The 143,468-nt window shown below is 48.7% G+C and overlaps 2 protein-coding genes and 3 long non-coding RNA genes across 12 annotated transcripts; 2 read left to right on the top strand and 3 right to left on the bottom strand.

Moving 5' to 3' along the window:
- The first annotated feature begins 409 nt into the window (after nucleotides 1-409).
- Nucleotides 410-36,677, top strand: Gask1a (golgi associated kinase 1A). 6 transcript variants are annotated; one of them, XM_087562541.1, is made up of 5 exons: nucleotides 410-529; nucleotides 20,812-22,065; nucleotides 32,734-32,856; nucleotides 33,946-34,049; nucleotides 34,657-36,677. In XM_087562541.1, exons 2-5 carry the CDS (start codon nucleotides 20,857-20,859, stop codon nucleotides 34,865-34,867), a joined length of 1,647 nt encoding a protein of 548 aa, XP_087418667.1. In that variant the 5' UTR covers nucleotides 410-529; nucleotides 20,812-20,856; the 3' UTR covers nucleotides 34,868-36,677.
- Nucleotides 36,678-38,030: 1,353 nt separating this feature from the next.
- On the bottom strand, nucleotides 38,031-53,652 carry Pomgnt2 (protein O-linked mannose N-acetylglucosaminyltransferase 2 (beta 1,4-)). Of its 3 annotated transcripts, none has more exon segments than NM_001433912.1 (3): nucleotides 38,031-40,309; nucleotides 42,148-42,217; nucleotides 53,517-53,652. In NM_001433912.1, a coding segment is annotated over 1 exon segment (1,743 nt). In that variant the 5' UTR covers nucleotides 40,202-40,309; nucleotides 42,148-42,217; nucleotides 53,517-53,652; the 3' UTR covers nucleotides 38,031-38,458.
- Nucleotides 53,653-64,161: 10,509 nt separating this feature from the next.
- On the bottom strand, nucleotides 64,162-83,694 carry LOC148004393 (uncharacterized). Its single transcript, XR_015628156.1, has 2 exons — nucleotides 82,833-83,694; nucleotides 64,162-66,440 (listed from the first exon to the last, which is right to left on the bottom strand). It is a non-coding gene; the product is annotated as an uncharacterized LOC148004393 (long non-coding RNA).
- On the bottom strand, nucleotides 78,115-81,760 carry LOC148004394 (uncharacterized). Its single transcript, XR_015628155.1, has 2 exons — nucleotides 81,651-81,760; nucleotides 78,115-78,519 (listed from the first exon to the last, which is right to left on the bottom strand). It is a non-coding gene; the product is annotated as an uncharacterized LOC148004394 (long non-coding RNA).
- A 20,670-nt stretch (nucleotides 83,695-104,364) lies between the features above and the next one.
- Nucleotides 104,365-120,105, top strand: LOC148004395 (uncharacterized). Its single transcript, XR_015627438.1, has 2 exons — nucleotides 104,365-104,505; nucleotides 119,436-120,105. It is a non-coding gene; the product is annotated as an uncharacterized LOC148004395 (long non-coding RNA).
- Nucleotides 120,106-143,468: the final 23,363 nt, after the last annotated feature.

The following is a 143,468-nucleotide window of genomic DNA, read 5'->3' on the forward strand; positions in this document are numbered from 1 at the left end:
TCAGTGGTTAATGAATTTGCCTCCCAAACCGCCCTTGGGCACTGCGCCCAAAGCTACTGGAGAGGTGCCAGTGGCAAACTGGTCTTCCTGCAGTTTTGCAGAGGAGAGGGTCAGTGTAGGGAATCCTTGTCCGGGCCCCGCCCCATGAGTTGCACCCAAACACCTTAGAGGTTTCACTAGGGCTCTTCTGAGTCCAGCCCAGGCGCTGAACCTGGCAGGCGGGGTTGGGGGGGTGGGGGGTGGGGGGAAGACGACTCTTTCCTTCCTAGCACCAGAACCCTCACTCCAGGCAGCTTCTGCTGGCCAGAAGTGGGTAGGGCTTTTATTATGAAAAGGACCTCCCCCTTCCGCGCTTTCTGGGGACTTGGGAGGCTGGGCTATGCCGCTTGGCTGTGGCTTTGCAAACTCTAGAAAGGTCCCCAGCCGTTGGAGGTGGCTTGTGGCAGCAGGACTCCGCAGACTCAAATGTAGACTCACACGTGGAGCATCCTGTGGTGTGTCCTGTCCCGAGATCTGGCTGGCGGGAAAGGTGTGGAACTAAGCCCAGCCCAGCCTGGAAAGTTTGGGCTCCAGGAATGAGTCTGCCAGTAGGCTGAGCCCCAGGAACCTGCTGGAGTACCGTGGGGACATGGTAGGAGTTGCTGGACGGGGCGGTGGGTCCAGGAGGGCGCCAGGGCAGGTGGCCTCGAAGACGTGCATGAGTTATACATGCCGCATCCCAGGCCACAGTTATCCTTTAAGCTTTCTCGTGGGGCCACAGTGACTTTCATTTGTGCCCAGAACTGGGGAGTCTTCGTCAAGGACCCCTCACATGTGGCTGAACAGTTATCTAGGCAAAATGCTTGCAGGAGAGTAAAGGACTCCTTTGAGCACTCAAGGCAGACCTGATGGGTGAGAGCCTTTCAAGTCACCTCCTTCCTTCTCAAAGGTGTGTAAATTTCATCGTGTTCTATGGCGAAGTGGTGTATTGATGCTTTAAAAAATGCCTTGCATCACCTTTGAGTTAAAGTTTTACTCCCTCCCACTCCCCCTCCACCCACCCTGACTGCTGGACTGAGTATAGAGTAGCACGGGGAGCCTGTAGGTCTGAGGAGTCACTGATAAAGTCTAGGACCTGTGGACTTAATCCTCTTCCAACCTCACAAAGAGAGGAAAACAAGAAACCTACAGCCCAGGCTCCAGAGTGTGAGAAAGTGGGTTGGAGTGCTCTTGCCTGCTTTGTTGTGACTCTGGAGGGATTCCTTTCTCTCCAGGTTTTGGGAGGCAAATGGGAATTCCCCAGAGATGCTTCAAGGGAAGTTGACCCATGGGCCAGGAACTTAACCTTTGCAGGAAGTAGGTCAACATGGGAGCAGTTCCTGGTGCAGATGTGAGGACCCTGAAGTGAGAGCTGGGGGCTCAGCCCTGAGATCTGGATTTGCTCCTGGCCTCTCTATAGCCTTACAGGTTTCTCCAAGTGAGTAAGAGCTCTTGAGTTTGAGAGGAGGCATGGCTGAGGTGTTACTGGATTCCTAGTTTAGGAGCAAGTCTCCCATTCAAAATTTATGACCTGTGTACTCTGAGGGGGTGTTTGTGGCCTCTAATCTTGGGCCATTTTTAGGAGTCTCTTCTTCCTTCCCCTATGTAGGTTCTGGGCATTGAGCTCAGCAAGGTGGTAAGTGCCTTTACCCACTCAGTCATCTCAGTGGACAACATTCTATAAAATAATTATCCATCAAAACAAGGTTAAATGATATCTCTCCATTAGTCTTCTGAATTGGTCTTTTATAGCTACCTTTGTAATCATAAAAGCAGGCTGGAAACCGTTCCAATAATAAGAAAATGAGTGTGTTGCTATTCACGTACCCAGTGCTGCCTTGCTCCTGGGGTTTCTGATGTCACCTAGCTCCCTACCTCCTGGTTTCCAGGCCTAGCTAGCCACCTCTGCTGAAGGGTGGTGCAACCTGCAGGTGGTGACACCTTTAGTCCACTTCTCTGCCACTGGCCATGGACTTGGGTTCCTCTTAAGTGGCAGCTGGAAGGAGCTATGTCACACGCTGTTTACTTGTGGGCAGTTTTTGTTTGATTTGAGAGGTGTTTGCTTGCAATGGGCAAACATCCTCTCCCAGTACCATCCAGAGAATTAAAATCCCCAAGTCTTGGCTGGGGCATCATGTTTGTGGCTTTGTGCTTAGGAGCCAAGTTGGGGAGTGATTTTTTTCCAGAAATGCCATCAGCCAAGAGTTGGCTAATAGCTGTGGAGGGGCTGGGACTAGGGAGGAGAGAGGTGTATCTGTTGTGTATGATGACTAGAGAGGGAGGCATGGACTATGATGGCTAGGCTAGCTCTGTGGATAGCCATTCTTGTGAGCTGACCTGGGAGCAAGGAGTGTCCTGGCGGCCTGAGAGGGTACCTGTCAGGAGCAGAGTTCTGGGCTGTGGCACATGCTGCTCTGAGATGGCTTTCCTCAGCGGTACAGTGTTTCCTCTCACTGGTATGGCAGCGGAAAGGTGCTCATCACAGACACAGGTTGAGCTTTGTGCTCTGGCTAATGAGACTGTGCCAGAGGAGAAGTCTGACTCCTTCCAGCTCCAGTCTTGGCTCTGTCCCACCACACTGTGAGGCGATTTCCCATGCCCTGGGCTGATGGAGACTTTCTGTTTCCAGCAAGGGATAAAACGTTGACTTGGTTTTTAAGAACACTTGGCGACGCATCTGAAGTAGCACGCACAGCCTCTGTAAGATGAGGTCCGTGATTTCAGAGCACACAGAATCCACAGCTCTCTCCATCCTTTCCCCACAGGAAAGGAAGGGCTCCGGCCGGGAGCTCATAGGAAAACCAGCAGCAAGGAGGAAGGAGAGGAGAGGGCTGGGGAGGGAGGTGGTGTCAAGAGCAAGAGGCATGGTTCCTACGAAGCCCAGAGGTGCTGTGCTGTGTGGCAGGCCTTGTCAGGGAGGCGGCAGTGTCTGTGATGATCTGTATGGAGCATGGTCTCAGGTCTTCTGTCCCCTGGTCTGCACAGTTTCCGGATTTCTCCTTCAGTCGGTCTGCTTGGGTTTTCCTTGTAAGACTAAAAATGTTGTTTGTTTGTTTGTTGTTTGTTTTTGATGAATGTAGAATTGAGGAACAGTTCTGACAGACTTGAACCGTGTTGCTGCTGCTCCTTCAGGTTTGATTATTGAACATTAACCTTTGGAGACTTGCAGTTCCTTTGCTCACTGCTGTGACAAATTACCTGAAAATGAGGTCCATCTACACAATGGAGCACTACTTGCCTAGTAAAAACAACGACTTCACGAAATTCTTAGGCAAATGGCTGGAACTAGAAAATATCATCCTGAGTGAGGTAACCCAATCACAAAAGAGCACACATGGTGTGCACTCACTGATAAGTGGATATTAGCCCAAAAGCTCAGAATACCCACTAATTCAATCCACAGACCACATGAAGCTCAAGAAGAAGGAAGACCAAAGTGTGGATGCTTCAGTCCTTCTTAGAAGGGGGAACAGAATACTCACAGGAGGAAATATGGAGACAAAGTATGAAGCAGAGACTGAAGGAAAGGCCATCCAGAGACTGCCCCACCCCCCAGGGATCCATCCATTACAGTCACCAAATCCAGACAATATTGTGTTTGCCAAGAAGTGCATGCAGACAGGAGCCTTGCATAGCTGTCTCCTGAGAGGCTCTGCCAGAGCCTGACAAATACAGAGGCAGATGCTTGCAGCCAACCATTGGACTGAGAACAGGGTCCCCAGTGGAGGAGTTAAAGGACTGAAGGAGCTGAATGGGTTTGCAACCCCATAATAAGAACAACAATATCAACCAACGAGATCCTCCAGAGCTCCCAGGGACTAAAGCACCAGCCAAAGAGTACACATGGGGGGACCCATGGCTCCAGCCGCGTGTGCAGCAGAGGATGGGCCTTGCCGGGCATCAGTGGGAGGAGAGGCCTTTGGTCCTGGGAAGACTCCATACCTCAGTGTAGGGGATGCCAGGGTGGGGAGGCGAGAGGGGGTGGGTGGGGGGAGCACCTTCGTAGAAGCAGAGGGGGTGGGGTAGGATAGGGGGTTGTGGAGGGGAAACTGGGAAAGGGGATAACATTTGAAATGTAAATTAAAATATCCAATGAAAGAGAAAAGAGCAAGTTGAAGAAAGAGGGCTCGCAGTCCTTCAGGGCAGGAGAGCCTGGTGGTGGGAGCTTCAGGCAGTCGGCCCTATCACACCGCACCCACAGTCAGGAAGCCAAGATGGCTGCTGGGCCAGCTTGACTCTTCTTTTTAGGCTAGAGCCCCAGCCATAGATGGTGCTACCTGTAGTCAGGTGGGTCTTCCCTCTTCAGTTAAACCTTTCCAAACAATCTCTCACAACACCCCCCGAGATGTGCCCTTTAGGGATTCAAAGCCATTCAACTTGACAACAGATGAAGCTCACAGGGCTCACCTGTGCTATGAAAATCTCGTTTTATCGCCTTTCTCTTCTTTGACAATGAGCAGTTCCTTCTTTTGTGGAATCCTGCCTGTTTCTGGCTCTCTTTGGAGTCTCTGGACAGTGATTGTCTGGAAAGCAGCAGCAAAGGGGCTGGCTGCCCACCTCACAGCAAGCTATACCAAGGCAGAGGTGCAAGATGGGCTACAGGAGCCAGAATGGGGCTCAGGCTGTGGGAGGCTGTGGTTGGAAGTCTTCAATTCCGGGACCAGCTGGAGCTGAATCTGTCAGCAGTTTGAGAGCTGGAGGCTTGGACGGCTGTGCAGGGGCCGTGTGGGGAGGGTAGGTGGAATACACAGTCCTCTTCCAGGACAGGGTTGCTCTGTTCCCCACACAGAGGCTTGGTGTGTGTTTCCTGGGGTCCTGGACTCTGCTCAGACACTGGCCACCACAGGGCTTCTTCGTGGGCATCACAGAAGCTTCCTTTGGCCTCTGCACAGCAGACTTCTGCAGGCTTTGGTCTGGTTGGATCTGATGGTCAGCCATCCCCATTTCTCCCCAGATCCTACTGCAACTACAAAGACGCTATTGTATCCTTTCTTTCAGAAACAAAGTTAAAATCATTCCTCTCCCCTGGGAGCAGGTATGGCCGGCTGAGTGCAGTGATATTTCCCTGGGAGTCAGGGGAGACTTTCCAGGCTCCTCTGTTACATTCACTGACCTTGGTAGCAATGGATTTAGACCCTCACAGTACCCTCCTTGGTAGTTTTAGATCACAAAGGGCTCAGAAGGTGGGTTCTGATAGAGACTGCTTAGTGAGAATTTTGGTTTCTTTAAAAGTTCAGTTACGCTATTATGTGAATATGTTTTTATTTTAACCAGGTGTGGGATATGGGGCTGCTTCAGAATGTCCATAGCAGCTGACTCTGATTCATCTTGTGCTCTGGCAGCAGAGTGATTTTGCCAGCTGCAGATAGTTTACATTGGGAATTCTGGGGACTCTTTGGAGAGTATATAAATGCCAGAGCCCTGAGAGAGGAGGTGACTGCTGTCCTCTTTCCCCTCTAACCCTCTTTCTCATCTACCTAGTTTTGAGGAGTTGGGGTGGAGAAAGATAGTAGATATAAGAAACCAAGAAAGTAGCCATTAAGTACAGCTAACAGGCTGCATCCAAACTCTGCCCTCCTGAGGCCTATGAACATTTAACCCCTCGCCTCGGTTTCCGTGCAGATCACTGTCTGCTGGCAGAGTTGGATACAGCCATACCCAGTAATGGGAATAGGAATGTTGTTATCCTTACAGCAAAGGAGTGCCTGCCTTGTAGTGGGTCCTTCAGGGCAGGAGAGCCTGGTGGTGGGAGCTTCAGGCAGTCGGCATATCAAGGTGCTATCCAAGGTGCCAGGAAGAAGGGGATCAGAGTAGAGACAACTGCTTTGACCTCAGCCCTGTTGGCTTTCCCCAAAATGATAAACTAGAGAGGGTGCACCCAAAGCGATGGAGGAGAGGCGCTTAGTCCCGGATTCATGACCTGTGGCCCAGGCACATAACTCAGGGAGCCCCAAGCTTAGTTGAAACATGCTAACACCTTTATTTCTTCAGAATTCTAGCTAAATCTAGCATTTCTTTGATGATGAATGTGGTCACCTGTGGCGTTGCCACCAAGAGAAGTCACTGACATTTTCTGTCAGGAGAGCAGAAACACCGTAAATACTCGCCACAGCTTTGAAAGCCCACTGCTCCCTGTGCTCAGGTGCTCACAGGGAAACAGGGGTACACATTTGTTTATATTAGCACATTTTCAGCAGCTCATTTGATTGTCACCAATGACCTCCATAACCCTGCATCTTGCATTTGTGTTTAAGAATCCCCCATCCATGGCTTCATAGACTAAATAATCCCTGGTATTAGGAAATTTTAGACTGTTCCTATGTTGTATATGTCAGTGAGATCTACTCACTGGGAGACTCAAAAGCCATTTGCCTGAAAGGGTTCTTTTAACAGCCTCCACTCCTGGACTCTTAGACATCAGATGATAGATAAATACATCTGTCTCCAGCTTTTGAGAGGTTGTCTCTCAGTCAGGGTTTCTATAACATAACGTGGTTAGACACCATGACCATAAACAACTTGAGGAGAGGAGGATTTATTTTAGCTTACAGTTCTGTCACAGTCCATTGATGGGGGAAGTTAGGGCAGGAACCCTAACAGGACGGAACCTGGAGTCTGGAGCTGATACAGAGCAATGGGGGTGCTTCTTACTGGCTTGCTCCTCATGGTTTGCTTAGCCTGCTTTCTTATAGCACCTAGAACCACCAGCCCGGGGTGGCCCCGCCCACAATGGGCTGCCCCCCCCCCAATCACTAGTTATGGTAAGCACTCAAGGCTTACCCACAGGCCAATCTGGTGGGGAGTGTCAGGCATTGTCCTGTTGCTGTGAAGAGACAGTAAGACCATGGCAACCCTTATAAAGGAAAATATTTAATCCATTGTCAACGTGGTGGTGAGCATGGTGGGGTGAGGTGCAGGAGTAGCTGAGAGTTTACATCCTGAGCCCTGGGCAGAGAGAGAGTGAGAGGCAGAGAGGAGGCATGGGCGGTGGGTCTGGGGCAGAGACTGGGTATGGGCTTGTGAAACCTCAAAGCTCACCCCCAGTGACATACCCCATTCAACAAGGCCACACCTCCCAATCCTTCTAATCCTTTCAAACAATTCCACTTCCTGGTGACTAAGCATTCAAGTATATAAGACGGGGTGGGGGTGGGGTGGAGGAGTGGGTAAAGGGGGCAGGAGGATGGGGGGTGAGGGGGCATTCTCATTCAAACCACCATGGGGGGGGCATTTTCTCAGTTGGGGTTCCCTCTTCCCAAATGACCTAAGCAATGTCAAGTTGACATAAAACTACACAGCACAGAGGATGAGGAAGAATTATTGTTTTAAGTTCAAGGCCGCCCTTGGTTACACCATGAGAGCCTATCTCAAACAAGAAACATTAAAACAAGCAAACAAACAACACAGACATATCTAAAGACCAAACAAACAGCAGAAGCAAAAGAATCTTCAGCAAGCTTCTCCTGGGTGCTGGGCACCATGCTGGCCATGGTGGGACCAGTTACCCTCAGTGGCAAGGGCAGACAGATAGATGCCCAAGGCTTTGTCGGATTTCTTCATTACAGACTAATGTTATAATTCTGCTAAAACACTGAGGTTTCAAGACTCCTTATTCATTATCTCATTGAACTCTTAATCCTTTGATGTATAGGCTACAATTATCAGACACATTTTTTTTTTTTGGTTCTTTTTTTTCGGAGCTGGGGACCGAACCCAGGGCCTCGCGCTTCCTAGGCAAGCGCTCTACCACTGAGCTAAATCCCCAACCCCTATCAGACACATTTTAAAGATCAGTAGATAGAGGCTCATCAGGCCTGAGTACCAGCCAAGTGAGTCCCCAGCCACATGTCCCCTCTTCCCATGAGATACACTATCTTACACTCTATCTTATGCTCTCTTATAAACCATGGTTTGAGCTCAGCTCACTTATTTCCCCAATTGAATCTTCTCCTTGATTTGTGAGCTGCTGTTGGTGACTGTGCAAATGTCTCTTCTGATTGTCCTGGCCAGGCCCATTCGCTTCCTCACGGTCTGCAGAGCTGGCAGGCTGTGCTTCTTGCTGTAACTCCAGGACAGACTCAGGCAATGCTGCTCTGTTTGCAGCTGTGTTACGCTGCAGGCTCATAGCATGATGTCTGGTCTGCACCTCCCTGTGGACCTCTGTCTGGTACAGGCATGGAGCCCTCATGGTAGCTAAGAGGCTGTAGCCACCAACCTCAGGCTTGGAATAAGGGGCAAGATGGCTGCAGAGGAGGCTTCCTGTGTTCTCTTACCTTTGGCTTTCTCCCCAGTTAGACAGCGAATTCCTGGAAGGTGGTAGCCTAATGTTTATGATTCCTCCTACAGTGCCCAGCACAGTGTGGTGCAACCACAGAGGACTTGTCAAAATCCTCTTCTCTCCCTTCCCCAACCCTCCCCTGCCCTCCCTGTCCTCCCTCCTCTCCCCTCTCCTCTCTCTTGTTTTTCTTTTTGAGACCCAGGCTGGCCCTAGACTGTCTCCCTCTGACCTCAACCTCCTGAGTTCTGGGACAGCCAGTGTTTTCTCTGTCTGGTTAAGACTCACATTTCTGATATTCAGGTCTCCTGGAGTTTCCTGGCGGGACTTTATGAGATACAAGAATTGTTGGTCTGTGGGTCTAACACAGTAGCTGCCCATGAGTGGCAAATGAGCTCTTAGAATGTGGCCAGTGTTCCCAGGAACAAACACGCTGTTGTTACTGAACGCAATGCAGATAGTCACACAAGGCCAGTGGTTCTTGTACTCGGGGTAGCCAATGACTGTGCACTGAATGACTGGTGGACCAGGATGCAGCATTAGAAAGGGGGTGGGCCTGGAAGAGAGGACAGATCTGTGTGTCTTTTGTCTTCTCAAGTGTAAATGACATCTTCTGATGATGAAAAAAAGTGAAGGAAATGAGATGTCAAAGGCAGGTTAGTGCTGGAAGATGATGGCTCTATGTGTGTGCTGTGTATAGGTGCTATGTGTAGTATGTGGTGTGTGTGTGTGTGTAGACATGTGTGTACTGTTTGTATCTACTATGTGTGTGCACTGTGTGTTTGTACATGTGTGTATGTACTGTGTGTATACATCTGTGTGCACATGTGTGTGCTATATATGTGTGCTATCTGTGTGCATGTGTGTTGTGTACGTGCACATGTGTGTGCTGTGTGTACACATGTGTATGCTATGTGTGTGCACATGTGTGTGCAGTGTGTGCTATGTATGTGTGCTATCTGTGTGCGTGTGTGTTGTGTATGTGCACATGTGTATATGTGTGCACATGTGTATATGTGTGCACATGTGCATGCTATGTGCTCATGTATGTGCTGTGTGTATCTACTATGTGTGTGCACTGTGTGTGGACATGTGTGCACATGTGTGTGCTATCTGTGTGTATATGTGTGTTGTGTGTGTGCACATGTGTGTGTACACATGTGTGTGCTGTGTGTGCACATGTGTGTGGTATGTGTATATTTGTGTGTATGTGTGTATGCATGCATGTGCACACTGTGGGGGTGCTAAGGCAAGCCACCCAGTCATGGTCAGGAGGAGCCATGTTCCATTCTAGCTGTGAGGATGCATGCACTTGCCATGGAAAATTGCAAATGTTGTTTTTGTTGTTTTTTTAAATAGGATTTTCAACATCGGCTCAAATTTATTTAAAACTCTTCAAGCCAAACAAAACATATATTCAGGCCAGAACTGACCTGTGGGTTTGGTTCACAAACTTTGTCCTGTCCTGTAAGTTCTTACCATCTGCTGGAGGCTAGGGTGGACGTTAGAGTCAGAGGGAGTTGGATTATCTCCTGCTATCATGAGTCCCTTCAGAAGGTGAGATTTGTGTTGGGAAGATGAAGTCGGGCCCCTCTATCTCTGTGTCTGGGCCTCTGAGCAGCCAGAGAAGAAATATTTGAAGGATGGGGAGCAGCAGCCAGAATGCAAAATGTCTTTACTTTTTCAGTGACAATTTTCATTCTGCTCTACCCCAACCCCAGCCCCAGACACATGAGAGCAAATGTGCGGCAGAGGAAATTTCTTACAAATGACAGGTCTCCAACATTCCATCTAGCTCGTGGTGTCCCCACACTGGTGCTCTTGTGAGCTGGGACAAATGGTGCTACAGTTGAACCTGTGGGGAAGAGGTTTCTAGAGCCAGCGGGTCATCAAGTCCCACTGTACACCCAGGCTGAGACTGGAGCTCGATCTCCAGCAGATTCCCTCCTTTCATGAGCAGGCAGAGGGGTCATTCCACCAGTGAGGGTGCTGCTGCCGCCATGGAAACCCTGTGACTGCTGTAGAATCTCCATCATGGTCAAAGTAACAAGACCAACAACAACTGGGACGCTATCTGGTTAATTTAGGTCTCCTATCCAAACAGTAGCCAGGCCCGACCTCTCTGAGATCAGACCAGATCTGGCAATTGGGAGCGTCCGGCTGAGATGACCACAGGTGGATTCATTTACTTCTGAGACAACTCTCTTGGCTGCTGAAGTCAATGTTAGTGATTCTTAGGATTCTCCCTGGAGATCAACCTCATCTGGTCCCATGGTGGTGTCTCTAGTTCACTGGAACTGAGTAGGCTATATGAAGGCCAGGGAAGGGGGCCTTGTGAAGTCACAGGAAAGGCCTAGGTGAAGTTAGAAAAAAGGGCTTGTGAAGTCACAGGAAGGAGCTGTGTGAAATCACAGGAAGGGATTGTGTGAAGTCACAGGAAAGGCCTTGGTGAAGTCACAGGAAGGGACTGTGTGAAGTCACAGGAAGGAGCTGTGTGAAGTCACAGAAAGAGACTGTGTGAAGTCACGGGAAGGGACTGTGTGAAGTCACAGGAAGGAGCTGTGTGAAGTCACAGGAAGGGACTGTGTGAAGTCACAGGAAGGAGCTGTGTGAAGTCACAGAAAGAGACTGTGTGAAGTCACGGGAAGGAGCTGTGTGAAGTCACAGGAAGGGACTGTGTGAAGTCACAGAAAGAGACTGTGTGAAGTCACAGGAAAGGCCTTGGTGAAGTCACAGGAAGGGACTGTGAAGTCACAGGAAGGAGCTGTGTGAAGTCACAGGAAGGAGCTGTGTGAAGTCACAAGAAGGGACTGTGTGAAGTCACAGGAAGGAGCTGTGTGAAGTCACAGAAAGAGACTGTGTGAAGTCACGGGAAGGAGCTGTGTGAAGTCACAGGAAGGGACTGTGTGAAGTCACAGAAAGAGACTGTGTGAAGTCACAGGAAAGGCCTTGGTGAAGTCACAGGAAGGGACTGTGAAGTCACAGGAAGGAGCTGTGTGAAGTCACAGGAAGAAGCTGTGTGAAGTCACAGGAAGGGACTGTGTGAAGTCACAGGAAGGGACTGTGTGAAGTCACAGGAAGGGACTGTGTGAAGTCACGGGAAGGGACTGTGTGAAGTCACAGGAAAGGCCTTGGTGAAGTCACAGGAAGAGACTGTGAAGTCACAGGAAGGAGCTGTGTGAAGTCACAGGAAGGAGCTGTGTGAAGTCACAGGAAGGGACTGTGTGAAGTCACAGGAAGGGACTGTGTGAAGTCACAGGAAGGGACTGTGTGAAGTCACAGGAAGGGACTGTGTGAAGTCACAGGAAAGGCCTTGGTGAAGTCACAGGAAGGGACTGTGAAGTCACAGGAAGGAGCTGTGTGAAGTCACAGGAAGGGACTGTGTGAAGTCACAGGAAGGAGCTGTGTGAAGTCACGGGAAGGGACTGTGTGAAGTCACGGGAAGGGACTGTGTGAAGTCACAGGAAGGAGCTGTGTGAAGTCACAGGAAAGGCCTTGGTGAAGTCACAGGAAGAGACTGTGAAGTCACAGGAAGGAGCTGTGTGAAGTCACAGGAAGGAGCTGTGTGAAGTCACAGGAAGGGACTGTGTGAAGTCACAGGAAGGGACTGTGTGAAGTCACAGGAAGGAGCTGTGTGAAGTCACAGGAAGAGACTGTGTGAAGTCACAGGAAGGGACTGTGAAGTCACAGGAAGGAGCTGTGTGAAGTCACAGGAAGAGACTGTGTGAAGTCACGGGAAGAGACTGTGTGAAGTCACAGGAAGGAGCTGTGTGAAGTCACAGGAAGGGACTGTGTGAAGTCACAGGAAGGGACTGTGTGAAGTCACAGGAAGGGACTGTGTGAAGTCACAGGAAGGAGCTGTGTGAAGTCACAGAAAGAGACTGTGTGAAGTCACAGGAAGGAGCTGTGTGAAGTCACAGGAAGGGACTGTGTGAAGTCACAGGAAGGGACTGTGTGAAGTCACAGGAAGGAGCTGTGTGAAGTCACAGGAAGGGACTGTGTGAAGTCACAGGAAGGAGCTGTGTGAAGTCACAGGAAGAGACTGTGTGAAGTCACAGGAAGGGACTGTGAAGTCACAGGAAGGGACTGTGTGAAGTCACAGGAAGGAGCTGTGTGAAGTCACAGGAAGGAGCTGTGTGAAGTCACAGGAAGGGACTGTGTGAAGTCACAGGAAGGAGCTGTGTGAAGTCACGGGAAGGAGCTGTGTGAAGTCACAGGAAGAGACTGTGTGAAGTCACAGGAAGGGACTGTGTGAAGTCACAGGAAGGGACTGTGTGAAGTCACAGGAAGGAGCTGTGTGAAGTCACAGAAAGAGACTGTGTGAAGTCACAGGAAGGAGCTGTGTGAAGTCACAGGAAGGGACTGTGTGAAGTCACAGGAAGGGACTGTGTGAAGTCACAGGAAGGAGCTGTGTGAAGTCACAGGAAGGGACTGTGTGAAGTCACAGGAAGGGACTGTGAAGTCACAGGAAGGGACTGTGTGAAGTCACAGGAAGGAGCTGTGTGAAGTCACAGGAAGGAGCTGTGTGAAGTCACAGGAAGGAGCTGTGTGAAGTCACAGGAAGGGACTGTGTGAAGTCACAGGAAGGAGCTGTGTGAAGTCACGGGAAGGAGCTGTGTGAAGTCACAGGAAGAGACTGTGTGAAGTCACAGGAAGGGACTGTGAAGTCACAGGAAGGAGCTGTGTGAAGTCACAGGAAGGAGCTGTGTGAAGTCACAGGAAGAGACTGTGTGAAGTCACAGGAAGGGACTGTGTGAAGTCACAGGAAGGGACTGTGTGAAGTCACAGGAAGAGACTGTGTGAAGTCACGGGAAGAGACTGTGTGAAGTCACAGGAAGGAGCTGTGTGAAGTCACAGGAAGGGACTGTGTGAAGTCACAGGAAGGGACTGTGTGAAGTCACAGGAAGGGACTGTGTGAAGTCACAGGAAGGAGCTGTGTGAAGTCACAGAAAGAGACTGTGTGAAGTCACAGGAAGGAGCTGTGTGAAGTCACAGGAAGGAGCTGTGTGAAGTCACAGGAAGGGACTGTGTGAAGTCACAGGAAGGAGCTGTGTGAAGTCACAGGAAGGGACTGTGTGAAGTCACAGGAAGGAGCTGTGTGAAGTCACAGGAAGGGACTGTGTGAAGTCACAGGAAGGGACTGTGTGAAGTCACAGAAAGAGACTGTGTGAAGTCACAGGAAGGAGCTGTGTGAAGTCACAGGAAGGGACTGTGTGAAGTCACAGGAAGGAGCTGTGTGAAGTCACAGGAAGGAGCTGTGTGAAGTCACAGGAAGGGACTGTGTGAAGTCACGGGAAGGAGCTGTGTGAAGTCACGGGAAGGAGCTGTGTGAAGTCACGGGAAGGAGCTGTGTGAAGTCACAGGAAGGAGCTGTGTGAAGTCACAGAAAGAGACTGTGTGAAGTCACAGAAAGAGACTGTGTGAAGTCACAGGAAGGGACTGTGTGAAGTCACAGAAAGAGACTGTGTGAAGTCACAGGAAGGAGCTGTGTGAAGTCACGGGAAGGAGCTGTGTGAAGTCACAGGAAGGGACTGTGTGAAGTCACAGGAAGGAGCTGTGTGAAGTCACAGGAAGAGACTGTGTGAAGTCACAGGAAGGGACTGTGTGAAGTCACAGGAAGGGACTGTGTGAAGTCACAGGAAGGAGCTGTGTGAAGTCACAGGAAGGGACTGTGTGAAGTCACAGGAAGGAGCTGTGTGAAGTCACAGGAAGGGACTGTGTGAAGTCACAGGAAGGAGCTGTGTGAAGTCACAGGAAGGAGCTGTGTGAAGTCACAGGAAGGAGCTGTGTGAAGTCACGGGAAGGAGCTGTGTGAAGTCACAGGAAGGAGCTGTGTGAAGTCACAGAAAGAGACTGTGTGAAGTCACAGAAAGAGACTGTGTGAAGTCACGGGAAGGAGCTGTGTGAAGTCACGGGAAGGGACTGTGAAGTCACAGGAAGGAGCTGTGTGAAGTCACAGAAAGAGACTGTGTGAAGTCACAGGAAGGAGCTGTGTGAAGTCACAGGAAGGGACTGTGTGAAGTCACAGGAAGGAGCTGTGTGAAGTCACAGGAAGGAGCTGTGTGAAGTCACAGGAAGGAGCTGTGTGAAGTCACGGGAAGGAGCTGTGTGAAGTCACAGGAAGGAGCTGTGTGAAGTCACAGAAAGAGACTGTGTGAAGTCACAGAAAGAGACTGTGTGAAGTCACAGGAAGGGACTGTGTGAAGTCACGGGAAGGAGCTGTGTGAAGTCACGGGAAGGGACTGTGAAGTCACAGGAAGGAGCTGTGTGAAGTCACAGAAAGAGACTGTGTGAAGTCACAGGAAGGAGCTGTGTGAAGTCACAGGAAGGGACTGTGTGAAGTCACAGGAAGGAGCTGTGTGAAGTCACAGGAAGGAGCTGTGTGAAGTCACAGGAAGGAGCTGTGTGAAGTCACGGGAAGGAGCTGTGTGAAGTCACAGGAAGGAGCTGTGTGAAGTCACAGAAAGAGACTGTGTGAAGTCACAGAAAGAGACTGTGTGAAGTCACAGGAAGGGACTGTGTGAAGTCACGGGAAGGAGCTGTGTGAAGTCACGGGAAGGGACTGTGAAGTCACAGGAAGGAGCTGTGTGAAGTCACAGAAAGAGACTGTGTGAAGTCACAGGAAGGAGCTGTGTGAAGTCACGGGAAGGGACTGTGTGAAGTCACGGGAAGGGACTGTGTGAAGTCACAGGAAGGGACTGTGTGAAGTCACAGGAAGGAGCTGTGTGAAGTCACAGAAAGAGACTGTGTGAAGTCACAGGAAGGAGCTGTGTGAAGTCACAGGAAGGGACTGTGTGAAGTCACGGGAAGGGACTGTGTGAAGTCACAGGAAGGGACTGTGTGAAGTCACAGGAAGGAGCTGTGTGAAGTCACAGGAAGGGACTGTGAAGTCACAGGAAGGAGCTGTGTGAAGTCACAGAAAGAGACTGTGTGAAGTCACGGGAAGGGACTGTGTGAAGTCACAGGAAGGAGCTGTGTGAAGTCACAGGAAGGGACTGTGTGAAGTCACAGGAAGGGACTGTGTGAAGTCACAGGAAGGAGCTGTGTGAAGTCACAGAAAGAGACTGTGTGAAGTCACAGGAAGGAGCTGTGTGAAGTCACAGGAAGGAGCTGTGTGAAGTCACAGGAAGGGACTGTGTGAAGTCACGGGAAGGAGCTGTGTGAAGTCACGGGAAGGAGCTGTGTGAAGTCACAGGAAGGAGCTGTGTGAAGTCACAGAAAGAGACTGTGTGAAGTCACAGAAAGAGACTGTGTGAAGTCACAGGAAGGGACTGTGTGAAGTCACAGAAAGAGACTGTGTGAAGTCACAGGAAGGAGCTGTGTGAAGTCACAGGAAGGAGCTGTGTGAAGTCACAGGAAGAGACTGTGTGAAGTCACAGGAAGGGACTGTGTGAAGTCACAGGAAGGGACTGTGTGAAGTCACAGGAAGGAGCTGTGTGAAGTCACAGGAAGGGACTGTGTGAAGTCACGGGAAGGAGCTGTGTGAAGTCACGGGAAGGAGCTGTGTGAAGTCACAGGAAGGAGCTGTGTGAAGTCACAGGAAGGAGCTGTGTGAAGTCACGGGAAGGAGCTGTGTGAAGTCACAGGAAGGAGCTGTGTGAAGTCACAGAAAGAGACTGTGTGAAGTCACAGAAAGAGACTGTGTGAAGTCACAGGAAGGGACTGTGTGAAGTCACGGGAAGGAGCTGTGTGAAGTCACGGGAAGGGACTGTGAAGTCACAGGAAGGGACTGTGTGAAGTCACAGGAAGGGACTGTGTGAAGTCACAGGAAGGGACTGTGTGAAGTCACAGGAAGGGACTGTGTGAAGTCACAGGAAGGGACTGTGTGAAGTCACAGGAAGGGACTGTGTGAAGTCACAGGAAGGGACTGTGTGAAGTCACAGGAAGGGACTGTGTGAAGTCACAGGAAGGGACTGTGTGAAGTCACAGGAAGGGACTGTGTGAAGTCACAGGAAGGAGCTGTGTGAAGTCACGGGAAGGGACTGTGTGAAGTCACGGGAAAGGCCTTGGTGAAGTCATAAGAAGGAAGCTTGGGGAAGGGGTGAACGTAGCAGGAAGGAGGACAGGGTTGTATGAAAGCTAGGGAAGAGAGCTCTTTGGATTCTGGGCTTCATGAGATCTTGAATGTGGAGTTGCTTCTGGAACAACCAGGAAGTGTAGCACCTGCCTGGTTCTTGTTTTTGTTTGCCTGTTTGCTTACATGATTAGGAGGTGGCTTCTGACATTGCCTCTCAAATACCTCTAGTTAGGAAGGAGTCAGATCCTCACATTTCTAATTTGATATTGTTAGTCTTCTGATTGTAGAAATTAAGGAAAAACAGAGACAAGAGATACAACAGTTTTTGTTTTGAATGAATGTATAGCTCAAACCATTTTCATTTCCTGTCAGTGATTTTTCGCTTTTATGCCCAGGGAGGGCCACACACCTCAGGTTTCTTTCCAATCTCCCGTTGCTGATGAGCTGACCAGGTCTAAACACTTAGTCTCCATTCAGAGCCAGGCCATTCCTGAAACCCAACATAATCTCCATGAGTTGAAGCTGGGGTGCCTTCCTGGGGTATTCAACATCAGCTCAGCCAGCTGCCTGGGTTCCTGCCTGGTGCTGTCCTTGAGACTGTGTGAGCCTCCCTCTCCTCCCCTGTGAATAATAGCTTCACCAGTCCCTGGCTCATAACTCTGGCAGGAGGATCAACAACCTAATATAAGCGAGTCCCCCAAACAGCCCCAGGCACACAGAGAACAGCAAGTGAACGTTCAGTTTCCATTCCTTAGCTTCTCTTCCTTCAAATTGGCTGAGCCAGAAATTACAGGGGTGAAAGCCCTTTCCTGCCTTGGAGTTGTTGATGTGGAAAGAAAATCATGATTCCCCCAAGGGGCTGAGTGCTGGAGCCTGGTCAGCTGGTGGCTTTGGAGACAGACAGCCTGGGACTCTGCCCACAGTAGAAGGGACAGCTCAGCCTCCTGATGCCCCACGGATCTGATCAGGAGATGGTCTCTGTATGCCTGGTGGCTCTGTGGCTGAGCCCATCGCCTTCGTTTCAGAGGCTAGTGCTCATACTGTATCCCTTGTTCTGTCTTAGAAAAACAAAGGTGTCTGGGTCCCACAGTCACAGAAACCTGTGACAATGGTGACATGTGGCTTTAATCTGTCTCTGAAAGTCAGCTCATGTGTTCCTTCCCACCCCAGCCAGATTTTCCTCATGACAGTTATTTCACTAAACCTGAGGAAAATGATACAGCATCTCAACATTCCAGACTCTCTGCCAGCCCCAGTCTCAGTAGTGATGACTCAGTGGTCGGTGGTAAGGGCTGGAGGGGTCAGAAAGGGACAAAGGTCCAAAAACAAAGCTTGGCACATCCTTAGAAATGACCCAGAATCAGAGCCAGAGCAGTCATCTACTAAACACTCACTCACACACACACACACACACACACACACACACACACACACACACACACACGCCACAGCACACACACAGCACAGGACTTTTGCAGTGTTAGTGGGGTCCTGCATCGGCTCCACCACAGGGCTCAGCTTCTCCTGGAGGCAGGACTAGGGAAATTGACCATGCTTACCCCACGCCATCACTGGGGGTGTCGGGCCATAGGGAAGCCATGGGACACTGGCTTGGGGGTCCCCAGGCCTGAGATGAGGCCCATCTGGTTCTCAGGCTCTCGGACACCCAGGCACCGCTGGGAGCCACTGAAGAGCTGAGAACAGAGTGAGGCTGGATCTAGCCCCAAGCTGGATGGAGGTGGGGACACACACACATACTCACATAGGACTTACACACTTAAGGCACACTATGCACACTCACACATATCAGGCATTTGCACGCACACACAAAATAAATAAACAAAACATATTAAGAATTAAGAAACAAAAGACCTAGCTATGAGGGCAGCCCTACCCTTCTCTGGGGACTGTATCTCAATTTTGGCCTCTCTCTACTCATTCCCTCTGGCAGCATTTTCCCACATGTGGTTGCAGGAACTCTCCCGCCTGTCTCCCCCTCATCTTCAGACAGAACCTCTGCAGCCAGGAGGCCTCCTCACTGCCCACACTTGAGGCTTTAGAATAAAAAAGCCTCTCATGCCCCTTTCTCGGGAATCCCCACTTTTTATCCTGACATTACGATGTGTCCAAACCTGAGGGGGTGGTTTTCAGACCTCAAAAAGAGAAGAGCGCGTCTGGAAAACGGCCTGTGCTAGTAGTCCCCCTTCTCCTCTCAAGAAGCAACTTAAGGGAGGAGGGGATATTGACTCATGGCTTGAGAAGGGAGGGAGGCGGTCCACTGTGGCAGGGAAGCTCCGCAGCAGGAGCATGAGACAGCCGGTCACATTGCATCCATAGTGAGGAAGCTGAGAAAGGACAGGAAGTGGGGGTCAAGCCTCAAGGCCCACCTACCCCAGTGACCCTCTTTCTCCATCAAGACTTCCTAAAGGTCCTACAGCTGGGGCCAACTACTGAGGACCAAGTGTGGTGCCTATCACCCCAACAGGAGAGAGCAGCTGGGACCCCAACACTCAGGGGATGGGTGCAGTGGGGACCCCAACACTCTCAGAAGGGGTGCAGTGGGGACCTCAACACTCTCAGAAGGGGTGCAGTGGGGACCTCAACACTTATGGGAAGGCTGCAGCAGGGAGCAGGGAGGGGTGCAGCAGGCCTGTTACATAATTTGACTCACTTAGTGCTCATGTGGTCCCTCTGGGTGAATGGTAATCCAGTTTATCTTCTGAGTCACAGAGGCAGAGGTGTGCGGCTTCCATATTGTTCATGGCTTTTAAAGCTCAGACCTGGGCCAGGATGGCTGGACTGTGAGTTTTCTGCAGCTCAGGGAGGCTGTAGCTATTGGCCCATGGTATCTTCCCCAGGAACTGAAAGGCATCCCGGTGCAGGGTAGAGAGTGGGGATTAGAGAGCAGAGCAGAGCAGAGAGCAGAGAGAGAGCAGAGAGCAGAGCAGAGCAGAGCAGAGCAGAGCGGTTGCAGAGAGCAGAGCAGAGCAGAGCAGAGAGCAGAGCAGAGAGCAGAGCAGAGAGCAGAGCAGAGCAGAGAGCAGAGAGAGAGCAGAGAGCAGAGCAGAGCAGAGCAGAGCGGTTGCAGAGAGCAGAGCAGAGCAGAGCAGAGCAGAGCAGAGCAGAGCAGAGAGCAGAGCAGAGAGCAGAGAGCAGAGAGCAGAGCAGAGCGGTTGCAGAGCTCTGCCTGGCGCAGCCCTCGCAGGGCAGACCATGCAGGCACCTGGATATTGAGATTCTGGCAGACAGGGAGGGAGGTCAGCTCAGGTTCTGCCCGTAGACTCTAGAATATTCTACATTACGATCCTCCCCCTTATCATGCACACTTTGTTGTTTAGCTGCACGATTGTCTTTGGAGATTTTTTTCTTCAGTTTGATCAAAGCCGCCTTTCTTTTCCCGAAGCTTCCTGTGTGTGGCCCCACAGAGGGCATCTGCTCTTGGCCATTCTGAGCCTCTCCCTCTGCACATTGCCAACTACCCCCAGGTTTCCTGAGGCTAAGTAAGGCTGACAGCAGGATCCACCCCCACCCTTCCTGGCCACCTTAGAAGGGGATTTATTTTTCCTAGGGGTATCCAGCCCTTTGAGAACACAGACTATGAATCCAACTTCAAAACACATCTTGTTTTTGTTTTTTTGTTTTTTTTTTTTCCTTTTAGAAGGAGAAAAATCCAAACGAATGTTCCCACGGATACTTTTGCTCTTGGTATTATCTGGGTGTTTCTCTCCCTGCCAGCTCACTGGGCCTGATTGTCCTGCTCTAAACTTTAAAAGAAAATGTATATAATTCCAATTTATCTAGTTGTTCTGTTGGCTAAAGGAGTTACCGAACCATGGAAAAGGGTTCTCTCTCTCTCTCTCTCTCTCTCTCTCTCTCTCTCTCTCTCTCTCTCTGTGTGTGTGTGTGTGTGTGTGTGTGTGTGTGTGTGTGTGTGTGTGTGTTTCTATGTGAGTATGAAAGCTGGAAGAGGTGACCTGATCTACTGGAGTTATAAGCAGCTGCCCAGTGTGGGTTCTGGGACCTGAATTCAAGTCCCCTGGAAGAGCAGTATGTGCTTCAACGGCTGGGTCCCTTGCTCTGATTTTCATACCGTGGCTTGGACTTTCTATGAATATTTTGTATTTGTATTTATTTGTATTCAAAATGGTAATAAGGACCATCGAATTGAAAGAAATGGGGTCAGCACGAGATGGCGGCTGGAGGCACATGCGGATGTGGGGAGGTCTATTGTGAGGCATGGCGGGGTCACAGTTGTGTGGTGGCTTATCCAGAGAGGTCAGGTATGCCTCTAAGCATCAGTGAAGGCTGGCTAAGAAGTAAGCCAAGCTCTGAAGTAAGAGCGCAGCTGTCTGGGCTGTCATGCTCCCCTGGGAGCGGCAGCTAGGTGTCCTCCTGCCGCTTCCTGTCCCTTGTGCTCTGTCCACTGCCCTGGTGGTTCTGTGGTTTGGAGCTGGTGACTGTCCCGGGTCTCACACTATCTTTTTTTTAACCCCATCCTCAGGCGTCTTGGCTCTGGAGAAGGCTTCGTGGCAAGAAACGGTCAGTGATGGCCCTCTGCCTCTTGATGATACTGTCTGCAGTGGCTATCACTCATTTTCCTCCAGGACATCCAGCTTCTACCCCAGGACTTAGTCCCATGGAACCTCGGGGGGAAATTGGCGTGTCTCACCCCAGGATTCAGCGGACTTTGAACTCAAGCCGCAGGCAGCCAGTGAGGAACCTGGGCCTCTGGACAGGACAGGCTTTGCCCAGAAATCCCATGTTGGTCTGTGCCAAGAAGCAAAGCCACAGAAGGCAAGTGGACAGAAGCAGACAGCCACTGAGTGTCAGGAGAGGTGTCACTGTGACAGGAGATCCGACACTCAGTGCCCAGCATCGTGAGCTCCTAACAGACGAGGAGGTCAGAGATGCGGGAGGAGCAGCTCTGGACCAGCCTAGCCATGATGGTTTAGTCCAAGAGACACAGAGCAAGACAGCCACCATGGCTATCCCACTCACAGGGAGCAGCCAGGCATCGATCCCGGCATGGAGAGATGCTGCTGCCGTGAGCTTTAGGCCACAGCCAGCAGACGGCAGAGCTCCTCTGCCAGGAGCCAAGAACAACATCTTGACTGGGGCTGCCACCTCAGTGTCAGGGGCTCCATGGTGGCCTGGCTCTGCTGAGGACCTGCAGAAGTCCCCATGGTGTGGTACTGAGACCCCTGGGCTGGCCAGCACTGCAGCATGGGAGCAGGTCCCACCATGGTTCACAGAGCATGACATGCAGACTCTCTGGCTACTGGCCCACGGGGAGGTGGTGGGCAAAGCCAGGGTACCTGCCCATGGGCAGGTACTGCAGGTTGGACTATCTGCTGGGGATGCCCACCAGGACATCTCTCCTCTCAGGCTCAGCCAGCTCTGCTCCCAGGGTCTCTGTGGCCTGATTAAGAGGCCCAGGGACCTGCATGAAGTCCTGTCCTTCCACATGGACCGTGTGCTGGGTCTCCAGCGGAGCCTGCCCGCCGTAGCCCGGAGCTTCCACAGTCCCCTTCTGCCCTACCGCTACACAGATGGCAGTGTGAGGCCAATCATCTGGTGGGCGCCAGATGTGCAGCACCTAAGAGACCCAAATGAGGACCAGAACTCTCTGGCCTTGGGCTGGCTGCAGTACCAGGCCTTGCTGGCCCGAGGCTGCAGCTGGCCAGGCCAGATCCCATGCCTAGGCATCCACCATACTGAGTGGGCACATTTGGCTCTCTTTGACTTTCTGCTTCAGGTAGGTGTGGTTGGGCAGTGGGGTGGAGTGAGGTGGAGTTAGGGAGTCCCAGGTGAAGGCCAGGATGCCCACTCCCCACAGTGCTAGCCTTTTGACCAAGCAACTGTTCTGATAATTTTCCTGCCTGTTTATCCTGTGATACCCTAAAGCAGGGATGGTCTGTCCTATGGTACCCTAGAACAGGGCTGTCTCTCCTGAGGTACCCTAGAGCAGGGCTGTCTGTCCTGTGGTACCCTAGAGCAGGGCTGTCTGTCCTGTGGTACCCTAGAGCAGGGCTGTCTGTCCTGTGGTACCCTAGAGCAGGGCTGTCTGTCCTGCGGTACCCTAGAGCAGGGCTGTCTGACCTGTGGTACCCTAGAGCAGGGCTGTCTGACCTGTGGTACCCTAGAACAGGGCTGTCTCTCCTGAGGTACCCTAGAGCAGGGCTGTCTATCCTGTGATACCCTAAGGCAGGGATGGTCTGTCCTGTGGTACCCTAGAACAGGGCTGTCTGTCCTGTGGTACCCTAGAGCAGGGCTGTCTCCCCTGTGGTACCCTAGAGCAGGGCTGTCTGTCCTGTGGTACCCTAGAGCAGGGCTATCTCTCCTGTGGTAACCTAAAGCAGGGCATCTTCACATTTTCCACTCAGGGACAGGATACATGGCTCAGTGGTTAGGAACATTGGCTACGCTTGCTGGGCACCAGGACCTGGTTCTCAGGATTGTTTTGGAGGCTCACAGACATCTATAACTCCAGTCCCAGGGGATCTGACACCATCTTCTGTCCTCTTCAGGCACCAGACATGCCCACAGCACACAGACAAACATTCAGGCAAAATATCTAAACAACAGCAAAACCCCAACCACTATCAAAAAAAAATCCATTTGTGACCCCGTTTTATCCAAGAAATTTACATGTGATCCTGAGTAAATGGGGTGTAAAATAGGTCATAAATAAACCATTTAGGGACGATAAATTATAAAGACATTTACTTTAAGCCATTCTCAGGTATACATAAAATCTTGTCATTTATTTAAGATAAAAACGAATGTGTGTGTTAATGAGAGGTATGTGCTTATTTACTTCTAAATAAAGCGTTAGATGTTGGCTTAGATCTTGATTAGGATTAGGGCATCTTCAATACCTCATATCTCGTAGTTGATTGACACTTTGATTCTGAGAATGCAGCTTTGATAAGTAAGTAGCATGAAAAGGCTGAAGAGGGGGCTGGGAGGGAGGGCTCAGTCACCAAAGTGTGGGGGCTGGGGAGAGAGGGCTCAGCCACCAAGTGTGGGTGCTGGGGAGGGAGAGAGTGCTTGCCAGGCAAGTGTGGGGACTGATCTTGGATACCCAGCACCAGCACAGCACTGAAAGACCCAGCCACGCAGTGCAGGCCTCTTGTCCCAGAGTGTGGGACCAGGCAGCCAGGGCAATCAGTGAGCTCCAGGTTCAGTGGGCGTCCATGTCTCAAAATGTAACTGAGGAGGTCATTCAAAGTTGGCCTCTCACCCCCACACACGTGTGCATTCACACATGTATGCCCACCTTCATGGCACACGAGAAACCCCCATGTGAACATGCACACACACACACATACACATGTACACATGCATGTACACATGAACACACACATGCACACACACGCACACATGCATGTGCTCAAGAACACACATTCATACAATAAATTAAAATTCCATTTTAATCTCAAGTTACAAAATCAGGACCCCTCACCCAAATCCCATCGTCACCACTCTTTACAATTTTTGATGTACTTATTTTATTTCACGTGTATGAATGTTTTGCCTGTGTGAATGTATGTTTACCACATGCATGCCTGGTGACCATGGAGGCCAGAAGAGGGAGAACATTGGATCCCCTGGAACTGTAGCCACAGATGGTCATGAGCTACCGTGCTGATGCTGGGGAGATCAACAAGTGATCTTTGAACCAACATGGAGACAGAGGGCTGCATAATTTAAAAGAAGAGATAGAAGAGAGAGGAGGGGGCAAGGTGAGAAAGAATGGAAGGAAACTGAGGAGGGCCGATGCCTGTCAGCCTGGGCACTGAGCATTTGCTGTCCTCGACTGAGCTCGTGTCTCTGCCTGGCAAGGGAAAAGCCCAAAGTTGCTGAGTGGAGGGGGTGAGGTGGGATCCCAGGCAGGGCTGAAGAGCGAGACGAGGGTCTAACAACAGGCTGTGGGCACCGTCTGTTTAGTTGGCTTGCCGCGTACACGTGTGGCTGTTCTGGGCTTGCCCATGTGACACCGCCTGTAGGCAGGGAGCTTGAAGCATCTGGTCATTCACACCCACAACCAAGAAGCAGAGAGCAAGACATGCTTTGTAATGGCTGGTTCACTCTCTCTATTTCATACGTTCTAGAATCCCCTGCCCACAATGAGAATGGGACTTCCTCATTATGATGGACGGTCCCCTGAATCATGAGCCAGAATCAACCCTCTGTCTCCTAAGTTGCTTTTGTTGGGGTGACAGCAGTGGGAAAGGAAACCAGGGCATGCCCAATGGGCTGGAGGGGCTGACGTATCTTGGGGTTAGATAAAGAATTAACTGCCTACACTTGGATTCTTGTCCTAATGTCTATCTGGGCCCTGCCTATGTCAGATGGTATCCCAGCCTGAATGGCTCTTACCTGCTAGACCATTGGTGGATGGACTCAACCCCTGGTGAGGGTGTATACTAGACACCACAGTAGGTAGCAAAGCCAACACTATTCAGGAACAGACCCAGCCCCTCTCCATGGCAACCATACTGGCGGGATGCCACGTTTACTCACATTCTAACCTTGAGCTGGCTGGGGAGATGGCTCAGTTGGTAAAGTGCTTGCTATGTAAGCATTTAATAAACCAAGTGTGGCCTTGTGTGCCTGGAATTCTAGTGCTGGGGAGGAGGGACATCCCTGGGGTCTATTCAGAGAGAGACTGTTGGGTGGGGTAGGTGGATGAGGAACACATCTGAGGTTGGCTTCTGGCTTCTATATGGACATGTATAGATATGTACACGCACACACACATGCACACACACACACACACACACACACATTATTAGTGAAAAATAAAACTGAGCCATTGAGGTTCCTAGTTTAAGGTCACAGCCAGGGGACTGAGGCCCCGTCCAGCTTGGCTCCAGAGTTCTCTTCCCGTCTCACAGAGTCACTATTGAGTTGGCCAGGAATGGGGGCAGAAGGGGACATTTCAGGGGAGTTGTGAAGCCGTGAGGCCCAGGGAGCAGCCCCTTGCAAAGCCCAACTCCAGCAAGATGCTCACAATAGCTTTCTGCTCTGCACAGAGCCCCTCTGTTCATCTCTGGGGCTGTAGCATGGGACCCCTCCTCAGCTGCCAAACTTTGCTGTGGGGATAGACATCTCTGCAGCCAAGGCACACATAGGTCACCTGTGTGATCACACAGCACCGGGCTGGGATCATGCCTACCTCCCCCTAGTGTGCTGGACGGCAGTCAAGAAAAGCAGCTGTTTGGCTGACAGCCCCTTACTAGAAACCCCGGGAGGCTGCAGAATGTGCGTTTCTGCACGGGAACCAGAGGTGCTTTGTGACCCATGGCTGACCACAAACCCCAGATGCAGCTCACTTAGAATGGTCTACTATCAGCCTCCCTCACACTCCCAATCTGGGGGACCCAGAAGCCAGGAAGAAAGTGCTGGGGTCTGACACCTTCCCGTATTTCCCTGTGAAAGGGCTTTCTCTAATGGGTTTCCTAGGGAGTCTATTTCTATTCACTCCAGAGAGAGGAGGAGGGGGGAAGTTCCACTGAAGTCCCCCAAACCTGAGTTTACTGGGGTTGTTCACAGGAACATGGGGGAGGGGTTGGACAGTTCCTCACCCTCCACAACTGTTAACTGCTTATAGATCTGGAGGGTGGGGCTCATAAGCCTTGTGTTCTCTACCCCGCCTCAGGGGGCTGTTAGAGACCCTCCTTGTGGGGACTCCTGTGGGTATTCACAACTACTCTTACCTAGAGCTTTCAATGACCATGTGGCACCTGGGGGACAGCTGCACACTCCAGTCTGCCTCCCAGGCACATGCCACTGTCTGAATAGTGTAGAAGTCAGGTGATCCGTGAGTTATGTTGGCATTTGAAGGAGGTTCATGGCCCCCAAAGCTAGGACCTAGAAGGCCTCAGCTGTCAGGACTCTTGTCTGAGCACTGTCTCTTCTCGGGGCCAACACAGTGGCTCCCATTGTGTCTTTTTGCCTCTGTCACAGCCTGCCCAACCCTGCCTCCTCACTGAGACCCAATGCTTTCATCTCAGTCCTCAGCAGCAGAGTCTGACACCAGGATCCCAGCAAGACTGATCTACCTGTAGGAGAGAAGGAAGCCATCCAAAGGAGTATGGGACCCAATCCCACCGTGAAACTTTCAGGAGTGGTGGGAGATGACTGGTGGGTTCCAGGCTGGTCTGGGGAGGGTGAGTAGGCTAGGGTGCTTGTACTAACCCCCAACACACACACACACACACACACACACACACACACACACACACACACACACACACACGCCAAGTAGCAACTGTCAGTACTTTGTGAACACATTTTGCTGTGTAGAAATCTCACTTTGCTCTGTGAAAATGATTAAGCTTTGCTTTGGGACTTGTATGATTTTTTTTTCAAAAGGCCACCCCTGGCTTTGGTTATTTAAAAAAGTTCTCTTCTGTTTTCTTATGCATCTTGGATCCATCTGGAAGTATTTCGAGCCTAAATGTCCCAGTGCCATTTGTTGGAGACGAATTTCCTCCATTTGAAATGCTGCCTTTCCCAGATAGCCAGCTTCTTCATGTATGTGGTGCTATTTCCAGAGTGTTCTGCTCCAGTTACCAAACTCACCATGCTTTCATTACAAGGGGTGTGTGTCTCTCTCACTGCTCATTTGCAGAATTTGCTGGGACAGTGTTTTCATGTGACTTTACCATTACTGTGTTACTTCTATTCTTTCATCCCCAAATCCTTCTGGGACTTCATTGGAATTAAATTAATTTTTTTGAACTGATGGCAACCCTAAAATGTACCACTCACTGGGCATGGTGGTGGCATACACCTTTAATCCCAGGACTCAGGAAGTAGAGACAGGAGGATCTCTGTGAGTTCTGGGCCAGCCTGGTCTACATAGTAAGTTCCAGGACAGCTGGCTACACGGAGAGACCCAGACTCAAAACCAAACCAACCCAAACCAACTCAACCAACCAACCAACCAACCAACCAACCAACCGACCGACCGACCAACCAACCAAGCTTGTTTCATACTTGCCAGGGACAGGGTCCTAGTGCTCCATCTGCCCATGTTTCTGAGAAGCATTTGCGTCTTCTTCAGTGGGTCTGCCCTGGCTAGTTTTATGTCAACTTGACACAAGCTGGAGATACCTGAAAGGAAGGAAGTCAATTGAGAAAATGTCTCCATGAGACCCACTTGCCAACCCTTCTCTTGATTAGTGGTTGATGGGGGAGGGTCCAGGTCACTGTGGGTGGAGGTAGCCCTCGGATGTGGTGGTCCTGGATTCTATGAGAAAGAAGGCTGAGCAAGCAAGAAAGCAGCATCCCTCCATGGCCTCTGCATCAGCTCCTGCCTCCAGGTTCCTGCCCTGACTTCCCTCAGTGATGGATGGAGTGTTAGCTACAGGTGTAAGCCAGATAAAGCCTTTCCTCCCGTGTTTCGTCAGTGACAATGGCCCTAAGACCGGGTCTTCCTTCACTTTTGTCATTTAGTTCTTCTTGGATATTTCTTCTCCCTGTGGCCATCAAAGACAGGATCTTTCCTTCCAGCATCCGCCCACAGTGGCTGCTCCCTGGCTGTGGAGGGGCTGTGACTTCTTTTTTTTTTTTTTTTTTTTTTTGGTTCTTTTTTTCGGAGCTGGGGACCGAACCCAGGGCCTTGTGCTTCCTAGGTAAGTGCTCTACCACTGAGCTAAATCCCCAGCCCCTGGGCTGTGACTTCTATATGGTCTTCCTGTACTAACTTCATCCTCCACCCGTACCACGTGGGCAGGTGGGCAGGGTGTGGACGTGCTGAGGCCAGAGGTTGCCGGCTTTTGAGTTGCTTTCCTTAGGTGCCTGTTGAACTCATTGGCCTGTAGCCAGCCTCTCAGGCCTTCCTGGCTGTGGTTGATCCCGGAGAGCCGTTGTCTTCCCTTTCCCCGCACCGCACACAGGCGCACGTGCCAGCAGGCCTAGGGAATCCGTTGGCTTGATTTGTTTTAAATTTTGTTCGTGTGCATGCGTATGTGCATAGGTGTACACATGTGCGCGTGTGCCTGAAGAATGTACTCTGGGAAAGGTAATGCTCATATGAAGGAAAGAGTGAATCCCACCCCCAGCAAACCCTAGGACACTTGGGCTGCCAAGTAGGAAAGAAATGGAGGCGGGTCCCATCTGAAGGGCGTGGGCCACAATAATACCAGACATCTCTTCTGGAATCCGTCTGGCTTGGCCCAGAAGCCAGATGAGTCTAGTCAGAGGAATAGGGCCACCCACACCCTGTGCTGCCCCCACCCACTGGCCTTCCATCTCCGTCAGATGGGCCTATGGCCTTCCTTGGCCAATTGCAGTGCCTTGTCCCACCTAGATATTCTATTTGGGACATGACAGAGCCAGGCCTTCCCTGAAACCAAGTGGTAGGTATGATGGGCCAGTGACTACAAGCCTCCTTGGTGACCCTGTGACCTCAGGCCTCCTTGGTGACCCTGTGACCTCAGGCCTCCTTGGTGACCCTGTGACCTCAGGCCTTCTTGAGGATTCTGTGACCTCAGGCCTTCTTGAGGATTCTGTGACCTCAGGCCTTCTTGGGGACCCTGTGACCTCAGGCCTCCTTGGGGACCCTGTGACCTCAGGCCTCCTTGAGGACCCTGTGACCTCAGGCCTCCTTGGGGACCCTGTGACCTCAGGCCTCCTTGGGGACTCTGTGACCTCAGGCCTCCCTGGTGACCCTGTGACCTCAGGCCTTCTTGGGGACCCTGTGACCTCAGGCCTCCTTGGGGACCCTGTGACCTCAGGCCTCCTTGGGGACCCTGTGACCTCAGGCCTCCTTGGGGACCCTGTGACCTCAGGCCTTCTTGAGGACCCTGTGACCTCAGGCCTCCTTGGGGACCCTGTGACCTCAGGCCTTCTTGGGGATCCTATGACCTCAGTCCTCTAGAGGGACCCTGTGACCTCAGGCCTCTAGAGGGACCCTGTGACCTCAGGCCTCCTTGGGGATTCTGTGACCTCAGGCCTCCTTGGGGACCCTGTGACCTCAGGCCTCCTTGGGGATTCTGTGACCTCAGGCCTTCTTGGGGACCCTGTGACCTCAGTCCTCTAGAGGGACCCTGTGGTTCTCAGGCCTCCTTGGGGACTCTTGTGGTCATTCTTCATGCTTCATTCATTCTTGTGTCCAGAATACCTCACTAAGTCTCATCTTGTGTTGAATGCATTCTGGGTTTGGGGGTCAGACTGTTTAAATTACTTATTTGTTTTACTTCAGTCATTTGTGTTCTTGTCCAAGAATTTACAGCTCTGAATGCCAGAGAATATATGCCTGCCACACTGCCTTGCCTGTCTTCATGGTCACAGCCAGGCTTCCTGGCTTGAAATCCAGGGATCACCATTTGTAGCAATGTGGCCTTCAGCACAGTAGCCCGTCTCCCTCCATGGCTCACTTCATAATTGGAATGAGTGTCCCTCTCAGCCGCCTTGAGGGACCCAGAGCACTGTGCTGGGTAAAGCGTCCACGTGGCACCTACCCAGTCTGGGCTTTGCAAGGCCTTTGCCACTGAAGGCTCCAGATTGAATTACAGTCTGCAGCACAGCCGGGCTGGCTCAGTGCGCTGGAGCGGCGTGGAATCATTGTTTCTTTGAGTAACTTCTCATTTTTTTCGAAGAGTGGAGGAAGGGTGAAGTCCTGAAGGAATCTGAGCTGCTGATGGAGCTGAGGGGAAAACAAAGCAGACAGAGTGACAGAGTAATCAGCCTGGCACCTCAGCGGGCACGCTCTTTCTGCCAGGCAGGCACGCTCTTTCTGCCAGGCACCTAGGTGGGCGGACATTTTAGGAGGCCAGTGTTGTCTGTGTTACGCTGGCTGGCAAATAAATGCTGCATAACGGGAAATCTGGATGGAGCAGCCCGAGACGTGGTCAGGGCGGGCTTGGCAGGAGCAGAGGCCTCTGCTGGCTCTGACCGTGTGTGGAGGGAGGGCAGAACACGGGCCAGAGCAGTCGCCGTGTTCCAGCCTTGATAAACCGCTCCTAGCAATGCAGCAGGCATGGTTTCTGCTAGCCTGTCCTAGTTTGCTTTCTATTGCTGCGATAAACACCGTGACTGAAGCATCTTGGGAAGGAAAGTCACGGGGCAACTCAAAGTGGGAACCTAGAAGTTGAAACTGAAGCAGAGCATGGAGGAATGTAGCTTGGTCTCCGTGGCTTCCTCAGCCTGGTTCCTTAGACAACCCAGGACCTCCACCTGGGGGTGGAACCACCCACGGTGGGCAGGGCCATCTCACATCAAATGTTAATCAAGAAAATTCTCCCATAGACTTGCCTACAGGACAGTCTAATAGAGGCATTTTCTCAATTGAGGGTCCCTCTCCCACCACCACCTCAACAACAACATCACCCTAATATCACATACACCATTGCTCTGCAAATGCTAGGCCTGCATGTAGTCATGCCCCCAAAGTCCTTACACCACAGTGGACTCTGGGCCTTGGGCCTACTGCACTGAGGGAGCTGGGGAAAGCTCGTGCTTCTGGAGGGCGGCCTCTGGTCGGTCTGTCCTTGGAACTCTTGCAACCATATGCTCAAAGCATTTACCCTGCTCTAAATACACCCTGTGTCTACGTGATTCTCAGCGTGAACACATGCAGTACTGCCACCCCACTTAAACATTTTTGAAATCGACTTGTTTATTCTGGGGTGAGATGCATGGAGGTCAGAGCGTTTCGAGGTGCAATGAGACTGGACCTAGAAGAGCGTTGTACAGCCAGCAGTGACGCTGAGGGGCCTCCCTCCAACTGGGGTTTCCCTCGAAACGGTAGGATTTGTGCCAGCAGTCTATTTGTGAGGTGGTCAGTCCCAGGAAGTCTGCTGCATAGTGAGGAAGAGAGGCAGAACAGGAAGAAAAGCCCAACTGTGACCATGAGGAGGCTCCAGCACCCACAAACGAGACCAAACCTTAGTGAGCGTCTGTGGGAGACTACAAAGACCTCTGCAGCACATCAGCCCCCAGGACGAGGTGTCTGCATACCATCCCTGACAGCTCATTGGTTGGACGGTGCCTCTCCGTGAAAGGAGCAGTAGTTCTGTATTACTTCCAGTCGGCCACAAGGCTCCTCTGAACTTGGGGATGGGATGACAGGGACCTTGCAGGTGAACCCAGGCTCACGGGCTGGACATCGGGTATATCTATTAAGCCTGAGCGCCTAAGCGGCCTGGACCTGGAAGGGAGAAAGGGGCACAGCACCGAGCGTTGGACTCTGACGAACAAGGCTCTGCTTGACTCAGGAAGGGAGGGAAGAACTTCGGAGAAAGGATGAAGCTGCAGGGTCTGAGGAATCAGGACAGGAGGGAGAGTGTATGGTCGGGGTGGAGTTGGGTGGGGGATCTGGGTCCATCTGCACTTGTGACTGACAGTCTAAGAAACCTGCTGGCAAGGCTAGCAGACATGATTCAGTGGGAAGGGGGCTCCCATGCAAGAAGTCTGGGTGCATCTGATCAGTGTGCAAGTCCAAATAGCCCACGCCCTCTCTGAGATATGCCCTGCTTCCAGGAAGACTAGGGTAAGTTCCTCACAGGGATCATGGGATCCCCATCATGCTCATCATGGATCTCTTGCTTTGCTCATCATGCCCATCATGGATCATTTGCTCTGGCCTTAGTCTTGTTAGTTAAGGCTTCTGGAAAGGATTCCAAAGAATCAAGGCCCATCACCCTGTGACCGTGGAGGCTGCACCAAGCCTGGGTGGTGACTGTACCAAGCCTGGGTGGTGACTGCATGGTTCACACCTGTCATCTGCTGCTGCTCAGCCAGCCGGGACTATAGACCTGATTCATCCTCCTTCCCTTTTCCACACGCAGTCCCCAGTGTCCACAAATGGGGGACCGCACCTAGGCTTCAACAACTTCAACTTCAAACCCAGTGGTGTGCGTTCTCTTATATGACATGTGTCTGAGCTCAGGGTGATGCAGTTCCTATCTTGTAGGTCCGCCGTGAGGAGGGAACAAGGTAGAGGTGGCAGTGATGGCAGTGCTGGACATCGAGGTGATATTCGTTCACACATCAGTAGCTCTGCAGCACCAACCTGCTGTCCATCAACTCAGCCAGACACAACCCGGGGTCCTTGTTGGGTCCTGGAGTCCTGGCTCTGGTGGCCTTCATGGGCCAAGGTCGCCTACCCTTCCTACCAGGCCAACTTAAGAGATGAGTCCTGGTAAAATGCAGAGAGGGGCAGATAGAGGGATCCCGGGACCCCAAGGCCATCTGACGGAGCATCAGGCTTAAACGCTGCTAATTAAGAATTCTTAAAGAATTCGAGTAGATGCCTGCCTTTCACTGGAGGCCAGTACAGAGCTGGCTGGCACAGGCAGCCCCTAAAGACTGTTCTAGAGTGTCCCTGGGCTGGAGCGGAGCCCAGCAAGCCAAATGGCCTTGATATTGTGTCTGGAGAAGACAGGTACCATCCTAGCTTTCTCTGCAGGTCCATGACCGCCTGGATCGCTACTGCTGTGGCTTTGAGCCAGAGCCCTCAGACCCCTGCGTGGAGGAGGGGCTCCGAGAGAAATGTCAGAACCCAGAGGAGCTGCGTCTGGTCCACATCCTGGTATGTCTCCAGTGCACGCACAGTCCCTTGTTAGTGAGCCCTGGGTACACTGCTCTCCTGCAGAGGATGTGCTTGATGCCTAGACACAGGGGTTCCCAATCCTCTCCTCCCCTCCCCCTTTGGCAGCAAACCTTGGCTTAAATAACACTTCTAGGAAACCAGATATATAAAAGAAAAAAGGGATATTTGATATGTGGCTGGGGCGGAGTGGGTGTGTGTGAAGCCCTGTTTTCACTGTGCCTCAAGACACTTCGGGGAACTTTGAGGTCTTTTAGAGGTGGAGTTTGATAACTGGGCTCTGAGTGGAAGGGAGAAGAGGCGGAGAGAGGGCATGATTGGGTCGTGAAGGTCAAAGTTCATAGAAAGTAGCATGGAGAATGTAGGAACACTATGTGCTTGGGGGTGTGGGCCAGAAGAGATGGGTTCTTATTCCCGAACACACCAAACCTTAAAGGCATGTGCACAAGCATGTGTGTGCACTGTGCGTGCATGCACATGTATGAATGTGTGTGCATACATGTGTGCACAAGCATGTGTGTGCACTGTGCATGCATGCACATGTATGAGTGTGCATGCAGGCATGTGTATGTACATGTGTACATGTGTGCATGCATACATGTGTGTGCACGAGTGTATGCACCTTCATGTGTGCCTTCAGGTGAGTGCATGCATGTGGAGGCAGCAGTTCTCATCACCTTACTTTTGGAGACTGGGTCTCTCACTGAACTCAGAGCTTACCGATTCAGCTAGACTGGCATTTAACCTCAGGGACCTCTCTTCTCTCTTCCTCAGACAGGGGTTGCAGGCACACACAATGTCACATGGGTTTGTTATGAGGGTTCTGAGTTTTCAGGTCCTCATAACAGTTTTATGCTCCTAAGGCTGCTGGGAGGATCCACAGAGATGGTACACAGTACAGTGTACAGTAAGCCCTTAGCCATGGGACCATGTGGATAAGTGGGGTGGGGGTGGGGCAGTTACAGCACAGGCAGCTGAGGATGCTCATGGTGTCCCTTCAAAATGATTGAGTGGTACCGTCACACCCTGCCCTTACCTAATAGCCGTCCCTGTCCATATTCTTCCTCTGAGGTCCGGAGCAGTGATCCATCTCGCTTGGTGTACATAGACAATGCCGGCAACCTTCAGCATCCAGAGGACAAGCTTAACTTTCGGTTACTGGAAGGCATAGATGGGTGAGGATCTGGGGTGTTGGGTAGAGGTTGGGGGGATGAGGCTTGATGGCCCTGCTGTAGATGGGGGGAACCTTTAACTACATCTCCTGAGATGGCTAAAGTCGTGTCAGACCAAAGCTAGAACTGAGGCTGCAGAGGGCTGCAGACAGCAGAGAGGGGCTGCAGTCAGCGGGCCTGTCCTTCACATCAGAGGACTTCCAGTTCCTGCAGAATACCAGCTGCCCTGCTTCCGAGTGTGAAGGCTAGCTCATCCTGGGTCTGGGTAAAAGAGCTAGGTAAGGATCCATCCTTCCTTCCTCACTCCTAGGAGGCAGCTCAGGCTTCTCAGCCCCTTGGAGGCCCCAAGTGTGCCTGGCTGAGCCCAGAGTAGTTGAGTTGGCTCTCCAGGCTTCACTGTAGGATGGGACCCATCTGAGGGAACCCTCTGCTTTCAGGGCACAGCAGGTCAAGGATTCTCTGATAAGGAGATGTAGGTACAGACCTGGACTGCCCTGGCTGACTGTGCTGGGTTCCCCAGCTGGGCAAGTTCTGGATTCACACTTTGTGAAGACTCTGAGCTAATTCATGCCTTTCCTTTCTTGCACGGGTTCTGGGGCTTTGGATCCAGGTTTCCCGAGTCTGCTGTGAAGGTTCTCGCATCAGGGTGTCTTCCAAACCTGCTGTTCAAGTCACTGCAGATGGACCAGGTGTTCTGGGAGAGCCAGGGTGGGGCTGGAGGTGTAAAGCACATCCTTGACACACTGGAGAGTCGAGGACAGGTCCTGCTGAGACACATCCAGAAGCACAACCTCACACTGTTCAGGGACAAGGACCTGTGAGCCCATGGCTGGCGGGACCGAGCACACCTTCCTGGAGGATTTCACACCTTGTAAACCTCAGCTGGTGAGCGTCCCTCTCAACGACAGCGTTTCCTTGAAAACAGTTGGTCATCCCGATGACAGATGGGAAAAGTCAGAGCCGGAAGAGCCTACAACACCATGGGACTGTTCACAGGCCGAGGATGATGGAGGGCCTTGCGACTACATTTTCACCTCTGGCAGTTTACTCCCATGCACCAATATATATGTCCAAGGATGTTCTGTGAACTGTCCCCTGCACATGTACATGCAGTGCTGTGTGCATGTGTGCAGAGACATGTAGGTATATGCCTGAACCTGGGATGCCGTGCATGCTAGGCAAGAGCTCTGCCAATGGAACTACATACCAACAGAGAAATCTAGTTTTTAAGATTCATTTTTTAATTTCAAAACTTATTTTTATGTGCATGGGTGTTTTGTGCAATACACACACACACACACACACACACACACACACACACACACACACACATACATGCACCACATATGTGCCTGGTGTCTACAGAAGCCAGAGGAGGGTGTCAAACCCCAGGGACTTGAGTCACAGACAGTTGTGAGCTGCCATGTGGGTGCTAAGAATTGAACCCAGATCCTCTGGAAGAACAGGCAGTGCTTTTAACCGCTGAGCCATCTCTCCGGACACTAATTTTATTTTTATTTATGTTTATTTCTGTGAGTATGTACCAACTGTGCGCAGGTGCCTATGGAGGTTGGAAGAGGACATCAGATTCCTTGGAACTGGAGTTACAGGGGGTTGTGTGTCACTCCATACAGGCGCTGAGGACTGAAGTCTTTGTAGACCCTTCCAAGAGCAACTGATGCCCTAAACCATTGAGCCATCCCTCCAGCAGGGAGAAGCCTATTATAAAACCGGAATCCCCTTTATTACCATAGCCATCACCTTCCTTCCCATGCTAGCCATTGTGTGTCTGGGCCGACTGTTCTGTGTTTGTCCCTTGCTTGGTTGTGCACTAGAGAGCTTCGAATCTGCACTCCGCCATTAGGCTTGTCTGTGATTCCTCTCAGTCCGCCATTTGTGACTTGACCCGTTTGTCTTTTGTGCAACAGGAAACTGTTATTCTGTGTGGTCCAATCTGTTCATTTTAGCCCGCGATCTCTCAGGGCTCCTGCCTTAGAGAGGCCCTGCTCCTTCAGATCACTGAAATGTCACTTGTTTACTTCTTTTACTTCAGGGCTCATTTGAATGAATTCCATTTGAGAGAGGTCTGTGTTGGGAGACCACTTAAGTTCCATGGCCCCAGATTCCATTCAAGAGTCTATTCTGTTTCCGTTTGAAAGTGTACCCTCACCAGATAAAAATGGAGCACACAGAGGCCCATCTGTGAACTGCGCTGGGCTCCACTCACAGGGTGTCTTATGTCCCTGCTTCAAAACTGGACACTGTTCTAATCCAAGTTCCAGTATTGTGCTTGGTAGTGCATGTACCCCCTTAAACATCTCTTTTGTGTACACAAGTGCTTTGTCTGCACATACATTTGTGCACCACACACACACAGCGCCTGGGAAAGACAGGAGATGTCACTGAGGCCTCTGGAACTGGAGTTACAATGGTTGTCAGCTGCCTCGTGAGTGCCAGGAACTGGTTCGGTTCCCCGGACCTCCGTGGGTTCTCTCTTTAAGTCCTCTAGATAAATATTTTTATGCCTCTTAATAGTTTTATGTTTCAATTTCTCCTTATTTAGGCTGTTTAGGACTTTGGCTGGGTGTCATCTTCTGAGATTAAAGAAGGCTCAGCCATGTGCATATCTCACTCCTGACTTTAATGAGAGCATGTCCGTGGCTTCACTGTTGTGTATGAGCAGGGAGAGCGCACCGCCAAGCACTGAGGTCAAATGTGGGTGTTATAGACATCCCCACAGCGGACGCCCTCCTCCTCACCGCCTGGGTGGGACTTGGCCCATGCATCTGCACATCAATGAGCTCCACCAGCATTCTCCCTTCACAGTCCTGACACTATCCTCTCCTTTGAAAGTCAAAATGAAAAGTACTGAGAGCCAACTCTGCTTGTTGCTATCCAATAAGACCTGCCCAAAGGTGCCCTCTCTCTAAGTTACAGCTTAAGTCAGCTCTTTAGGCCACTCCCAACTACAGGCAAATACTCCCAATACGCCTGTTAGCTGACCCCACAATAAGATGATGAAACCCCTGTGCTGAAAAACACCCAACACCTGTCCCAGGGCACCGAGAAGCCAAGATGGACCTGGATTCCCAGCCCTCATAGTGTAAGGTGTCACGCAGGCCGTGGGTGGGGGCACATCAACCACCTTACGAGGCTGCAGACAGCAAACAGCCAGGCAAGATGGGCCCATGGATGCTTCAGGGTCTGTTGTGAGGAAACCAACCACATCCTGGTTGGCTTTGAGAACCGTTCCACATGAGGGGATCCCACAGGTTTGACGCTAGAACCTGTTCAAAAGCCTGTGGTTGGGGAGGGCACGGGCTCTCGTAGGGAAGCTACTGCTGCAGGACTTCATGGACATGACACGCCTGTGAAATTATCTTCTGAATAACTTCATGCCTAAGGATCAGTGCTGCCGTCGGCTCTGCCAGGCCTTCCTTTTACAGTGGCCAACAGCACCTCGAGGAACTGGTTACAGTGCTGAGAGTGACTACTGAATGCTCATTCGTGGGCGGCTATGTCACCCTCTCCTAGGTGTGAAACACGAACTTCTGGGTCTGACTAGACTTCTGTACTCTTGAACTCACAGCAGCCGTGATGATCAATCATGATCAGGCCAATCTATCCTCCAACATGGGAATGGGAGGAGCTCCTGGGACCGCACCCCACAACGAGGATTTATATGGTTAGTGGATGGAAAGAGACATTTTCTCTAGTTGTACAGTCAGTCAATGGTGAGGAGCCCAGGCAGACAAACCCTCACCCAGGTGCTTGTCAGCGGCCCTAAGAAACTCACTGACACACAAAGACACAAAGGGACTTGAAAATAGGAGGGGTGGGATGGAGCAGAAGCTCGGAGGGAGGGGACAGGAAAGGTTACCGAGGGGAACAGTGTTGAAGTGCACTATAAATATGCACAGAACATCGTATGAAACCTACTTGAGGTGTAATCCGTGCGAGCTAATAAGCATCAGAAGACTTGGGCGAGATGTTCATAATCATTTAATGACGGCTCCAAACACACCTGTCACTCAGTTACAGATGAAATTCGCAGGGATTATCTGCCTAGCCCACCAACCACACGACCACCATTTCTAGAAGCCAGGACCTGCACCAAGGCCACAGCAGGAAACAGCATGGTTATTAGCAAGAGCAGATCCCCGGGACCCGGCTGTGCCTCCTCCTCACTGCTAAGGAATTCCTCCTGGGTGGGGCTGATCGGTGTGGCACAGGGGACGGGCACTATCTCTTCAGAGCTAGGGGAATTCTGCAAACAGCACACGTCGGGAAGCAGGCTTGGTGCAAGCCTACTCAATAAATAGATACTCAATCACCACAGTTGCTAGCAGAACTGTGAGCCTGGGAAAGCAGAGCCTCGAGACCCCTCCTGAGGCCTGGCCATGGCCTGCTAGCTACGTGCTGCACACCAGCACATCTGCAAAAGGTCCCAGGAGGCTCCTGTTGAAGATGCAGCGGACCCACACCAGGTAGGTGGTAAAAGGTTTGATGTTCTCCGTGAAGGTATGGTTCTGCAGCGTCAGCATGTAAGGCACATACGTGTTCTCCCCTTGCTCCTGCAGCCACACCTCGTACCTCACCTCCCTCACTTTCAGGTACTTGAGGTTCCACGGGATCTGCCAGGACACAGACAGGCGGGCCTCCGTGGCGCCCTGCACCGACGCCTGACATCGAGCCTCCCGTACCTTACCAGGGTACAGGCTGATTGCCCACCTCTGCCTCCGTGGCCCCGGCCGGCCCTTCACCACACGCCGAATGGATTGCATGAGGGATGGGATGTCCACCCTGGTGTCCTGGTAGATTCGGAATAGCCACTCTGGGTTCCGGCAACACAGATGCCGGGGAACCTCTCGGCTCTGTAGGATGCGGGCCTGCTCAGCCCGGTCCAGGTGGGTGATTCCCCCTTGGTCCCAGGGTCGCTCGGGGTGCGTGACTGTGTTCTCCCGGATCATGTTTCTCCAGGCTACATACTGCAGGTCCATGCCAGGCAGTGTGGCCAGCGTCTTATAGGGGGTGTAGTGGTCAGGATTGACAGCGTACGGGAAGAGTTCAACCACAGTAGCCCCACGGGGCAGGAAGAGGGCTGTCACCAGCTGGGCCCCATGCATGCTGACTAACATGGAGGCGTTGCTGACCAGCCGCACGACATCGGCAAAGGTGTGGTCCTCCAGGGACACTGTCACGGTCTTCATCTGGAACTCTTGTGCTAGCTCCAGCAACAGCTCTGCCTCATTCAGGATGAGTCTATTCTGGGTGCGGCTGAAGACCAGAATGTATTCCTCCCCGAGGGGCGCCCCCGCGTGGCTCACGTTCAGCCTTTCAGTCATGAAGCGGGTGAACTGCCGGATCTCATTGCCAGAGACCAGGATGTTGGCCTTTGGGCCCTGGGGCTGGACAAAGCCGTACTGGTACCAGGTGGTGACCTTGGACAGGCCCACGAAAGCATGGGAAAAGCAGAGCAGCCGGCCCAGGGTCTTGAGCTGCGAACGGAGCAGCGGCTGCTTGGGGCTGAGGAGTTTATAGAGGTCAAAGTGGGCGCCCTCGCCCCACCCCTCCATAAAGAAGAGCCGGGCCTCTTGGGCCAGGCCGGGGAACTGCCTCAGTGTGTAGAAGAGGGGGAGCAGGTCATCATGGAAGACGTGCATGAGGTTATCGGGGTTGAAGCGGTTGGCGATGAGGGCCACATCAGGCACGAACACTGGCTTTGGCATGAAGCGCAGGGCTGCGGCAGGCAGCTCCACGAAGTTGAAGTACTGGGCATTATGGTCCTCCACAGTGGACAGGTCCAGCAGGGCCGGCTGGAAGCGCCGGGAGCCCAGGTTGGGCAGCATCACAGACGAGTTGCCGTGGAAAAAGATGAATTCTTCGGCCTCATTGGAGTAGCAGAGCCACTTGAAGCGGCAGATGCGGTCCGTGTGGGTGCGGCCCGTGCACACCATGTGGGTGCCACCCTCCATGAGGATCTGCAGGGCCTTCGGGTAGTCGATCCTCAGCCCTGGGACTGGATCCAGGGACTGCTGTCCAAGGGCCAGCTCCTCCTCTAGCGTGGCCGCATGCTCCCGCAACCGCACGTGCTTCCACAGGACCGCAGCCAGCACTGATACCAGGAGGGCGTTGAATACTGCAGAGAGGTGCATCCTATCGCCACCAGGGGGCCTCAGCGAGATGATGGCTGCTGGGCAGAGCCACAGCCCAAGTGGGCTTCACCCATCCATCCCTAAGTGTGCTGGAGGACCAGAAAAAGCCTGCAAAGGGTGAGAGAGAGGAGTCAACCCAGCCAGGACTCTCAGCACACTCCCGCCGTGTGCTTCCTCCACGTCCACACACCTACTTCAGCAAAGCTCCCCAGTGACATGTTGTGAGTCAAATCACAGGTTCTGGGCTCTTTGAGTTATTTTTGTATGTGTGTGTGTTCAGGGCATGTGTGCGTGTACAACATTTGGAGGCCAGAGGTCAGCATCAAGTATATTTCCCTGACTGTTCCTCACCTTGTGTTTTGGGGACAGAGTCTCTCACTGAACTTGGTCACACTGATTGAGTTGGACTGGCTGGCCAGGGATCTCCAGGATCTCCCCCGTCCCCCAGCTCTGCCTCTTCAGTGCTAGCATTAGAGATCACCACCATGTCCAACTTCTTATGTGGGTGCTGGATCTGACATAGATCCTCAAGCCTAACGGGCGCCCCATGAGCCATTTGTTTAGATGAACCGGCCCCCAGTCACCCTTCTAATTACACCGGTACCACTCAGCTGCTGAGCTGGGAGGATCAAGATAGCCTCTCAGCTGTTGCAAGAAGAGCAAGTCCTCTACCTGGATGAGTGCCCTGGCCCTCCCCCCTTCATTAGTAGCTGCTGAATCTGTCCCGCCTCAAGGTAAAGTACCTTGTGCCTTCAGCAGCCTCTGAAGATGTCAAGAGGAGTATCCTACACACACCTGTGCTATGGAGGGAAGACATTGCCACCACCGGAGCCCTGTAGAAGTTCAGTGAGGTACGGGTTTTGGGCCACATCTATCTCCAAACAGAACCCCTCACATTTGTGTAGTGATTAGTGCCAGTACCGAGGCATTTGGGGATTGAGGGTCGGGCACGTTCACTCACTCGGCCTCCTGAGTGGCCTTTCTTTTGGAATCCAGGCACCTGTTAGTAAGAGCAAGTGTCTGGCGGCCTTGCCACGGGCTATGATGAAACACTGGTTGAAATTCTGGCACCCAACCATTTTCTGATGTACAAAAAGAAGCATTTCGTTCAGTTAGGTTCCCTAAGAGGTGAGGCCTCCAGTGCAAGGAAAAGGGTTGGGATACCTCATAGTCAATAAAGGGCCACAGAAGCCCTGTGTGTTCAGAAGCACCCAAGGCACTCTCCTACCTTCATGATTCAGCGCTGAGGCTGGCCAGTGTTAGGCAGGAGCTGGCTGGGACTACCCATCACTGTTCCTTGAAACAGTGTTTCAAATGTAAGCACAGAAATCTCCCCAGAGAAGACAGAGACCAGGGATCGAGTTTGGCCAGGTGCCACCGAGGCACCCTGGACTGGAGCAGCACCCACCCTCCCTTCCTGGGTCTCCAGGTTAGGCCAGCAGTGGGATGGTCATTTCTGTCTATGTCCACTCTTCCTAAGGAGTTCCTCGGTGTGTTCACACTTCCTCCAAGCCCTGTGTTGAATCTCCTGGGACTCAGAGGAGGCAGAGACATTGCCCTTGGGGTGCCAGAGAGCTTACTTCTGGATTTCTGGCTCAACCCAGTGGCCTGCTGTCTAAGAGGGACTGGTCAGACTAGGTGAAGAAGCCAGTCCGTGTTCCTATCCAATGGACAGGAGGAATGGGGGTGTCCCATGGCTACTAACCACAAGCAAACTGGCCTGAGGGTACAGATAGTATGCTAAGGACTGCACACAGGAGAGACACAGGGACCCTGTTTTCAGAGAACTTTCTTCATTTTTGAAGCCAGACCGAGTTGGAGCTCTGGCTTATCACAGACAGGCACATGACAGGAGAGTACAGCTTTCTGAGTGATGTGCTCAGCCCCAGCAGAACAATGCTGTACCCATTTCCCTGCCCTGGGCCCCAATTCTCCTTAGAAATTACCTGACACAGCAAACCAGTTACAGAGCATCAGCAGCTAGACACCAGTGCCATCTGCTGGAGAGAAGCAGGACTGCAGGAGAAAACAGGCGACTGTCAGCTCCAGTGTCTATAGGACCCTGGCTGGAGAAGGGAGACAGGACTTGGCTCTTTCTGTACTCTCAGAGGATCAAAGGTGTTTCTAGTTAGATGTGAGTACCCGTCTTGTGCCTTCCAATATGGCAGTGGCAGAGGATAGGACAGATATGGAAGGGGATGGGAAGCCCTGAGAGTAGAGAAAACATTCTGTCAGAACCTCCTGTGGTCTGAAACATAGAGTGGACTGACGGGATGTCAGCCGACTTTGCAACTTACAGTCAGGCAGCCCGAACAAAGGCCGAGTGACTGGAACCAAGAGACCGAGTGTGGAGCTAACCCACACTCCTCCCTGCTGGGACCCTGAGGAGGAGGCTTGTTCTCTGAGGGCTCTGGGCTCACCCATGGGACAAGACTGCAGCTTTGTGGGTTAGCCTTTCTGACTGCCTACACTCACTCAGGTAAGCCAGGACTGAGGACAGACAACAGACTTGTTCACCATCCTTCCTAATGGGGTCCTGTATTTTGTCACTGTGGAGGAGAAAAAGTGTGGGGCAGTCAGTGGTCATGATAAAATTCTGTCTTTCTCACATTCTCCTGCATGACCCCACACCACTCCAACAGCACTGTAACATTCTACTTCAGTCGGCAAGATCAAAAGTTTTGGCAGAACCAAGATATCAGACAGAGGCAGGGAGAGCTTTAATCAAAGGTAAGTGGGGGCCAGAGCCACCTGGGAAAACATATTTTGTCTCCATACACTGTCCCTAAAAACCTATGCTGGTCCTTTAGGGTGCAGGTGAGTGTGCTGTGAAAACCAAAGGACACCCACCCTCTGGGCTCCGAGTGCCAGAGCTTCTGAACAGACAGGCTCTGGACAGGGTGAGGGTCTGTGATGGACATCTCACACGGAGAAAGTAAGCTTGTCTGTCTGTTTCCAGCTTGGGGAAGGCCACCATGAACATCTTAAAGTAAGAGCCCTCCAGCCAGGCCCTGCTCAGTGTCTTTGCATATGTGGCGCCCATGACAGCCACACCTAAAACAAAACCCCTGCCTGTACCATGCCAGGAAAAGGATCCCTAATTCGGAGCACCCACACACACCTCCGCGCATGTAAGAGATCTGTAATTCCCTTGCACAAGTCTCCCCGACTGCTGGCTGGGGGCTGTGACTTTTCCCTGCTGATTTTCCCAACCAACTCTTGTTATGGAGATGGGTATAAAACCAAGTCTGGATGAGGGCATAGAAGTTCAAATGTGGCAGCTCTAATCTCAACACTATTCTGAGAGCAGATGGCCTCAGAGCTTCTAGTAGACTCAGAGCACCGTTCTGCCCCTTAGCAGAAGTGACTTCTGTGGTCTCTGCTCTCTGCCATCAGGAAGGGAGAGGACTGCAAACAAACTTGGGAAACAAACGTGTGTGAATGAGTAAACACGTGAGGGTGTGCATGCACATACGTGCACATGCCTGTGGAGGCCAGTGGTCGACGACGACTACTTTCCTTGATCCCTCTCTGTCTTACTTAATTTTTAAAGACCTTTTTATTTGTGTGTATGAATGTTTTGCCTGCATCTCTATCTGTGCACCATATGAGAGCATGGGGCCCTTGGAGGTCGGAAAGGATACCCAATCCTCTGTAACTGGAGTCACAGATGGCTGTGAGTTGTCATGTGGGAACTGGGCACACAACTTGGGCTCTTTGCAAGAACAAGTGTTTTAACCACTGAGGGATTTTAACCACTTGTCTGGATCCCACACCCAGTCTCAACACTGGGATTACGGAGGTACAAGCCACTGTCCACGGCTTTTATGTGGGTGCTGAGAATTCAATCTCAGGATGCTTTACCCAAGGAACCCAGACCCCTAGAAATAAACTTCCTCCATGGAAAAGACGCTTGCTGTGGAAGGGAGGCACAGCACCATGGCCTGAGTCAGGTCATTTTCAGGACCCCTTCTCTCTGGTGTGGGTGTCCCAGGCAAGGGGGAGATGGAAAAGCACTGCTTATATCCCTTGCCCTGTTGCTGTGTGCAGCAGCCTGACCTGTGTACCCGGTCTCCCTTCCAGGAGAGGTGAGGATGATGTCCAGGGGAGGTAGAGCATAGGGAGCCCCTTGAGAACCCCACGCTCCATCTCCATGAGAAGCCTGGCTCTCGGTGAGTCTGTACTGGCAGCTTGACAGAATCTAGAATCACCTTGGAGACAAGCCTCCCTCAATAATGCCTGCTGAGGCCTGGAGCTGTGACTCGGTGGAGAGCTGCGTCCTCAAATCTTCCATGACAAAAGCTTACTTCCTTCATCGTCCCAATGGTAGGCGATGGATGGATGGACGGATGGATGGATGGATGGATGGATGGGGACAGGCTCCACACAGAACATGATCAACCACAGCATGGTGTGCTACCAGGAGCAGAATGGACACCAGCCAACACTGCTGAACCTGCATTCCGGCTTCCCAGGGCAGCTCAGGGTGGGTCATGGCTCGCTAATCTGACTTCCCACTGATCGTAAGTACGAGTCAGTGTGTGTCGAGGTGACTGGTACAGTATGTGTGTACTTGCATACATACATACACATGCATACCCAGTATATATGCATGTGGAAGTTTATGTCAAAGACATGTAAATGTGTGTGTGACTCTGTGCATGTGTGTGTGTGTATATGTGTGTGTGTGTGTATATGTGTGTATTTGTTCTGTGTGTATCTGTGTATGTGTGTATCTGTGTGTGTATGTGTCAATCTGTGTATGTATTTGTGTGTATGTATGACTCTGTATGTGTGTGTATCTGTGTATGTGTGTATCTGCGTGTGTGTATGTATGTGTGTGTGACTCTGTGTGTGTATGTGTGTGTGTATGTGTGACTCTGTGTGTATGTGTATCTGTGTGTATATGTATATGTGTATCTGTGTATGTGTGTGTGCAACTGTGTGTGTGTATGTGTGACTCTGTGTGTGTGTGTGTATCTATGTGTATATGTATGTGTGTGTATCTGTGTATGTGTATGTGTGTGTATCTGTGTATGTGTGTGTGTGTGTGTGTGTATCTGTGTGTATGTGTGTATGTGTGTATGTGTGTGTGTATCTGAGTGTATTTATGGAACAGAGTACAGAATCGTAAGCCAATGTGAACAGAACAGGAAGTGAGGTTCTGCAGGGGCCAAGTCTGTGCATGTGTCAGACACAAATCTGGAGAATGACATTGCTGACCTCAGAGTTCTCTGTGGCGGGTGAGACTTGAGGTAACACCTGACCTGATCCAGTGGCCAGAGCAGGGCACATGTGCTGAGGGGCAGTGACAGCTGCCGGTGACTCCCATCTGATGCTCCCTCTGCCTCACTGTGCCACACAGTCACTGGCAGACTCTGCCGAGAACAGGTTCAAGGCCTGGTCTGGTTCCTTTCCCTCTTCAGACCTCTCTCTTCATCCGAGGACTCGGGCACTGTCTCCCTCCTACTGGAAACTTTAGTGAAGTGTGGTTAGGTTGAACTCAATTCAGTGGCTCAGCCAGGACACATCCTGATAGAACAAGACTTTTTCCTTTTGTTTTTAAGAAAGAAAATGGATAGGAGATTTAAAAATATCCTCACAAGGCCTTTAAATATAAGGATGTGTCCCACTGACCCTAGGTGATTTCATTGAACTCTCAATAATGCTGACACCTGCAGACAGCCAGGCAGTGAGGGTAGGCTCTAGTGCTGACAGGACTCACCTGGACATCTGGCACAGGCTCCACTCCCTAACTGCCATGGCCAGCACCACACGCAGAAAAGCTCACATGGGCCTTAAAGTCTGATAAAGAAGAAGCATCAGCCCAGGGTCCCTAGATGAGAGTGCAGGTTGCAAACTGCAGATCAGGAACCAGGGGGAAAGGGAAAGGCGGGGTAGAACACATGACCTCCGGCCTGGGATGGAGGCAGTTACAGCTAGCTTGCTGAGAGCCTGGCAGAGCAGCAGACGCTTGCTCAAAGCCTGGTGCCCACCTGAGGCGACGGCAGCTAACCACCATGGGCTGGGGCCTTAAACAACAGAAACATCCTCACAGCACTGGAGGATGGAGTCCAACGTTCATGATCGTGGTCAGGGATTCGACACAGCTCAGTCTCTCCTGCAGGTAAAATGTGAAAAGCTCTCATCTGTAATTTTGAGCAACTGTAGACAAGAATGGGCCTGCTGTCCTCACACCACCTGCCAGGATCCTAAGCTCTGGCCCCAAGAGCCGCAGGAGTGTCAGAAACAGCTTTCCTGGCAAGAGCAGGGCTCCTGGCTAAGTTCTACACTAACATTGAAACAATTTAACTTTTAAAAGCTGTCCACATTTATGACTAGAAATGGTAGCATCCCTTCTTTGACACTGAGAAACACTTTTAGCCTAGACACAGCATGTGTTTACTGGTAAACTACCAAGGCTTTGGATCCCTTTGCTCTGAGTGGGTGAACTCATCCTACCAGGTCAGGCTGCACTCAGAACAGTTTCCTCCAACACTCCGACCCCCTACAACCTTCCAGTTTAGAGTCTGGTGTGTTACATGATGGTTGTATGTGCACCAAAACTACATGATGTGGGAAATCATGCTCATGTAAAGCACATTAGTGTTCCTGGGAGCTGTCACCCTTGAGTAAGATGTGGCAGCCCCAGCATCCTCGTAAACTAGCAGTTAACTAAGAAGGTGCACTGAACAGTTCTGAGCTCGAGTGCTTGTAGTTTTTGTTTTGTTTTTAGATTTTTGTTTTATTTTTAATTGGAGGCACAAAAAGTACAGTTGCCATGGAAGTCAGAGGTCAGAGGTCAAAGGTGTTGGGTTCCCTTGGAGCTGGAGTTAGAGATATTAGGGATCTTGACCACTGAGCCACCTCTCCGTCCTTCGCTCCCTGCCTCGTTCACATTCATACGCTAATATCTCGACCTGGAAGAGACCCCCTGGAATCAGAGCTGGCCTGTGAACCCTGTGTTAGCAGCTAGTGTGAGTTCCAACTCCTAAAGGAAAAACTCCCAAGGGACTCAAGTTCCTTTGCTCTGGTGTGATGGGCGATTAGCCCCTGCCCTGCTTGTGCAGAAGGAAGGAGGGCTGGGGTGAGCTGGAGGTGGGCTCAGCCTTCCCTGCTGGCCTGCAACCCTCTCAATAGGCACTGTTCTCTAGTGATACAGTTATCCGCTCACAGCCTGGTGCCCCCCTCGGCTTGACACAAATGGGTCACTGGAAGCTGACTCGACCTCCTCTCTGGTGACAGAGCAGCACCACTGTGGTCACACGCAGGGCTGAGGATGGGAAAGGAAGGGTGTGAATCCATACTCAGTCCCCAAAACATCCATGTCACATGGGACTTAGACCCCAGTGAGAAAGAATCCATCAAGACTCCAGGAGAAGCCCATGGTTGGAGAGACAGATATGGACCCCAGAAAGTGTCCACCACATACAGGTACAACAGGAGACCCAGAGAAGCTCTACCTGGAGGTGGTTGGGCGAGTTCTGGGCAATAGCTCAGAGGCGTGTGGGTTGGTTGTATGGCTGTGTCCAGCTCTCTTGACCATCCAGCAAACCACGAGACCTCTATGTCTTGGGATGCTTTCCTGGCCTAAGCAGAGCTCACGGCATGCACAGGTCACTGAGAACTTCAGGGTGGAGACAGCAGGGAGATGAGGCTGCCAGGAAGCCAGGCTGTTAGCATTCTAAGCTCCGCCCGACAGTTACCTGGCAACAGCCAGGTGTGCCTGACTCACTATAAAAGGGGCTGCTTGTCCCCTGCTCTCTTTCTTGCTCCTCTCTTGCTCTTACCTTCCTGCTCCCACTCTTTCCCCAACCCCCATCCCCACTCCACATGGTCATGGCTGGCCTCTACTCCTCTGTCTCTGTCTCTGTCTCTCTCCCTCTCTCTTTCTGCCTCTACTAACCTCTTGACTCCCTTCCCCATGCCCTGAATAAACTCTATTCTTTTTTTAAAAGAATCATTTATTATTTATTTTATGTATATGAATATGCTGTTGCTATCCTTAGACACACCAGAAGAGGGCATCAGATCCCTTTATAGATGGTTGTGAGCCACCATGTGGTTGCTGGGAATTGAACTCAGAACCTCCAGAAGAGCAGTCAGTGCTCTTAACCTCTGAGCCATCTCTCCAGCCCCTGAACTCTATTCTATACTATACCGTGGTGTGGTTGGTCCCTCAGGGGCAAGGGATGCCTCAGCACACCTCAACGAGGCACCCCCTTCCCCCACACCTCCATAGAACATATCTTCTTCTTTATCTTTTTATAAACACATCACTGGCTTCACCAGAGAAACCCCCCAGGCTCAAGGGGAACTTAAAAAGCCCTATGTAGGCAAGACCCTGGGTGGCTGTCAGGCATCTAGGGAATCTGCAACCTGCGACAGGAGAGTGGAAACAGCCTCAGCTTGGGTTTCCTGCAGTCTCATTTCTCTGGCATCTCCCCTGTCCTAACGACGAGGCCGCTGCCGTCCATGGCTTATGCCCACTCTGGTTACTGGGTGCAGGGTCCTCTGCTTTACCACAGTGACACTCTTCATTATATTACAGATGGTGAAACAGAAGGTGCTCAAGCTCTCATGAGACTCCTGCTCAAGCTCTCATGAGACTCCTGCTCTTGGGGGCTGGCTCCAGTGTCTGCAACCTGCGATCACCTTCATCTTCTTATGGGAAGCAACCTCACACTTATGGAGACTGCAGGAAACCTTTGCTTCATTCTTACCTAAATTCTTCCCTAAGTCAACACATCTATTGTGCTCTGTCACATATAAACTCTTTCCTGAACTGTCTAAAAATGAACTAGGTGCAGGTGGGGTGGTATACACGTGCAACCCTGGCATTTGGGAGCAGAGACAGGAGGGTTTAAGACCAGCCTGGATACTTAGTGAGACCTCATGTCAAACAAAACCACCACCAAGAATATTCTGCTGATATCTTCCTCTCTAGCCATAACTACTTAAGTCTGTATTTCTGAAAACGATGTTCTCTTATATAATGCAGATTAAGAAAATTAATATTGATACTATTTTCGTCAGTGGTCCCTATGCCGTGTCCAGAATCCAACCCAGGACAAAAAGTCACATCTTAACTCCCAATCTGGGACAGCTTCTCTACGAGCTTGACAGTTTGTTTTTATTTTATGCATGTGAGGGTTTCGCCTGCACGTGCATGCTGTACTATGTGTACGGTCCCCATGGATGCCAGGGAGGGTGTTGGAGACTCTACAAGTAGTTACCGGTGTCTATGACCCACTGTGTGGTCCTAGGATCCAAACACCGGCTGTCTGCAAGAGCAACGAATGCTCTCTCTTAACCTCTGAGCCGTCTCTCCAGCACCAACCTTAAGTTTTAAGCCAGACAGATATTTGCTGGCATGTGCCTCGGTCTGGGTTTACCTGGTGTTTCTTCATATCAGAGTCTACACGCTTGACCCCTGAGTTCGCTCTGTGAACCTTAGTGAGACATTCACCTAGAGGCAGCCCAGGTGGGGAAAGATCTAGAAAGTGTCCCCTATGTAGGACTGTAAAGAATCAGGCCACTTCCCTGGGGAAAGGAAGCCCCAGGACCCCACAGGGTTCTAGAACAACTAGGGGTAGAACTCAACTCTTTCTATGCATGCGGCCCACATACGAATGGCCCAGATTCCTAAGAACCCATGTTTTTATAAAACTTCCAGATGACTCTGCCATGCTCTCAGTTTCGATGTGAAGCTGCTCTAACACCATCACACGGTACCACAATGCTCCGAATGAATTTCTATCACCACAAGGAAATGACAGCTCCAGCCTAGGTTCCCCTCCCATGACTAAAGTCCACACTGAAACTTTCTAGAAAAGCTATCTCGGCCTAGGTAGACACCATTGCTTGTGGCGGAAAAGCAGTGCAAGATAAAGTCAGGTAAAAGGAGGGAGGCCTGAACAGCCACCAGTGAGGGACACTGGCAGTGTCACGTCATCCTGCTGGCCTCTTGAGAAAAAGCTGGACAGCGTCTCTAGGTCCTTAGCTGCTGCATTTCCCTCCCACACAGCTTCTGGTGGCTCTCGAGGCCACCTCAGGATGTGCCCTGGTCCCTGTTCACACTTCCACTGAGGCCCCTGGGTAATGTTCATCACTGGCAATCCACAGAAAGCCTGTACTACCATGACAACAGCAGAAGAGACTCATTTAGCAGGCTGGGGTCGTGACCTCCTTCCTGAGGCGTGACTCAGGCCCAAGTGCTCACTGAATGGCAAGGAACGCCCGACGATGCTCTACAGAGTGGAGAAAAGGACCAAGTGTTAGCATGAGGCTACACCAACAGCTGTCGCCACAGGCAGCATGGAAGACCTGGTTTGCCTATAGACACGTGGGGCCTGAGGGTGGCCCTGGCAAGAATGTGAGAAGCCAGAGAAAATGAACGAATTATCCACATCTTGTCCAGATCAGGGAGAGACTTCTAGCCTCCAGTGCAAAAGGGGAAGGCTAATTGGACTACCACCTCGCTTCATCTGCTGAGGCACAGCCTGGGGGGTTCCCAACTCCCTGTGGTGGGAACTTGGGCCTATGTATTAGGCAAACCACTGAACTACAACCCCAGACCTTAATTTTCTCTTGGTATAAGAAAATTGCACCTTCAGGTCTTGTAGCCCAATGGAGGTGGCCTCTGACTCCAAGGGTCGTTTTTTAGGTCCTGTGCATGCCCAGCCGTCATCCTATCTGAGAGAATCTCCAGCATTGGAGCAGGGCAGAATTCACAGCAGTGAGGTTTTATGACTCAAGGGCTGAGCAGATGTGGAAGGCTCTGGAAACACAGACCCACGGGCCTTCAATGGTAACTTAGCAACTCAGGGCTTCTTGCTGTAATTACTCTCACCCAGCCAGGCAGAGGAAGCGCCTGGCTATGGCTGGTGGCTTAGGAAGTTGTGGCTCTTCTCTCAAGTCTTCATTTTATAAGAGAGGTCTCTCAGGCAGCCAGGGATACAGTGGTTGCGTGGAGACTGCAGCAGAATTCCCTCACCTCACGCCCAAAGAGCTCTGCTCCGAGAGCAGGGTCCTACCTGAGATGCACACGACTCACATGTTTTTTCCTAGCAGATAAACAAGCCCCACTCTGACCCCTAAAGCAAGCCTTCTAGGTCCTACCCAGGCTGTAGACTCACACACCCACACGGTTCTGAGCTAAGGTGCCTCTTCCCAATACTTCACCCCTGGCCTCACCCAGGGGACCACCTCCTACAGAATGACCATCCATGGGACAACGGGACATGTGGAGTCAAGCTCTAACCCAAATGTGTGGCTCAGACCCCACTGTAACACAGGAATGTCTGCCATTCGTCCTAACTGGGCCCCAGGACAGGAGAGCACAGAGGCAGCAGGGGAGAGTGGAATGGCCCAACCAGAGAGGTCACGTGAGTTCCAGCCCTACCACTTAGCAGCGAAACAACACCAATTTTTAACTGCTTCGAACCTTAGCTTACTGGTCTGACAGGACACTTGTACTATTCCACGGGGGAGGTTCCAGGTTTGTGGACCCAGCGACCCCACAGAAGCAAAGCTCTACAGATGGCAATTGTCCAAGTCTAAAAGACAACAGCGGCATAAAAACCCATTGACTGACTCTATGCAGGCAGCACTCTGCATACGTGGTCTCATCCCTGGTACAACCTAAGGCAGGTGTTGTGAAACCCATTTCGCACTAAAGGACATATGCTTGTCACTGCTACATGTACTGTTCAGTTCACTGCAGCTGTTCTGGAATGGGGCTGAAGTTCAAACTCAGGCCTTTATTGCAAAGCCCATGGCAGCACGTCTGGATCCTTCCTTCCCCGCCCCGCAGGCCGCTGTTATCTCTCACCCAACTTGAGAAAACCCTGGGGATCATTTTAGCGTTTCCTGAGGGAGAGTGTCCCTCCAGACAACCAAGCTGAGGTGACTGACAAGGCCTCTGGGGAACAGAGTGTGGAGTAATTTAATATTCTGGCTCTCTCAGTATTCTCTAGAAGCCTCTGCTTATTACTGCTATTTCAGAAAGCAAGAACTTGCCAACCAGAAGGTTGGTTAGAAACCCTTTGTCAGCTTGGGCTGGCGGCTAGGGAGGATGAAGCAGGAAAATCCCAGTTTAGGTGTGCCTGGAAAATTAGCGAGACTGAATCAAAGCGAAGGGTAGAGAGAGAACGGGGTGTACTAGCACCCATGTGGCTTTGGATTCACCCTTAGCAAACAAACAAAACACTGATGGCCCGGACAGTCCTGCACACCAGGATGATGCTCCACCAGGGTGAATCCACTCACCGGCTCTCTCCTTTCCCAAGGCCCCCAGGGGCTCTCAGTTCTCAACTGAGGATAAAGGACCCAATTCTCTCCTAACTCTGTCACCAGTTGGAGCCCTGATCCTTCGGGTGGAAGGGTGGGCTGATCCTAGAAGTGGCTAGTCTGTGGAAAAGCCAGGACCTGGAACCGGAACTCCAACCTTTCCTTTTCTATAGATGGTGGTCGTTCATGTTAACATTTGATGCATCCACTGTGTTCAGAACCCAGACAGAAAGCTTCGCCAGCATCACCTTGTGGAATCCTCACAGCAACTCTTCTTACAGAGGATGAAGGAGGGGACCAGAGAAAGTGAATGAGTTACTTAAGGGGACATGGCCGGTAATGGAGAAAAGATTTGTCCAGTGCCTGGAGCCGTCCACACATGGAAAATGAACTGTGCTGATATTCACGTATCCCAGAAGCCTAAGATCATCTACCCCAGCAAGCTCCGGGGGCTGGCTGGCATAAGGTCAGAGGATATTGGTTGCCCAACACCTGCAACATGATTCTAGTCGAGGGCCCCAAACTTTGACCCCAGACTCCCACTAATGATGAGAAGAAGGGTTCCTACAGGCAAGCCCATCAGGGTCCTTCGTCAGTGCTCCCCCACCCCCACGCCTACCCCCAGCACTGTCAAGCAGACAAACTCCTAACTCCCAACCACCCAGGTGCTTCTATACGAAGCCCCAACTGCCTTAAGGGTCAGGGACAGGCCGACCGAGGCACCGCTGCAAACGCAGCTGGTGCAGCCCAGGCCCCCACTGCTCATCTCTCCTTGCTTCACGCCACCTGTGCCAAATGTGCACCATTCTTTCCCAGGCACAAGCATGTACGTCCCCGCTGTCAGCGGCAGTGCAGGCTCCAGCTGAAAGATCCAGTGCGCCACCGGGGCTGGGCTGTTCAGGCCCACCCCTCCCACCTCGGCGCCTGCTCCAAGCGGCGTCTACCGCCCTGGGTCCCGCAAGCCTGCCGGCCTCCCCTGAAGCCCAGGGCCCGGCACCAAGCCCAGCCCGGCCCAGCGCCTCACCTGAAGCCGGGCTCTGTGCCCGGTCCGCTCCGAGCCTGGGGTCCAGCTGCGCCACAGACCCCGCGCTGCCCACCTGCCGGCCGGGTGTCGCAGGTGTTCCCGGTGTGCTTGCCCTGCTGGCGAGCTCAAATTCTGGATCTGGAGCGCGTGCGCGGGCCTCGGGACCCGCCTCTCGGACCTCGGCCAGGATCATCTCTTGGGCTCACAGAATCCTGGGAATTGTAGTTTTCAAGCGAGCCGCATGAGCGAGACTAGGAAGACCAGAAGCTCTACTTGGTGTTCGGTTTGCCCAATTATGAGAGTTCTGATAATAAATTTAAATGCAAAATACAGCAATATCCATACGTAATCTATGGAAAAATAATCCATACCTTGACACGCTTTTAAGACTCATGAAGAGGCTGAAAAGATAGCTAATAGCTAAGAGCACTTGCGGCTCTTCCGGCGGTCCCGGGTTCTGTTCCCAGTACCTGTGTCCGGCAGCTCAAAACCGCTTGTAACTCCAGATCCATGGAATCTGAAGTCCTCTTCTGGCCGCCGAAGGTGCCGTTAACAAAAATGTAGTCACTGGAGATGAGCACAAAAACTGAACAGAGCTGTTCCTGGTCATTACTGTAGGTTTCAGTTAACTTCGGATCGTCTCCCCTCAAACCCGAGGCAATGGATTTCTCCTCCCTCACCGGGCTTCTTGTCAGGTATCTTACCATGTCTACCATATGCTCTTTCTGGGCACTGCCGTTGGCTTTACAACCAAACTGGTGGGTGTTGTTATGAGTGGGTGTCGGAGGACAGTGTTGGAGCTTGGATTTGACATCAGGAGGATCTGACTGAAACTGCTTGATTTCTCACTTGGGAAATGGAAGTCGTGACACTTCTGACACGATGCCCCAAATGTCACGTGGAGCCTTGCCCTTTTGAGAACCGGGGTGGGGGTGGGGGTGGGGTGGGGTATATATTAAGGGACCCTCTGCACTCCTTGTTTTTCATTGGTCCAGTTAGCTCAAAGCCATCCCAGAACTTCAGTTGGCTTCACACTCAATGGTTGTAATTGCAAACTCACCCAAACTAACCTTTCTCTCTCCCCCTTCCTCTCCCTTCTAAACAACGCCCTGTACACACACACACACACACACACACACACACACACACACACACACACACAGAGAGAGAGAGAGAGAGAGAGAGAGAGAGAGAGGTGAAAAGATCAAACAGATTGTACTGAAGAACTGACACAGAGAGTTGGAACAATGCCACTCGCCACAAGGCAAATCATGTTTGGACTGGGCACCATTTGCCTGTAACAATGAAGAGGGCTCTGATGCCTCCTGCTTCCTCTAGCCCCTGTCTGTGCTGTCTGAATTCCTCTTTTTTCTACCCCCCCCCCAATTTGGCTTTTTAAAAAGCCACAATCTCTTCTCTTGGTCTCATAGAAGGTGGCCCCTGGTCTGTGGAAGCTCTGCATAACTGGTCCCTGGCCCTTACAGACCTCAACTTTGCCCTGTCTCAGAGGGATCTTCGTCTCAGGAAATATGTCTTCCCCTGTCTGGCTTGAGCAGAACAATATACGTGAAGGAACATTTGGCGACATGTGGGCTCACTAGGATGAGGAGGAACAGACTCTGCATCTAGGGTCTGCTCTGATGACAATGTCCAAGAACCACGCCACGCTGTCGATAAAGGGGTCAGCGTTCTCTGACATCATTCCCCACGCAGGAGTCATCACGTGGAGTGCTCTTCCTTCATCTGAGTCGCAGTGCGCATGCGCTGGGCAGAGCCTGCATCTCAGGGAGACTCCTGTCTGTAAGGAGCCCCGAAAACTGAGTCCATGGCTCCTGATCTCCAAGGTGGAGGGCATAGCAAAGGGGCTCTGAGATGAGAGTAGAGCTAGGTAGTCTGCTGTAGCTCCTCGTCGAGCAGATCGTACCTCCAAAAGGATTCTTCCTTTCATAAAGGGAGTTTTGTCGATAGGTTTGCAACATGGCAGGTAGAATAAGCCTCTGGGACAGTGTACGTTTTAGCCTGTGGGGCTGACCTGTCGAAATTGGGGAGCGTTTCCAAGTGAAGATGTTTCAGAAGTGAGAGAAGGGAGGGAAGGGGGAGGAGGGATAGAGGGAGGATTTCCCTCTGTAATCTCCTGTTTTTCCAAATGGCTTTGACATCGACTAGCATCTACTTGTTGAAGTTTCTGAGCAAGCGCCTGTACCCGCCAAGCCACTCGGTCCTTTCTCCAGGATCCCCTTTAGTCAGGACTATTGTGTATTTTTTATCAGCTTTGTCAAAATCACACTGTTCACTCGACCAGATTCAGAATAACCTGGGAGATTAGTGAGGCACACTTCTGGATGTGTCTGTGAGGACTAACTGAGCCGGGAAGACCCTGATGAGTCTGGCACTGCCCTGTTGTCTAAATCCAGTTAAACTGACGATGAGGACTAACCATTGTGGTCTGTGCCAGGGTTCCTTCATTCATCCACTGTTCAGGGCGTCTGCAATGTGCAATCGCAGACCACATGACCTCACGCAAGGCGTTTGTGCCCCTCGTCGGTCAAAGTGAAGGTGAAGGCTCACTGGCCTTGCTTTGTCCATTTTCCGAGAGATGCTTCCAGAGTGATTTAATCCTGTTGGTTCACAGCCAAGCTGAATTAGGGCAGTCGCCTGACTGACATTCTGAAGGACTCTGGGGTTGGTGAGGAGGCCTCTGTCCTGCTCTTTGGATTGCCCTCACCGTCCCCTCTTGGTCCTCAGGAGACACTGCCAGCCCTTGGCTTGTTTTGTCAGCTGAAGACCGGTTTCCTTAATTTATTTTGTCCTATACTTTGTGCTCCCATCATTTTGTTAAAGCAAAAATAGTAAGAACGCTGATATGCCCATGTGGCTGAGACAGCAGAGGTCTCACCAATGCTTTAAAATTCACCAGTTCAGAGAGGAAGGTCACGTCCTAAGAGGGAAAGAGAAGTCTCAAAACGAGCCAAGGGCAGCTTGTTAGAGCAGAGATGTCGCTGCTTCCCTGAGGTGGGAAGGAATCCAACATTAGCTGCCTGTCCCCTGTGCTTTCAAAGGCTCAGCACAGAGCTCTTTCCGGGCTCCTGCCTCAGTTCCAGGTGTTCACAGCCTAGCTAACATATACAATGTTACATGAAACCTCCCTGAACGAATCCAGCTGCATGTGCGCTGGTCCCCATCTTTCCCCCTATGCTGTGTCATTCTTCAAAGTTGGATTTATTGAAAGGTGGTAACAGGGAGCTACAACTAAGGAGTAAGAAGTGAGGCAGAAAGGGAAGTGGTGCAGCTCAGAGAGCCCTGGAGGTGGCAGAAGAATGTTCTTCAGTCATTCACTTAATGAGTGGGAGGGGCCAGGGCTATTTCTGGAAGCATTAGCACTTCCTTCTCCTCCACATGCACCCATTGAAAAATCACAGAGATACTGGGCGTTGAAGATCGACGCCTTAGGGAGCCTTCCATACCCTCAGAAGCTCTGCAGAGGGAGGCGGCTAGGCACTAACAGCACCTGCTGCACTGGCTGAAGTGTCTCCACTACTGTATCCCTTTGCAGGGAGCCCTGTGCCACACACTGTGTCTGCTGCAAAGAATAAGGCAGATACTCTGTGGCTGAGCTCAGGTTGTGGCTGGGAAGACCAGGGTTCATCAGAGAAACACCCCCCCCCCACACAATAACACCAGTGACTACAGAAAGGACCCCTGAGGGCTTGGGGAGGGAACAGCTACAACGCAGACCATTGTTAGAGAAACTGGAGTTTCTCAGAAGGTAACACTGCTGAGGCATAAGGGCTATGGGGGCTGCACCTAAGGTAGAAGACAAGCGTGTGGAAAGGCCCTGTGGCACCAGGAACTGTGTGATGCAGCTAAGAAACTGGAAAACAAGGACTGGAGCTCAGTGAGACAAGATGGCTAGTCTGAGCCAGAGAATGCAGTCATGGAAGCTGCCCTCAAGGCTTGAGGGAGACCACAGAAATAGGTTAGGCTGGGACAGCACATAATTGTATTTTATGTTTTCAGTTTCCACTGTAGCAATATAGACATGACAGAATTTACTGTATCAGTTATTAAATGGGCAGTTCAGTGGTATTGAATACATTGTAATGGGTAACCAACTCCAATGTCTATCTATAGAATCCCTTTATCTTGTAAAATAGACACTTTGAAACCCCTAGACAATAACTTCCCATTCTCTGTAGGTCTCCCAACACCAGACACCACCCTATGCTTTCTGTGAGCCTGTCTACTCTCTGTGTCTCAGGTAGAATGAGGCAATATGTGCCTTTAAAAACTACTCTGTTAATCCCAGCCCTCAGGAGACAGAAGCAGGTGGATTTCTGTGAGTTGGGGCCAGCCTGGTCTACAAAGCAAGTTCTAGGACAGTCAAGGCCACATAGAGAAACCCTTTGTTGAAAACAAATAAGGAGACAAACAGAAAACTACTTTATTATATTTGTTTGTTTGTTTGTTTATTTTGTGTGTGTGTGTGTGTGAAGATGTGTGTATGGTATGCCTATGTGTGTAGTTTGTACCTGTTTGTGTGTGTGTGGTGTGTGCCTGTTTGTGTGTGTGTGGTATGCCTGTGTGTGATGTGTGTATGTAAGGTGTATGTATGGTATGCCTGTGTGTGGTGTGTGCCTGTGTTTGCATGTGTGTATATGTGTATATGGTGTGCCTCTATGTGTGTGTTGTGCCTATGTGCCTGTGTGTGTGGTGTGTTCCTGTGTTTGTGTATGTGGTGTGTGTATGTGTGTGCCTGTGTATGATATGTGTGTGATGTATGTGTTATGTATGTTGTGGTATGCAGGAGTCACTTCTCTTTCTATTATATACATCCAAGGGATTGAACTCAGGTCACTAGGTTTGACAAGTGTCTTTACTGAACTGTCTCTTTGGCACAGTATTTCGCTTTTTTCATTGCCTTATTTCTCCTAGCATAATATTTTGAAGTTCAATATCAGTAAATGTTGATAGGTCTTGTTGTTTGTTTTTGTTTCTTCAGACAGATTTTTTATATAGCCGTAGCTGTCCTGGAACTCACTATGCAGTTAAGACTGGCTTTGAACTCACAGTGATCCACCTGCTTCTGCCTCCTGAGTGTTGGAATTAAAAGTCTCAGATAACATGTCGGGCAGATTCTGATTTTTAAAAGACAAATGCTTAAGAAAACAAGGATCAGCTGGGCAAAGAATGAGGAGGTGGAGAAGAATAGTTTCAGGCTGGCCATCTACCTACATGGCACCCTTCCATCCCTCTACCAACACTGCACCCCTCCCCATTCCTCTGTCCGTACTACACAGCTCCCCATCCTTCTACCTATACCACACTCCTCATTACAGATGCTTCAGCAGAAGCAACTCAGTGAATGGATTTGTAATGAGAGGCAACTGGTTTCTAGTTAGACTCTCCACATGGAGGCTGTTTGATCTCATCAAGTTGCTTGTTTCCTCGTCTGTAAAATGGCAACGAGGACTACCATGATGCCCTGCAATAACAGCGTATTTTCCCTGTTGGGCTGGGAATGGACCACGGTGTCACCCTCACATCTTACAATTTCCCCACAGGACAGAGCATTAGGAAGACATACAGTAACACTGTGCTGTAGATGGTGGGACTAGGGCTTCATAAGTTACCCCGGTGTCTGGTTCACAGTGCCTTTTACTTTTGTTCATGCACATCCCCCAGCAGCCTCTGTAACTATGCCCTTAGTCTCACTTTTAAAGACGATATTCTTGGTTAGTATGTATTCTGTAAGACGATCGTTTTGTTGTGGGAGTCTCATAGACATGTGCTGTGGTCTGGTTTTTGTTCATCTCCGTTACCATCTCGAGCTCCACTCTCCTCCCGCTCCCTCTCTTCACAGGAGTCATGCATTTGTATTTTTAGGATCGTAAAGGGAGCAACATTTGTTGTTTAACTCACACATCTGTCTGTCCACAGAGGCTGGCTCTGTGGTTCCCCACAGGGCTTGTTCCTGTGTGCAGAGGTTGGCTGAAGCAGGTTGGTCAGGGTCAGAGGGGGATTGCTCCACATTCCCCATTGCCTGGGGACTTGGGAGGTGTTCCTTTCACAGAAATGACAAGTGTCCATATCAGTATTGATCCATATTCTGCATGTATTGATCATGGAAGTTTACAATTCCAGTGGCCCAGAAGGTCATGCTTCTGAGCTGGGATTGAGGCATGTGCTACTCTAACAACAGCCAATCAAGGTGCGGTGTGTGCACAGCACAGAAACCTGAAGACAATAAATGGCCCTCTGCCCTTCCTGGGGATGTTAAGGGCATATGCTGCACCTAGCTGGTGGTGGCAGCCAGCACACAGGTACAGGTGGCTGGATCTCTGCTGATAAAATGACACATGAGTTGAGGTCCTTCTGAAAGGCTTGAACTACTCAGGGTGCTAGTTTGGAAATAAAGAGTGCCCAGAGAAAGTGTGTCTTCTCTTCCCAGTGAAGCACAACACATACTTGTTATAGGCATAGGCGAAGTCAGCAGAGCTAAAACGATATGATCTAAAGTCACCCTTAACACCACCGACCAGGCAGCCCTTGGGTAGATTTTTAGCAATACCTTCCTTGAAGGTAGGAACTGCACGTGAAAATGAGGGCACACTGTGCACCCTGTTTTGTAGCCCTTGGCCCTCCCCAATATGCAGTGTTTGGCAAGATGCTGGGATGTGACCATAGTTCTCAGGGAATCACAAACATTGGAATGAGGGACCTGACTCAGCTTCAGCCAAAGCCACTTTTCTTTACACACCATGGAAATGGGCACAGACAATTAAAAATTATCTTTTTCTATGCTTAATAAGTTCATTTTTTTTCTGCTATGTGTACCTGATTTACTTTCTCCAACAGTAATATATTTTACTCCACTGAGATGAAGGGAACTTAGCAGAGTTGTAGCCCAATCCCTTTACTCTATGAGTCAGAGAACTGAGTTCCAAGGTAGGAGACAAAGCCAGACTCTAATCATAAAGCCAGAGAATAGTAAGCTAAGTTAGATGCTCTCTGCTGGGTGTCCAGGAATAGTACACACAGGTGGGTCATGTAGCAGTTCTGAGTTTTGTTTTATGAGGAGCTTCCATATTGATCTCTATCCTGGCTGTTCGAGTTTATAAATTCCCATCAACACATCCCATGCATTTTTTACTCCCACTTCCTTGCCTGCATTTGTTTTTAAATCTATGTAGCTCTGGCTATACCAGAGCACACTCTGTAGACCAGGCTGGATTTCCTTGCCTTGAGCTCTCCAGCTACACTTCCTGTCTTCTTTCCTTCACATTAGAATCTGAAGTTCTTCCGGAGGCACAGTGTGCTGGGTACGCAGAAGCAGCCGAGCTCAAGGAGGCCCTCGTTCAGGACAATGGACAGCAACCACGTGCTCTGCTGCTGAGCCCTCCCCACCTGCCTCAGATCTGCTGAGGGCTCTGTTAAAATAAACAACCTCCTTTCTACTTAATTTCTTAAATTTATTACAATAAAGAAGGTTCAGGAATTTTCAGGGACATAGAGAATACATCAGGCTTGTGGTAGGGCTGTGGGAGCCAGGAGAAGGCTGAGCAGCTGCCAGAGGTTCTGGGTGCCACTGACCTGGGCAGCTGCCAGCTTGTGCTCTCAGTACAGGAGCAGTGCATACTGGGAATACACTGTGTTCTCAGTGCAGGAGCAGTGCCCCTGGTCAGGAGATGATGAGGCAGCCGAGGCAGAGTCAAACTAGTTATCTTTACAAACAACTGACGCTGTCTGTGCCACAGGTGGAGTTCACTAGCCACACCAGGGCCTCGTGAAGGAAGGGTCTTCACACTGGGCTGAGGACACCACTTTGAGAATTAGAACCTGAGATCTGTGCTGTGCAACACCAGTGTCACCCGCAGTCTCTGGCAGCTGGTGAGATGTCAGAGGCACATGTGATTTTTCTAAATTTAAGGTTTAAAGCAATACTCATTTTGTATCTAAAACATCTAATATTTGGATTCATTTGAGTACACAAATCAGTGTTTTAAACTGTAAGCTTTATACATTCCCGATATAGATAACACATTTACAAATTATATGATTAATTGAGAAGTAAGATAAAGTTGTAATCTCAGAGTTTGAGAGGCTGAGGCAGAAGGATTGCCATGAGTGGGACTCCAGCCTAGACAGTATATTGAGTTCTAGACCAGGTTGGGCTACAGAGTGAGTGTGTTTTAAAACCAAACCAAACCTGAAATGTGCAAACAACACAATGCAAAGACATAGCATAAAATCAATATAAATTCTTGTTCTGTTACATTGTAACAGTGTAAAATCTTGTTTTTGTATTACATTGTAACAGGTTCCAGACTGTAGCAGGACTGACACCGTGATAGAAATACCACTCAGGCTACAAAACTCAGCACATAAACAACGCCACCTGCCAAAAACAGAGGCCTCATCCATCAAAGTCTACAGTTCTGGGAAAGTCTCTAAATGTACTAACACTGCTTTTGGTCTTTGTAGTTTCCACTTCTGGATAACGGCCTAGGATATGGTTTTTATGCTTAAAAGCCACCCTGAGAAAGGCTCAGGATTACTCTGGGATCCCAGTGTAGTTGCCAGCAGCTAATACTTCCTTTTGGTTTAAACATGTGTCTTAAACATAGCCTTCTCTGGTAAAAATCCCACAACAACATGCTGATGTAGTGAGATATATATTTAAATATATATGTTTGATATATATTTAAATATAATTTAAATAAAATTATTTTTGGATATGGGAATGATTGCACAGGTTTGTAATCCTGGCATTCAGGAGGCTGAGGCTGGAGGATTGAGAGTGCAAGGCCAACTAGACTAAAAACATAGACACACAGACAGACAGACATGGAATTGTGATAGTTTCTTTAACTTTTTAAAGTATGACTCCCAGAAGCTGCAAAGCTACACCAGGGCTTGCTCTGGGCTCCTGTAAGAGAGCAGCAGCCTGGCAAGCAATGGGGGAGCATTGCTTCTTGTTTCTTACCAAGAAGTTCTTCTGGGGTCTGACCAGTTTCTTCCTTCAGAGTTAGTAGCACAGGGTACTTGTCCTCTGCTCCCTGAGATGAACAAATGAAGGATGGGCACCTTGCCCTGGCTTCTGAGAGGCCTGAAGCTCCACTTTCCTCTTCTGCTGTGTATCTGTCCACAGGCTGCACCCAGCTTGGAAATTCTGTTCCCCTCCAGCTTCTTTTCAGTCATGGCAAGAGGACCATGGGTGTGTCTTTCACGTGTTCAGCTCCATGAGCTCAGAGCCTAAGCCAGTAACAACTCAGTCTCTGGTTCACCTGTAACCATGACAACTCCATGATGCCAGTTGCCAAGGAACACATTTTGACCTGATGTCTTAAAAAGAAAGAATAGAAAATCATTCAGCTTTGTCTTCTCAGGAGACTATCAGAGACAGGCTCTCTGGTGCTGTGCTTGAAGCTGGGCTGCTCATTTAATTAGCTTTGCTATGATTTCCCCGAGGAGCCATTTCTGCCAGAAGTGAGTTTCCAGAAAGGTGGTGGGGTGTGTGCACAGAATGGTATCAAGAGACTCAGGGGCTCACACACCCTTGGGCTGTTCCAGGATCTGGACTTCCATGATATCTGCTCAAGCCCACCTTGCTTCCTCCACATTAGCCCTCAGACAGGAACTACCGGGATTCTGGTAGGAGCTTCCAGAACTGGAGGAGACACTGGTGGCAAAGTAGAAATGGTGTGAGGTGAACCCACTGTGGGTTCAGGGATTGGGCTTGTCTGCCAGATTCATGAAGGCAGAACAAACTGGGAAAACAAAGAGAAGGTGGTGCAATGGGGAAACCGTGCTAACCCCCATCTCTTCAGCTTCTTGAAGCATCCCTCCCCCATGCTACCTTTGCTTCTAAAAAGGAATGTATCCCTCAGTCTGTGTGTGTGTTAGACAGAGCTTGTCACCAAACCTGGAGCTTGCTATCCCAGCTGGAATGACCGGCCAGTGACCCCCAGGGATCCTGCTGTCCACCTACCCAGCACTGGGATTACAGGTGCACGCTGCCACAGAGGAGGCAAGCACTTTACAAATCAACCGTCTCTCGGCACCTTGTCTTTTTAATATGCTATGTTTATCTGTTTACTAAAATTTTTATTTAGAATAGATACTGGCTGCTACTCTAAACAAGGACAGCAAAAAGTGTCACTGGGCCTTTCCCTAAGAAGACAGGAGTGTCCAGGGATCTTCTAGAGCTCAGGAGAGGTTACTGTCACTTGGGTAGTAGCAGTGGGATTCCACGTCTGTGTCGGTGTCCCGCTCCTGTCCCTTTATACCTGATGTTGCTTTATTTCAAAGCTTCCAAGACTTTTTACTCATGGCCCCTTTCACCTGATAATTTTTTTTAATACAACCCCGGGTATATAGGTATATAAAATGGGTTTACAAATCAGATTTTACTGATAATAAACCATAAAGAAACAGATTTAAAACAGTCCTTTTTTGGGACCATTGAGATGACTGTTCACCAAGGAACCTGACACCAGGCCTGAGGACCTGAGTTTGATCCCTGCAGACCATGTGGTGGAGGGAGAGAACTGGGTTCTGCATCCACAGCATGACTTGACATGCACCAAAACCCCAAACAGCATAAAGTACTCCTTTGATATATACATATAATTTTATCACTCATACATATAATTTTACCATTTACGAAAGATAAAAAGCAAATTTGCATACCAATGAGACGGATATCTTGCTTCTCTTACACAGAACATCCCAAGATACACTAATTTGATACTTATATGGTGGTGAACGGCGGCTGGAAAACATTGCGTCTTTTCATAATACAAGAGCATAGACATCCATGTGTATAGTGAAAAACACTGAGGTTCAGGGTGTCGAATCCCAGCAGCCTGTTTCGGACAGGGGCCACTGGTGAGAGTCCAGGCTGCCATGACCCGCAGAGTATAGCACAGCTTTCAGAGACACCTCATATGTACTGTTCGCTGAGGTTTGAGTTGCTTTTTGGTCACTGGATTGGAAGACTCCTGTGACTGTTGTCAAATTTCTCCTGACCCCACATTTAGTTACATGACCTGATAATGGAGTCAAGACTGTTTAAGAGGCTCTGGGGTGGTCTGTACCAATGGCAGAGAACCTGGCATGTTTGAGTTCTTGGGTTCAATTCCCGGTGCTAATAATTAATTAAACAATTAATTAATTGATTGATTAATTAAACAAAGTAGCTTTGCTTTGGTGGTCTGGAGCTCACCAAGTAGGCTGGGCTGCCTAGCCAACAAAATCCAGAGCTCTGGCTGACTCCTCCTGAGCATGGCTGCCTACCATCACAACCCTCTGCTTTTCTTCTTTCTTTTTTAATGTTTGTAACAAGGGTTCTGGGAACCGAACTCAGATCTTTGTGTTTGCAAGGCGAGTGCTTTCTCAACTCAGCTAACGTCCCAGCTCCTGACCTGCACAATCAAATTGCCTGCAGAGACCCAAGAAAACCTTTGCCAGCTCAGGATGATTTGTTATAAAAGTCGCAGCTACAGTCAGCAAACCACAGTTCCCTCCTTGCGTGCCTCTTAGTGTGTGTTCAGAGCATGCCTCAGACACAGCAGAGGTGGCTGAATTCTCACCAGCTAGCCAGGCAGTCCATAGGCAGGATCAGAATGGTCCCTGGCCTCAGCCTGCTGTGATTCAGCCTGCTTGAAGCTTGCGCTCAGCCCTGGAGTCCTCTTGGAAAGGGACAGGAGGGAAATGAGGACAAAGAAGGCATTGAGGGTAAAGTTGTCTTCTGAGTGTTAATGCATTAGAAACGCAGGGACTCTGCACTGAGGTTAGCTGTCCCCTCCAATCTCTCTGAGGTTATTTTTGTGTGTCCCCCACCCCCACCCTCACACAGTGTGGAGAGGGTAGGCTCAGAGAAAAGCAACTCTCCTGCTCTCCGTGGTCCCTCAGCCTGCCCCTTCCCAGGTGTCAGCTGTCATATTTACTGTAGCCCCAAGCAGCTGCAGGGTAACACTGGGTGAGTTGCAAAAATACATGACACAGAAAGCCACACACACAAAGCCATACTGAAATAATTCACTGGGCTCCCTAAACCTTGTGGTTATTTAAAGCTGCTGGGGTTTTTCTAACACTGTCCTTCCTGATGCAGCCCAAACACCCCTGCAGCTCTGCTCCTGTTACAACCTTCCTTCCCACAAGAAAATAAAGGAATAGTGGACAACGAAGCAAGTGGCCAGTGAGTCATCGGTGGCCTTGAGGACAGGCAAGTGAGCAAGGAGCATCCTGTCACTCAGGCCAACTGTGCAAGTGATGTCATGGACAGGGTGGTGTCAAGGGATGCGTCCCTTCGGAAGCGACGGTTTGATTGCTGTTTTCTAATCGATGAGGGCCTGACAAGTTTGCTCTACAAGAACTCCCGGACTCTGAGCTGATGGTTCAGGCCCCAGGATGTCAGTAGATACTTTTGCAACAGGGCAAGATAGGTTTCACTTCCAGTTTTCAAGCTAAGACCAGGCTGCCTTCTCCTCAAGAGCTGCCTCGGTTGTTCAGTGAGGGTTACATTGTGTTCAATAAGTGAAATAGATAAGTGATGTGGAGGGTAGGGTAGTGGGAGGCCGAGTTCCTGGAGAGGAGAGATTGCCAGATGCTGCTACAGCTGCTTGGAGTGTACTGGATGCTCACTGAGTACTTTGGGGGCGGGGGGGAAGTATCAGTTAAATTTTCTTGTTGAGGACATGGGGGAAGGGTATTAGAACTCCTGAAACCACACATACCAGGCAGACAGACGAGCTATGGCAGCAGAACCAACGTCTTCCGAGTCCCTCACTTTGTGCCCACGATGAGCAGATGGGATGGGACGTGCATGGTGCACCAGGCGAGGGGATCCAGGAGTCTTGTCACCAGCCTTGGTTGGGAGAGGCCCGTTGCTCACAGACACCTCATCCCTGCCAGCTCACCGTCCTGATGGAGGACACAAGGTGGGTGTGCTTGCCAGCGAACACAAACTAATCCTGACTTTGAAATAAGCAGCAGGATGGAATGGAATTTATGTTAGAAATCACCAAATGTATTTGGCACCCCTAGTCACATATCAATAAAAATGTGGGACGGTAGCCCTGAAACCTGGTGGAGCACTTTACTTCAGCCAGCCAGAGCCCGTGGCATCCTCTGTCAGCAGTAACGGCAGGAAACACTGCATCTCCAGGAAACTACCCCAACCCGGAGCAGTGGCAAAATGGCAGCTGCTCCACAGCCCAGCGCAAGCTCTCCTCCCGGCATTTCCTGTTTGTGTGCTCACCTCCCTGTGGGTCTTGGTCCTCAGAGCCCTTCTGCTAGGGTTTGGATGTGGGTTGAGCGCGTCCCTAATGCCTTTGTGTCAGAAGCCTGGTTCTCCACATGAAACTGTTGGAAGGTGGAACCTGTCACGCCACCCAAAGCAGCCATTTCTTGCTTGCTTTCTGAGCGACTTGGGAAGCTTGCTCACTCCAGGGATTACCTAGACTGGACAACTAGGTCATTCTGTCCAGTTCCCACTTCTGATGCTACAATTTCTGGTCCGTACTTGAAGATGCCTGGAATCTCTAACACCATTTCCTCCTTTGCTTAAGTCCCATAAATGGATGCTGCTCTTTTAACTGGATTAGTTAAGTGAAGAGTGCAGAGGGATGGACAGGGAGGTTAGCTAAAGGGAAGAGGTCACAGAGCTGAGTTCTAAAGTGAGACTTATCAAGGGGCAACCGTCCCGAGTACCCCCTGGAGGAAGCACAACACGCAGAGTCAGAGGATGGAAGAAGGTGGGACAGGTAAGCAGAGGCTTGTGGAGAACGTCCCTCGTGTGTCTAGAACTGAGACATTGCATGTAGCTGTCTGAGGACAAGCTCACCTTTCCCAGATGTCATGATGGCAGCCAGCGGGACGGGGCATGGCCGTTTCTTCCCTGAGGGATGGTGTACTGGGGGGTGTGGCAAGGGGAAGGAGACAACGTTGGACAGGCTATGAATTGATGGGTGTGGAAACACAGGGATGAGAATAAATGCAGAGAAGGAACTGGGGTTCTATTAAGAGGGGTTAGGGTCCTTAGCTGCAAGAGGCAAGAACTGAATTCCAGAAGAGAAAGGGGCAGTTGCCAAAAGAATGCCGGACCACTAGGTGTCAGTAGTCAGCCCACTCTATGACAAGAGGAGGCAGCTAGAGGAACTACAAAGTCAGCATGGCACCGGCTGGTTACTGCCTGCTGCCTTCTGCTGGCACATCGTGGAACTGCACCTCGGCAGGTTCTTTCCTCTAAACTGGCAGTCAGTTTGCAACCTAACCCTGTTTGCAAGGACACTGAATCTTACATCTCAAGGAACCAAGGCCCAGGAAGGAGAGGGAATCGCTCTCTGTCTTAAATCACGTTAGCGGATTCGAGAGTCCTGTTCCACCCACAGCCATAGGTAGCGTAGGGCACGAAGCCTCTGAGAGCGCACCCCCGTGTGTTCAATTGCAGCATTGCTAAAACTTGTCCATCCCCAGTGCATGACTCTCCCCTGAAACTGTTCACCCTCCCAAACAGGGTGGATTCCAAAGAATTTGAGCCCAGAAAGAACAGGGAACTGTCTGCAACTGGACATAATCATACTAAGCAAACTGATTCAGCCTCAGGAAGACCAATACAGCATGTTCACCGTGGGTCCTATATAGATACATAAAATCATATAACCAGATGACATGGGAGTAGAAACAGAGCTATCTAGGCCTGGGGGCTCAAAAAGTGGGATACATCACGAAGATGCCAATAACTATAGTATAAATAAACACGAGTGTCATAACGTATCAGTAGAGGGAATGTCTTCCTGGTATCTCAGGCACATTTCCGGTCATTGATATTCCCAGGTTCTGGGCCATTGGCTCAGCCAAGCAGACTGGTCTCCAGCTTCGAGTGCCTTAAATCTTCACACTCTGTGCCAAGGATAGAACCAGACCCTATTTCTGTCTCTCTCTCCCCAAGGCGTGCCATAGTGTTGGGATGACATCGAGTCAAGTGAGAATATGCTCTCTTCTGGACAGGGTGATAAACTACGGGCCCCAGAGGCCCCAGAATGGCGGGAGTTAGTGGAAGCCAAGAGGGAGAGAACATGAGTTTCCTGTGTCTAAATGCTGATGTGGGGTTTTCAGGCTGTGCCTATTGGGTTGTAAAAGTCCACAAGAGCAGAGTTGTCTTTCTTTCAATATTGGGGGTTAAACTTAAGGCCAGGAAAAGTGCTCTATCACATACAAGCTATTAATGATTCGAGGCGGGGGCTTACATATCTATCCAGACTAGGTTTGAAGTCACTCTGCTGCCAGGCAGGCCTGGAACCTGTAGCCCTTCTGCCTCCGCCCTTCCCCCTTTCCGAGTGATTCTATTGCAGGTCTGTACCCACAGCCCAGCCCCATAGGTACAGCCTTGAAGTCCAGGTAAGAAGAGTATAACACTTCTGGGTTGCGGTGACAGACACCCAGGGAATGGCCTTAAGCTGTGTGCAGTGTGAAGAAGGGCAGAGCAATGGAGCCCACGAACAGGAAGATGGGCTGGAAGATGGGATGAGGCAAGGGCCACATTTACTGAAAGAAAAACTACTGGTGAGCATCGTCAGGTCTCCAAGACAACCGTGAAATCCAGGAGAGAGGCAAAGCCGACTCACTCTCCAGGCTCTACGCTTTTCCCTTCCTTCCTGCGTACACAGCTAGACCTTTGAGAGAGATGGTCATGTGACTGTCTTCCAGCCAATGAAATAGGGCAACATTTTGAATGCCTACTCCATTGTGTGAGCCCTTCCGTGTTCTCCCTTCAACTCAAGGACGATGCTCACGGTGATGTTGGGAGCTATGGGGCAAAGATGGAGCTGGAACATCAGCTTAGGTCGCTGCCACACTGTTGGGGACCCGAGGACTGTCTGCCTCTTGCTATGGGAGCCAAGGAGCAGGATAGAAGCCAGGGCACTGTGGCCTGGGACCGTTCACAGATCTTTGATCTAGCAGATAGGCCTTCTAGCCACTGAATAGCAGAACTGGAGTTGTCCTCTGTCCTTCGGACAAGCCATCACCTTGAAACGAAGGTGTGGGTTGTGTCTGACGCTCCCCTCTTCAAACAGCATGGGGCTTCAGATGTCAAGATCAGTGCAGGGAACTTTTACATGGCTGGCCACCTCTTCTTAGCTTCATGTGTCTGCCTCCTCAGAGGCACCTGACCTGACTCTATCCCAGAGTTCCTCTCTCCCTACCCGAACTCCCACCTCCTATTTCCTGCCTCAGCTAACAGCCACCAGCTTTTTAGTGGCAGGTGATGCTTCTCTCTACCTTAGTTCTACTGTGTGGTCTTGAGTCCCTCGCAGACCCTCTCTGAATCCACACCTGAAAAGTGGCCCAAGCTGCAGGCACAGCTAGGAAAATCCCTCAGGGAAACAACGTTCTCCTGTGCTCACAGGGCTGAAAAACTGTCACTTCCTTCTTTGGGTGCTCCAAGGTCAATGAGAACGATTCTAACTCTCACTTCCTAGAGCTACTGTGAGCCTTCAACATGGCTGACTTCTCCTGCAGGCCACTGATGACAGTCCCTGAGGAAGCCAAGTGGATTCCTAGGTATGAGGTCTCCCAGCGCCATCTCTTAGTCACAGCTCACACAAGACAGAATCCTCTACTCTGCTCCCGTTCTCAGTATGTCCGGCTTTCCAAGAGGAGAGGAGATGCTAAAAAAATATTTTCTGGGTGTGATGGCATGCTCCTATAATCCCACACTCAGGAGGTGGAGGAAGGAGGATCATGAGTCCAGTCCAGCCTGGGCTACATAGTCAGAACCATCTCAAAAGCAAACAGATCGAAAAACAAAACAAAACAACCCCCCCCCTCACCTTCGTGCATTTGCTTTGCCAGTGTCCAAAGGAACATTCATGCCACTTCTAGGTTCATCTTCAAAGCAAAACTCAACAATTCTTGGGTTTATTTAGTCCTCGTTAATTTTAAAAATAACAAGTATTTTTCCAAGTTTAAATTTTTTTCCCCCTCTCCTCACCAATTTACTTATCTCCGTGGCCTGCCACTCCCTGCAAAGGTCCAACAGATGCCAGAGGGGGTTTGGAAATAACTCAAGATTCTTTTTGGCCTTTGTTAGATAAAGTGTGTGTGTGTGTGTGTGTGTGTGTGTGTGTGTGTGTGTGTGTGTGTGTAAAACCTGCTACTTAGAATCAGGAGCCACAGAACAGTGCAGTTCAGGAAACATCGGTTGACTTGATCATGAAGTCCTTAGAAGGGATGGAACCCACAGAACTGAAGTGTCCACAGGACTTGTGCCTCTGGGACTCTGCTTCCTTCTCTGCTTGTTTGAGGTTGCACCACTTTTCTGCTTATTTGAAGTTGTACCGGTTTTCTGCTTATTTGAAGTTTCACTGGTTTTCTGTTTGAGGTTGTACTGGTTAGTTTTGATAACTTGACACAAAATGGAGTCACCTGAGAAGAGGTAACCTTGTTGAGGAATTACCTCTATCAAAGGCAGGTGCCTTTGGCTTGTGTGTGGGGCAATTTCTTGATTGGTAGTTGATGTAAGAGGGCCCAGCACACTGCGGGCGGTACCATCCCTATGCAGTTAGGCCTGGACTGTGTGGAAAGCAGCTGAGAAAGCCTGAGAAAGCAAGCCAGTAAGCAACATTTCTCCACAGGACCTGCTTCAATTCCTTCCCTGGATGATGGACCATACATAACCTGTAAGGCAAACAAACCCTTTTCTCTCTCATTTGTTTTTGTCAGTGTTGTATCACAGTGACAGAAAGAAAACTGGAACAGAAATTGGTATCAGAGAGTGGGGTATCATTGTGATTGACAGAGCCATGGGCTAGGAAAGGCCATTGAGAGCTCAAAGCTTTGTGAGTGTACGGGGAAAAGCCAATAAACAGCATGCCTCTGTGGTGGTCTCTGATTCAGCTCCTGCCTTCGGTTCCTGCCTTCGGTTCCTGCACTTGGTTCCCTGCCCCTGATTCCTGTTCTTGGTTCCTGCCTTTGGCTCCTGCCCTCAGTTCCTACCCTCAGTTCCTGCCTTGAGCTCCTGGCTTCCTTTGATGATAGACTGTTACCTGGATTTGTAAGATGAATAAAATCTTTTCTTTCCTTCTCAAGCTGATTTCAGTCAGTGTTTTATAACAGCAACAGGAAGAAAACTAGGACACAGGCTTTCATTCTTTTACAGTAAATATGCTATGCTTTTATATAAGAAATAATAGCATCTTAAGATTCACTAAGATAAGTCAGGAAAGGACCAATACCAAGCAAGACCATTTTCTGTGCCATTACAGGATGCTGGGTGCTCCATGAAAAGTGGCTTCAGATGAACTCAGCAAAGCCACTGGATTCCTTCCCTGCCCAGAGCCCTCCTGTTGCTGTATCCTCTGACCTTTGGGTGACATTTCCAGCCTCCCCTATCCTCTGACCTCTGTTCTGAGTTTCACTCTCTGGGCTGCTTCTTGGCGCCATGCATATTTTGGAAACTCCTGTTTCTTATGGAGCAAAGAAGTCTACACTGATTCCAGAATTCCTCCAAGGACTCAGCTCCCGGTTGCTCACAGTGCCTGCTGTTTTAATATGGTGTCTCCTTCCTCTCTTTCCTTTTCTTCCCTCCTGTCCCCTTCCCTTCCCTTCCTCCCCCTCCCTCCCCTTCCATTTCCTCCCTTTCCTTCCCGTTCCTTCTCCTCCTTTCTGTTCTCTTCCCTCTCCTCCTTTACCCTCCCTTCCCTCCCCTCTCCTCTCTACCCCCTTCTCTTCCCTTCCATTCTCTTCCCCTCCTCCCCTCCCTTGCTTTCCCCTCCTCCTCTCCCTTCCCTTCTCCTCCCTCCCCTTCCCTTCCTCTCGTCTCCCTTCCCCTCCTTTCCCCTTCCTCTCCCCTCCGTTCTCTTCCCTCCTGTCCCCTTCCCTTCCCTTCTTTTCTCTTCCCTTACCCTCCCCCTTCCTCCCCTCTCCTCCTGTCTTCCCTTCCTCTTCCCTTATATTCTATTCCCCTCTATTTCCACCCCTCCCCTCCCCCCCCTCCTTTACCTTCCCTTCTGCACTTTCCCTAGGGAAGAACCTTGCAGGATTTTCTCTCCTGGGTCTCCATGATTGTCTGGGTCCTGACAGGGGGCAGCATTTAGTTTTCTGTCAAGACGAGATACGTTCCTAGGCTTGTTAGTGATTCCAGCTCAAAATAAAGAACAACATTGAAATGAGTTTAATTCCCAGGAGGGAATGAAAGGCTGTGTCAGCGTTTCCATGGTGAGTGCTGTCTTCTGGGGACTTACCTTCCAGCTGTGAAAATCTGCTTTATGCTAGAGCTTAAGCCTTTGGTTGCTTAAAGGCTCTATATTATTAAAGAGTCTACTTGACTAAGTTGAAAATGTGACTGTAGAAATGACTCAGAATGTTCTCTCTTCTGCCCCTTGGCCCCTCTGCTGCTGGCCACGCTCTCTGCCAGGCAGCACTGAGCCTTGGCAGAAGTGCAGCATCTGGCTCTCCCTGCCGTGTGTGGTCTGAGGGGGCAACGCTGAGGATCTTGGCTTTTCTGTACAGTTAAAATGACACCTCCATGAGGTCCCACCCATGTCTATCTGTAGGTGTTTCTCTGTGCACTAGTCACTCACTGACCCCAGGTCTTAGAATCACGGAGGAGAAGGGCAAGTGTCGGCAAACGCACTAAGCCCTCTTGGCTCCTCAGCCTGTGATGTCTCTGTGGGTATCAGAAGAAACCCACATTGAGATGACTTGTGAGGACTCCATCTTGCAGCAAGAGCTCTTACAGTGTGAGGGAGATAAAGGGGCTGTGTCTCATCAACCGAGAGAGAGAGAGAGAGAGAGAGAGAGAGAGAGAGAGAGAGAGAGAGAGCGCAAAGCAGGCTCACTTTGAGACTTCAGCGTCAAACTCATCAAGCCATGGCTGCTTGGTTTTAAGTAAGAGCACATTTGCAGACACTTTGTCATGTCCTTTATTTTAAACAGAGTGCGAGGGGTGGATGGAAGCTCCTCACGATAAAAGGAAGGGGTTGAGAGCAGAGACTCAACATCTGAGCTGGAGTGGAACCTGATTGGGTTTGGAGTGTGCCAAAAGCTCCATGAAAATTCATAACCATCTCAATTCAAGGTCTGGGGGATCCATTGTCCTCTCTTGGCCTTTGCGTGCACCAGGCATGACAGCAGCGCACATACGTACACCTAGGAAAAACACATGTGTGTGCAAGTGTGTGTGTGTGAGAGAGTGTGTGAGTGTGTATGTGAGAGAAAATCTGAATGATTGTGGGTATGTGTAAGTGAGCATGTATGAGTATGAATGTATGAGTATGTGTGTGTGTGTGAGTGTGTATGAGGAGTGTGTGTGTGTGTGTGTTTGTGTGTGTGTGTGTAAGCCCTATGCTTCTATGAAACTTTTCACAAGCAAGAAGGGAAAGCTCTAGCAAAAGGCACACCTCAGGCCACACAGAGCCTGTGGTCCAGGGTGAAGGAGCTGTGGGCTCCCCACACTCAAAGCAATCCCTGTCCCCTCATTAGCTGATGGCTGAGTGGAGCCAGCAGAATCTCCTGTGGCCCTTCACTACAAGAAGTACAGACGGCCTCAGTAACCTGTGGGGCCACAAGACACAGACAGCAGCAGCAACAATAAGAAGCCCTAGAAAGACAGCTCAGTGGTCAAGAGCACTGGCTGCTCATACAGAGGACCTAAGTTCAGTTCCCAACTGTAGCTGCACTATCCTGGATTAATGCCCTATCCCGGCCTCTGTAGGTGCACAGAAATGGAGGTGAGACACCCAATGCATATAATAAAAATAAACATTTTAAAGGATCTCTGAAAATGGAAACATCTATGTTGTTACTGTTGCTCCACAATGTTCTGCCTACTCAGTGTTTTTTTAATCATGAGACATGGAAAGAAACATTAAAATATGGTAAATTTCAGGGGGCACATGATCAGTGGAGACCTACAAAGGTCATATCTTGAAATTTTAGATGGAGACTCTAAATACGCTTCTATAAATTATTCAAATTATTCAAGGAAATGATGTCTAAAGAATGAAAAAGAAAGCATCAGAATAGTGTCTCACCAAGTAAATAATTCAAATGAAGACATAGAAGTTATTTTTAGGCACAAAATAGAAATTTTGTAGTTGAAACATAACAATAGCGAAATGTAAATTTCACTAGAGGGCCTCAGAAGCCATTTGAGCTCATAGAACAAAGACTTAAATTTGGGCTGGGGAAGGGGATGGCTCAGTTAGCAAAGTCATGAGGATTGGCTGGTTCTGTGTCCACTCAACACAAGCTAGAGTCATTAGAGACAAAAGAACCACAGTTGAGGAAGTGTCTCCATGAGATCCAGCTGTAAAACATTTTCTCAATTAGTGATCAATGGGGGAGGGCCCAGCCCATTGTGGGTGATGTCATCCCTGGGCTTGTGGTCCTAGGTTCTATAAGAAAGCAGGCAGAGCAAGCCATGGGGAGCAAGCCAGTAAGCAGCACCCCTCCATGGCCTCTGTACCAGCTCCTGCTTCCCAGTTCCATCCCTGTTCCAGTTCCTGTCCTGACTTTCTCTAATGATGGATTATGATCTGGAAGTGTAAGCCAAATAAACCCTTTCCTCCCCAAGTTGGTTTTTGGTCATGACAATTTAACACAGCAATAGAGACCCCCAAGACAAGTTGGTGCCAGAGTAGTGAGGTATTGCTGGAACAGCACTGAGAACACAGAGAAGCTGTGCTCTGAAGATAACCAAGGTTGTACCTTGTGCTGGCGGCCGGACTTGGCAATGTGTAAGAGTCACACTGGTGGTACTGATTTCTTTTTTTTCTTTTTCTTCTTTTTTTTCTTTTTTCTTTTTTTCGGAGCTGGGGACCGAACCCAGGGCCTTGCGCTTGCTAGGCAAGTGCTCTACCGCTGAGCTAAATCCCCAACCCTGGTGGTACTGATTTTGAAGGCATGAAGGGGTCAGGGAGAGCAGCTGAGGCTTGGCACTGTGAGAGTCCAGGAAAGGCCACTGCTGAAGGTGCAGCCACAGTAGCAGTTGAAGGCCCAGGACGGAAGGATCCATGCAAGAAAGCTGAGGCTTGGCACCATGAAGAGAGCCTATGAGAAGCTACTGGTAAAACTGCAGGCCAGTTGCAGCAGAAGATCCAAGCAGTGTTAGAGATGCCAGCAGCACGGGATGACCACCAAGAACGGTGGCAGCATCAGGGGAGTGGAGTCAGCCAGGGCCAGAGCTACAGAGGGCAGAGCTGGAGATGGGACCCAAGCCCTTTGGAGGAGCCCAGAGGATCACAAGTGGATCCCAGACATTCGATGACTGGAGTTTGGTTTTACTTTCACTTGATCGAGACTGTGCCCTGATTTTTTCCCTCTCGAAGTAAAGTATCTTATTGGAGCCTGCAGTTGAGAGACTTTGAATTTTAAAAGACTTTGATTTTGAAAGAGATTGGATATTTTAAAGGGACTAAAATTTTAATGTGTTTGAATTTGTAAAGACTGTGGGACTTTTAAAAGTTATTTATGTCAGATCTTGGGGATACAAAAGGAAGGGTTGCGGCTTAATAGTGATGTGTTGGTGTGTCAAGTTGACACAAGCTAGAGTCATCAGACAGAAAGGAGCCTCAGTTGAGGAAATGCCTCCATGAGATCCAGCTGTAGGGCATTTTCTCAATTAGTGATCCATGGGGGAGGCCACAGCCCACGGTAGAAGCAAGCCAGTGAGCAGCACTCTTCCATGGTCTCTGCATCAGCTCCTGCCTCCAGGTTCCAGCCCTGCTTGAGTTCCTGTCCTGACTTCCTCCAATGATGGATTGTGATCTGGAGTGTAAGCCAAACAAACCCTTTCCTCCCCTACTCGGCTTTTGGTCATGACTAAGACACTCCTCACTCACTTAGTCATGTTTCTCTCTGAAACTTGCCTCAGTGACCTTTCACAGTGCTGGCCCCTGGCCGACCATCTTGCCTGGCTTGCCTTTATTCTGGAAGTGCGAGCTTTTGAATCTGCCCCTCTGCCATTGAACTGGATTTAAAAAAAAAAAATCTTATCTCATACGTTTCCTGACACCACCAGGCCGCTGCATCCTGGGCCAATGGCTTTGGAGTCTGCTAGTGAATACCATCCCTGGCCTTCCTCTCAGCTGGAAGCAAAGGAAACATTTGTTCTCTGGCATCTTGGTTCCAGACCAGCATGAGGCTGAGGCCAGGGTACAGCCAGCCTCCCCGGAGTGGCTTTGCTGGGGATTTCTGATGAATGAGTCAAACAGGAAAAAAGAGGCAGCTGAGGAAGAAATTAGATTTCTGGGCTCTGGCTTAGAACAAGGACCAGGCGTCTCTCTTTGTTGGTGGGGCTAGGAAATGAACCGAGTATTATGCACTTGACCCCACCACTGAGCCACCCCAACCCTAGAGCGCAAGCTCCCTTATCGTTCCCGTGGGTGCTTACATCTGCTGGGCTCAGAGGGAGGAACACGTCTTGTCTTTATTCAGTCTGGGCTTCGGGTAGGGACTCAGGACTGAGTTCCAGTCAAAGCAGCCCCATGTCTGGGCAGGGGTCTCTCCTCAGTCAGATCCATATTGGTGCAGGGATTTCTACCCAAGCATCTTGAAGGGAATCCTGACAGGGTGGCACGAAGAAGGTTTCTTCCTTCGGAGAAGGAGATGCGGAAGCAGGCATTGGTTTACACAGGAGTGTGAAATGACAGCTACTGAGGAGAGTTGTCCAAGCACATGGTTGAGTCCACAGTTCTTTGGTGCAGAAAAGCTGCCTGCATGGCATGCTGCTGACTGTTCATTTTCAGCGAGCCCTTTCTAAAGGCTGGCCTTGGGAAGACGTTCCTCCATTCACACCATCATCCTTCCGTGTTGATTCCGCCTCGAAGCACCATTCCAGGCTCACGAATGAGATTCAGGTTCAGAACTATCTCCTTGAAGTTCTAAATCATAATATATGTGTATACATGTCATGTGCACGCATATGTGCATGTGCACGCATATGTGCATGTGCACGCGTATGTGCATGTGCACACATATGTGCACGTGCACATGTCTGTGCATTTGCACACGTATGTGCATGCACACATGTATGTGCATGCATGGGGAGGCCTGGGAAGAACCTCAGGTGTGGCCCTTAGGTACTTTGTCCACCTCCTTTGAGACAGGGTCTCTCATTAGCTTGGATATCACTGATAAGACAAGTCTGGCTGGCCAGTGAGCCCCAGGGTCCTCACATCTCTGCTGCTCCATGGCTGGGATCATGAGTGAATGCTGCCATGCCTGCCTCAGACTCAGGTCCTTGTGCTTATAGTAGTGAGCCCTTTACTGACCGAGCCCCAGAAAGGTCCCTTCACCAGGCCACAGAGCTGAAGTGAAGGACCTCGCAACAGCTTACTCCTGATATTCTCCCTTTCATCTACTTCTTAGTCTGGTGACCAGCTGACAAATGCATCGACGATTTCAGGAAGTTTCCTCATCCTTGATCAGAGGACGCCACATTCGGCAGTTTATTCTCATGGAGTAATTGTAATTGCAGATGACACACGTCATAGCCAAGGGTGGCTAAGGACACACTCCTTCTGTTCCCAAATCCCACTCAAGCAATAAAATGGGCACAGAAATAAAAACAAAAAACAAAAAACCAGTGTCGTGATTACAGACAATTGGGTGTAAGGTCACTGTGTTTATTAAGGAATCCCTGGGGAATAGGAGGCCAGGGCAGAGCAGAGCAGAACAGACTGAAGTTGACAGGCTGCAGGGTCAAGCCTTCCAGTACCACAGAGGGAATCCCACCAGCAGGACCGCCGAGTAGAGGCAACAGAAAGAGAGGCCAGGAAGGACACGGTGCAGGCATGAGCTAGCATCTGCACCCCCTGAGCAGGGAGTCAGTCACTTGAGAGGACTGCCAGCAAGTCTTCCTTTGACTGGGCAATCCTGAATGCTGAGGTATTCCTCCGCTGTCTCCACACCCAGGGATAGATCATCTCACCCACTGGGAAAGTCAGGGGCATGGAGTGGGGCTGGAGCCGCACATCTGTGGTGATCAAGGTGGAACCTGGGGAGAAGGATGGCAGTGCACAAGGCCACGACCCAGGATCCAGGCAGGATGAGGGGGAGAGAGAAGCAAGAGCGCAGAGTAAGAGTCAGAGTCTGAAGGGCTCCTGAGTGCTGGCAGGATGTGCAAGAGGTTTGAGATGTATGTGTGGATTTTGAAGGGAAGCCGGCTAGAGATGTGCTACACACCAGGCTGGGGACATATCGCACAGCAGAGCCAAGTCATGACTCGAGTTTAGCAGTGGTGCTGGGGGGCAGGAGAGGGAATCTGGAAGAACACGAACAGTGGCAAACCTCACAGTGTCAGTGACATAAAGAGATGCCCGGCACAAGCCTCTGTGTGAGAAGGACGAGTTATCGAATGTAGGATGGGGTCCCCTCCGCCCTGCTGGCCACCCACAGCAAAAGCATAGGTTTCCTTACGACTATTTTACGCATACACGTCAGTAGACTTTGCCTTTGTTAACGACCTCCCCAACCCCCCAGCCTTCTCTCCCCATCTCCCTCTTAGCAGCTCTCCTCTGGTGCCAGCATCTTAGCAAGCCCTTCCATTACCCTCCCATTCCCGCTCCATTTCCATGGTCCCCTTCCTAGTTTCACAACACACATGCACATACATACATACGAACACACCAGTGGATGTAAGTCAGTATGGGAAGCACAAGGTGTGTGTCTTCCCGTGTCTGGCTTATTTTACTTAGCATGATCATGTGTGGCTCCGCCCATTGTCAGCTTTTATAGCTGAACATGATGGTGCCTATGTGCCTATGTGCCTATGTGCCGTGTGTGCCGTGCCTTCTTCTGTTGATGGCCATCCAGGCTGGGTCACATGCAGGTTCACTGCTGGGTGCTGACTTGAATTCCTGTGGGTCTGCACCTGGGGTGGTTTGGCTGGTCACATGATTGTTTGGCTGGTCACATGATTGGCTGGTCACATGGTGGTTTGGCTGGCCACATGATTGTTTGGCTGGTCACATGATTGGCTGGTCACATGGTTGTTTGGCTGGGTCACATGGTTGTTTGGCTAGGTCACATGGTTATTTGGCTGGGTCACATGGTTGTTTGGGCTGGTCATGTGGTTGTTTGGGCTGGTCATGTGGTTGTTTGGCTGGTCACATGATTGTTTGGCTGTCACATGGTTGTTTGGCTGGTCACATGATTGTTTGGCTGGTCACATGATTGTTTGGCTGGTCACATGGTTGTTTGGGCTGGTCACGTGGTTGTTTGGCTGTCACATGGTTGTTTGGCTGGTCACATGGTTGTTTGGCTGTCACATGGTTGTTTGGCTGGTCACATGATTGTTTGGCTGGTCACATGATTGTTTGGCTGGTCACATGGTTGTTTGGCTGGTCACACGGTTGTCCTCTTTTTTGTCTTGGGAGGCATCTCTGTGCTGATCTTTACAGTGGTTGTAAAGGGCTCTAGGTACCTTCAGCTGACTTGTGTAGTCCACAGGCCTCCCTATCCCAGACCCTGACAGACCCTGAGGGTTAGAAAAGAGCCAGGGCTGGTGGGCTCCCTGGCCCCCTCTCCTGTGCAGCAGCAGGTCCTCAGCCCCCCTGCTCTCTGCTCCCTGGCTCCAGTGGTCCTCGCTTGGAGATTGCACCGCCTCACTTCCTACCCTGGCTAACAATACCTTCATGCCCTGGGCTGTCTTCTTTCAGCTGCCAGGAGCCTCTTCCAGCCCCCTGAGGACACACGAGGAACACATACTTAACCTTTGAGTTTCTTAGGGAGGGGGCAAAACAGAAAGAAACACCAGAAGGCAATATGGAAACTAATTCAAGTCATTACTCACTGTAGGAGGAGCATGAGAGGAAGGTGTGTGTGTATATATGTGTCTTTATATGTCTGTGTGTCTGTGAGTGTGTGTGTCTGTGAGTATGTCTGTGTATGTCTATGTGTATATCTGTATGTGTGTGTCTGTATGTCTGTGTGAGAATATGCATGTGTCTTTGTATGTCTGTGTGTGTGTATATGTTTGTGTATATATCTGTACTTGTACGTCTGTGAGTGTGTCTGTATGTCTGTGATGTCTGTGTGTGTCTGTATGTCTGTATATGTGTGTGTGCTTGTATGTCTGTATGTCTATGGTGTGTTTGTCTGTGAGTGTGTGTGTGTGTGTGCACACGTGTGTGTAGAACCAGTCAGAAGGGTGCAAGGAATGACCACTTTTTTGATCATATGAATTATTATCTAGCAAGCCAAATTAAACAAAAAAAGCCTTCTCTGTCCTCATTATTAGAGATCAGGCTGACATTTTCCAGACTTTTTACTGAGGAAGCTCTTAATATTTCAGCCAGAAAAGCCAGAGTGGTGCAGGAAATGGGCTGCTCCAAGTTGGCTCCTGGAGGGAGGGCCACAGCCAGTGGCCATCTGCTCCTCCCCCACCCCCTGCCCTCCCTGTGTGGTAGACCAGGTGCCAGGGAAGATACAGGACTAGGTTACATAATAAAACAAGCCCAACCATCCTAAAGCAGGGAGACACAGAGCTGCTCTAGTCCTGCTTAGGGACTGTCTGACATTTGCTATCGGGGGCTTTCAAAAGGTCCAGCAAGATCTGTGCCCCTGACTGACTTGCCTTGCCATGAGCCCTAGGCTTCTAGAGTATAACGCCCCTCCCTGCCTACAGACGCTGTTACTGTGTTCTGTGGGTGTGGGGGAAGGGCAGTGAACAGGACTAGAACTCAATACCACACTGGGAGAGGTGCACACACATGCACGCGCACACACATGCACACATACAACTTTGACCTTTGCCTTTCTCGTGGATTTCATGGAGCAGTCAGTGGCACTGCCCAGGCACAGAGCTGGTGGTTCACCAACTGTATGCTCACCCCTCTTTACTCCTCAGAGCCATCCTCAGGGCCCTGGGGAGGCCAGACCCCATTACTGCCTTTCAGCCAGCATGTCGCTCAGGGAATGACTTGCATGGGGCTAAATGTGAATCGTGAGCTGAGTGGAGTGGAATCCTGATCTCTGGACCCTGGTGCAGTCCTCTACCCTCTCCAGGGACAGGAGAGAGGGAGGGAGACTGCATGTTCAGCACGTAGCCTAGTCCCAGGATGCCCTCCTCCTTTGACTTCTGCTTCCTGGAAAACAGGAGAAGCAGAGACACACAGATTGGCTTACCGGTAACCTGGGCCACAGTGTGATTAAGTCCAAGGCAAAAGTCTTCTTCCATTGGCCTGACTGCTGTTGCCCAGGTGGCTACCATATAGTCCACTTTGAGAGCTAAGAATAGCTCATGGCACCCTAAGCCAGCTCATGGTTTGAGTGTACACTTGGGTGTTTCTGGCCTAGGGACAGATGTTGAGCTCAAGCTGTCCCAAAATATCTCTGAGCCACTGTTTCTGGACAAATGTCACCAGCTGAGACCAAGATCCAGCCAGCACTTCTTAGGTAGGTAGACACAGACTCTAGAGAGACAGGGCTTGTCCAATTCACAGGGAGATCTCTAAGCTGTGGGAATGACTCCTGAGGTGAAGACTGTGAGAAACAAAGGGACTCAGGTTCTCCAGATACTGGCTTTGGGGAGGGCTCACCCACATCTCTGCCCAGTCTCCTTGCCAGGGCCTTTCGCACGTCCTGACGCTGGGGTAACAGCTTGCTATCTGCCCAGAAAGCTCGTGGCTAAACTGGAATGTGACCTTGTGCCTAGCTGGATCCCAAGGGTGACTGCTTTCCAGAACATTCCCACAGATGTGAATAGGGGTGGGGGTGGGGGACAAGCTCAGAAGCACAGAGGAAAAGGAGGGGTGGAGGCTCAGGAAATCCTGACCATGTGCACGTACTATCTGCACAGACTCAAAGCTATTTTAAGGCCAAGGCCAGGATGTAGCCTAGAATGGGTTTGACGTTTGCTTTTGTTGTTGGCCTTTAGAACACTTTTCATTCGTGTGTGTGTGTGTGTGTGTGTGTGTGTGTGTCTACATGTATGCACCCAAATGTAGAGGTCAGAGATCAGTGATCTCCAATCATGCTCCCCCTTAATTTTTGAGACAGGGTGTCACATTGAACCTGGAGTTCGCTGATTCCATGGACAGGTGACTGGTAAGTCCTCTGAATCCTCCTGTCCTCACCTTTATGACACTCTGATGATAGTAGAGTGATTCAGTGCCCAGCTTTCTACTGGCAACTCCACAGCCCATAAAATATACTTTCCCTCGTCAACTGAAGCCCTGGCGAAAACTGCATCCTCCCAACTGTGACAAAACAAGCAAACATACAAACACCTCAGGTACCAGAGCAAACACATTTCAGGCCTGGTGGCCAGAAACCTCCTGTCCTGAGAGTCACAAAGTTCCTGCTCACCTGCTCCTTCCTTTTAACGTGCTGGCTGGAGAAAGTTCCAGGCAGGGGGAGAGTGCTGTGGTCAAGCGGGCGAAGAAGGAGGAAGGTAGGCACAGCAGAGGTTGGTATAATAAAGTCCTGCAGACCTGGTAGATCTGATGTGACTCTTCAATGTATCCCGCAGGCCTCTTCTGCAAGGCGAAATTCATGGAAGGTTCTGGAACCCTGTGTCTACTTTGGAATATGGGACTTCCAACTCCAAATCTCTGTAAGGAAGTCCCGCCCTCGGAAGCTGAGCTGTGAGTGCCCACAAGCTGCAGTGTCACTCTCAGCTGTGCCTTGTTGGGAGAGCTGAGACAAATGGCTTATTTCTCTGTGTTAAAGAACACAATAATATAAGCTGCCCTGAGGGCTGTGGAAGGGTGGGAAGAGACATGTGTTAGTGACTGGTGGCAGTCCTGAGGCATGCAGAACACCAACAGCTCCTCACTGAAGTTTTCAGACAGAGCGCCAAGGCTTAGAAGGGTCTTTGCCCAAGATGGCTGACTCGGAGACAAAGAGTTTGAGCTCTCCGCAGCCTGAGTCTAAAGAACGTCGTCTGAGCCATTCATTCTACACTTTGCCCCTGAAGCACATCAGGCCTGAATCCTTATCCTCATACATGCTGGGGAGTTTGCTGATTAAAGCACAATCTTGACAGGAACTGGGGCACTGGCCCATGCTCACTCAGGACACCAGAGAATGGGTGCTTCCTGCTCAGCTGATGGCCTGTGGGAATAGCCAGGGGGCACTGACAAGCAGAGAAAGACAGAGGAGAAGACGTGGGATCGAGGACCTGTCAGGAAGGGACTCGCTCCAGCAGAGACTTGTCTGTAGCTTTGTCATGGCCTTTGAGTTATTTTCCAGGAAAACATACCCTAGGTACAGCGGTGGGTGGGGAGAAGGCACAGGGGAAGAACACCTCTCAGGTGTCTGGGATCCCATTTTATCTCCACCGTAACCCTACAAAAAGATGAAGATAGAGTCTTCCCTGTTACTCATTCTGTGTCCTCCTCTCTGTGATCCACAGCTAGGAGCTGGCATGCAGCCCTCGAGGGGGTCGCTGTTTCCTTGGGGCTCGAGTGTCTGTCTACACAGATATTAGTCTGTCCAACTCTCTCATACCTTCAGAAAGACCATAGGAGTCAGGTGCCTTCTTTTGGTCCTTAGCAAGCTTGCTTTTGCTTCTGACAGGACCTCACTGCCACCTCCACCCCAGATGGGGACCAGGCATCTCTGTACGGTGGGTCAGCTTGCGAGTACGCTCAGCAAGTGCACTTGGAGGGTGGTGGGCACCGGCCATTCATACAGCCTAAATCCAGAGCAGGTCCACTCGGAGCTAGGCATGAGTTAGACTTCTCCACATGTTCTCACATCTCCTAGGTATATCTTCCCAATGTCTCCTTGGAACAGATCCCTGCCCTTAACTGAGATCAAGATGGAGACTCCAGGGAGGTGGCCAGAGCCGGTCAATATTGAAACGCTGAACAAACCCATTCTTAAGGAACATCCTATCATTTCCACCCAGAGCAGAAGGAAAACAACTCTGGCCATCAGCGGAGGGAGTGAAGGGAGGTGAGAGTAAACTGGAGGGGAAGAAGCTGCTGCTTCTGTTGCTATGGGAACACTGGAGCAAGGGAGAGGAGATCTGAGGAAAGTGCAAACAGAGCTTGCCATTGGCTCCTCCATGCCAGTGTTGCTGAACCCAGACTGCCTGGTAGACACCACCGGGGAGCTTTGTGAAAACAGACTCTCAGGCCCCACACTCCACCCTTGATTTGGCGGCTTTGTAAAATCCCCAAGGTCAGGCGGCGAGAGATAGCTCCATTCCTAAGGTGAATGCTTGCATGAGGACCTGAATCCAGTCCTCAAGGAGGCACATTAAAAGCTGAGTGCTTTATAATCCCAGCACTGGGGAAGCAGGGACAAACACTGGCTGGCCAGCCTAGGCTGCTTGGTGAGTTCTAGGCCAGTGAGAGATCCTGTCTCAAAGAAGAGGTGGCTAGTGTCTGAGGAAAGACACTTGAAGCTGTTATTTGACTTCTAGGTGCATGAACACACAGGTATATATGCATCTAAATACATGTGCACACACACGCACACACACATGTCTCCCAGGCGATTCTAGCATGCAGCCACCTTTCACAATGGTCCATTCAAAGGCTCACTTTAACATGTGCATCAATTTACCTTAAAAAATGTGGTTTCTAATTCAACAGACCCAGAGCATGCAGGATTGTGCATCTCTTACTGATTTCCCCATGATGCCTCTGGCTCCAGAGATATATTTTGAGACACTAGAGGTTAAGCTGTACGATTCGGCATCTGAGATATAATTAGGGAAGCTGAGGCTCAGAGCTAGGACACTAGAGCCTAGGGAGGCTATAGCATTTGAGAAATGGCTGGATGGAGCTTCTCCACACTGTCTCCTCACCTCTGGTGTGGAAGTGGGCACAGTCACTCTTTACCCACACTGGTCTATGTCTAGCCAGTGGGAGACTCGGGTGCTCAGGTTCACGACCAATGTCAGTTAAGGAAGATCTGCACCTTCTTAGCTATGAGTCCCAGGCTCCGACTGAGCCCTGAACATTTATTTGGACTCCATAGCACTCACAGGATGAAACAGCCTCCTATCTCTGGTGCCTCCACAGCACCTGTACCTGCCAGGATCAGAGTGAATCCAAGAGAGGAGGGAAGCAGCACTCACCCCAGCATGGCGGAAGAAGACGCCAGACCCCAGTGGCATGTAGCCTCCCTGTGAACTAAGCCCTCTTGAAGAGCTGTGAACCACCAAAAGCTCACAGCTCTCATCTCAGACAAGATAATTCCCTAGGAGCCATAGCTACGCACAGTTCAGGGTCTGTAGGTGAGGTGGTTCCAGGATATGAGTCCTCTCTCTCCTGAGGTGAAGTCATGTCCTTGTAGAGTCAAGGTGATCAGTTCAGTTCAAATGACCTTTCATCTCATAGATCAGGTGCCAACCATGGGCAAGGGTTCTTTGGGTGACCTTTTACCCACCTAGCTGGTGTCCTCCCAGTGCACAGCCAGACCAGGCAGGCAGCACAGTGACAAGTCTGGTCACACCCCAGGAGCTGGCTCCGGTCAAGCCTTGGCAGTCACAGTAATATTCCAGGCAAACTGAGGAGCAGGTGGCTTCGTTCACCTGGTGTGGGGCTCAGTGGTCCCTGCCAAGTCCCACTGGTCCCTGAGCCTCCTTCCCTGGGCTGTGTTAAGGAGACTGCTGGTCCTTTGTTAGGTCCCTAGGAAACACCCTATTAACAAGCATAAATTCCAAGGCTCAAGACCTGCAGGAAGAAGCTGTGGGGTGGGACATTTCAGACCTGTCAAACTTGTGGCAGTTGTTTGCCATAGACCCTGGAGGGAGCTCCTGCAAACAGCCAAGCCAATCAGCTAGATGCTGAAAACAAATTGAAACATGTCTGTAGAACCATTCATGTGTGTCTCAACTCCACCCATTTGGGGTCCCCAGCCCCAGGGAGAAGAGTATGCCGAGTTACAGTACTCTGACCCCCGACAGGTCATGGAAGACCCAGCTGTGGTGCTAGCAGGCAGGGAGCCAGTCCCCAGAGAGTGACCACCCTGTATTCTGTTCTTGTTCAGAAAGAGCTGTCTCCATTTATGTCATAAACTCCTAGGAACTTGTCCTGGGCCAAATCCCCAGGGGATGCTTACACTGGGAGTCCGTCTTGTCACCAAGCAGGTAAGCGGAATTGATTTTGGAGAATGACTTGAAGGTAAGAGCGTGGCTTTGGGCCACCCTGTCTGGGCACACATCCTGGCCACACCCTCAGCCTGGCAAAGTGACCTTCACCTTGTTATTGCTTAACTTCTCTGTGCCTCAGTTTCCCTGTGGGAGGAATAAGAGTAGCAGGTCCTAGGACAGTTGTGAGACCGATGGGTTGATGCAGTGGAAATCTTTAAAACAGGCCCTGCCCACTGTGTCACCCTACCTCACATCAGAGGAGACTGGGCTGCCCCCATTCTGGCTTTCTTCTCCATCTGTGGTCTCCAGGTGTTTTATCCTTCCAGGGAAAGCAAGTCCCAGTTCCCCGAGGTTCTGTTCTCCTCATCTTCAGCCCCAAGTACAGTTCAACCTCTTTGTCTGCTTTATCTTAACCCCACGTGACTTCCCCAAGACACCACTCCACCCTTCCTGACTGTTGGCATTGGGGAGCCGTATGGTTCTCCTGTGAGCCTATCTGAGACCCACTCCCTGGCCACATGTCTACCCTTGGTGACCTTGCAGTTTCACACACCAACGCTTTGTTTTATAGCAAATCCGTATCTCTACCCAGCTTCTCTCCAAACCCCAGCTGGGCCTTCTCAACCTCTTTGGTTACACACCGTGTTTTAAAGATGGTTTCTGCTCTGTCTTCCCAGGTTCCTTCTATCTCATTGAAAACTGTTTCTCCAGCCTCAGGATGCCCTGGGGTGGTGCCATTCTGAGTGGTCCCTGGTCTTTCTCTCTTGGCTCACATTCCCACCAGGGGAGCCCATTGGGTTTGCCTATAGCTGTGGCTGATGGTCTGTGATTAATAACACATTACTCTGCTGATTTCTTGAGTTTAATATGATGCAGAACCAGCACATGTCCAGAAGAAACCATACTTTAAATTTTGAATTTAAACTTTTTCCTGGATAGCTGTAATGTGGGTGATGCAACATTATCAAGTGCTCTCCCATGATGCTGGTGAGCAGCTGGAAGCTCCCTGAAAGCCATGTGATCATGAGGAGGGGAGCCAGCGTTGCCCAATAGACTGTATCTCTGAGTTAGAACACTCTGAAGATCAGCTGCATAACTTGCGTTTTGGACATAAGGTATTTCCACTGTACAGCAACTTTGTTGCAAGTGATCAGGTGAATAGTTTGCATTTTGGACATAAGATATTTCCAGTGTACAGCAACTTTGTTGCAAATGAAGACTCTACTCTCTCTCCCTCCTATGATATCCTCCAGCTCACACAGCCATTAGCCCTCACCCAGGTCATAACAATGGCTTCCAATCAGATCCCCAGCTCCCATCTTTTCTTGCCTGTGGTTCAAGTCAATACATCACAGCTTAGCTGGAACTTTCCAGTGCTTATGTTCTCAATTAGAGAAAAGCTGAATCCTGTCACTAGTCCTTAAGGCCCTGTAGCCCTTGTCTTGTCTCTGACCCCACCTCCATTCTGCTCCTAGGATACTCCAGGGCTTTCACACATAATGATCCCCCTTTTCTGGATCCTCCTCCCCAATCTTCAGGTGTCTCCCTTCTCTCAGTTGTTTGGTGGTCCCTGGCCTCAACAAAGCCCACAGCCAGACCAATGCCTGGAAGTTCTTGTCCGTGTTGTCTCTTTGGGGTTTATCCCTAATTCTCCTGCTACTGTTCTAAGTCTCCAGCCCACAGAATGGTAGCTGGACAGAAGCAAGGAAGTCTTGACCCAGGCACACCATTTCATCCCCAGACCCAAGAATTAAAGATGCATTCAAATGCAGATGTTGAAGGAGTGAGTGGATCTGAAGACTGAGGTCTGACAGTGCCTGTGAGTACTCCACAAGACAAGACACACCCAGGGACCGGTCGTCCTGACTGTCACTCAGTACCTCACCTGATCCATGTGCTGACAACCTGAGCTCCTTTCAATGGCTGAAAATATTCTTGCTGTGTAGTAACTACAGATCAAGTGTGCTTTAACAGGGAGGCTCTAGGTATGTACACCATACACACACACACACACACACACACACACACACACACACACTCACACCATACACACACACACACACACACACACACACCACACATATACACACAGAGGCATAGGCACTTATTGCTGTGCATACTGAATGAGAGGAACCAACAAGTGCCCCAAATCAGATAGGAAGCTACTTTCTAATGTCAGAAAGGAGCCTGAGCATTTTGAGCTACCGCATGTTAGAAACCGAAAATGCTACAGAAGATGAGCCCCCATCCTCCCGAGGACACTGGCTCCACCTCCAGCTCTACTAGCTCACTGGTGTGTGTGTGCAGGAAAGGAAAAGAGCTGGAACTGAAGGAACATCCCTCCAGAAGAGGGCTTCTGGCAGACAGTATGTGCCCACAACGTCTCTACAAAGCTGCTCTTCCTGGAGCAAATCTACAGACAGACATGTGAGTTCCACCATCTGTCTCCAGTAATTCAGAGTCCTGTCAATCAGCCCTTCCCAGTGCTGCTCAATAATAACGCCTTCAAAAGTGCTCAAATGCCTATTCACACATGCGTTTGTTAGGCAATGAATGGTTTACTACACTGAAGCAAGCACGTGGGAGAACGTCCGTGGGAGGGAGATGGGGAGCAAAGGCTGTTCTTGCTCCCAGAAGTCTGGGGCCTTCCCAGGCCATCAAACAAGCCCGGAGCAGGGAAGTGACCAGAGAGGCCCCTGGGTTTGAACAAGGTGGGTCCTGAGGTACCAACTCCCTCACCCAGGCCATTTCTTTTCTGTCTCTCAGTGACTGTCCATCCCTATACCCAACTTCCTCCCCTATACAACATAATATATTTTATCTTCTACTCAAACCTGTCTTTCCCCTACACCATGACGTTCACGCAAATCATGTTTGCCTCATTTGAGGATGTGGTTCAGTGGGTATGAATTCTTACTCACGATTAGGAAGGAAGGAAGAAAGGAAGGAAATCCAGACTCAGTCCTATGAGCCTGTAACTCTGGAGCAGGGGAGAAGGGCTTCAGGGAGGAAGTTAAGGCAGTGACAGGTGAGTTACTGGGGCTCATTGGCTAACCAGAAAACCAAACAGCCAACAAACACTGAGGTTCAGAGAGAGTGTGTTCCCAGAGAATAAGGAGAAATAATAGAGCAGGACACCTGAATCCTCCTCTGGCCTCCACAGATGCACACATGGGCACATTGTGACACCCTACCCCAACCCCACATGCACACAGCGTACACCACACAAATGCAAATGAGATGAAATAAAGAAATCCACCCCCAAAGACAAAGAACAGAACCAGAGCGAAAGATGAGAATCACGTCAACCGTCTCGCTGCGAAGGGGAAAGGCCACACTTGATAATGCAATGATGTTTGCTGCCATGACAACCACAATCATTCAGCTGCAGCGCCAGGGGTGTGGAGCCAATGATATCAATGGGATGCTTATTTCTCTGGCAAGACTAGCATCCCTGAAAAGGAAGAAGCCACAGAGCAGGAAGTCTTGGGGGCTCCACTTGTTACCAGTCCGACAAGCAAAGTGTGAGGCAGGTGCTGGTCTTTTATTACCCCTGTTTGTCATCAGCTGTGATCCCCTTCCATCTGTCTTGGCTCTAACTCTATCTCTAGAAACAGGTTTGAACAGGACCACTGGGACTGACTGGGACCCAGGTAAGAAGGCTCAGTGGAAGGGTGAGTAGCCTGACCTCTGCCTCTAGGGAAGGACAGAACCAAGGTCAACACCAGGTGCCCAGGCCTGGCAGGGCTACTGGTAAACACACTAGCCAGCTCATGTGTGAGAGTGAGAGGGGTCTGTGCTGAAACCAAATCACAAAACTGTGATCAAGCAGGGCAGATAGGGGAGCCTTCCAGTGTGGTCAATCTTCTGACTTTGTGAAACGCTATTACTGGGCTGGCACTAAGTTAAATCCTAGGGACCTATGTAAAGATGAAAGGAGAAAAATCATCTCAACAAAGTCGTGCTGTGATTGCCACATGTGCACTGTGGCATGCATGTGAGTGCACACACACACACACACACACACACACACACACCAGTGATCTCCACATGTGCACTGTGGCACACATGTGAGTGCACACACACACACACACACCAGTGATCTCCACACGTGCACTGTGGCACACATGTGAGTGCACACACACACACACACCAGTGATCTCCACACGTGCACTGTGGCACACATGTGAGTGCACACACACACACACACACACACCAGTGATCTCCACATGTGCACTGTGGCACACATGTGAGTGCACACACACACACACAACAGTGATCTCCACATGTACACTGTGGCACACATGTGAGTGCACACACACACACCAGTGATCTCCACATGTGCACTGTGGCACACATGTGAGTGCACACACACACACATACACATACACACACCAGTGATCTCCACATGTGCACTGTGGCACACATGTGAGTGCACACACACACAACAGTGATCTCCACATGTGCACTGTGGCACACATGTGAGTGCACACACACACAACAGTGATCTCCACATGTACACTGTGGCACACATGTGAGTGCACACACACACACCAGTGATCTCCACATGTACACTGTGGCACACATGTGAGTGTACACACACACAACAGTGATCTCCACATGTACACTGTGGCACACATGTGAGTGTACACACACACAACAGTGATCTCCACATGTACACTGTGGCACACATGTGAGCTCACACACACACACACCAGTGATCTCCACATGTGCACTGTGGCACACATGTGAGTGCACACACACACACACATACACACACACCATTGATCTCCACATGTGCACTGTGGCACACATGTGAGTGCACACACACACAACAGTGATCTCCACATGTACACTGTGGCACACATGTGAGCTCACATATACACACACACACACACCAGTGATCTCCACATGTGCACTGGGGCACACATGTGAGTGCACACACACACACCAGTGATCTCCACATGTACACTGTGGCACACATGTGAGTGTACACACACACAACAGTGATCTCCACATGTACACTGTGGCACACATGTGAGTGTACACACACACAACAGTGATCTCCACATGTACACTGTGGCACACATGTGAGCTCACACACACACACACACCAGTGATCTCCACATGTGCACTGTGGCACACATGTGAGTGCACACACACACACACATACACACACACCATTGATCTCCACATGTGCACTGTGGCACACATGTGAGTGCACACACACACAACAGTGATCTCCACATGTACACTGTGGCACACATGTGAGCTCACATATACACACACACACACACCAGTGATCTCCACATGTGCACTGGGGCACACATGTGAGTGCACACACACACAAAAGTGATCTCCACATGTGCACTGTGGTACACATGTGAGTGTACACACACATACACACACACACACACACACCAGTGATCTCCACATGTGCACTGTGGCACACATGTGAATACACACACCCACACAACAGTGATCAACATTTTAAGAATATGAAAAGTAAAACAGAACCCAGGATGTTATCATCTGCAGACTTCACATTTGAGGATCATTAAGTTACAAGAAGTGGTAAAAGCCTGTGGACACATGCCTGAGTGTTCGGGAGATTACATCTGCTACACATAGCCCGAGCCACTTCTGAGGGAGGCTGGCCACCATCCCCAGAGAAACTGTCACTTCCTCCAAAGTGCTGTGGGCAGGAGCTGGCAGCAGGCTGCCTTCCAATCGGGATGGCCGATGCCTTTGCAAAGGGCCCCAGCTTTGTTTCTCTCTGGGTGCTGAGATGACAAAGATGAGATGTGAGCGGACACTGCCCTCCACACTGTCTGCCCCTCTCTCCCCGTGCAGTGCCTGAGGCTCTCTGCACTTCATTAGCAACATTGCCAATTATGTGCAGTGTTAGCATATGAAAACGATGCCCGACAGACATAGCTGTCAGAAAAATTTGAGAGACCTCATCTTCAGAGGCTGGGGAGACAGCTCAGCAGTTAAAAGAGCACCGAGGGCTCTTATAGAATGAGTTGGGATGCCAGCACACACATTGGGTGGCACAGTCACCTGGTACTCCAGCTCCAGGGGACCTGAGGCCCACACCATATATAGGCATACACATAAATAAAAATCAAAATAAGTCTTAAGAAGAGAGAGGCTCCGCCATGTCACTGGCCACATTGGCAAACACGGAAGATGGTCGCAATACAGTAATGGCGAGTCTGGCCTGCGATCAATGAAGCCTCAGGCCAGATTTGCATGGAATCAAGGAAAAGACACTTACCCTCCAGGATGGCTCATCCTAGCTCACTGGCATTGTTCAGAGGGAAAAGGTGAAACAAAGGCCGAATTTATTCACAGACAGAGCTTCAAAGTCCACACATCAAGGGTATAGATCAAAACTCAAAGACACAGTTCTGACCTAACATTTTAAATTTTCAAAAAAAAAAAAATCACAAGAAAAAGATGAACTATCCAAAAAGAATAAATTCGCTTTTATTTCCATTTAAATGCCTCAGAGCAGGAAGCCTGTGGATCTGGATCCTTCTCCTGCTGCTGTTAGGCAGGCTGGGCCTCCCTTCTCCCTTCTGATTCTGTCTCTTGCTGAGAGTCACTTTCCACAGTGATAGGGTTGGCACCACACTTATCAAGACACAGTTGCCACCGAGTATTTATTCCATCAAGATGAAAGTCGAACATTTACATCCAAGTAGCTTGCAGATTTACTGTACCGCTACACGGATATAAAAAACAAACAAAAACTGGCCTTAAAGCAAACGCTATTGGGAACGCTTGGAGGTCCCGTGAAACTGCACGGATATACCTACCAGATGGCCATCCATCCCATCCCTGGGTATTTGTCCAAGAAAACGGCAAACACAGGCCCGTGTGAAAACTTTTCAATGAATGTATATGGCCACTTATTTGTAATTGCCCTAAACTGGAAGCCATCCTCCTGGTAATCCTCCTGCCTTAGCCTCCTAAATGCTGAGATTATAGGTGGGTGTTATCAGACCTGGCTCATTTTAATACCATCAGTGCCAACACACACACACACACACACACACACACACTACACATGCACATGTACAGATACATACACATATGCACACACACGTATACACGTATGTGTGCATACAAACACAAACACACGGACTGTCTCTTCTTTGTTTTTGTTTAGGAGAAGCCAGTTATGCAGTCATACCTTACCTCTACATTCTGATCCTCCAGTCTTAGACTTTTCTTTTAAAACAAGACTTTTTTAACGTGTGTGTGTGCATGTGTGTGTGTGTGTGTGTGTGTGTGTGTGTGTGAGTGATTGCTGCTATGTTTTATGAGTTCCCTGAGGAAGCCTGAAGAAGGCATAAGATCCCCTTGAGCTGAAGTTACAGGCAGTTGTGAACTGCCCAACATGGGTGCTAAGAACAGGATTCAGCTCCTCTGGAAGAGCAGAACAAGCTCTTAATGGCTGAACCATTCCCCCAGTCCTATCTAGGCTACTGTTTTTTTAAACATGGGGATCAAACTCAGGGCCTCCTGTTGGCAAGCACTTACTGACTGAAGGAAGATCCATGTCTTGGTAATGAAGTAGACATGCAGGTCTACGATGCATATAGAGCCCCAGACAGACATGACCAGCCCAAAGCATCCCCACACCAGAGTGCCAAGAGTGCAAGACAGAAATGACACCAAAAACTGCAGGAGAGAAGTTTGTGTCTGTCTCTATGGCTCACGCCTGTACTCACAGCACTGAGAAGTCTGAGGCAGGAGGATCATCATGAGTACTGCAGGAAAGAAGTGTATGCCAGTCACTGTGGTTCACACCTGTAATCACAGCACTGAGAAGTCTGAGGCAGGAGGATCATCATGAGTTTGAAGCCTGTCTGGGTTACAGGGTGAAACATTGTTTCTAAGAACAAGCCTTAGACAGAAAATTCTAGCGGGGTTAGGGTGGTGCCAAATCTCCTGTGAATATCATCGGAGTACCAGCATGGCTCTCAACAGATGCTCCAAAGGTCAGGTGATGGGGAAGTGATGTTTCCACCCTGAAAGGGAATAGCTGCCAAGCTTGATTACTATAGATAGCAAAGTTGTTCTTCCAAGTCGAAGGAGAAATAAAGACCTTCCAAGATAAGCACTAAGCCCGCAGAAGATGCTCTGAGGAATCTTACACATGAAAGTGAAGATAAAAAACAGCAGCACAGCAAAGAGGAATCCACTACAAGAGTGCATAAACAAAACAAAACAGCAGCACAGCAAAGAGGAATCCACTACAAGAGTGCATAAACAAAACGAGACTTGGGAAGAATCAAACTGCTACAAAATATCAAAACGACAAGAATTGGCCCAGGCTTTTCACTTGTAACTAAATGTTTATTGCCTTCCCAAATTAAAAAAAAAGGTTAGCTGATTGTATTTAAAAGAAAAAGATAGTGATGGAGAGATGGTTCAGTGGTTAGAACACTTGCTACTCTTCCAGAAGACTTGGGTTCATTTCCCAGCACCCACACGGCAGCTCACAACCATCTGTAACACCAGCTCCAAGGGATCCAATGACCTCTCTGGCCTCTGTAGGCACAGGCACACATGTGGTGCACCGGGATACACACCGGCAAAGCATCCACATGCATAGAATAAATCTTTTTTAAAAATACCTCCAAGAAACACATCTTAGCAACAAAACACACAGAGACTGAAAGTGGGAAGGAAAATAAAAGGAAAGGGAAATGGTGGTCTGAGAAACTGGACCTCAGAGACAAGCAGGGTGTATTAGTCACCTTTCTGCTGCTGTGATAAAACACCATGATCAGACACAGCTTGTAGAAGGGAGAATGTATTCAGTCTCGCAGTTATAGAGAGTGAAGAGTCCATTATGGCAGGCTACCTATGTTAGCAATGGCAGGCAGCTGGCAAGAACAGGAAGCCGACAGCTCACATCTTCACGGCGAGCAGGAACCATAGAGGACAAACTGGATATGTAAGGCTACAAACATGCAAAGCTCCACCCCCACCCCATGATGGACTTCCTTCGGCAAGGCCGTACCTCTCAATCCTCGCCAACTAATGCTGCCGACCATGGAACAAGTGTTAAATGTCTGAGTCTATGAGGACGCTCTCATTCAGCCTACACACAGGACTTATACTACCCAGCAAAGCCAAATTCAGGCTAAAATTAGAAGAGATGGTGAAGGTAGTTACACATCGGTGAAGGAAGCAGTATATCAGGAAGATATAACAATTGTTATCAAATAGGCAGGAAATATCAATACACTCAGTTCCATAATCAAATACATAAAGGGACAGGTAAGTCCTGATACAATAATAAGAGGTGACTTCAATACCCCATTCTCTTAATTAAGTGAGCCATCCAGCCCAAAATATTTAAAACCCAACCTCAGTAAAATCACACTATAGGTTGAACTGACAAGATACATCTACAGAACATTCTATCCAAACACTGTAGAATTTTTTTTTAGCAGTTTATAGAATTTGGCCAGAATAGATTCATAATTTAGCTACAAGTCTTACAAAGTAAAAAAAACAAAAACAAAAACAAAAAACAGTTAAAGTAATTCTAGCCTTTTAGAATTCTAGTGTTTGGGCCCCCCACCCCCCAAGTGAGACACGAGAACAGAGTTTGATGCAAACTCAAGAGGTTTATTTTTCCAGTGCATCCAGGTTGACCCTCAATCAGCCCCTCATGACGAGTGATTAGAAGGAGACCCCAAATGGTTGTAACAAGCAGTTTTTACACTTTTTAGGGGTACATCAGCAAGGCTACAGTTTAAACTTACTGGCTAAGCATATTGACCTTTGAATCTATTGGCTAGCAAGCATATAACATGCATTCCAACTCTATCAGGGGGTCAGGTGACTATCAGTACATTCTGTGGTTTTTCGAGAATGTCCCTGCTCCTCCAGAGAACTGTGGGTGGAGAATGGAACTTAGCCTAGCCTTGACCCTTCCTTGGCAGTAAGCTGGTACTTGGCCTAATCTTGACCTGAGGCAGTGAATGTAAGGCTTGCAAAAGCCCCTACGGTCCTTCACGGGAACCCCATAACCTTCCTACGTTCTACCAGACCAAGCTTTTTAATAGTTCGTACACTTCAGTAAGAACTAGAGTCCTTCAATGTGTCTAGTATGGGTGTGTGTATGTGTGCGTGTGAGAGTGTTAAAGACTGTGTGTAGTATATGTGTACTGTAGTATGTGGGTGTACTATGTGTGTCTAGTATATGTGTGTGTCTAATATAAATATGTATAGTACTTACATGTATAGTGTATATAGTATGTATGTATTATGTATGTATGTGTATGAAAGTTGGGGGTTGATGATAGGTATGCTCTTCTATCATAATCCACTTTATTTTTTTAAACAATCTCTCACTGTCTTAGGGTTTTTGTTGCTATGATAAAATGCCATGGCCAAAAGCAACTTGGGGAAGAAAAGATTTTTTTCAGCCTACAACTTCCAGGACATACTCCATCACTGAGGGAAGTCAAGGCAAGAACTCAAGGCAGGAGGATTACCTGGAGTGTGGAAGTGAAGCAAAAGCCATAGACGAACCCCGATGACTGACTTTTCCCCCATGGCTTGCTCAGTCTGTCTTTTACACCATCCAGGACCACCTGCCCAGGGGTGGCACTGCCCCCATAGGAAGGGCCCTCCTCTGTCAAATATGAGTGAAGAAGATGCCACACAGACCTGTCTGCTGCTCTCTGAACTTGAAACTCACCCACTTGACTGGACTGATTGATCAGTGGGCTCCAGGGCCCACCTGTCTCTGAGCTCTTTTCTCAATGCTGGGGTTACAAACATATCCCTTTGTGTCTGGCTTTTGTGGGGGTACTGGGGATGTGAGCTCAGGTCCTCCCGTTTGTGCATCAGACACTGGGATTTGAATCCGGGTCCTCACATTCATGCCCAACACAGAGTCATCTCACTAGTCCCGAAGTTCAACACTCTTTAAAGGAATAGAACAAACTTCAAATCCAACACTATACACTTCCTATTGTCTGACATCCAATAGGAAATCATCAAACATACAAACACAGCAGGAACATATGACTCACAACTCGAAAAATTCAAAATAGAAAGAAAGAAAAAGTCAAGGAATGGCCAAGGCCAGGAAACTAGCAGGCAAGGACATTGAAATAGCTATTCAAAATCTCATAAATACATTCAAGGATGTTCCAACTAACACAAAGTCAATTGTGAAAGAAATGGAAGATATAAAAGAAACTCAAATAGAACTGATGGAGGTAGAAAACACAATATCTGGGAAAAGCAAATCTGAATAGAAACCATTATTTCATGGATATTAGAACATAATTCTAGGCTGTCAGGTAATAAATGAAGCTCAGTTCTTTGGAGAAGTCAGACTGGAACAAACCTGGTATCATTCAGTCAATGTGCTTCAGTCTCCTCTTCAAAGCACTTGTCAGGGTTACATTGTTTCCATCATGGGGAGGGCAACAACTCAACTCACATCTGTTGTCTTCTCTACTGTGAGGATCTCATGAGCAAACTCTGTGCTGGGCCCAATATAGTGTCTGGTGTGAAATCGTTGTTTATAAGTGTGGATAGATACATGGATGGACAGATGGAAGAATGGATGAATGGATGGATACATAGATAGATAGATAGATAGATAGATAGATAGATAGATAGATAGATAGATGAATGGAGGGGTAAATAAATGGATGGATAGATGGGTAGATGAATGGATAGATGATGGATAGATGGATGAATAGATAGATAGATAGATAGATAGATAGATAGATAGATAGATGAATGGATGAGGATAGATGGATGGATGATGGATAAGTAGATGATAGATGAATAGATGGATGGAGGAGTAGATGGATGGATGGATAGATGATAGATAATGGATAGATAGATGAATAGATAGATGAATGGAGGGGTAAGTGAACGGATGGATGAATGGATAGATGGATAGATGGGTAGATGGCTATATATATATATATATATATATATATATATATATATATGAATGGATGATAGACTGGAGGAGTAGATGAATAGATGGATGGGTGGATGGATGAACAGACAGATGGATGGATAGATGGAAAAATAGATAGCTAGATGGATGGATATATGGGTAAATGGATGGATGATGGATGGATGGATTATGGATGGATGAATGGATGATGGATAGATAGATGATAGATAGATGAATAGATGGATGAATGGAGGAGTAGATGGATGAATGGATGGATGGATAGATGATGGATATTGGGTAGATGGATGGATGGATTCCTGCAGTTACTTTATTCAGGAACCATCCCCAAATTGCAGCTTTCTTCCTTCCTCATCAGTATAGTGAAGGCTATATACAGACCTTGGTACTCTTGTGACTGGATAAGATGTGCTAACTGCAGGCCCCATTGAATCCTGAATGATGAAGATCGAACAAAGATTTACTGAAAGGCCTAGAGCAGATGCATATGCTCTCTGAGTTTTCCATTTTTCAATGCTGCAGAAGGATACTGAAGTAGATTATGTCTATAACCCTCCTAGCTGCTTGAGGGCCGGTCTCTAAAACTACCTTTCCCTTTCTGAGGATCCTTATCCTCTATTGGCTATGTCCTTATGTAGGTCTGAGTATAGTGAGTAGTGCTCCCTGGGTGACTGAGAGTAGGGCAGAGAGCTAAGCCAAGTTATAAGGATACTGGGGTTCCTGTATTTGGCCTTTATATTACAAAGTGAGTCCTTTACCAACTGAGCTATCTGTACTGGCTGGTTCTGTGTGTCAACTTGACACCAGCTGAAGTTATCAAAGAGAAAGGAGCCTCCCTTAAGGAAATGCCTCCATGAGATCCAGCTGTAAGGCATTTTCTCAACAAGTGATCAAGGTGGGAGGACCCTGCCCATTGTGGGTGATGCCATCCCTGGCTGGTTCTATAAGAAAGCAAGCTGAGCAAGACAGGGGAAGCAAGCCAGTAAGTAACATCCCTCCATGGCCTCTGCATCAGCTCCTGCTTCCTAACCTGCTCGAGTTCCAGTCCTGACTTCCTTTGGTGATGAACAGCAATGTGGAAGTGTAAGCTGGATAAACCCTTTCCTCCCCAACTTGCTTCTTGGTCATGATGTTTGTACGGAATAGAAACTCTGACTAAGACAAATTTGTACCAGGAGTGGGGTATTCCTGTGACAACCTGACAATGTTTTGGGGAGGACCGTGGAAGGACTTTGGAACTTTGGGTTAGAAGAGCCACTGGGATGTTAAGAGCTCTGTGGGGTGTTCTATAGGAGTTTGGGAGATAATGTTGAGAACAGTGCAAACAGTGGAGGCCTGGCTTGTGAAATTTCAGAGGGAATAATAAAGACTCTTATCAGGGCCATTTTGATTGTGAAGATTCTGTGGTTTTTGTTGGCTGGGGCTGGACTCAGCTATGATTAACCAGGACTACTAAAGTGAAACCATTGCATTACTGGGACTATTGATACTGGTTAGCTGGAACTAAGAAATTAATGGTAGTTAAGAAGAGACTAGCATCATTGAGGTGATATCTTCTGGGAAGTGTTTTCTTAAAGCACAAAGAGGTTGTGTTCCAGCGGTAGCCATGGTTGTACCTCATGCTGTGGCTGGACTTCGTAATGTGTAAGAATCACCCAAGTGGTACTGGTTTTGAATGCATGAAGGGGTCATGAAGAGCAGCTGAGGCTTGGCACTGTGAGAGGCCATGGAAGGCCACTGGTGAAGGTGCAGCCTCAGTTGCAATTGATGGCCCAGGACTGAAGGGGTCATGCAAAGGCCTATGAGAGGCTATTGGTGAAGCCCAGTTGCAGCAAAGACAGCAGTGTTTTGGAGATGCCAGTACCGTGAGATGACCACCAAGAGCAGCAGCAGCAGTGGAGTACAGGCAGCTGGAGCCTAGAAGACAAGGTGTGTGCTACAAAGGGCAGAGCTGGAGAAGTGACCCAAGTCCTTGGAGGAGCCCGGAAGATCACGAGTGGATCCCAGACATTGGACAGTTGGAGTTTAATTTTGCTTTTGATTGTGACTGTGTCCTGATATTTTTTCCCCTTGAAGGAAGTATTTTAGTGGAGTCTACAGTTAAGAGACTTTGAATTGAAAAAAAAGACTTTGAATTTTAAAAGAGATTGGATATTTTAAAAGGATTGAAATTTTAATATATAAGAATTTGTAAAGACTGTGGGACTTTTAAAGTTATTTAGATCTTGGGGATGAATAAGAAAGTAAGGGTTGGGGGCTGGGGATTTAGCTCAGTGGTAGAGCGCTTACCTAGGAAGCACAAGGCCCTGGGTTCGGTCCCCAGCTCCGAAAAAAAGAACCAAAAAAAAAAAAAAAAGAAAAAAGAAAAAAGAAAAAGAAAGTAAGGGTTGAGGCTTAATAGTGATGTGTTTGTGTGTCAAGTTGACAAGGGGTCTATTGTACTGACTGGTTTTGTGTGTCAATTTGACTTAAGCTGGAATTACTACCGAGAAAGGACTTGCTTCTTAGTCATGATGTTTGTGTAGGAATAGAAACCTAGACTAAGACACTATCACCCTAGTCTCTTTTTTGAGATAAGGTTTTTCTATGTAGCACAGGCTGCCCTTAAACTCACAATGCTCCCATCTCAAGGTATACCATATCCATCCTTTGTATATATCATAACAGAAATAACTAAGGAGGAGAGAGAGAGAGAGTCGTTTGTCCCAGAATGTTATCTGTAGCCCGGTAACAGATGGTCACCAAGTTTAGTGGCTTAAAAAACAGCAATCCATTCTACTCTCTCATAGAGTCTGTGGGTCAGGCCCTCGGGAGAAGTTTGCTGGGTAGCCACAGCCTGGGGTTTCTCATGAGGTTATGGTCAGATAGTGACTGGGCTGCTCACTGAAGGCTTGACTGGAACTGAATATCCAATTTCAAGACTGGAGTCTTAACAGTCCTTATTGTCTTCCTGTGAGGTCTCCTTGGGAAGTTTAAAGGTTCTCATGAAGCTCCAGGTAGTGAGAGACCTTGTCTCAGAAAAACAAGGTGATTGGCAGCTAAGGAATGATGTGGAGGTTGACCCCTGACCTACACACACACACACAAACACAGGCACACACAAACACAGGCACACACACACACACACAAGCACACACACACAGAAGCACACACACACAGGCACACACACAAACACAGGCACACACACACACAAACACAGGCACACACACAAACCAACATACACACACACACACACACACACACACACACTTGTGAGTTGTCGCAGTTTCCTTTTTATTGCTGTAGTGATAAATACAATGACCAAAGGCAGGTTGTGGGAGGATCCATCATTGAGAGAAGTCTGCAGGAGCTCAAGCAGGATCTGGAGGCTGGAACTGAAGTAAAAACTACAGGGCAGTGCTGCTTACTGGCTTGCTCCCCTTGGCTTGCCCAGGTTTTTGCCCCACCCCCAACCCCCAAGACCATCAGCCCAGGAATGGCAGAGGGCAGGCCCCTCCCCACCTCAATCTTTCTACCTCAATCTTTTTTTTTTTTTTGAGCTACCATTTTTTATTGGTTATTTTGTTCATTTACATTTCAAATGTTATCCTCCTTCCTGGTTTCCTCTGTGAGCATCCTTCCATCCCACCCCCTCTTCCCTCTGCCTCCACGAGGCTACTCCCTCACCCACTTACCCACACCCACCTCACCTTCCTGGCATTCCCCTATACTGGGACATCAAGCCTTCACAGGACAAAGGGCCTCCCCTCCTTTTGATGCCAGACAAGGCCATCCTCTGCTACATATACAGCTGGAGCCATGGGTCCTCACATGTGTACTCTTTGGTTGGTGGTTTAGTCTATGGGCGTTCTGGGGGGTCTGGTTGGTTGATATTGTTGTTCTTCCTATGGGGTTGCAAACCCCTTCAGGTCCTTCAGTCCTTCCCCTAACTCTTCCATTGGGGTCCCCCTGCTCAGTCTGATGGTTGGCTGCAAGCGTCTGCATCTATATCAGTAAGACTCTGTCAGCAAGCACTTCTTGGCATCAGTAATAGTGTCTGGGTTTGGTGGCTACATATGGGGTGGATCCCCAGGTGGGGCAGTCTCTGGATGTCCTTTCCTTCAGTCTCTGCTCCACTCTGTCTCCCTGCATTTCCTTTAGACAGGAGCCAATTCTGGGTTAAACTTTTGAGAAGAGTAGGTGGCCTCATCCCTCAACTGGGAGCCGTGCCTAACCTCTGGATATGGTTTCTACAGGTTTCCTCTCCTCTTTGTTGGGGATTTCAGCTAATGTCATCCCTGTTGGGTCCTGAGAGCCTCTTGCTCTCAATCTTTAATAAAGAAAATGTCCCACAGATTTGCCCACAGGCCAATCTGATTAATGCATTTTCCTGATTGAATTTCCTTCCTCCTAGATTAGTTTGTGTCAAGTTGACAAGAAGTAAGCAGTACACACACACACACACACACACATACACACAAATACAAACACACACACACACACACACACAGAGGGGGGGGGGGCTGAGGCCAACTGAAGCCCCTCTCTTCTTTGCTTGTGTCCAGGAGACTTAACAACACTCATCCTCTCTTCCTTCCTTTTTCTCCGCGGTGGCTTTCAGTCCAGTTTCAAGCATCCCATACCCACTCTACCACTGCCATCCAGATGCTCTTGGGACTCAGCTCCTGCTTCACAGTTGGTTTGAATACATGGTGAGTGTCTGTCTGTGAGTACAGGTCAGACGTTATAGTCAGCTTGGTCCAAGTCTTCCAGAAAGCAAGAGGGGAAAGAGGATGAACAAGAGAAGTTATTCTAGACAATGAACTGGGTTCCCAGGATGTGCCACACTGGGAGCAGGATAGGAGACCAAGCTTGTTCAGGAGGCATGGGAACTCTCTGGAAAGCTGGCGGATACCCAGACTATCCAGACTACAAGAAAGGAAGGTGGGGGATCTGTTTGTTTCCATCAGTCTTGTATAATCCAGGCCAAAATTACCCCTCCTGGGAGGGCAGTGTCCAGGGAGGGCAGCGTCTACCTCTCTTGGATTCTACAGGCCCTGCTGGCTACCCAGGAAGCCAGATTCCACTGCTGGTGAGTGTCTTCATCCAAGTCAAAACGAGGGCATCTGGGGTGGGTGGGGCCTCAACTACCAGAGAGAGCAAGGCTACTGAAGGAAACTAAGATGATAGACAAAATAGTCCCTGTAGAGTTATCCCCTCAACAGTAGCAGCTGCCGTAAATTCTGGATCTGTTCTCTTCATTGTAACAGTTTCTCAAATGTGTGTTGCGAATGGAAGATAAAGTGAAACTATGTATTCTTTGTGTGCAGACCCTGGCTGGCTCTGAGACAGATGAATATACACAGATCCCAGCAGCAAAGGAGCCCCTGAGACATTTTTCATTTACCCACCTGTTCAGAAATGACAGTTTACTAAAGTTGCATCAACTCTGGGCTGTTGCCTGTGTGTCAGTGTTGGGGGGCGGGGGGCACATGTGCCTGAGGCATGGAGGCCACAGGTCGACCTCAGTCACTCTCCACTTCATTTTGTTTGAGAAAAGGTCCCTCATTGAACCTCATGGTCTCTGATTCTGCCGGACTAGCTAGCCAACGATCCCCTAGGACCCTTCCCAGTTCTGGGATTTATAAGCAAGCCACTATGCCTGAAAGGCATTTATCTGTCTGTCCGTCTGTTGCTCTGTCTATCTATCTTTAGCATGGGTTCTTAGAATGTAGCTCAAGTTCTCATGCATGCATGGACACCTCAGCACCTCTGGGCTATTTCAGACAGACCTTAAAAGCCCCCAAAGTTCTTGCTATTTGCTAAGAAGGGATGGGGGTTTCCTCTCAAGAGTTCTTCAAGCTTCAGCTAAGGAGCAGCCCTGAGGAATTAACCAGGAGCCTAACACACAGGGCCTACAGATCCCCCAGAACTCTGGTATTCCTAGAGGGCTGGTCCAGTGCTACCATAGAGAGGTGAGTAGATAGATAGACTCCATGGTGCTCAGCTCTGCGGAGAGCCTGGAGGCTGTCCCCCATTCCCCCCAACCCTTAAACAGGCTGGGAAGGAAGAGCTTTGCTGTGGGGGTCTGGTGTCTGAGATCTAACTCTGAAGCCGCCTCCCCCACCCTTCTGGCCTGTTTTCAGCCCAGCGCTGTCTCTTTGCATTAAAGTGACAAGAGGCAGCACGAGCTGACGACAGGAGTCTGGAGCTGTGATTTGCACTGACAGTCACTGGCGTTATCCGCTTATTGCCTAGTAAGCCAAATAGGAGATCTGTCTGATTCTGATCCTGGGGAGAAAAATGACAGCCCCACTCTGCTCAATGTAAGGCACCAGGCAGGCTGTCGGCTGAGCTCTGGCCAGCAGTGCCCACTGTACAATGCTCTCCTGAGCCTGGACTTTCCTTTAACCTCCAGACAGCAGCTTCGGTGGCTGGCAGGTGCCTGTGTCACCTTCTCCATGACAACTTTGATCACAGCTTGCTGAGGGGCCCAGAGGACTTTTGGGGGAATGAAGACCCCCCCAGGAAGTCAGATAGTAGCTGCAATACACTGTCTTCTGCCTCTCCAACCCATCTCTTTAAATATCTTCCCCCCCTCCCAACACCAGCTACAGGGTCTAAATAACCCGGTGTAAAATAGCATGGATTCTTCGTACAAAAGGAGGTGAGGGGTTCAGTGTAAGGTACTAGCAGGTAATTGCCATTCTGTGCTCTCCCTCAGCTTGGTGTGTTTTAAACATATATTTATTTTTGATATTTTAAGTGTGCGTGTATGTATGTAGGTGTGTGCTTGTGTGTGTGTCTGTGTACATATGTATGTATGTAAGTAATGTATGTATGTATGTATGTATGTATGTATGTATGTATGTATATGTGCAGGTGCCCACAAAGGCCAGAGAAGTCAGATTCCCTGGAGCTATAATTACAGGTGGTTGTGAGCCAGCCAGTGTGCATCCTGGGAACTGACCTCTGTGCCTGTGGAAGACCAGTGATTGCTCTTAACCCCTGAGCCATTTCTCCAACCCCACTTGCCATGTTTCATTTGCTAGATAGTGCAGAATTAAACACACGGTTTAAATTTTGTCATTGGTCTTTATAGCTCTCAAAACTGCTCTTTAATGCCCTTGTACCTGGGTCAGAAGTGGATCCCCAGAATAACCAGTCTGTATTTTTTTTGGGGGGGGTGTTCTTTTTTTCGGAGCTGGGGACCGAACCCAGGGCCTTGCGCTTCCTAGGCAAGCGCTCTATCACTGAGCTAAATCCCCAACCCCAACCAGTCTGTATTTTAGCAATCACCTACGAGTGTAAAGTTCACTCCTATGAGAACAACGGAAGCGCTGCGCGCGCGCGCACACACACACACACACACACACACACACACACACACACACACACACACACACAATCTGTGTGCAGTGTCTGAAGATGCCAGAAGAGGGCATCAGATCCCCTGGAGCTGGAGTTAGCAGGCAATCGTGAACAGCTCAATATGGGGACTGGGAATGCACTCTGGGCCTCTCTAACAGTAGCAAGTGCTTGTAACTCAGCACCACCCACGCAACACCCACCCAACACAACACACACCCAAAGTTGCTCTTCTCTGACTTCCCAAGCTGTGAGACATCCATTAGCCGTTGTGTTCATCCTACCGCTGAGCAGGAAAAGTAAGAAAGGAAAAGAAACTATGGTGGTCCCGTGTCATCGCATCAGGAAGTCACATAAGCTTAAGGTCACAGGGATCATTGGTCGCACATGCTGTTCACACCTCTCTGTTCTTGTGTATATTCTATGGCGGTCACTGATGAAACACAAGATGGAAAATTAAATTATTAAGTATCCCACAGTGGTAACAACAGAATGTTACAAGAGCATAGCACTCGCAGGTCTCACATGAAGCTGCCTCTACCTGCAATGGGTACATTTATCTGAGTCTTTACAATGGCCGGAAAAGGGTAAAGTTCTGTTAGTCGCTGAATCCTGATAGCCCAGCTATCAATTAAGCTTTCACCCATATTCAGATATAACACTTGAGGTTCTAGCAGGGCGAACAACCCACGCAGGGGCACAGCACATGTCCCTGACCCTACCCAAGTGCAGACTGGAGTACACAGTGCAGCAACAGAAACAAGAGAGACCCTGTCTCAATCAAGTGGAAGTGTGTGCTCCCCCCCAGACCCCCCCAATCCCTCCACATGCACATGTGAAATCAATCAACCAATAAATCAAACAAACGCTCCAGCTTGGGTCAAGGGGATTAGAGACTTTTAAAGGGACAACAGTGAAGGGTGGGGCTTGTACTGAGAGGTCCTGACAGTGACTGGGTCTAAGTAAGAAGCCCCCAGCTGCTATTGTTATGCCAAAGAGGGTGAGAATGATCCTGGGGTTCTTCCTGCCTTGATGTGGTTTGATTTTTCTTCTCTTTTGGTAAACAGAATACACACAAACACACACACACACACACACACACACACACACACCCCTCCACAGGCACACACAGAGAGAAATATAACATACATATGCACGTACATATACATGCACACACACCCTACAGCTTAGTTCCCAGGTCACACCTTAAGAATTGTCCCTTAACCAAACCCTAATCTTTCCTTTTCTCTGCGTGATTCAGAGCATGCCTTGCCCTCTGGCCTAGAGAGGTATCACTCACCAGGTTCATCCGGTCAAAGGAGAAGCCCTTTTATTTCTGGGCACCGCCCAGCCTCCGTCCACTTCAGCAGTGAGGAAGGACAGCTGGACAGAGGAAAGGACAGCTCTACGTTGGTGTTTGTGTTTGCAGATGAGGAAGTGTGCGCAGGGGAGGCAGAGGAGTGTGGAAAGCCTGAACTTGGAGAGGAAAGGATAAGTAAATAAAACTGTCCTAGAGAATCTGGTGACTTTTCATAGCCCTGGGAGGTTAATTCCCAGCCTCCTCATCCCCTCCTATGGTTCCTCTTTAGCATAACAAAGTTAATTATATTGCTTGCTCCCCATTGACCCCTGGAAGAGGGGTGTGTCAAATGAGGGCGGTCTGCATACCGCAGGATGAGAGTCCTGAGACACCCCAGTTACCAGCCCCTGTGAGGACTGATTTACTCAATGGTAGAGGAAGACAACAGTTCAGGGTGGGGTGATGATTTTTACCACAAACATTTCTGTTTACAGAAAAATTCGGTTGCCCATCACTTAGGGTTATATGAAGATTATTACATAGCTCCTGGTGGGCTAACCCAGATGGCTTCCTGGCTGGAAGGAAGAAGGAAGGCAGTTTGGGTTCACAGTTCTAATCTCCTCAGTGATTCACATCCTCAGGATCTCAGGCTTCTCTGGCTCAGTTTCCTCTGCCCCACAGTGCCTGTGGGGTGGTACTTACTGGCCCCATAGCTAAGGGCATGGTACCTGTGCTTCTCCAGCCTTTCCCATGAGTTATGTCTCTAGACATACTGTTTGGAAGCAACAGGACATACTGAATGTATCATGAAGATATGGCAGTGTGTTGTTAATGAACAGCTGCTGACAAAAGAAAGCAAGGAGGGAGCACTGCGGATAGACAGGCTTCACGTGTCATATGACACACATCGAGTCTTGACAACCCAGAGCCAACAGCAGGCACTCTCTGAGCCAGAAGCATACGAATCTATGTCAACATGAGTAAGCACTCTCCCAGGTGGTTGGTTATTTGTCCTCTTCTCTGTGATTGGTCCTCCTTTCCAGCCTCAGAAGTATCTGCTAGTCCTGGGCTCAGAAACAATAAAAGTATCATTCCCTCTTAACGTTGGGATGCTTTGTTACAAAGTGGGTTTGTGGCTCAAGTCAAATCCAACCCACCAGATCTGCCAAAGAGCAGAGGAAAAGCAGGCTTTGCAGCTGCCGTTGGTCTTTGGGCTGGCATGCTTATGAGTACATAAAGCCAAGGATTGGGCATGTAGCTCAGTTGATAGAGCCCTTGCCTGGCAGCTACGAGGCCCTGGGTTCGATCTGCAGCACTGTATAAATCCAGTGTGGTGTTGTACACCTAAAACTGCAGTACCCCAGAAGAATAGACAGGAGGACAAAAGTTCAAGGTCATGTCCAACTTCATCAGGAATTTGAAACAAGTCTGAGTTTCATGAGACCCTTTCTCAAAACAACAACAAAAGAGAATATTTAAAACCAAATGATTATATCTCTTGCCTGTCCTTGTGTGTATGTGTAAGTGAATGTGTATGCATACATGTGCATTTGTGTTCTGTGTGTGTGGTATGTATGTGTCTGCGTCTCCCACTTCCATCTCTCTGTCTCTCTGTCTGTCTTTCTGTCTGTCTCTCTGTCTCTCCCTGTCTCTGTCTCTGTGTGTGTGTGCGTGTGTGTGTGTTCCTCCCTCTGCCTCTGCCTCTGTCTGTTAGTCAGTCTGTCTCTGTATGTGTGTTTCTCTGCCTCTGTAAATCTGTCTGTCAGTATGTCTGTCTGTCTGTCTGTCTGTCTGTCTCTCTCTCTCTCTCTCTGTGTGTGTGTGTGTGTGTGTGTGTGTATTCCTCTCTCTGTCTGTGCCTCTCTCTCTCTCTGTCTCCCTCTCTCTCTATTCCTCTCTCTGCCTGACTGTCTCTCTCTGTGTTCTCTCTCTCTCTATTCCTCTCTCTGCCTGACTGTCTCTCTCTATGTTCTCGCTCTGTTTCTGTCTCTCTGTCTCTCTCTCTCTGTCTCTCTCTCTCTCTGTGTGTGTGTGTGTGTGTGTGTGTGTGTGTGTGTGTGTTAGAAGAAGCCTTGCTAAGGACTCTCTGGCCCTGGACTCTCTGGATCCTCCTGCCTCAGCCTCCTGAGTGGTGCATGGGATTGCCAGCGTGTACTACTGTGCTTCTTGCCTTTTATAGGCAGGTAAAAGAGTTTCTGTCAGTTTGTGCTGGACCACGATTGGAAGTACAGCTTTTAAAAAAATTGAATGCTTTTCTTTCTTTGATCATAATTTTCTGTTAGTATGACTTTTAAGTCTTCAGAAAAAATTGTGATGCTGTGATGGGACCACTCACGTGGGAGAGGAGCGATGCTAGTCAGGGTGACTGCTTTCAAGTTTCCCAGTCTCACAGTAGAGTTGAGGCATGGCATGCCAAATGGTTGGAAGTTGACCTCTGGCTGGCTGATGGTCCCCACTCTGAGCTAATCTTCACCAGCCACCAATGAGGCATGCAGTGTCGCTTTGCTACTGAAGACCTGTTCTTTTCAAGTTGTTGTGGGTTGCCATAGAGACAGAAGTATCTTAATGTTAAGAAAAATTTGCTCTGAAATGAAAATGGCCTTTCTCTAAAGGAAAATCAACTTGGAAGCCATTTGAGTTGTTCCCAGCTCCCCACCCCTGCGCCCTACATCACCCTGCTCTCCTCGCTTGCCTAGAGGTCTTAATTTTGATGATCTATGAGGTGTCAGCCAGAAGGTCTTGTGCTCTGCCACAAGGTACTATAAAAAGGCAGATGTATGACTCTGTCATCCACAAATACCCTAGAAAGTTAAGTGTTAAGCTAGTGTTAATAATAAATGTTTTTTTCTCCAAAGTAGGTTAGGGCAGTATCACCCTCACCCCTGAAAAATTACAACCCAATAAAATGTCAGGGCACCGAGGACACACCTAACTTGCCATGGTCATTTAAGTACAACCAGAAAAATTACTAAATGTAACTACCTTGTCTGCCTGAAACCTTATGGTGAGAGGACTAGCCACTACCCCTCCCCCACGCATGGGTTTTGTCTCTATAATGAGAGCTCTTGAGGCCAGGATGAATGCAGAGTCGCCTATGCAAAAGTCTTAGGAAACATGGGTGTCACCACTAACTCAGTTCCTACAGTCTTCTACCTTCTATGATCTGAAGGCAGGGAGGCCAACACACCTTTGTGTCTTGGCCTGCACAATCTCTCCAGGTCCCCTGATTCTATCTCTTAGCCCCATGGATCTAGACTCCTGGAGGATTCAGACTTTCTTTTTCTGAAGGTCACTCATGGGTAGGCACCTCTAGGAAGAGCCACTCACTTTTATGCAGAACCTCTGAAACCTCCACGTCAGCAAGTCCTGGCTATTCTATCTTTGCTGAAGAAAATTCCAAGTTGAGATGAAATTTGTGTGTGTGTGTGTGTGTGTGTGTGTGTGTGTGTGTGTGTGTATGTGTGTGTGTGTTCAGGCATGTGCAGGTGCATGTACACACATGTGGAAACCAAAGGACAACTTTGAGTGTCCTTCCTTAAGAGCATTTTCAAGAGTAGGTGTCTCACCTGTCTGAGCTTGCTAAGTAGTCTAGGAAGCTGGTCGGTGAGCCCTGGGATTCCCTTAATTCCCTCTTACCTTGCTGGGATTATGAGCAGGTATTACTGAGGTCAGTCTTTTTTGATGTGAGTTCTGGGGGAACCAACTGTAGTCCTCATGTTTCTACAGCAAGTATTGAGCCATTTCTCTAAGCTCTGGTTGTTTTTATCAGAAGGGCCTTCCTGATGTAGAAGGAAAGAATCCACATAGCTGGGAAATAAATGGCAGTCAAAATTTTTGAGTGTCCATTATCTCTAGCTGGATTCTCCAAAAGCATGCCTCAAAAGAAGATTCTAGAACCAATGGTTCACTAGGAGGCAAGCTTAGGAAACAACACAGGTATGCTGGGGAATGAGACTGGGAAAGGTTCTAGTGCGCTGTGATAAAACACTTTGACCCAAACAATTTAGGGTAAGAAAAGATTTATTTGGTTTCCACCTCCAGGTCACAGTCCATCACTGAGGGAATCAGGGCAGGAACTCAAACAGGAACTTGGAGCAGAGACCTTGGAAGAATGCTGCTCTTTGGCTTATTACCTAGTTTTCTTAGACAGTTCAGGACCACCTGTGTAGGGAATGATACTGCCCACAGTGGACTGGGCCTTCCTACATAAATTGGGAAGACAATGCTCCACAAACATGCCCACAGGCCAATCTTCAATTGAGGCTATTCTTCAAGGTTACCTTTCCCTAGATGACTCTACATCAGTGGTTCTCAAACTCCCTTGTGCTACAACCCTTTAATACAGTTCCTCATGTTGTGGTGACTCCCAGCCATAAGTTTATTTTCATTGCTACTTCATAGCTGTAATTTTGCTAATGTTATGAGTCATAATGTAAATATCTGTGTTTTCTGATGGTCTTTGGTGACCTTTAAGGGGTTGAGATCCACAGGTTGAGAACCATTACTCTATCTTATGTAAAATTGATACAAAACCAAAGCCAACAACCTATCCAGGACAGGAGGGAGACATGTGAGGGGTTTGATGTCATGCCAAATCCCCTTTAGAGTGTTGGAATGATCCTTCAGTGAGCACAGGGCACAACACAAGCAGGTGGCACACAAGGGATGAGGTTGGTGGATACTTTGTATCCATGCTTCATGGAAGGCCTGCAGAGTCCACAGGTAGGATGGCTCCAGCAGCCTATGGTTATCTTGTAACAAGGACAGGTACTGTCAGGCCAAAGGGCTGGTATGTTCAAGGATGGGAAAAGGCCTGAGGACTTTTGGATGTGAGACCCTCAATATCCGCCACCCACTCCACCCACAGGAAGCTAAATCCAAGAGCAGAACCCAGAGTTATAACATTTCCCAACTGCCCATCTCTCATTAAACAACTATCTTTTGAGCACTTACTGTGTGCCAGCCAAGTTGCTCAATGTTGGGATTTACAGACCACAGAAGACAGCTCTGACATCACACATGAGAGGCCAGCAGCCCAGCAGGGTGGATGGGGAGTGTATGCCAAATGCCTGCTACCCGGGTCAAGTTCATCTGTTCCTCTCTTATGTCTCTTTTGAAAACCTGCCTGGATAGTTACATAACCAGAGGTTAGGAGTCTGCCTCACATTAATACGGTACCTAGATATCCCCAGATGGAAAGCCCAGCGGGATTGCAAGGTATTATTAGTATAAAAGAGGTGTTTAGTGACGGCAGAATAAATAAGCTGGCATCAGAGTCATGCTGTGCATTTAGGGGCGTATTCCGGGTCTCCCAGGCCAATGCTCTCCAATGGTTGTAAAACATCCCTGCCCTGGTTTGTTTTATGACCTGAGTATTTTTCTGGCATCAAGCTTTGGTAAGTGCCCTGCCTGTTCCAAGGAGTGTGGCTGTGTGGGCAGCATCCCAGCAGCAGCCAGGCACATGGGTTACTGAAGGGTCATGTCCAGTGATTGTCTGTGACCCATGAGCCAAGACCTAGGAGTTGGGCAAGAAGCCTGAACACTAAGCGTTTTCACTTCTGGGCTAAGACAGGTTAGGAAAGTCTCTGGCATCCTTAAGTCTATCTTTTGCCAGCGCCAAAGGTCTAAAGATCAAAATGGGGCCCACTTCGGTAGAAACAACTGCCTGACAAAATATGGGGCACAGTTAAGTTTGAACTTCAAATAATGAAATACGTATAAGCATGACCTGAATATCTCATGGGATGCAGTTATGCCGACGCATTACCTGCCCCTTATCTGAAAGCCAGAAGTAACTAGACGTCTTAGTGGCTCATTCTGCAACCTTGCACCCCAGGGTGCCAAGGTGAAGAACAGGAGAGCACGTCACCATGTCAGGTCTTTTCAGTTGAGTCACTAGTCTGATGTCAACTGCAGTGAATTTTAACATCCCTCCCCCAAGTGTTGCTGGATGAAGATTTCGGCTGTCAAACTTTAGGTTTTATTAAATCATACCTAAATTCTCCAATGCCAAACAAAAAGCCAAGCTGCTGAGATAGGACCACTGCAGGCAATAAAATGGAGGTGAAGAATGACCCGCCCAAGTCCCAGAACTCCTGTTTCAAAGGGAAGTTCTTAGATTTATTTATTTATTTTTTGTCTTTATTGATACTGTAGTTTGAATGTGAGATGTGGGGCCCAGAAGATGGCTTAATGGGAAAATGCTTGCTGGGCGAGGATAAGGATGTGAGTTCAGATACCCCTGAACCCACATAAAAGCCAGATGCTATCTGTAACCCTGTGCTCATGCTCAGAACCTCATGGCCAGCTAGCTTGGCATCCACACAGTGACAATGAAATCTGTCTCAAATGTAGAAAGTGAGGCCCAACACCTGAGGTTGGCCTCTGACTGCCATCCATGAGATACAAAGTGTGCTCACTCCCCTCAAGCAGGTAGGTGTGTGTGTGTGTGTGTGTGTGTGTGTGTGTGTTTAATTTTCTCAAAAGTTAAAAAGAAATTTAAGGATGGAACGCCCCCTGTTGTCTCATGAGTTTAAACACATAGTTGGTAGGGTGTTTGGGAAAGTTGGAAAAACCTTTAAGAGATAGAAGAAGCGGGTCACTGTAGAGCAGGGTCCCACTCTGTTTCTCCTAATCTCTGCTTCCTGACTGGATACAATGTGTCCCCCATAATTTCTCTGCCATGATGCACTCTATCCCTGGAGCCAAAACATACTCTGTATCCCTTAGGTTGCTTCTGGTCAGGTATTTGGTAACAACAACAAAGTGATTGATACAATTGCTTATGTGCATGAGCAATAATTAATTATTTTTAACTATGAAAAAGCTCACCTAAAATTAAAAGATATGTGCAAGTTATAAAGCCGAAAAAAAGCAAAACATCCCAAATCTCTTGCTTGCTCCACCAATAAAATAAAATAAAAAACAAATAAAAATAAAAATAAAAGATAAAAAAAAAAAACAAAATCCAGCTTTGACAGAGACTATAAGCTGAGGGGTCTGTCCAGGCCAGTGAGGGTGGTGACAGAGACTTAGTTATGGCCCAGCTCTTACCATTTGACAAGCAGAGAGGGAGTGAACTTGGAACCTGATTCTGGATTTTAGAGCCAAAGTCTAGGATATGTGGCTTGAAGACTTCAGACCTTGTCATCTGTGGGGGTATCTGGTAGCATCCACAGATTTATTCCACAAATCTTTACGAGTCATATAAAACGTATCAGACATGCTCAAGGTGCTGGGGACATGCTTGGGGATGACAGGTGATGCCTTTGTGGGGCTTATGCTGGGGTGGAGCAGATTTTATAGGGAAGGGACTAGATTCCTTGATCAGGTGTCAGACCCTGTAGCAGTAACACTGAGGCCATGACATCTCTTCAATTAGGCAATTCTACTTACAGCTTCACGTGAAGAAAAGACAGCTAAGCCTGACACAGGGGTGACGAGAGCTCGGGCCTGGTACAGCCAGTTCCTCAGACCTGGAAGGTTAGTCCTGAGTTGTCGGGGACAGATGAAAGCATTAGGCAGACAGTCTCAAACTGTGGCTCCAGACAATAGCAACAGCAACAGCACCAACAGAGATCTTGTTGTAATGCTTAAGGCAGAAACCTTGGTACTCTCACATTCACTGTGAGCTGAGGAAGCTCTTCAGGTAATTCTGGGTCTCAAAGAAGTTAGAGAAAACCACTACAGAGGGCTGTGGAAGTGGTTCGGCCATAGAGGCCACCCAACATGTGCGAGGCCTTGGATTCTGTCTCTAGGACCATAGAGAGAACCTCACCTTCAGAAAAGGAAATATGTTTGCTGAGACTCAGCTCTCAGCTCAGTCATATCAGAACCCATCCGGGTAGTAGGGTGTATGGCCTCCTCTCTGCTCAAACCCAGCCACCCACGGAATAAAACTTGGCAGTGGACACACTTGGCTCTTCTCCCTTAGGGCTTTCCAAGGCCCTTGTTTGTTTGTGGTCTGCTCTAAACTCTTCCGGGCCATTCATTCATTCATTGATCCATTTTCACACTATGATCTACTGAGGACGCAAAGACAGTAAAACTCCACCTGTACCCTCAGAGAGTCAGGAGTGTGACTTGTCTTAAAAAATGAAATGCAGAGTCATTAGTCCTTTAGGAGAACTGGGGTGGACTGGAGAGGCTAGAGGGACAGGCAGAGGGACGGGGTTGTTTGTGCAAACTCAACCAGTCTCATTGCTGACACGATTAGATGAAAAACAAGTGTTTGGGTTTCTCTTGATGACAGAGATACGAGTCTGCATGCCCCAGGCCACCTTGGACCTTAGGTCATGGCTACAGAGTGGATCTGAAGGGCCCAGGACAGCTGAGTTGACCACAGAGAATGACTTAGCTGACTTTGAAGTGCTTTTCATTCTTACTGGTTTATTGATGGTCTCTCCAAAGCCCAGAATCCCTGCCTCAAAAGGAGCCTCTAATTCCACTGACCCTCAGAACTGTACCCATTTGAAAGTGTATTGAGGTGGGAATATAGTCAATACCAAGTCCTTTCCTAACGTGTACAAATCCCTGGTGTAATCCCTAGTGTTCAAAAAAGTTTTTAATTGTGCCAGACAGGACCAGAAATAAATTCCTTAAAATCAACACTTAACCACTCCAAAGGCTGAGAACCTGAGACTGTCAATTTGACAGAATCTAGAATCGCTATGGAAACAAACCTCTGGGCATGTCTAGGAGGACGTTTCTAGACTGGGTTAACTGCGGTGAAGAAGCCCATCCAAAATATAGGAAGCACCATTCCGTGAGCCTAAGGACCCCTCCCTGTCCACAGCATAGACACTTGCCAATCTGCTCTTCTGTGACTATTATATAAGACTCTGGCCCAATGGCCCCTTGTCATCCTGTTAGTGACAGTAAGCAAGCAGAAAATTTGAACCTCAATAGTAACCAAGAAGGCACAATGAATGGTTCTATTTCACAGATCAAATGAGAATACTTTGTCTTAAGGAGAATTCTTACTGCCAGTGACATCTCATGAGCCTGGGACTCTGACTTAAATGTTAAAAGCCTTAGCACAGAAATCTCATCTAGAATCTCCTTGTAAGGAATTATGAAGAACTTAGCCAAATATTTATATCATCTCCTGTCTTTTATGCTACGTGCCATGCACTGAATAGAGACATGATCTCTGATATTCACCGAGGGCTGGAGAGACGGCTCAGAGGTTGAGAGCACTGATTGCTCTTCCTGAGGCCCTGAGTTCAATTCCCAGCAACCACATGGTGGCTCACAACCATGTGCAGTGGGATCTGGTGTCCTCTTCTGACATGCAGGTATATATGCAGAACACTGTGTATATAATAAATAGATCTTTTTTTTAAAAAATGTTCACTGAAACATTGTTTTAACGGTGAGATGCTATAAATACATTGTTTGTCCAGTGACAGGTTCCTGAAACACTTTGGAGTTGTGTATAGAATATACCACGCATTGAAAACTCCTTTTAAAAAAGATTTATTTATCTGACTTAATGGGTATGAACAAGTACTTTGCCTTTGTGTGTATCTGTACACTGCATGCATGCATGCATGCCCACCAAGGTCAGTGGAGGGCACTGCGTCCTCTGCAGCTCAAGATGGTTGGGAGTTGCCTTGCGGGAATCAAGCCCTGGTCCTCTGTGAACCTTTAAGCCATCTCTCCATCTTCAGATTGGAAATTCTTTTATAAACTGTTGAGTAACCCTCACACAGATACCATGTTTCTAGTCGAACATGTATTAGAAATATACATATGTTAAAAGAAAGAGAAAGAGGGCGGGGGATGTATCTCCATGGGTGGAGTGCCTTTCCACCACACACAGCAAGAACTGCAGAACTGAGCATGGTGGTGCCTGCAATGCCAGCCCTGGGAGGTGGAAGCAGGAGGAGCAGAGGTTCAAGGTCATCTTTATATACAGAAGCAAATCTGAAGCTGTCCTGGGCTACATGAGGCCCCGTAAGAATAAAAACACCACTAAGAAGCCAGGTGTAGTGCATGCCTGTCATCCCAGCACCTGGAAACCTGATGCCGTGAGTTCAAAACCATGTAGCCTGGGCTACAGGGAGACACTATCTCAAAACAAACAAAAAATTCTACTAGATAGATTATGGGGGCCCTTTTATGCTTCCTGTAATTCTTTCTAAATTCCAACCTTCGACAATTAGTCTGTACTTGCTTGACAATAAAGACATTCTAAAAATTCAGACGTGCATGGGTGTTACCTCCCAGGGCATCAGGAATGACTTTAAACTCCCTTCAGATGGCTGCCTCCTGGCCCAATCCCAGTGAATCACCACCACCCTTGACTGAATTTATTATTTTCTCCTTGCCAAATGAACCTCATCCCAGCCCTTCCACCTCCTAAACAGGTCGAATGTTGCAGCTACCTGCTGCTCATAAAGCCCAGGTGAGTACTAATGACTATTATTTTTAATACTCTGATGCTTTGGGGAAGAGGTGAGTCATGGCGACTCTGACATCACTGGCGAGACTCCTGAGGGAGAAACAGGATCTCACTTGAGGATTCCTCCTCCCAGAACCTTGCCTGCATAGGTTTCCAGAAGCTGAAGTGAGCAGCGCTGTCTGCTGGGTGGCTCCAAGCCTCAGCAGAACATACCTGAGCCTTTTCACTCATTGTAGGCCAGCAAGGGTTTAACCTGGATCAGCTGGCCCGGGCTCTGAGGTCCACACATGGGGCTTCTCTTAGGACCAGTTTGGCAGCTCGGGGTTCCTTTTGTTGGGGTAATGGCATGGGCGTGAGAGTCATGCGTGGTGCACACAAGTACAACCCAAAGCCCTCGATATACTGTCTGTAGCATCCATGGCTAGATGCAAGGTTAAAGGGCAGGAACGAATTCTGCATCCATGGTTGTGATGCAGTATATAAAGTCTCATGGCAAAGAGTATGAATGCAGCAGAAGGTACAGAATCAAGTCTGGCCATTCCCGGAGGGCTGGGCCAGGTATGAGTCACATGCTAGTATCAGACATCAGAGATCAAGGGCAAGAGGGGAAAGGGGTAGCCAGGGGTTCAGGCTATGACCAGTTGGAGTCAGCTAGAAAACGCCTTCTGAAATTGCAACCCCCTAATGCAATTGGCAGTGTTATTAAGGATTGGGTGTTGGGCTAGCAAGATAGGTCAGCAGGTAGATACTTGCTTCCCAGCCCTGGAAGGGAAGAACCAACTCCTGTAAGCTGTCCTATGACCTCTGTCCTTTGATCTCTGCAGGTGTGCATTGATTTAAATTATATCTTATTTCATTCATTTAATTGTTATTTAGACTGGGCTCTGAGCTTAGAGGGGCTCTGAACTGGGCTGTGGTACAGGTGAAAGTCAAAGCAAGGTTCTATTTCCTCTTGTTTAACTTTGAAATGTCATTTTTTTCAAACCCCAAGTCCGTATCCATCCTTCAGATGCACTTTAATTTGCAGGCTCTCGCCTCCTGTGTTGCTATGGTTTTAGAAGGTTGGGTATATTTTTGTAATCTCGAGCTTTTCTCCCGTGTGTAAATATCTTGATGATCTGAGTTCTCCCCTGGAGAGAGGGAAGGGATGTGTCGGGGCGAGGATGTGGCTCAGTTCGTAGAGTGCTTGACTAACAGGCAGGAAGCTTTGGTTTCAATCCCCAGGCACGGTGGCACATATCTGAAACCCTGGCACTCCGGAGGTGGAGGCAGGAGGATCAGATCAGAAATTCAAAGTTATCCTAGGCTGTTACATCACGAGTTCCAAGCCAGCACAGAATATATGAAGCCTTGTCTACTGCATCTCATAAAATTGATTGATTGATTGATTAAAAAGAGGAAGAAATAAAATGGGTATGTCTGTTTTCTGTACCACAAGGATGCCTACTCTTATGGTGTCAGTAGAGTATGAGCTAACTCTGTGAGGAAGGCAGGGGTCAAGGTTGCCACAGGGCTAACAGGGGTGCAGAGTCTGGAGCTGTGAGGTAACTGTCAGTGTTGCTCTAGGTTGGTGGAGTAAGTGAGGTAAAGGCTGGGGAAGGCTTGGGCTACAAGGAAGGGAAATGAACAGAACCAGAGGAGTGAATGCACAGGGAAGGATGTTCCTTGTATTCTCTTGTGTGATACATCTCGGTTCGACAGGGTTGATACATCTCGGTTGCACAGGCTTGCAGAGTCCACACACCCTGAGCTCCTCCATCAGGGTGGCATGGACAGGGCTTGTCCTTCACCCTGCTGTGGGGCCTTGTGTTAAGATCATGCCTTTTCCATAGAACTTGATGGTGCAGATCCTGGTTAAAGCTGGAGCCTTTTCATCCAACGTGACTCAAACATGGAAACGAACCTCTGGTGTGGGATTCTGCCAAATGATGGCCGAGCCAGCACAGATGCCTAATCCTGAGAGAAAAACTCTGTGTATGTCCCCAAACATCTGAATGTTACACCTCAGAACCACGAAGGCCGTCAAAGCAGTGAACACTGAGGAAGCGGTCCCATCCAGTGGAGACCTAACAGATAAAAAAACAGCAGCAGCAACAAAAAGGGTTAAAAGCCAAGTGGATCCGTATGAGTGCAAGTCCCAGTTAGTATCAATAACCTCCATGGAATGTAACAGTGTAACAGGCTCGCTACAGTATCAAGTGATGTTTACAATGGGAACTGCCTACGGAGTGTGTCAGAACTTTAATTCTTTCTTGTCCCTTTCCTGTGAATCTATTTTTAAGATTCCCTCCCTCCCTCCCTCCCTCCCTCCCTCCCTCCCTCCCTCCCTCCCTCCCTCCCTCTCTCCCTCCCTCCCTCTGTGTGTGGTGTTTGCAGATGTGCAGGTGTGAAGGCTATAAGCAACCTCTAATGTCATTCCTCAGGCATAGTCTACCATGTTGGTTTGAGCCAGAGTCTCTTACTCTCCTGGGACCCGCTGATTAAACTGGCAAATTCTCAGAACCCCCTGTCTCTGTCTCCACCACGCTGGGAGTACAAATGTGCACAACCCCACTTGGAGTTCTCACGTGTGTCTGAGGACCAAACTCAGGTCCTCATCATACTTTTGACACAAGCATTTTATTATGGCCCGGGCCCATCCATGCAGCCTGAAAGCTTAATTTCAAACAAAACAAAACAAGGGTTAATGGTACACACTTGAAAGTCAGAGTCTAGACTCCAGTTCTGTTTCCTCTTTACTTTACTGCCTATGACCCTAGTGACAAGTCACACGGTCCCTTTGTGTCTGATGTGTCTGATTTTCCAAACACTTTGAGGAGCGAAGATTCCTGCAACTTGTTTGACAGTCACAGAAACTCTATAGGACAGTTTCCAAGTACTACAAGAGTCCTCAGGACCAGACACAGTGCATAGCTTACGGGAGACACACACACACACACACACACACACACACACACACACACACACACACAGAGAGAGAGAGAGAGAGAATGAGAGAGAGAGTGAGAGAGAGAATGAGAGAGGGAGAGAGAGAGAGAGAGAGAGAGAGAGAGAGAGAGAGAACACTAAATGTGGGTTCATCTCAAACACTCCATAAGCCAGGAGGACAGGACTGTTAGCTGAATTTTTCTCCCTTTAAAAATATATATATATATATATATATATATATATATATATATATATATATGGCTTGGGGATAGTTCAGTCCATAATATGCTTGCTGTACAACCATATGGAATAGAACTTTAGTCCAACATCCACATCAAACTTAAATGTGTCAGAGCACACCTACGATCCCAGAGGCAGAGATAGGTAGATCCCCGAGGCTTGGCATCTTGTCAGCCCAACTTAACCAGCAAGTTCCAGATCCCCCCTCCCCCAATACACACACACACACACACACACATCAGAGAGAGAGAACATTTACCTGCTGACTCATGGACACCCACACGCACACACCCACTACACAATAAAATAAAAATAAAATAATAATAATAATAATAATGCTGGAAGGAGCTTGCTTTGCTCTCACAGTCCTGGGAACCCCTGACTCCAACTCCCTCCCTTCAGCTCATCCTGGGTTAATCTCTCCTTCAGCTTCCTAAGATTCACTATCCTCTGCTAGGGTCAGAGGGACCGCCTCAACCTGGAAGTCTTTGGCCAGGGAGGGTAAACACACTGACTTTCTTCCTGTTCCTTCTTCCACGGCCTCAGGCCGCACGGCTGATGAGCTTCCAACCTTGGCATGTCAGTAAGGAAGAGGCTGTCACAGGATGTCCGGGAGGCACATCAGTTCCTGAGGGTCCAGGAAGTCCTCTCTAAAGCACAATCCTGAACTTTGCCCAAGAGACAGGAAGCTTGTCACGGGTCACCTTCCTGGACATCTATGGGAGAGGCTCCATAGAGCAGTCAGAACAGCACATCCTGCCTGAGATGCCAAACAAAACAAAAGCCAAGGCCCTCAGCGCCATGTCAGAATGAGGATGAAGCTGAGACCCCTGTGCTTCGCTCAGAGAACCCCTTCTGGAGAGCTTGTTTGTATTTGTTAAAAATTCCGAAACACTAATAAAATATGTCTTTCATGAGTGGGAAACCAAGTCCTGGGAGTCAAGAAGCAAGACCCGGCTTCCTGTTTGGAAAAGGTCTGCAGTCCTTCACATCCTAGCTGGATTTAGTGCATATGCTCCCAGCACACCAGAACTGGCCAATGACCTACATGGGCCACAGGATTTGGGCACATGAATTTTTCTACAGCAAAATCCCAAAACTTTAGGATGTTGGTGGCAGCTTATAAACAGGCAGCGCAGCAATTTAAAAACCATTTTCAAAGCTGGCCTCTGAGGCTAATGGTGGCCAGTGTTTCTCCAAACAGGCAGCTCTTCTGCTCTTCTAAGCAACCACATAGTCTTCCCATTTTTGGGGAGACCTAAGCACTTCTCATGGTAGCTTATCAAGGGAGTCACTAAGGGTGAGTTTGGAATGTTTACCCAAGGTGGTGTGTAATTTGAGTACTTGAATTTGATGTCATCCTGTGATGTATGTGATGTGTGGTGGCTAAGTTCCCAGTGGGCATGGATACCTGTGGATGGCTGGGTTGTCCTTGCCTGGGCAGAATTGCTCACCAGGTCTTGCCGAATACACTTTACAAAGTCAATGACCAGTTACCTATCTTCCTGTCCACAGTTACTTAATTTCCAGTGCTGATCTTGTCAGTACTAGGGTGCTATAATTTTTTGTTTGTTTGATTTTTGAAACAGAGTATCAAAATAGCCCTGGGTGTCCTGGAACTTGATATGTAGACTAGGCTGGCCTTGAACTTACAGAGATGGGCCTGTCCTGCCTCCCAAGTACAGGGATTAAAGGTATGTATTATTTTGTCTGTGGGTCCTGTAATTTAATTCTCCTTCCTTCCTTCCTTCCTTCCTTCCTTCCTTCCTTCCTTCCTTCCTTCTTTCCTTCCTCCCTCCCTCCCTCCCTTTCTTCCTTTCTTCCTTCCTTCCTTCCCTCCTTCTTTTCTTCCTTCCTCCTCCCTCCCTCACTGTCTTCTCTCCTTCCCTTCCTCTCTCCCTTCCTTCTCCTTCTCCTTTTTCTCCACCTCTCCTTTCTGAATCAGGGTCTAGGTAGCCTCAAACTTGTTATGTATCCAAGGCTGGCCTGGAGTCCCTGATTCTCATGCCTACATATCCTATGTCCTGGGATTACAGGCAGGCACCCCCATGCCCAGCTGATCACAGGAGCAACACTTCTACAGCATCCCTACCTGACAAAAGCCCCTATTGGAGAGAATTAGACGTCTCACCTTCCCACACTTGAAAGCATGAAAGGGTAGAATAAACAGATCCAAGTCTTTCCCTCACTTAGGCAGGTTTTTTTTTTAAGTTGAGAGCAATTACCTTCCTTAAGAAATGTAAATATTTTAAATATGTAATGTAATTTTTGAATAGGTTATGAATCCTTAAGGTTTTGAAGTGAAGCCAATATCCACAGAGTAACTGAGAGGGATTGTCCAGTCCCTGGGATCTCACATCCTCTTTCCCATAGGTCACTCCTTTATTAGTTTCCTATAAATTCTTCCAGTGACATTTTGATGGAAATAGAAAGATATGCATTTCCCTCTAGGAAGGAATTTTTAAACATTTCATGAATACATTTAGCCCCGTTGGTCCCACACTAGAAGGTAAAATTAAATAAAAGTAGATAAATTCAGAAATGACCCCAGATGACTAGAGCTGAACCTGAAGACTTCCTACAATATGTTGTTGAACTGGCATTTTCCTTTCCACATCTGGCTCCTGAAGTGGTAAAAATAGTTCTCTTCCGTCTCCTTGCCTGTGCCCTAACACTCCTCTGTGTCCTTGTGGGTAAACTACCTCACAGATTAGGGCCTCTGAGAAGATCCTCTTTCTCTTCTGTGTCCCATCCTCAATTTTCAAAATGCACACCTGTCTGTGACCCACATATCAAGACTCGTGCAGACTGGGAGGCTTGAAGATGCTCACAGTAGTCAAGGGAAATACTCCTTCAGAAGGGCTCTCGAGGGGGAGGCATGCTGGAGGAGATCTCAAAGATGACCTTGGGCAGCAGGTCCCAAGTGGAAGGTAAACAGGACACTGTTCCTGTAGTCATGAGCTCCCAACAGGACACTGTCACAAGCTTCTAGGCTGGAGGACTGTGACAACATGCTGTCATAAAAACCATTACGAGGTTTAGAAGGGCCCTCTGACCAGGGCGCACAGCTCAGCAAAAGCATGGGAAAGCCCTCATGGAATCTGAGACCAGGGAGGTAGGTGGGGTCTGAAGTGTTACATCATGCACAAAGATCTTGGGTTGGGCAAGCCTTGGCTTATCTCCACTCTCCACCTTTCTTTCCAACTGGGTCCTCTCTAGATGCAACTCTCGTAGCAAAGGAATGACCTTTGTGGAAGACTGGAAGTAGTCAGAGCTGGAGTTTCTTAGGATGTTGCCTGGTGGAGGTAGCCAAAGGTAGAATCGGGAAATTAGAAAAGCAAATGCCTACTTTCCCTTGGGCTTCCGAGTTCATTTAAGTTACCATTTTGTGTACAGCTTTGGAAATCATGGGGAGACACTTGGCAGTGGGTGCTCCAAAGGAAAGGCCTTGAAAAGTGCCACTCGGAGAAATACACTTGTTTCACTACAGAAAGCAGAAAGCAGAAAGCACGCGCAAAACAAGACCTGAGGGCGACCGATTACAAGCATGGACAGCCCAGGGCACGGCCGGGAGGGGATTTAGGCTTAATCATCCATGTGCCTGGAAGGAGTGGCCCCTAGCGACAGTGACCAGAGCCAAGCAGGGCAGAAGAGGACACTGCTAAGGCTCAACAGAGTGGCGGTTGGGGTCATGGATCTAGAAGGGATGGAAAGAAGAAGACAAAAGGAAACCCAAACCACCCAAGTCCTTGCTTGACACAACAGGAGACAGGAGACAGTCCTCCTTTTTGTCCTCCTGCTTTTTTTCTTCCTCCTTCTCCTCCTCCTCTTGCTCTTCTTTCTCCCTCTTCTTCCTCTTTCTCCTCTTCTTCTATCTCCTCTTCTTCTATCTCTTCATTTTCTTCTCCCACCTGCTCCCCTCCTCTTCTCCCTCCTCTTCCTCTACCCTTTCCTCTCCCTCCTCATCTCCTGCCTCCTCTACCTCCTCTTCTTCTCTCCCCTCTTCCTCTAACTCATCCTCCTTTTCTCCCTCCTCCTCTTCCTTTTCCTCTACATCCTCCTCCTCTTCCTTTTCTCTCACTTCCTTCTATTCCTATAACATTCTCATGAAAATTACATGCGGTGCCTGACATCACAGAAACTACTATTTTTCACTTGTAAAATGGGAAAACCTAAACTGTAAGAAGAAAAGCATCTCAAGGAGAAGCTTTTGTACCCAGCCAGGAAAGGGACAGCTCACAAAACCCCTGCTTTGAACATCACCTTAACCTCTCCTGACCAGCAATAACCACACGCATCTTCCCAGCTGTTATTGGTTCTTTTGACATTTAGCATTGTGGAGCCTGGGCCTGAAGAAGAGCCCGAAGGTCTTACAGCTGAAGGGAAATGCAGTTGCTGTGGAAATCACACTTTGAGAGCTCCTCTCACCACCACCTGCAGGAGAGGAATGAGGGTGTAGCCAGGCCAGACCCATAGGCCCCTGTGTTGGCTTAAAATACAGCGCCATCTTCCTCCCCAGTGTGTCCTTTGTGGCCTGGCTTTTAGACTAAAGTCCCTCACACTGGAAAGGGGTGAGTGGGTAGGTTGGTGGGTTCAGGCAGGAGCTGCAAATACAGGAAAAACAACAACAACAACACAAACCAAACCCTTGCCCTTCCTGTGGCATAGGCTAATGGCTAAGACTATAACTGGTTGGCAAGGTTGAAATCTTCTCTGTTTCTTATCTATGGCTGACGGTCATCTGGATGGCGACTTCCTTGTCCTCCCAGCACTTGAGTTCCTCTGTGAGTAAAGAGGTGTTGGGGCCTAGGTATGATATGACCACTGAGCACCATGTAGAGCAGGTTGCTATGTTGACCTACAGAATGCTTGACCCAGTAGTCATGGCAACATAATAAGCAGGGTGAACAGTGGCACTGGGTTTATGGCCATGGCAAAGGGGATGATGATACTTAACATCAAAGAGAGGAAGGGCATGACAGGACTGTCACCTGGATTCCAGCCATTACTCCTTCCTGCCCTGACGCCCCAGCTGCATGTGATCTCGGAGGGTGTATATAGCAGGTATACAGAGTATATAGGAGGTAAAAGGTTAATTGTGGGTGGGACTCTCTGATGCAGCTTCCAAAAGGTCATCACCTGTGATGGGCAGAAGTTTGATGACACAGTGTTCTTGAATCATCATGCCCTGTGACTAACCCCTCATCTGTTCTCCTATGAGCCCAGTAAATCAATTGGTTGGACTTGAGTAGAACCATTGCTTTGGTCTGTTGCTGGTGCCCAACCTAGAGTGAATAGGTGTGTGTTCACATCTCCCCAGAAAAAATCGTACAACAGAATCTTGCTGACAAATAACTCAGTCTCTGGCAGAGCGCTGCCATGAAAGAATGGGGGCCTGAGTTCCAGCCCCAGAACCCATAACAAGAAAAGGTGGAGCACACTTATAATCCCAGTGTGGGGAGGTGGTGTATAGATAGATAGATAGATAGATAGATAGATAGATAGATAGATAGATAGATAGATCTCCTGAGGTTGACATCTGACCTCCACAAGCATGTACACTTGTGAACACACACTCAGACACACGTGTATCTGTACAAACACCCCTCACTTCCACTCCACACACAGATAAAAAATAAAAATAAATAAAAACAAAGGTGCCCATGAACAACAACAACAACAGAGTCTCTTTAGCATGGTGTCTGGACTTGCTTCATTGCTGTCCCCCTATTCACTGGGAAGACCCACGGCCAAGAGAAGACACCACTTTTGAATTCCCAGGCTGTGGAAACTGAAAGTATCTTTGATGTCTGTGCTTCCGGGAAGTGAAGAGCCCAAAGGAGAACAGTGAAGGAGTGGCTAGTTAGAATGTGCACAGAGTAAGCCTTGTAGGTGGTTGGAGGCCAAAGGCATCATTAACCTTGAATTTTCCTTTCCCCTCTGGCCCTGGCACTCAATGATACCCCTTTGAATGATGTATGCCGTATAATGCACCACCCATCTCTCAGTAGCGACCAACAGTGTTGATTCTGTGGGTCAATGGATGTGATGGTCCCTGAAAGCTGGGCCCAGCTAGAGGCTGGGATCACTTCCATGTGTAGGATAGGCACGTGTTGGCTGCACTCATGTTTTTCACGCACCAGGCAGAAAAGATGGTGCTGCCCAGGCTTCATGAGCAGAGGCACAAACCCCAGGACAAATGTCAACTGCTTTGAAGCCCTCGGGCCTCCCCATGTCCTTTCACATTCCACTGACTGCACAGGTCAAATGGGTGAATCCTCACCCTGCCTGTGATGACGCCTGTGGTGACAGGCACTTCACAGTTAATTGGCAAAAGATGTGCAATCCTATTACTCAGAAGAGTGGAGCACTGAGGTTGAGAATCCTATTTACCACAACCCTCTAATCCAAAGCCGCCCAAGCTTCTGAATATGCACAGAGAGATCTGGGTTGTTCCTTGGTGAGTGGACTGGGTCAAAGGAGGCCGAAGTTCAAGGCCAGAAGCTTCATACGTTCTGACACCCACGCAGCAAGTTATGATGCTCTGGGAACTGTGCTGAGAGGAAGAGAAGCAGGAGGAGGTTTAAGACACACCTGAAACCCAGGGTCTGCAGAAGATAGGAATTGATATCACCCGGAACCCAGGGTCTGTGGAAGACAGGAACTGACTTCACCCAGAACCCAGGATCTGAAGAAGACAGGAACTGACGTCACCCGGAACCCAGGGTCTTCGAGAGATAGGCACTGGCCTATACCAGGGGGTGCCTGGGTAAATTACAGTGTAATAAGAGTAAATTAAGGCCCTGGAATCTGGACTGGGGACATGGCTCCATTAGTATGTGCACGCATGAGAACCCGACCTCAATACCCAGCACTATGTAAAACTGCTTCGTTTGGCAGTATGCGCTTTAATCTCAGACATGGGGAGTAGAAGCAGAAGGGTCCCCGGTGCTCACTGGCTAGCTAGTCTAGCCATGTGAGTGAGCTGTAGGTCCCAGTGGAAGACCCTGTCACAAAAACCACATCAGACATTTCTGAGGAATGGCCCTTGAGGCTGGCCTCTGTCTGCTTCACACACATACGTGCCAGCACATACATGGACACTTAGGCATACACACTAAATTTTACAAACCCTTAACATCTTTCTTTTAAAAATAATTATTTGTAGCCCTTATCCATTGCAGAATCCCAAATGGGAATAAGCACCCCAAGTCTCAGACTGTGTACTCTAAACACCATTTTCCAGTATAAAAGGTGGGGTGTTGGGGCTGGGGATTTAGCTCAGTGGTAGAGCGCTTGCCTAGGAAGTGCAAGGCCCTGGGTTCGGTCCCCAGCTCCGAAAAAAAGAACCAAAAAAAAAAAAAGGTGGGGTGTAGGTATAGGGTAAGAAATGTACAAGACAAACTGGAAAATCCTAAGCTGGGAAGAAGGTGTGAAAGGCTAATGAGGTCTCACACACCCAGTGGTCACCACCAGGCATTTCTATTCAGCAGGGTGAGAACAGGGTAATGACAAAACAATGGGATAGGGCTGGGCAGATGGCTTGGTCGTGCAAGTTCCAGGACCTGAGATAAGTGCCCACAGAGCCTACATAGAAAACGTCAAGCATGGTAGTATGTGTTTGTGATACCAGTGGTGAAGACGGGGAGAGAGACATGTGGATCCTTGGGGTTCACTGGGTAGCCAGTCTTGTGATCAGTTACCTTCAGGTAAAAGTGAGAAGCAAATGAGATGGGTAATGAACGAGGAAGACACACAAAATGGACATCTGACCTCCACACATATGTACATGTGTACCCCAACACACCTGTGCATGTATACCCCACACACATGCACATATTTACCACACACACTCGCATGTGCACATGTGCACATGTGCATGTGTGCACCCACCACATGCGCATGTGCACCTACACACATTGCATGTGCACCCCTACACACATGTGCATATGCACCCCACATATACATGTGCTATGGGCCCCACACATACATGCACATGTACACATACACACATGTGCATGAGTGCCCCCAAACACATGTGCATTTACACCTCCTCCCAAAATTCAGAATGTAACAGATCAGAAGATTAAGAACCAACTGTATAAAAATCCATGCATTCACGATGATACCCTTAAAGAGAAAAGAATATGGTTCTCCACTAGAGGTTGCTAGGACTTTAAATCATTGTTCCAAAACCAAAGAGAAACACTAATCTTCCCTTTCTGTGCCATAGTTGTTTCTGGGTAACCATATTGTTTCATTACAGGAAAAAAAATCCCACTATTAACTACAATACGATAGAATAGTGGGATCTCATGTGTCATCCTTAAGGTGACAGTGAGTTTGGGAACCTATTGCTATTGTATGTTCAAAATATGAACCTGTCTGCTATCGTTTCCATTACAGACAGAAATAAATAGCAAAAGTTCAGGCAACCTTTAATCAAAAGTTAATGCTGTCCTCAGCTATTCTGACCCCACCACTCCCTGACCCCCTATCTCAGAAATATTGATAGGGAATGAACCTCCCAAACCTCCCATCTGTGGGTGTGAGATTAGATATACCCACTTGTGGAGGAGTACTGCATGCACAGTACTGACTAGGACCCATTCTTGCCTTAAAGAGTTAGGTTCAGAATCTCATCAAGAGTCTAGATTAGTGGTTCTCGACCTTCCTAATGCTGTGACCCTTTAATGCAGTTCCTCATGCTGTGTGACCCACAACCATTAAATTGTTTTCATTTCTACTTCATAGCTGCAGTTTTGCTACTTTTGTGAATCACAATGTAAAAATCTGTTATCCAATCTGATGGTCTTAGGCAACCTCTGTGGAAGTCATTCAACTCCAAAGGGTCATGACCCACAGGTTGAAAATCACAACCTACCAGTTAAGAGGAAATCTAGAAAGCTGAAGAACACAGTAAGTAATGGTACGACGTCTCACTCCAGAATGTGAGGCATCCTGCAAGGCAGAGGCCCTGGTTTGTTTAACAAATCAATGGTATGGAAAAAGAAAAGAAAGACCAAGGGGCTGGAACTTTTCTTTTCTTCTCTTTTCTTTTCTTTTCTTTTCTTTTCTTTTCTTTCCTTATTAAAACTTCACTTGCTGTGAATATGAGTGAAATAACAGAAATCTTGGGTCGAGGTCATAACTCTGTAATTGCGTTATCTATTGAGTAAGGGGTGCCTGGGTTTTCACCACGCCTCTGGCTGTATTGTGTACCTCTTAAGATTTTGATGGTAAAACATTCAACAATAACAGAAAAGTTCACGACCACAACTTTTGCTGGTGTCCACAGCTGATGTGGACAGTGCCATACAGGCTTTGGTCAGAATGGCTTCCAGAGTGATCCAGGAGTCTCTGTGAGCTGACGAGCTGGCATGAGGTGGCAACTCTGAGATACCTCAAGACACCACCACAATTCATGCTTCTACCTAGTACAGCAGACAAGATGAGCCATACATGAAAAGACAGCGTATGGTCGGTTTTGCGTGTCAACTTGACACAGGCTGGAGTTATCACAAAGAAAGGAGCCTCCCTTGAGGAAATGCCGCCATGAGATCCAGCTGTAAGGCATTTTCTCAATTAGTGATGGGCGGGGGGCATTGTGAGTGGTGTCATCCCTGGGCTGGTGGTCCTGGGTTCTAAACAAAAGCAAGCCAGTAAGCAGCACCTCTCCATGGCCTCTGCATCAGCTCCTGCCTCCAAGTTCCTACCCTGTGTGAGTTCCAGTCCTGACTTCCTTTGGTGATGAACAGCAATGTGGAAGTGTAAGCTGAATAAACCCTTTCCTCCCCAGCTTGCTTCTTAGTCATGATGTTTTGTACAGGAATAGAAACCCTGACTAAGACAGACAGTAAGAGAAGACTCAGAATTTATATAGCTGGCAAGGAACTAAATATAAAAGATAAGCAATTTTTGTAACTCAACGTCGGGGAGAGGGGCACAGGAGGGCACAAATAACCTCACAGTAAAAATGGGATGTCAGCTGGAGAGGTGACTCATGCGTAAAGACCTTGCTGTGCAAGCTTGAGGAGAACCGTGCAAAAGGTGACGGTGCACACCTGCAATGCCAGTGCCCCGAGTCCAGCCCCACCTCTAAAGATGTGGTGGACCAGACAGGAATTGAGAAAAGACACCAGTGTCGACCTCCGGAACACACACACACACACACACACACACACACACACACACACAGAGAGAGAGAGAGAGAGAGAGAGAGAGAGAGAGAGAGAGAGAGAGAGAGAGAGAGAGAGAATAACTAGAGGGACAGCATCCTTCAGCCATGGCAACATACTTCTAACACAATCTTAGTTCTGCTTCCAACATCGTGAACACAGTGTCCAAGCGCAGAGATATAGCACAGACAGGTGTGCACACCACAGACAGGTGTGGGTTCCCTGACGTTGCCGATCAAAATAGCACATGATCTTGGAAGAACAATCTGTTTCAACCCCAGGAGTTTGGAAAATGAAAACACTTGGAGCAACAGAGGGTTCTTATTTTTGGACCCTCAAATATTTTAAATGTTTAATTAAGCTCGATAGCACACAGAGGCAGTAGTTCCACAGCTCTAAGCCCTTGTGATCTTGGGCACGTGATGCTCCCCCTTCAAACCCCACCCCTACCCCGAGCATCTAAAGAGCTACCATAGAATCTATAGGACCTTTCAAATATGCACTTGGGCGCCAAGTTAAAAGATGTACAAACCAAGGCAGGAAACGTTTGATTAGGGGAGTGCCAAGGAAAGAGACAGCCTCAGGTGAGTGCTCCCACTTCGAGGTAGCAGACTTGTCCAGGGCAGTTGGCCCTGACGATGGTAAAAGGCACTCACTGACTAGGTCAGTGTCAGATCACAAGTGGCAGAGGGTTGTTAGGCTGTGAAGGTGATGGGAAGTGAGGAGAAACCCATGTCTGAATTTGGTTTTGGTGACCTTTGACCCCGAGTTCTTGCAGCCGTGACACAGGGGAAAAAAAGTGTTGTGAGGCAGGCCCTGCAGGGCATACACCTGCAATCCCAGCACAGGAAGGGGAGCAGGAGGATCAAGACCCAGGATCAGCCTGGGCTACTAGTAATTTTCAGTCCAGCCTGGACTACCTAGTAAGTCCCAGGCTAGGCTGAATGAGAGCAAAACTTGTTTAAAGTAGGATTGGGGTGGTGACAGCTCTGTAACTGTGGGCTGACCCCCAAATTATAGGATATTGTTGATTTTTCACACTTTAGAGACAAAGTACCATATATAAACCAGAATCTAGAGTCCCTCATATATAATACAAGTATATATAATTATGACTTTCCCACAAATTCAGCCACATGTTCCAAAACCATCTGAAACATCACAAAGAGATTGCCCAGTATTCTCTATACAGGAGTTTATCCTAAGTAAATAATCAAGGATGTCATCCAAAGGTCTTGTTTATAGTGATAATATTTTAAAAACAGAACAATGAGCTATGTTGGGTGTCCTAAAACAGAACTGTAAAAACCAAGGGTTAACAGAATGCTGTCAGCCATGGAGAATAATGTTGCAGACTTTCTCGTTGTAGACAGGTCTGTGGTAAGAGGCCTTGTGACAAAACGCTAGCTATAAGCAAGTCAGAGTGCGCTGTACACACGTGTAGAGTGCTTAGTATACACACTGTACATACATACGTGCACGCGTGTGTGGATATAAGACACTCACATCTGTGATATGTTTTTAGTTATATGAAAAGTGAGCCCTGTTACCCCAGAAACAGATGAACAGGTGCTTCTTTTTGTCTTCTAGGCCTTTGTGATAGACTAATTAGTATTTACTTTTCTGCTTATTGTTTTGAAGTGTGGTTTGAAGGAAGAAATGTCCCTCGTAGGCTTGTGAATTTGAATACTTATTCAAGTTGGTGGCAGCCGTCTGGACGGTTATGGAACCTTTAAGAGGTGCAGCTTTGATGGAGGAAGCATGTCATTGGGGGTGGGTCTTGAGAGTGTATAGCCTGTTCCTGTTTCCATCTTGCTCTTTCTGCTTCCTGCATGTTGATAAAGGCGTGATCTACTAGCTTCCTACTCTGGCTGCCTCCGCCATGCCTTCCCCACCACTGTGGTCTCTCTCTCTCTCTCTCTCTCTCTCTCTCTCTCTCTCTCTCTCCCTCCCTTTCTCTCTCTCTCTCTCTCTCTCTCTCTCTCTCTCTCTCTCTCTCACCTCAAGCCCAAATAAACTCTTCCTTCTATAAGTTGCTTTGATCATGGTGCTTTAGCACAGCAACAATACAGAAAAGCTATTTAACTTTTTTCGAGGGAGCTAGGCCAGAGGACACCCAAGGTGGGTCTCTCCTTCTACCCATGGAGTAGGTCCTGGGATCTGAACTCAGGCTATCACTTCCAACTGCAAACACCCTGACTTACTGAGCCATCTTGCTGATCTGAAAAGATACTTGAAAGCAAAAGCCAGGAAACTTCCAGCATTCTACGTAGTGGCCAAAAGGCAGGACAGTGGAAGTCTGGACAGAAGAAAGCAGTTCTGTGATGGGATTCTGGTCTTTAAGGAGGATTGTGCTGCAGGGCAGGTCAACACCCACCCCCGTGGTAATGACTTTGCCATGGGATTGTCTTCCTACCTATGGTCTTTCTTTCCCTCCGCAACCTGGCTCCAGCTCTGTAAGGAGGGAGTGCTGGGGACAGGATGAGCACCACTGTAGTTTAAAGAACGAGATGTCCTGATTTTGATACCTTTTCTAAAATAATATGTAAATTCATCCATTCCTCCCTGCCCCCAAAATTCACATATAGCCCTCCTAAGACCAAGGACCATGAAAGAAACAATTTTAAATGTCGTATTGTCACATTTTAATTATGCATAATAATGGGTTTGAAATGACAATACATGGCTACAATGTATTTAAATCACACTTACTGCTCATTACCCTCTTTTGTCTTCCTCCAGTTCTGATAACTCACTACCTCTTCCCAACCAATTCCCTCTCTAATTCCATCCCTTCTTAATGCATATGGCCCAATTGTTTCCTCACAGTTTGTTTCCAGGAGATGGGCACATTACCAGTGGGTACACCACTGAAGAAAATGTCTTTCTCTTCTCTATCAACCATTAACTGCATATAAATTCTCCCCTGAGTGGACCCCACACCCCCCCATTCCATGATAAGGCAAAGAACACAATCTAATTAGAAATTTAAAATCACTAATCTAATTATACTCATGACAGTTAGCTCTTCCCAATATGTACTTCTGTTTTCTTCCAGGGTAACAAATTTGTAGGTCAAGAGCCGCCCCCCACACCAAAAAAAAAAAAAAAAAAAAAAAAAAAAACCAACCATGTCTTAATTCCCAGACTCTCTTGCAGCTATGAAATGGATTTTTAACTCTTAAGTGCTGAGTGTGAATTCTAGTAGTGACATTTAAAGAGTTGATGTTCTAATTTGCTTTCTGTCGCTATAGTAAACATAATGACCAAAATCAGTTTAGGTGGAGTAGATTTTATTTCAGCTTATATTCTAGGTCATAAACGCTGGCAACTCAGGACAAAAATTCAAGGCAGGAACCTGGAGGCAGAAACTATGAAAGACTGTTGTGTTCTGACTGATTCTCTCGTTCATGATCAGCTACCTTTCTTATATAACCTTATTGTACCGGCTGGTTATGTATGTCAACTTGACACAAGCTGGAGTTATCACAGAGAAAGGAGCCTCCCTTGGGGAAATGCCTCCATGAGATCCAGCTTTAAGGCATTTTCTCAATTAGGATCAAGGAGGGAGAGGCACTTGTGGGTGGTGCCATCCCTGGGCTGGTAGTCTTGGGTTCTATAAGAAAGCAAGCTGAGCAAGGCAGGGGGAGCAAGTCAGTAAGAAACATCCCTCCATGGTCTCTGCATCAGCTCCTGCTTCCTGACCTGCTTTAGTTCCAGTCCTGACTTCCTTTGGTGATGAACAGCATGGAAATAAACTAAATAAACCCTTTCCTCTCCAACTTGCTTCTTGGTCATGATGTTCGTGCAGGAATAGGAACCCTGACTGAGCCAGTGGCAGAGCAACAATACAGAAGGAACCTGGGTCTTGGATGGTCACGAAGCTACCATGCCTGTATAATTTGCTCTAGGTTTAACTCATGGGAGACAGAATTTTAATATTTAAAAAAAAGTCAGTGTTGCTTTGGTTTCTATTATAGCTGAAACAGACCCCAATTCATGTGCATTCCAAACCTTCCTTTGTAAGATTAAAAATGAAGGAACTGTAACAGACCCAGGCTCTGGTGGAGCTCATTCTGACAGCTGTCTGGGAGCTTGCTGAATGAGGTAAAGAATGTGAATCAGTTAATGAAAATGTTATATTTTTGGATACTTTGTAAGATTCATGACACAAAAGTAGATGGAGAATTTGAATTTGGGAGAAAAAAAAAAGCAAAGGTTTTGGAACAAATGAGGTGAGATCTGGGGCACTGTCAAGAAAGGGAACAGAAAACAGAAACATCCCTCATTCCTCAGGGTTCCAGCTTCTGAGCGTCGTTAAAATCTCTATCAACACTCTCGGTGACGTCATGCTCCATTTTTAGCAACTGGCATTTCTGAATGCAGAGACCGTTCATAGAACAGCATCATTAGTAGACGCTTCATGGAAGTGATTGTTGCCCGTTCAATTATTTCTTAATAGATTAGATAGATGGAGAGACTCCTCTGGAAAGAGAATCAGCCTCAATTGTCTCCACATCACAAGAAGCGAACATCCATAATTCATTAAAATTATCTCCTTAGTTTCATTTCACACACAAAGGAAATGCATGCACCTGTTTAAATACATGGATTCTATTCTGCCAGAGTCTCACAGGGAAGGGAAAAAGTAAACACAGTCCATCGAATTGGCTGGAAATGGTACATCACCTAAGCAACCAGTCACTCAGGGACAGCTCTTCCAGAGACCCCCTTGACTCTGTGAAGGATTCCTCGGCCACGTTATTCATCATCCCTCGGCCTTCTGCCTGCGTCTCTCAATTCAGTGTCTGATTTTTCTCTTCTCTATTGGTTGTGCTGGTTTACTTTGGATAAAGCTTGAGTTTTAGGGGACTGGGACATGATTCAATCCATAGTTTGTTTTACAAGCGTAAGGAGCTGAGTTCGTTCCCCCAGAACCCACCCGGGTTTGGCGGTTCATGCCTGTAATTCCAGCTCTGGGAAAGCAGAAATAGAAGGATCCCTCAGGCTCGCTGGCCAGTCAGTTTAGCCGAGTCACTGAGCTTCCTGGATGGAAGGCAGGCTCACACCAAGACCAAGGATGAAGTCCGTTTGTTTGTCCTGTCCCTCTGGGAGGCCACATCAGACTATCCGAACCTTAATTAGTGTTTCACAAAGAGCTTGACGCTGTAGCCTGTACTGGCATTTTAGTGCAGCTTTCTGGGGCAGGCCTCTGTGTTCCTGAAAGCTGTTTGCATTACAAAGGAGAAACTCTTAGCCTAAAGAATATGGCAGTGGGAGGAGGGATAGGTGATGGGAAGGGATCAGACAGGGAGAGGAGGAGGGGAAATGAATGGAAAGGGACCTGACCAGCCCTGCTGTGTCAACTTACTCTTTCATGTGGCTGACCTCCTTTCATTCTCTCACTCTCTGTCTCTCTGTCCCTCTCTGACTCTGTGTGTCTCTATATGTCTCTGTTAACCTGTCTCTCTCTCTCTGAGTCTGTCTTCTCTGTGTCTCTGTTTCTCTTTCTCTGTGTCTTTGTGTTTTCTCTGTCTCTCTGTCTCTCTCTGTGTGTCTCTGTCCTTGTCTCTCTCTGTCTTGCTTTCTGTGTGTCCTTGTCTCTGTGTCTGTCTGTCTGTCTGTCTGTCTGTCTGTCTCTCTCTCTCTCTCCTGTTCTCTCTGAGTCTGTGTCTCTGTGTCTTCTCTGTCTCTCTCTGTCTCTTTGTCTCTCTCTTTCTCTGTGTCTACTGTTGGTCTCATGGGTTCTAGGTCTGTATAAGTAACTACACCCTGATTCTACCCAAATGAATGTTTCAGCCTTCATTTCCTGAGCACTGCCCTGCTCTGAGACTCAGGCCCGCAGATCTCGTCCAAGGACCCCTCCAGCAGCATCTCTTTGATGAGGGCTTTTGCAGCACAGATATCTGCAAGTCCTACTGACGGGGTTCCCCCACCATGCCACCCCTGCTGCCCCACCCCACAGACAGTTGCTAAACATCTGCTTTTCTGTCTTTCCAAGTTAGGGTGGATTTCATGCAGATAACTGCTTAGCTCGACTACTCTTGGACTTGGAAAAAGAGATTTCTGACCTTAGCAGAAAAGGTTTAAGTTCCCCGTTGTCCCCACCACAATAGTCTTTGCTCCTCTCTTAGTGGTCTGATCTCTCCCCGCCCATCCTTACCCCAATAAGGCCGATCAGCAGGAATATTATAACCTGGACAGTGTTTCACCCACTGGGGATATTTTATTCCTTTTAGAGAAGTGTATAATTTAAATGGAGCTTTCTGTGTGTTTGTTTTAAGGTATGAAACCAGGGAATGTCAGTCATTCCATCAAAGCTAGCACATATTTAGGGAACAGTGGAACCAATGGTTAAATCTCTGGTAGAGCTGTTTATTTTATTTCAATAAAGAACTACAAAATGCTGGAGTTACTTAAGTACTCTGGCATTTCTAGAAAGTGTTAGACACAGAGTTACCACACGACTCTCCTTCATATACACCCCAGGAGAACTGGAGCCAGTGTCTACACAAAAATACACACGAAATTGCTCAGGTCAGCATTATTCATACGAGCCAAAGCATGTACACAGCCTGAACGTCCATCAAGTGAGCAAGCAAACACAGCTTATCCAGTCAACGGTCTGTCACCCCAAAGGGAGTGAATTAGTGGCACTTATGGGTGAACCTTGAAAATGTTGTGCTAAGTATTATGCTGAGTGAAAGAAACCAGACAAAAAAGCCATGCATTTTCAGATTTAATTTGGATGAAATGTCCAGCATGGCTAAATCCACAGTGACAGGAAGCAGATGAGTAGCCACCAGGGGTTCATGTGAAAGGAAATCGGGGTGACTGGGGTTTCCTCTGGGGAGAGATGGCAACATTTCTCGTGTGAATGCACAAGGAAGCTTGAATAGAAAAAAAAATGTAAGCATTGACCTTAGAAATGGCTCAGCAGGTAAAGGACACACTACACACACACACACATACCACACTTACATCATGCACACATGCGCACCACACATACATACCACACATGCACTTGAATGCACAGAAACACACACACACACTTACATCATGCACACATGCACACTACGCACATACACACACACATCACATGCACTCACATGTACAGAAACACACACACACACCACATGTAATAAAATAACACATTTTAAACTTAAAAATTAAATTAAAAGTAAATATACACTAAATATATAATCAAATAGTATACTTTCATCACTGTCAATATAAACAACTTACTATGTTAAAAATAATAACTAAGGACCAGGTGATGGTGGTGCATCCCTTTGATCCCAGCAACTGGGAGACAAAGGCAAGTAGATCTCTGTGAGTTTGAGGTCAGCCTGGTCTACATTGTGAGTTCTAAGCCAGCCATGATTACATAGTGAAGCCCTGTCCCCAAACAACATCAACAACAACAACAATAACAACAACGATAAAATTTAAAATTTCACCTAAATTTGGTTGTATTCTGATTTGAACAAATCAGTTGTAAAAAGATATTTATTTTGTGTCTTTTGGGCTCATTAATTTCAAACCAGTGAGTGAATGAAGTGTTTTTACTTAGTCTCCTGAAATCAAAATACATATTTCAATTCGTGATCACAGACAGGCCAGCTTTTATTAGATTCTGATTTTGAACATATTGACTATCAAAAGATACATAGGAAAAGTTGAACAAAACCCACAGTTAACATCACATAGAGACCCAGAGCTCTGCAGGAATATTCTCTAACATCATCCCTTCTCAACACTGTGCTAGAAGTCTTATTTGATGCAATAAAATGAGAAAAGGAAATATAAGTGTTGGGGCTGTGAGATGGCTCAGTAGTAAAGGCGCTTGTGGCCAAGCTTAGATTACCTGAGTTTGGTCCTTGGGACCTGTATCATGAGAGTATTGACTCCCACAAGTTGCCCTCTGACCTTCCTACGCGTGCTGCGGCACAAGCACACACACACAAATACACGCATGAAAGAAATGTGATAAAACAGTTAAAGGATACATAGATTTAGAAGGGGGGAAACTACCTTTGTTTAACAACAATAAAGACAGTTGTTACCCATAGAGCAAAATCTGAAATAATGAACTGAAACTGGATCTAACGAAGTCTGGAGAGGTGATCGCCAGTGCTCCAGCTTCGTTAGAGCAAGTCATGACTTAAGCAAAGTGGGAAAGAGGTCAGGTCCTACTGTAGGACATACTTAGCCCTGATCACACGCGTATGCCTGCCAAAGATCTTAGGAATGCTGGGGAATATCCGTGTGCCCGAGCTAACCAAATTTGGAATCCCCGATGCCAAGGAAAGCTGACTGGGTTCTGCTAGGCCCTAGCAGCTAGGGGAAGCCACATTTGGTTCCAGCACACAGCGCTGGCCCTTGCACTGACCTCCTCAGACTTCTAGCACAAATTTGCTGTTGTTTTGGGTTTTTCTTTTTTTTCATGTTGCTCAAGACATGCCTTGTTGAAATACAGAGTTTTGGTTTTGAGACAGGATTTCACGTACCCAGGCTTGATTCTAACTGGTCGGGTAGCCAAAGAAGAATGACCTTGAACTTCTGATCCTCCTGGCTCTATAGCCCCTGAGTGCGAGTATTATGGGAATATGCTACCATGCCTGGTTTATGCAGTGTTGGGGATAGACCAAGGGCACTGTGCACACGAAGCAAGCACTATTCCAACTGAGCTACATGTCCAGCCCACTGGAGAGAGTTTTGTTGTTATTTTCTACACAAGCTTGTTTGCTGAGATGGAAACAGTTTCTGCACCGAGTACTGCAGGAAAACCTGAATTTGAGACTCTCTCTTGCCTGGTGGACTCCTAGCCCTGACTCAAAAATCAAAGTGAATGGACACCGTTTTGAAACCTTCACCAAAGACCTCTCTCACAAGAGGAGATGGTCTCACAGTTTCCCTAGACACAGCACAGATCACTCTTCTGACCTAGTCATCATAACTCCCTTGGTCCAGCCCCATTTTATACTGCCCCCTTGGTCATGAGACCCAACAAGCTTTGAATTGCATTTAGGGTCCTCTGGCCCTTGATTCAAGACCTCACATGGACCAATGCCTGCAACTCCAACTCTCTTCAGTTGTTAATCCAGAGCCCCTCCCTCTGCCATGCCTGGATGGCATAAGGAAAGCCACAAAATGAACACAGGACAGTCTGTCGTCTTAGACACCTCATGGAGCCTTTCTTCTACCCCCATAATAAGATTAATAAAAACTGTCGGTTTTATCTGCCTTGCGGGGCTGTCGTGAAGATCAAAAGAAAGGACGGCTATCCAAGCCTGAGGTTTGCTGTCAAACCCAATACAAATGTTCTTTATTACGATCTACTGCCACATAATTTCATTTCTAGTCTTACATGGTGTCTTTAGGGATTCCTCAATGGGCAATTCTTCTTGTTTCCTCATCCAATGAAAGAAGGATTAATGCAGCATGTTTCTAAGTAGAGAGTGAGGAACATGTCCTTAGATCCTCTCACGAGATGCTTGTACAAGGATAGCGTGTAGGCTTGCACGAAAACGTAGATCCCAGACATCATTCCCACTTGGGTTGTTGGCTGTAAATCTGGTTCCTGCTCATTTGAGAACCGCTGACTTGGAATTTTCGTTGGCTTTGATTTTTCTATTGGTCTGTAGCCTCCCTCCCTTCCTTCCTCCCTGTCACCCTGGTGCCACAGAATGATCGAATGCTTGGCCCACAAGGATGCAAACCTTTGTACACCAAGCTGTTGGGCTCTCCTCAGAGAAGTTAACACAAGCAAGCAGATTTTGAAGGGACTCTAGAAACCTTGAGGAGACACTTTTATCCATTCTACTAGAATTCTGAACAGAAATAGTTCCAGTTTTCCTATGGCATTGCCCTGTGGACATGATGTGATACCCTCTCCAGATTCAGGTGTCAACTAAACTATCAAGGCAAGCTCGGTCTTGGGTCTTTCATAGAATGTGGCCTGGAACCCTGAACAATCACACATTTGATGACACAGAAGTCATCTTGGGAGAACAATACAGTGGCGAAGCATGAAGAACTCCTTCTGAGGCACTAATGGTAGCTAGGCATGGTGGCCCAGACCTGGAATCCCAACACTCAGGAGTCTGAATCAGAAGGAGCATAAGTTCAAGGCTAGCCTGGGTGACATAGTGAGACCCTGTCCCTCCAAAAACATAACGACAGAAAAAGCAGACAATGAGGGTGAGTGATAGCTCTGTGGGAAGGATGGTCACATGCCATCATAAGAACCTTTGTTTGGATCTTCAGAACTGACATAAAAGACATTTTTCTCTTCATGACAGACTAGGCTACCCTCCCCCTTGGCTAACAAACACACCCTGTTAGAAAGTCCAAACTGACCAGTTTCTGCAGTAGGAAACGGAGCCAAGCCACCCCAGTTCTTGATTCCAGCCTGGGATGTTTTTGCTCTTTGTATTTGACAGGATGTGTTTAGAGGAAGAGATTTCCCTGGCCACTGGTGCTCAGAGAAAGAAAGTGCTTGGAGAAGAATGAGGGGAAGCAGGAGTCTGTGTGTGTCCCATGGTAAACAGGGAGGCCGGAAGCATCTATCTGGAACACAGTCAGAAACAGAAAGCAAACAAAACCTTTCGTGCTGCAGGAACAGAGAGCCAAGACTTGCCCCTGAGACTAGAAAGCTTGCTGGCCGAGCTTTGCTGGACAACAGACTTCAGGGGAGGCAGGTTGAATGAGAGCACATAGAAAGTAGGACTACTTAACACGGCCAGAGAGAAGGGGAAGGGGGAGGGTCAGGGGGAGAGGAGAGGGAGCAGGACAAGAGAGCACTCCAGGTTATGTTGTTTAGAAGGCTCTACGTTTAAAATTCAGTCCACAGCCTCTTACGGTTGCTTTCCGTGGAGTTCTGGCACTAGACTTGGGCCCTGGCAGCATCTTAGCTGACCCTGAGCATAGTAGCATGGGAAGAAACTACCATATGTTTCAAGATCTATGAATGTTTCATAGTCAAGTCATAGTGAGGAGGAGAGGTTGAGTTGCACTCTGGGCATTACTGTAATTCACCTAGTGGAAAATTATGGAAGCACATTTCACATCCTTAGGGTCAAGAATGGATTTGGTGTAATGGAAGCGAAATGCCCTGAGCACAAAGCCAGTTCAGCTGGAGAACAGGAAAGTCTGGCAATTAATCAAGCAGGAGGAAGTGGTACAGACCACAGTTCAGCTGTCCTCTGCGCAAACTAAGGGCAAGTGACTGGGAAACTCGGGCAAGCAGCCATGGAAGGAGCCCATCGAAGACAGGGATGCATTGTGGGTAAGAGCTTGTTTCAGAAGCATCTTGGGAAGTTTTAAGAATGCTAATTGAAGTGGGCAGTAAGGTAGGGAAGTAAAGAGTTCTCATCTTACCAATGGTGGGCATGCTGGGAGCTCCTTGAGGCTTACCAAAGGCCCTAGAATGAAATGACCTGGGGCAAAAGACTTAAAAAGGCGACAAAAGGGAGAGAAAGTAAAACCAAAGTTATTAAACATAGCTGATGAGCAAAATCAGTGGTTGCAGCAGATCTATGATGATTAGAACAGATGTTTCCTTTCAGGATGAGAGAAAGTTGGGGGAAGAGGAGAAGGAGGAGAAGGAGAAGGAGTGGGAGGAGGAGGAAGAGGAAGAGGAGGAGGAGGAGGAAGAGGAGGAGGAGGAGGAAGAAGAAGAAGAAGAAGAAGAAGAAGAAGAAGAAGAAGAAGAAGAAGAAGAAGAAGACAGAAGAAATTGTCCTGAGCCTAAGAGTCATCAAGCTGTATGTAAGAAATGACAGCAATGAAACGCTCAAACTAGCTTCAATAGCTTCAATTAACCCCTAGACCCCAATCTGCCAGAAAGATGGGCCCTCAGTGTGAAGTCTGAGGTTCAAGTGTGGTAACCAGCTGCAGGTGGATGTCCTGGAGTCAGAGTCAAAGCACTTGCTTTGTGTTCTCTTTGTCTGATCCTACCAGATCCTGTGAGGATGTAAGCATTGGGACTGGTCTCAGGCACATTCCCAGGTCTGTATCAGCGGGTAACATACCAGATCTCACACAGACAGAAGACAAGATTAATGGGTGGATGAAGAGACAGAGGCAACAGAGTGTAAGAATAGCTCACATCACAGTGACTCAGAATCAGTTACTCTCCTACAACCGGATACAAGCAATCCAGTGCAAACACAATGGCTTCATGATGGATGGGCTGGACTACCTCAGTCTTGTTCCTTTACTAACTCTAGCCTAGTGTGCTCACTGAAATGCTTTATGGTTCCCTGTCTACATTCCAGTAGGAAAGGTGAAGGGGAGGAACCTTTAGGGAGAAACCTGGTGAGTGGTACATTTGATTATCATTTCTGCTTGAATTTCATTGGCCAGGAAGTAGTCATGTGGTCACATGACCACACCAAACTGCAAGCTAGATGTGTGTATATGTGCGCGTGTGTGTGTATGTCATGTGTGTGTGCCTGTTTATATATCGTGTATGTATGTGTGTATATGTGTGTGTATGTATGTGTATATATGTGT

Source organism: Rattus norvegicus, chromosome 8 (genome assembly GCF_021556685.1).
Source record: "Rattus norvegicus strain SHRSP/BbbUtx chromosome 8, alternate assembly SHRSP_T2T, whole genome shotgun sequence".
NCBI lineage: Eukaryota > Metazoa > Chordata > Mammalia > Rodentia > Muridae > Rattus > Rattus norvegicus.

Excerpts from the sequence above, each read along its gene's own strand:
- Pomgnt2 (XM_087562547.1), bottom strand. The coding sequence starts at position 40,201 with ATGCACCTCTCTGCAGTATTCAACGCCCTCCTGGTATCAGTGCTGGCT.
- Gask1a (XM_087562541.1), top strand. The coding sequence starts at position 20,857 with ATGGCCCTCTGCCTCTTGATGATACTGTCTGCAGTGGCTATCACTCAT. Across the intron at positions 22,066-32,733 it reads TCTTTGACTTTCTGCTTCAG|GTCCATGACCGCCTGGATCG; the intron begins GTAGGTGTGGTT and ends CTTTCTCTGCAG. Across the intron at positions 34,050-34,656 it reads TTACTGGAAGGCATAGATGG|GTTTCCCGAGTCTGCTGTGA; the intron begins GTGAGGATCTGG and ends CTTTGGATCCAG.